The sequence below is a fragment of the Prionailurus viverrinus genome, chromosome A3, assembly GCF_022837055.1.
Source record: "Prionailurus viverrinus isolate Anna chromosome A3, UM_Priviv_1.0, whole genome shotgun sequence".
In the NCBI taxonomy this organism is placed as follows: Eukaryota; Metazoa; Chordata; class Mammalia; order Carnivora; family Felidae; genus Prionailurus; species Prionailurus viverrinus.
In genome coordinates, this window is record NC_062563.1 from 28,010,343 (window position 1) to 28,144,729 (window position 134,387).

At 54.2% G+C, this 134,387-nt stretch overlaps 3 protein-coding genes across 9 annotated transcripts in view; 1 reads left to right on the top strand and 2 right to left on the bottom strand.

Annotated features, from left to right (window-relative positions):
* Positions 1-14,616, bottom strand: part of SLC52A3 (solute carrier family 52 member 3) — a 16,396-nt gene extending 1,780 nt beyond the window's left edge. The window contains exons 1-5 of one of the 3 annotated variants that reach the window (XM_047853094.1): positions 14,395-14,616; positions 3,825-4,450; positions 2,294-2,799; positions 517-640; positions 1-12 (exon numbers count right to left, since the gene is read on the bottom strand). The exon at positions 1-12 is cut by the window's left edge and continues 1,780 nt beyond it. In XM_047853094.1, coding sequence (XP_047709050.1) covers positions 1-12; positions 517-640; positions 2,294-2,799; positions 3,825-4,391 — 1,209 coding nt within the window. In that variant the 5' untranslated portion in view covers positions 4,392-4,450; positions 14,395-14,616. Of the gene's footprint in view, positions 13-516; positions 641-2,293; positions 2,800-3,824; positions 4,451-9,849; positions 9,947-10,507; positions 10,548-14,394 lie in introns of those variants that run through there. The other 2 variants (XM_047853096.1, XM_047853095.1) reach the window with 2 other exon arrangements.
* Positions 14,617-28,114: 13,498 nt separating this feature from the next.
* FAM110A (family with sequence similarity 110 member A) lies at positions 28,115-40,195 on the top strand. Of its 5 annotated transcripts, none has more exons than XM_047854370.1 (2): positions 28,115-28,360; positions 38,647-40,195. In XM_047854370.1, exon 2 carries the CDS (start codon positions 38,742-38,744, stop codon positions 39,633-39,635), a length of 894 nt encoding a protein of 297 aa, XP_047710326.1. In that variant the 5' UTR covers positions 28,115-28,360; positions 38,647-38,741; the 3' UTR covers positions 39,636-40,195. The 5 variants fall into 5 exon arrangements, with proteins under 5 accessions (XP_047710326.1, XP_047710327.1, XP_047710325.1 ...); XM_047854371.1 differs by lacking the exon at positions 28,115-28,360 and adding an exon at positions 34,374-34,522; XM_047854369.1 differs by lacking the exon at positions 28,115-28,360 and adding an exon at positions 35,393-35,821.
* A 23,947-nt stretch (positions 40,196-64,142) lies between these two features.
* ANGPT4 (angiopoietin 4) lies at positions 64,143-111,550 on the bottom strand. The gene is made up of 10 exons (XM_047852841.1): positions 111,088-111,550; positions 88,874-89,029; positions 87,552-87,673; positions 84,803-85,035; positions 82,372-82,487; positions 79,463-79,564; positions 77,809-77,975; positions 73,288-73,418; positions 72,109-72,461; positions 64,143-71,631 (listed from the first exon to the last, which is right to left on the bottom strand). The coding sequence occupies exons 1-9, from the start codon at positions 111,397-111,399 to the stop codon at positions 72,301-72,303; spliced, it is 1,500 nt and encodes a 499-aa protein (XP_047708797.1). The 5' UTR covers positions 111,400-111,550; the 3' UTR covers positions 64,143-71,631; positions 72,109-72,300.
* Positions 111,551-134,387: the final 22,837 nt, after the last annotated feature.

The window sequence follows — 134,387 nt, forward strand, 5'->3', positions numbered from 1 at the left end:
CCAGGAGGCCACCTGTGGGTACAGGGCAGGGGAGATGCAGAGTGAAGGGGGCTTTGGGGGTGAGCCCCAGGGGAGAAGGGTGCTTGTAGGGCGACCTAGCGGGCCTAAGGGAACCCCAGGGAATAACCTCCGAGTTGAGTAGAGCCTTTGGGGGCGACCCTCTAGGGCTAAGGGGGCCCCCGGAGTTGACACACATGCCCAGGGCAAAGGAGAGCCCAATAGCCTTTATGTCCCCCCATAACCAAGTCAAGGGCATCTGGGAGAAGGCCACTGCTGACAGACGCATGGCCGTCCACATGGCGGGAAGGGTGCGGCATTCAGGGGAGAGGCTGGACTGTCACCTTGGACCAGCCACCTCACCTTCCTAAGCCTCTGTTCCCAAATGAGAGGCATCCCTCCCCTGCCCAACCCCACCTGGGGCTTCCTCGGGGAGCAGGCCCAAAGCCTTTGGTCAGTGGAAAGGGCCTTGGCTAGGTGAGGCGGGGGGGGGAGCAGCTCCACAGGCCAGGTACTTACAATGAGGACTTCTCCACCCCAGTGGCCCTGCATGAGGGGGCAGGGGCTCATCACGGCCATGGCCATGTTGTAGGCCCCGAAGCCAGTCCCGAGCACTGTGAGGACACCCAGGAATGGCAGAGACCTAGGGCAGAGTAGGGGAGAAGGACGGAAGAGATGGCAAGCCTGACCCCTGCCACCTCCACCCCGGGGGGGGGGGGGGGAGGAGGAGGGTCAGCGTCTCCGGGGTTAGAGGTCAGATCCACGTGGAAACTTCCAGGCCACCTGGCTCAAGTGGGTCAGTGAGGTTCCTGAGGGGCAAGACTGGCCTAAGTCACCCTGAACGTTAATAGCAGGGGGAACAGAATGGACTCCGGTGGTACAGGGACCTGATTCGGATCCCATGTCCCACTTGAGCTGTAAGACTGGTCTCTGAGCCCGTCTCCTCCCCTAGGAGGTGAGTGTCGCAGGCCTGTGGGGGCCTGTGGGGCAGAGTGTGCCGGGCCTGGCCCTGGGCCCCGCCCGGTATTTTATCTGCTGTCATTTCCTCCTGCAACATTCCCAACCTCCTGGCCGACTAGAAGGTGGCTTTGATCACAGCACTGGCACAGCAGGGGGTGTTGTGAGACCTCAGCTGACCCCTTCCCTTCCGGCTTCACCTACCCTGGTCTACACCGTGAGGTTGGCCTGATCTAGAGGCCCTGGTGGCCTTCCAGGTAGGCTCCGGGTGTGACAGCTGAGGACACTGTCCTTCGTTTGAGGTCGTCCCCCTGCGACCTCCCTGCCTATGCTCTTCACGACACCAAGAACCGTCTGTGGTCCTGAGTGAGAGCGGAGGGTCCGCCCCTGCCTCTGAGGACACTTTCTGCTGGAAGATTCTTGGAGCCCCTGGCTTTCAGATTCGGTATTTCTAACATTCTGGGTGTCTCTCATCCCGCAGATCTGTGGCTTCTGCTTCATCAGAAATCTCCAGTCTCCCGCCACAGTTGTAAGCCCTAAGGGAGGACACTCAGCTCTCTGGCAATCTGACCTTTTCTGACGCTATTCCCATTCTCCCTTCTTCCTGGGCCGAGGGAGGTGGGTGTGAGCAGGTCGGAGAGGACCGCCAGGATGGCCAGGGCGGAGTGGTGGGTGGGAGGTTGTGGGGCCCTGAAGTTCCCTGACTCCAAAGCCTGTGTCTCCTACCGGCGTCTGAACCCCCCATGGTGGAACCACCGAGGTTGCTTGGCTAAATTTGGCAATCTCAGGCCCCAATCTAGACTGGCTTAATCTGCATTTTATCAATTTGCCTAGCCATTCTTCCAGAACTGCAGCTGTAAAGGAGCCAGCAGGAGCTGGAGGCAGGAGAACAGGGCTGAAATCCTGGGAATTAGACCCTTTCTCTGAGCCCCGGGGTTTCTATTTGTACATGGGAACCTCAGCTCCTGCCTGCCCATTCCTTCTCAAGGGCCAATGTCAAGGCAAGTCAGCACTTACATTGGACCTGGCACGTGCAGACACTGCTCTAAAATCTTTACAAAGTTAGCTTGTCTTATGCTTCCGGCCACCGTAGGAGGTAGAACTATTATCACCCCCATTTTCCAGATAAGTACCCTTGAGGCACAGGGAAGCGGAGTGACTTATCCAGGATCACAGAAGCTAGGACGTGACGGAGTTGGGATCTGAACCCAGGCAGTCAAGCCCTAGAAACCGTGTTCTTAGCCACTACACGTAGAGCCTGATAGGTGGGGTTTGGAATCCTGACTTCTGGAACGAAATCTGCCCCCACAAGAGTTCCCCAGGACCAGGTGGGACGGACCTGTGAGGCAGGAACATGGAGAGGAAGCAGGCAAGAGGGTTGGCCATGGAGCTGAGGGTGGCGGACAGGTGGTAGGCGATGGGGCCGTAGGACAGGCAGGAGTAGGTTTGCACGGAGGGCAGCACGCCGTTGGTGAGCGCGTTTACAAAGGCCACCAGGATGTAGATGAAGGTCAGGTGGGCGGGGTGGTGGGGGGCCGTTTTCTCCTCTGGATGCCCCTGGGCCTTGCTGTTGTCCCTTGGCCCTGGGGGGCCCGGGTCCTCCCCTTCCCGTGGCCGGATGGAGTGGAGGGTGACCTGGGAGGTGAGGAGGTCTTCTATGGAAGATTCCCTGGGTCTGGGCTGCCGCTGGAGGACAAAGAAAGCGGCCAGGCAGCAGGCCATCATGAAGGAGAGGAGGAGGAAGAAGACCAAAGGCGAGAAGTTGGCCGGCAGGTGGCGACTTTCCAGATGGACCGCGGAATGTGCCGTCCCGGCAAGGTCAGACGCAAAAGTGCTGTTAGCTCCCTGGGGGAAAGACACAACAAGGCTCAGCCGGGTCCGCGGGGGATGTCAGGGCACAGGTAACAACAATGTTAATAATAATGTACAATAAATAGCATGCATTGTTAATAAGGGATGAATGACATAACACATAACTCCTAAGGTAATGATAATAAATGCTCACGAGGTCTGACGGCTCCCTGGGGACCAGCCCTTTGCCTGGGTCAGAACGGTCTGTGTTACCCGAGGGCCATAGGGAGTGCGTGACAAAACCAGTCCACGTGAGTCCACTTGATTCTGACTTAGGAGCTCCACTTTTTCCCACACTACCGCCTGCCAAGGGCTGCCAGCCACAGATGTGTTCTGAGGAGGGGCAGCGTCACCCAAAGTCGCCCTGTGGGAAGGTGGCCTGGTGTGGCCCAATCCCTCCCTCGCTTTTTCTTTTAAAGCTTTTAAGTCCTCTCCAGGCCCAGCGTGGGGCTCGAACTCACAACCCGGAGATCAGGAGTCGCGTGCCCTACCGACTGAGCCCGCCTGGCGCCCCACGGCCAAATCGCTTTTCGAGAGATAACCTATGGACATCTAGATTTACGCGTGGGACATTTCAAACGTTTAAATGTCTTCAACCAAGTCAAACAGTCAAAGTCAAACGCTTGCAGGATACGGCCGCCTGGGGCCACTGGTCTGCGCCCGGTGATGAACTGCTGTGGTTTGGGCAACACCGGGTGCGTGTGAGGTGTCTAAGACCCAGGGGGAAACAAAGTCTGACATGTGAAACAACACAAAGCCGTGGCTAAAGCCTACGGTTCTTGGCCCTGGCCGTACCTTAGCATCACCCGGGGAATTGTGAGGAAATACACGTTCACAGTCCCGATTTTGCAAGCTGGAAACGCAACACGCTCTGAAAGTGAGCTCCCCCGGGGGCAGGTGATGCGAGAGCGCAGCCGGGTCAAGGACAGCGGTCTGCCCAGCATCTAGGAAGCACGAGCCCCCCGCGCGGCCCGGTCTGTGATCAGTCACAGAGCGCGGCCATGGGAAATGTCGGGTACCTGGGGGAAGACAGTCTTCCTGGTGGTCTCGGCGCTTGGGGTGGTTTCTAACGGCTTAGTGACATTGACACAGGTAGTGAGACCCGAGCCCTGGGCAAGAGCCACCAGCGCAGGCAGGAGGCCGCTGAGCCCTTCGCCCACGAAGAAGGTGGTGAGGTAGTGGGCGGGCAGCCGGCTCATGAAGGGCAGGAAGGTGACCGACGAGGTGCAGTCCACGAGGGCCAGGAAGAAGGTGAGGACCATGAAGGCGATGCTGTGGGGGCCGTCCAGCACCCAGGGAGTGACATTCCAGAGGAAGGCGAAGAGGGTACAGGTGACGGTGCCCACGCCCAGCACGGTAAAGATGATGGGCACCTCCGAGAGGCAGCCAGGCTGGAAGTGATGGAGCAGGGTGACCAGGAGGGGGCCGATGTTGGCCAGCTGGATGATCACCGTGAGGTAGGAGGGGAGATACCACCCCTCGGGCAGCTCCGTCACCAGCAGGGGCAGCTCGACCCAGAGCCCGTTGATGGCCACCCAGGAGCCCAGCCCGAAGGTGCAGACCAGCAGGTGTATCAGGAGGGGCATGGCGATGTCCGCCCCGTGCCGAACGAAGCCGCCACCTCCCGGATCGGCCTGCGGCGGGGCTGCCGGAGAGAAACATCAGGTGAGCGAGACGTCAGGGTCGCCATCGGCGACGAGACAGTGCCGTGGAGCCCAGGTGTTTCCTGATCTTTCCCCTTCTCCTGAACAAGTTGGCTCTCGGTGATAGGAAAACGGGCGCATTCTTTGATGGCTAACCTTTCCAGAGGGGAAAGCCTCCCTAACAGCGGCTCGTCATTCCAGAGGCCGCCAGAGGGAAGTTTGACACATTGAATCGCACAGCTGTTGCACCAAAGCAAGCCAACAACAAACCAAGCACCCTCTTCAAAGAAAAAGGAAAGGAAAGAAAAAGAGAAAAGAAAAAGAAAAGGGAATCGAGGACAGTGACCGTCCCGACCTCATCGTTGGAATGAGATGCAAACATGTTAATGAGTTACTGCGTCTTAAACAGTGCCTGGGGCCCAGTAAGGGCATAGGCACCATTTCGGAGAGCAATGTTGACCGGGCCAGTCACCTCCTTTTGCGGATGGGCGGGGTCCGGGGAGGTGGGATTTGGAGCTCGTCCCCTGCAGCACTTGGCCTCCTAACCCCGATGGGAACCCAGGCCTGATCCCTCAGGCCCTCCCCCTTCACATGTCAGTCTTTCTTGTTCTTCTAGAAGGGGCAGAAGCGTCTCTGTGGCCATGCCTCCCCCGGGGAAATTCCCCACACCTCAGCGCCTCCTTTCCAGGTTCCCACACACAGATCTGACTCTCGGGCCCCAGATGAACTCTCTTCTTCCTTCCTCCACTGAGGGAAGCCAATCCTGGAGCAGAGGGCAGTCCGACCTGCTTTCCACCTCACCCCACCACCTCCTTTCTGGAGGCCTGAGGCAGAGGACCCACGGAGAGAAGCTCCAGGCAGCTGTCGCCTGGAGAGGACCTCTCTCACAGGTCTGTTGTGCCCAGCTTCTCGGCCGCTCACTGCCACCTGAGACCAGAATGTGGTCCAGGACAGGCAGGATCTCACTGCGACAAAGCTGCCCTACACCAACTCAGGCAGAATTCTGTCTACGATCGGTGAACCGATATGGAAGGACAAACAGGGAGAGGTTGAATGATACTCCAAGGCAAATGGCTGCTGCCTCCCATGAGTCCCTCTTCCTTTCTTTTGTTGTTACAGAGACCAGATTTTCGGTTGGGCAAACAGCCACCAAGCTACAAGAGTACAGGGGCGCCTGGGTGGCTCAGTCGGTTAAGCGTCCGACTTTGGCTCAGGTCATGATCTCACACTCCGTGAGTTCGAGCCCCGCGTCGGGCTGTGTGCTGACAGCTCCGAGCCTGGAGCCTGCTTCGGTTTCTGGGTCTCCCTCTCTCTCTGCCCCTCCCCTGCTCACTCTCTGTCTCTCTCTCAAAAATAAATAAACGTTAGAAATTAAAAAACAAAAAGCTACAAGAGTATACTTCCCAGCCTCCCTTGCAGTGGTGCATGGCCATCTAATCGAGGCCAGACTGATGAGGCTGTGAAGACTTTGAGAAGTCTCCTTAAAGATGAGGGGGTGTACCTTCCCGCTCTTCCTCCATCCTGCTGTCTGGAATTCGGGTGTGATGCCCAGAACTCCAGCAGCCGTTTTGCGCCAAGAGGGATGGTGTGGGGGCTAGAGGGAGACTAGACTTCAAGACTTTGTGGCACAAAGCTGCAGAACCAGTCCTGTTCTGCCTGCGACTGAACTATTTTGTTTGTTCAGTGTTGTTTACATTGTAAGTAAGCTTTCGTCTTGTTTAAGCTACTCACATTATTTATAGCAAAACACTGGCCAAGCGGACAGACATAGATGTTCAAGGATATATCAGACTGGTTATAGTAGCCAGAAACTAACATTTATCTCCTTTATTCTGAGTGTCCCAACTCAGAAGCTCAGGTCTTGCCCTAATGGGGATTTGATCAAAAACCAAAACCAAACATTAGTTGTTGAAATACACCTTAAAGAGGCATTGGCAAGTTACGAGTAAACTTGGGGGCAAACATCTTCCAGAGAAATGCAAAGAGATGGATGAATGGAGGGAGAAAGAGAGAGAGAGAGAAAACAAAGAGCCTTAATATGGGATTTGATGCCAAGGGTATAAATTAAGCCGCTGAGTCATTTCATATTGATAGGTACCGCACTCCATAGCGGAGTCAAAACAGTAGCAAACGTCTGTATTCTGAGTAACATTCCCCCAGAGTCTCAGACACGCCAGGAGAAACGGACAGAAACAGTCAACGGTCAACGGTGCGGTGTTGATTCAGTGCTCTAGGCCTTGACCGCAGAAGGCAGTGTAAAATAAACAAAGGATATAGGGGAGGCAATAAACGATATTTCTAATAAAGAGGAAGAGGTCAATAATTAAAGGGAGGAGGTGGATTTGCTAAGGAAAGACGGTTACTTGTATCCTCTGAAAAGCTACTCAAATAATGAGAGACTTCAGCAAGCTGTCCAGCTACATGTTCATTCACACCTGTGGTTTTCCTGCATAGAACCAGTCAGAAAATCTGACTTGCTACGGTACTCCTTTGGGAAAAAGAAATAAAGCTAGATCTCTTTCTTACTTCCTATTCCCAACGCCTGAAAAAGGAATTCCAGCCGGATCAAATATTTAAACAGTTTTTAAATGAAAAGTAGAATATTAAGTGTAAAATCACAAAATTCTATTCCTGAAAACATTACCACGCTGTGTTGACTCACTTGGATTTAAATTTAAAAAAAAATAATTAAATATATGTAACAGGTATAAAATCAGATATATCAGTTTTTCCATTAAGTGCAAAAATCACGAAATTCTATTCCTGAAATCATCATGGTACTGTATGTTTAACTAACTTGGACTTAAAGAAAAAAATGTGTTAAAAAAAAAAAGAATAAAGAAACCCAAAGAAAATATAGGCAGAGGGAACAGCTTGTGCAAATGTCCTGGGGCAGGAACGAGCCTGGGCCAGTGCGGCTGGAGCAGTGGGCTTGATGGGGAGATGAGGGCAGATAGGCAGGTAAGGAGCCTGAATTTCATTCATGTGCACTAGGTTCTATGCACTGAAAGACTGAATCCCTACACCCCAGAGCCGAGTTCTCTGGGTTCTGTAATTTGAGGGAAGTGATTTGGTCCCACAAGTCTCTTCTCTTGGCTAGAAAGCAGTTATGATGGTGGAATGGCCCAGCCTAACCCATCTCCTGCGTGGCTCTCCTGCCCTGGCCTACTTTCAGCACATACCGAGTGCCACATGCTCCTGGACCTGGGAGACACTGATGGGGGATGTGGCCATCAGTGAAACGAGTCAGGGGCGGAGTGGGGGAGAATGTCCTAGGCAGAGGGAACTGCACGTGCAGAGTACCCTGTGGTTTCAGAGTACTAAGGAGTGGCTCAGAGGGAGTATGCTGGGGAATTTTTTAAAAGTCCTTATCTCTCTTCTCTCTTTTTCTTATAGTGGCCTTGCAGTGCGGGTGCATTCATTCAACCAGTATTTACTGGGCACTTGCTGTGAAACACTGAGCAAGTCAGCAGTGATGAGGGCTGTGGGAGGGGAGCAGAGCTGGGAGGGCGGCATTCCTATCCGGGATTGTCAGGGGGAACATGAAGGAAATGTGAGAGTGAGCGCTGCCAGGGGAGAGCAGTGCAGGGGGCGGGAACAGCAAGTGCAAAGGCCCTGGGGTGGGGCCTCACCTGCCAGGTCCCAGAAACAGCTCTTGGTGTTGGGAGAACCAGGAGGCCAGTGTGGGAGGAGATGGGCAGGTCACACAGGGCCCTGGAGGCAAGAGTTTAGGTGTTTTCTCTGAGCCCAAGTCTCCCTTCCTGGGCAGAGGGAGGACCGGCTGTAAATTTCGTTTTACCATAATCACGCTGGCTGTTGTGAAGAGAGTAATGTGGGGCCGGGGCAGGCGTAGGAACGAGACCTGCCAAATAGGTTAATTATCAGGAAGCTGGTGGAGGAATCCAGGCAAAAAGAGACAGTAATGATAACAGTAATGAGAACTGTAACAACAGCCATCATCTACTGGCCAAGCGCTTTACACACACTCTCCATCAAATCCTCTCCACAATCCCGAGGTAGGCAGGATGATCACCCCCATTTCATAAATGAGTTAACCGTGGCTCAGAAGAGCAAAGTAATGTGCCCGGGGTCACCCAGCGGGGTCAGCTGGGAGCTGGGGTTTGAACCGAGGCACGTCTGACCGTCACGGCCTGAGCAGAGAGCCCCGGAGGCAGGGGGATCGTGAAGATGTGGCAGGGGCCACACTGAGCAGGATCCCTTTCCACTCACCCCCGGGCCTCCCCACCGCGTGGGCCGGGCCAGGGAGAAACGGGGTGCCGGCCTGGGAGAACCTGAGACAGACTCCAAGGCCTAGATACTTCCTGGGGCCCCATCAGCGACTGTGGGAGAACAGAACCCCAAGGCTTTGAATGAGACTCTTCAGGCTCAGTCCGCTCCATGACACGTGGGCACACAGGTACAGAAGCCAGGACAGCACCCCCCCCCCCCCCCCCCGAAGAGGTCTCTTTCCTTCAAAGTTTTGCAGTGGAAGCTGAGAGTCCTAGGCCCAGGGGGGTGCAGGGGGTGGGGGTGGAGGGCCAGTGTACCCTCAGTGTGTGGCTGGGCCACCCTCTGCCCCACCAGGAGGGAAAGGCCCTGTCCGACCTTGACCATCGGGAGGCTCTGGTCCCGAACCCTCCCCGGCTCTCTGCTTTGTTCCCTCCTCAGTTCAGTTGTGACGATTTATCTGTGTCTTATCTTTTGAGTGCCGACCTCTCCCACTGTAGTATAATCTTTGTGTGAGCAGGGCCCTGTCTCTCTCTCAGTGCCAAGGTGGCCACCTAGTTTGCCAAGGGCTGGGTCGACAGCCTGCCTCAGCCATGCGGGTTGAGTCGACCTGGCTGGCCTGGGCCATGCCAGCTGGCAGTGTGGGCACGGTCTACACCCGCTCCTGGACAGGGGTCTGAGTCAGTGTTGTCCCAGAGTCCTCGGTGACCCCCGCCTGGGGCCCGGCCCGCCCTCATGAGAGAGGTGGGGAGGTTGTCCGGGCTGGAGCAGGATGGCTTTGAGAGGACAGAGCAGGGAGAGAAAGAACCAAAGCTAGAAGCCAAAATGGGCAGAAAGAGAGACGGAGAGACAGAGGCGGGGCAAAAGGAGGAGGTGGGGCGGAGAGGGCAGGGGGCGGGAGGGGAGGCGATGGAGGCAGGGGAGTAGCAGGGTGTGCTGGAACCCTGGCCTGGCTCAGCCACCGCCCTCACCCCCTCACTCACGTCCACATGTATCAAGGGGCCTTCTCCGCCTCTCATCATCTTGGAGTCCCTGGGCCCTCTCCAACTCAATGTTCCCATCTCACAGATGCGGGGAAACCGAGGCCCAGAGAGGAGGCGGTGCTTGCCCACACCGTGCCCCCCCCCCATCCCCCCCATCTCAGGTTGTGGTGGGCGTCCGGGCCTGTGCTCACCCGCTGTGTGTCCTCAGGCCACTGCTCACCCTCTCTGGGGCCTGGTTTCTCCATCTAAGAAAGGGGGCGGGGATGGGCCTGTTCTGCGGGTCTGGCTGACAGGGAGGAAGGGAGGAGATAATGGAAGCCCAGCAGGCCGGCTGGCAGAGACTTCCAGCTCCCTTCCTCCTCCTCCTCCTCCTCCTCCTCCTCCTCCTCGGGGCCTCCCACGAGGCTGACCTTGGTCAAGCAGCCTCCCCTCCGTGCTCATCCCAACCCCCAGCCCTCCTGCCAGGCTGGTGAGGCTCCAGCGCAACCTGGCAGGAATGGCCGTCTAGACTTCCCCAGCGGCGTGTTCATGCAGCCGGGCAGAGGTCGGTGGGGGGGCCCAGTCTTTTGGCCCGGGGAGGAGGGGGCTGGAGTCCACCGGGCGTCCCAGCTGGGCTCCCGGCTCCGACGGACCGCAGAGGGAAAGGCCCTTCGTCCCTCCTATCCCTCTGGCCTCCAACCCAGGAGTCTGAAACTGGGCGGGGGGGGGGGGGGGGGGGAAGCTACAGGCCACTGGCTGTCCCCCAGATAAGTGCCCCCCGCCCCCTGCTCAGGGCCCCGTGTCAGCCGGCCCTCGGTAGAGGCAGCCGTGCCCTCAGAGGCCCGAGCCGCCCAGTTTCTGCCGGCTTACCTGCAGGTCCCCGTCCCAAGTGACTCTGCCTGGGAGGGGCGGAGGCGGCCGGGTTAGTATTAACCTGCCCCGCCCAGCCCAGCGGAGGGGGAGGGGCGGGGGGCGGGGCTGTCGGCTGCACCAAGAGCCTACTGTGTGTCTGGAGCCCGGCCCGGCCACCCGGATCCTGAAGATCCCGATGACCCCGCGGGCGCAGCAAAGGGCTCACATTCTCGGGCGCTTACCGCCATCCACATTTTACGAGGGTTGACCCCGAGAAGGCAGAAGACCTGCCCAGGCTGCCTCTGGCCTTGCCCCAGGGCCACCGTAATTCCTGTCACTCCAGGGGCAGGGCTCCCTGGAGCCCAAACTCCTGGTGCGAATAGTGGAGTTTAAGCAAGTCACTTGGAAAGTGGGGGTGTTAACAGCGCCCTCCTCATGGGGCAGAAATCCTGACAGGCAGTGTGTGCTGACTCTGTGCCAGGCACCGAGCTTGACATGAATCCGTGTATCTACTCTTCACAGCCTTTTTTGGGGGGGGGGGGGCTACTATCGCAATCCCACTTTACAGATGAGTTAACAGAGGCCCCGAGAAGTCAAGAGCCGCGGCAAAACAACGACCTACAAATAACCGCTTTGCCATATTGCAGTCGTTCATATCTGATGAAACCTTTCAGGAATCCTAGGTCGCGGGCAGGCAATGCTTTCATTTCCTACTTTACAGGTGGGGAAGCTGAGACTCCAAAGAGGTTCAGCGACTGGCTCAAGGTGTCCTGGCTGGTAAGCGTGAGGTCATATTAGAACCCAACTCCCGAGGCCGGTGGCTGGAGTGGGGGGTGGGGCCGGGTGGGGTGGGGAACGTATGGCCCAGGGCTTGGGGCTTGTACATTTGTTCATTGCCTGTTGACTTCTGCTGGGAATTCTGACCTGCTTTCTGCCGTGTTCTCGGAGACATTCAATTGCTCAAGAGAGCAATCACTCTCCAGGCAAAAGCTTGGGAGGAGAGGTGAGCAGACCCCTTCCCTCTCGGCTGGCAGGGGCTAAGGAACCATTTGGGTTGCCAGGACACAAGAATGTGCTTCCTGGGGGGCCTCCACCGGGACGCTGCTCCTGTCCCCTCCTCTGATGCTCCTTTCTGACTCCAACCATTCTCCCTTCAGTTGGATTCGAATCCCTGCTGGTGTGGTTTCACTTCCTGCCACCTCACCCGGGCCTCTTAGGGTCTTTTTGTTTTCCATTTAAAAATATCTTCAGGGGCACCTGGGTGGCTCAGTCGGTTTAAGCGTCCGACTTCCGCTCAGGTCACGATCTCGTGGTCTGTGAGTTCGAGCCAGCCCCGCGTCGGGCTCTGTGCTGATGGCTCAGAGCCTGGAGCCTGTTTCTGATTCTGTCCCTCTCTCTCTCTCTCTCTCTCTCTCTCTCTCTGCCCCTCCCCCGCTTGTGCTCTGTCTCTCAAAAATAAATAAATGTAAAAAAGAAATTTAAAAATGTCTATATTATCAACCCTCAAGGACTCCCTCTTGCTCGCTAAATTAAGAAAAATGCCCATGCCTCACATTTCTGTCCCTTCTCAGCTGGGACCAATAAACCTTGACAATTTTATCACTTGCTCTTTCTTATATGTAGCCAGAACTGCTTACCATTCTCTAAGTATTTATAGTACATCGAAGCCACCAAAATTTCCATATGAATTCTTCTATTAGAATACCCTTTCTGTCCCATCTCTGGCACAACCCTATCTGTAATTTCAAAGCCAATCTCAAATGTTACCTCCTCCAAAGAAACCTTTCCAGATATCTGTTTCTAATATAACCACTATACATTGGGAGCTTAATAAATGTTTGTTGCATATGTAGCCAGGGCACGGGGGTGCAAAACATATCCGGTTCTGCCACACGGGCTGTTGATAAAATCCAGAGGCAGAGAGACGAGTAGAGGTGAAACAAGAAAGGAATCGATTTCAGCAAGGCCAACACCGGAAAGACAGAGGACGACTGTGTCAGAGACAGTTTCCAAAGTGCCGAAAATACTTCCAGGTCTATATAAGGAAGGTGCGGGACAAAGGGGGTGGGTCCCTGCAGGTGGGCAGTGAAGGTCAAATCGCTCCTCCTCCTGCTAGCTCAGGGTGTCCTTGTGGCTGGAGGGGACAGTTTCTGTTCCCAGCAGGGGATGCTCTGCCCACCAGGCAGAGACCAGCTGGAAAGAACCCTAGTGAAAAGTCTGAGGCCAGGACGGAGACAACTGAAGCCCCTCTTTCACGTGCACGAATGGATGAACCCCAACCAAAATATTCTCCCTTTCCTTGTCAACTCCAGATATTTTTACAGCCTCGGTTGTTTAATTAAGACTGTTATTGGGGCGCCTGGGTGGCTCAGTCAGTTTAGCACCCGACTTCAGCTCAGGTCATGATCTCGTGGTTTGTGAGATCGAGCCCGGAGTCGGGCTCTGTGCTGACAGCTCAGAGCCTGGCTCCTGCTTCGGATTCTGTGTCTTCCTCTCTCTCTGCCCCTCCCCCCACGCATGCGTGCACGCGCTCTCCCTCTCTCTCAAAAATAAACAAACTTAAAAAAAAAAAAAAAAGACTTACTACTATCGGGGCACCTGGGTGGCTCAGTCAGTTGTGCTTCCGACTTCGGCTCAGGTCACGATCTCACGGTTGGCGAGTTCGACCCCCTGTTGGGCTCTGTGCTGACAGTGTGGAGCCTACTTGAGATTCTGTCTCTCCTTCTCTGCCCCTCCCCACTCTCTTCCTCTCAAAATAAATACGTAAACTTAAAAAAAAAAAAAAAAAAGACTGGTAGTATCTTTTGCGGGAGCAATTTTAGGTTTACGGGAAAACGTCCCACCCGCATTCTTTACAGACTGGGGCATACGGCCGACTGCTTTCTGAGGCTTGCCTTTTCTACCAAGTATCTCAGAGATCTTGCTATATAGCCTGCACATCCAGACCCTCATTCAGTGGCTTCAGTCACTGAGCAACTTTTATTAAGTGCCAGTGAAATTGGCGCTTTCCAATAAAGTCTCCGCTTCTGATCTGAAAACAAGGCTAAGTTATTGTCCTGCGTTCAGAGTAGCTAGAGGGAAGTGAACTGTAACCCAAAGCCTGTTTCTTTCCACAACAGACTGCCTGCTTCTAAAGGGCAATTAGCCTAGGGAATATACCATGGGGCCTTGTCACCGCCTCTGATAGATGAACTCTCTCTGATGCGCAACTCACAAGACATTTGTGTAAGTGGCTTTCCCCGCGCTGAGCGGCCCGCGACCTAAGGAGCGTCCTGATGGACTGCGCCTGCGCGGATCAACAACGCCCTCAACTTTACCTCCCCCTTTGTAGCTTCCAATCACATTGGTGCATGCTCTCCCTAAAATCCGGGAAAGCCTCAAGACCCCTTTTTCAGGGCAGGCAGATTTGAGATCCCACCCCCACCCCCATCTCCCCGTTAGGTGGCCTTGCAAATTCAAATTGTCTTCACTGCAAACCCGGTCTCCGTGTTCGGCTTGGGGGCCCACGGGGCCCTCGTTCCCTCATTCGGTTACACCAACAATGTCAGGCACTGGGAGAGATGCTTGGGACATAAAATTGAACAGAGGAGACAGACGAAGCCCTGGTCTTTGGAGAGCTGACCTTCTAGTGAAGCAAAGGGAGGATAAATGTAGGAAGTGAGGACATTAGTTAGTGTGTTAGTCCGTAGGAAAAAAAAGAGGGCGAGGGGAACCCGGAGTGGCAAGTGCGGGCAGGCTTCAGAGTGGGAGCAGCCAGCAGAGGCACCCTGAGGGGGGGACAGAGTCCCAGGCTGGAGAAGGACAGGCCTACAGGTGTTCCATTACCCGACCGCCCCAGGACGAATTTGGCCCACCCCCGTTGCTGGGCCCCTGTCGTTTGCTGCGGCCGCAAACACTGGCAATACCTGCAGAATCCGCTCCCAGCAGTGAACTACAACGTGCTCAGAGAGAGATCGTCCAGTTCATTGCCTTCCAAAGGCGCTGCACGAGGACCACGAGTTTCCCACAAAGAGCTGCCCTCCGGGGCTCATCAAACGTGTACATTCTTCTGGCAGGTCACAAGGGCGCTCACATTCCACGAGGAGCCTTTCCAGAGCGGAGATCAGCTAATCCGCCACCGGGCCCCCAGGGCAGGCGCGGGAAGGTTCACGCCTAGGTGGTGGGTGGGCAGGGCTTCCAGAACCGGTTCGTGGGGTGAATGGATGAGGGGGTTGGAGGCGCCGCTGCAGTTACCCACGGGGGCCACCAGAGGGCGCAGGGTGCTACAGCCTCCGAAGAGGAACCGTCCTGGGGCATCTGAGGAATTAGGACCTTCTCTCTGGGGGGGCGTACGTGCCGGGGAGGTGGAAGGAAGGAGAGTGGGGGGAAAGGAGACGTAGGCTTCGAGGGGATTAGATAGAGGAGCTTCTGAGAGTGCCTCTAAAGCAATCTGCTGTCTATAAGGGCCAGTCGCGTGGTGCAGCCCCATCAGAGTGAATACGATCTCTTATCTGTGAATTGAATTCAAGAGCCCAGAACAGAGCGGAGAAAAAAGCCACAGGATAAATACGGTATGATTCCATCTTTGGAAAGATTTTTTTCCACAAATAGATGCCACATATTCATTAGGGGTGTGTGTGTGTGTGTGTGTGTGTGTGTGTGTGTGTGTGGTGTTTATCACATATACATCCATAGGAAAAATCTAGAAGCATGAATTTCAAATTGGCAGCAATGGTTGCCTTTGGAATGGTGTGTGTGTGTGGAGGGGGTCAGGGAATGGGAAGGGTGATGGGGGGTGATCAAAGAGGAGTTTAGCTTTAACTGAAATATTTTAACTTTCTAGGGGTCTAAACCCTGTTAGTTGTGTAACCTAACATTAAAAAATTACTTTAAAAAAAGAAAAATGAAGAAAAAGAACTGAAAGAAACCTCGAATGCCATTTTGTGTTACATTAATAGAGGTCTTACCTGCAGCTCAAGGGAGGTGACGGCCTCCTCTGTTCTCAGAGCACATCTGGGACCTCTTTTCTCTCTCCTCGGCTCTGTCCTGTGTGAAGAACAGGGAGCACCCAAGTGGAGGAAATTGTGGTGACATCTGAATGGGGACACATAGGTGAGCGTGGCCTTTACTCAAGCCGGAGTAACTGGGCTGGGAGAGGTATGTGTGACAGATGCTTTCTTGGTAACAGATTTCTGGAAGGTGCTCAGGGCAGGATTCCAGGAGTGAAGGATGGTGGAAATTCCAGCCCGGGTGGAGTAGAGAGTTCCTATCCAGTCAGCAGGGACGGCATGAGCTAATCTGGGGACTTGGGGAGTGCCTCGACCTGGAATGTCTTCAAGCCAAGGCAGCATGATGATTCCTAGGAACTAGGAATACCGAGGATGGCCTCCCAGCATCCTGTGGGAGGGTATGGGGGAGTCCCTGAAAGACGCCTTCAGTTCTGGAAAACGATAGCTGGGAGGCCAGAAGGAGTGGGCGGGCTGAGATTCTTTCTCCCTTTATTTGCTTTTTCTCTTTCAGTAACTGCTGATTGAGATCGGCTCTGTGCCATGCGCTGGGGATACCGCAAGGAGCATGGTCTCTAAAATGGAGGTGCTATCTTCTCTCCCAACTCCTTTTTGCTCCCACACGGCACATACTGATCCCTTAGCAGATCCAGAATCGGGCCACTCTGTACCCCTCCACTGCCACCGTCCCCATCCAGCCCCTTCGTGTCCTGCGTGGCTGTCGCAGTATCTCTTCGCTGGCACTCTCCACTCCAGCCACACTGGTCTTCTTGCCAACCTTTCGGGTAGGAAACCTATTCCCTGCCTCAGGGCCTTTGCACTTGCCTTCTTTCCCCAGGTAGCCCCATGGCCCCTCCCTCACTTTATTCAGGTGTCTGCTCAATCTCACCCTTCAGAGGTGACCCTAAATTAGAATTGTCTGATCGCCACCACTCTCTAGCTCCTTGTGCCTCGATAGCTTTGCTAACTGTGCCCTTGATGGTGTGTTATGTGTTCGTTGACTCATCTTGCTTTGTGTCTGTTTCCCACCAGTGTCAGCTCAGCAGTGGGGGGGGGGGGGGGTGGGCGGGGAGGGGGGAGGGACTGTGTCTCTTTTGTTCACAGTGGAGGTCCTGGTGCCTAATTTGTGCCTGGCATGTGGAAGGAACTTGGAAGATATTTGTTCACTGGCTGAATGGAAGGGGAGGTCTTAAGGAGAGCACTTCGCTGGTTTGGGGGTGAGTGAGAGGGACAGGCTGACAGGGACATTGAGGTTCCTGCTTGAACAGGGAGAGAGGATCCCCTGGCCCCGAGCTGGGGAGACTGGGGCCGTACTGATGCAGGGGGCACAGCTAGGGACGGGAGAGCCCTCTCCACAGGGGCTAGAGGCTCCCGGCCTGCACTGACTTCCTCACACAGAGACCTCACGCTGCCGGGGACGCGTCCCCTGCCCTCTGCCTCTGATGCTGACTTGCTGAGGGCCAGACATCAGCTTCTGACTCTTTTGGTGCCCTGGGCCTCCTTCTCTGCCCTCTTCCTTCTGTAGGATTATATGTCTTGGGTCCTTAAGAAGAGTACAGGTCCCCAAAGTAGGGGACCCAGGTCAGGCCTGGGCCTCAGTTTCCCAGCCAGTCCAATGGGGTAGATGGTGCAAGAGAGCAGGTGCCTAGGCCCAGATCGAAAGGGTGAGATGGGGCTGTGTCCTTCTGTCCATTCCCCAGTCCAGACACTGGCAGACTGGTCTGGCCTCTCGGGGCTCGGGGACAGCGAAGCCGTTGGCCTCCTGCCTGACCCCCAACCTGAGAGTCGGTATCCTGGGGAAGGGGCGCAGAGCCCCCAGTGGCCGAATCCATGAGAGCACCAGACGCAGCACTGGGGCAGAGACTCAGGGTGTCCCAGGGGAAGGGGCCCCACACGGGGAGGGACTGCCCAGGGGCCCACACACAGACCTGGTTTTCCCAGTCCAGAATGTTCTCCTAGCTTGCCTTCCAGCCTTCTCAATTCACGTCCACAGCTGTGGCCACACCCAGGGTCTGCCCTCGTGTTTTTCTTTCAGTGGTTTACGCTGAACTACGTCGAGTAATTTTAGACACACAGAAAAACAGAGGATAACATTATGAACTGTATATCCGACATCCAGATGAACTCTGGCATTTTCCATAATGCTTCCTCCATTTCTTTTCGAGGCGGTTTAACGTGCATTATAGAGATCGTGAATCATCACCTCCAACACTTTAGTCTGCATCTCTAAAAAAAGAAGGCCACTTCCTTGTATAACAAAGGAGCGTGGTTTCACTCCAAAATATTAATATTTCTCTCAAAGGGCTGGTAGGGAGGCATGGGGCCGGACAGGAGAGTGGCCCCTTCCCAAGGCTCCAGAAGGTTCCAGGGAAGAAACTGGTATTCCCACACTGATGCAGTGGGAAGAGCACTGGACAGGGAGCCCGGACGGTGTGGGCCTGTCCTCGCTCTGATTTGGGTCTCTTGTGTGTCTGTCTGTAAAACAGGGTAAGTAGTAAGGCCACGACAGGGCCCCTGCTTCGCTCCCGACCACCCCACCACCCCTCCAGGGCCTGTGTGACCTCTGTGACCCGGCTTCCCACCTCCAATCTCTTTCTGTCCTCCTCCTGTTTTCTGGTGAGTTCCCCACTGCTCACTCTTTGGGTTTCAACCCAGAGGCCGCCTCCTCCTGGAAGCCTGCCCTGACCCCCGGCTTGGGTTCAGGGCCCCTCATCGGGACCTCACAGATGACTCAGAACAGTGACCCCTGTGGCTTCTCAGTCTCCCCCACCAGCCGTGGGCCTGGAAAGCCGAGGCAATTTGTCTTGTTCCCCACAGTGTCCCCAGCCCCTGCGTCAGTGCCTGGCCCGCACCGTAACTTTGTCGAGTGAACAAATGGTTATTGTCACATTTTCCGCTCCAATCTGTCTGCCTCTTTCGGGGGGCCTCGGTGGGGGCGTTCGGTCCTTCCTTCCTCTCCTTCCCACCCCCCTCCCTTCGCTCACAAATATTTATGGAGCCCCTACTATGTGCCAGGCGGTGTTCTAGGCATGGGAGATACAGGCCAGGCCCCCTGCCCTTGTGGAACCGAGGCGAGCAAAACCAAGAAAACAAATACATAAAATAGTCTCAGGTGTCACCCACGGCGAGTGAGGCAAACCAGAGCTGTTGGAGGGGTGTTCGAGGGCCCGGCTGTGAAGGTACCATGTCTCAGAGCCGGAGGCGTGGGTGACGAGGAGCTGGCCGGGGAAGCACTGGGGGACGTCCCAGTGCTGGTCCCTTTGCCCAACCTCTCCCCCTTTTTCCTCCTATAAGCGAGATCACCCATGGTCTTTCTCTGTCTGAATTACTTCCCTTAGCCAAATGCCCTTCTGGTCCATCCCTGTTGTCACACATGGCGGGCCTTCCTTCTTCCTAGGGCTGAGTACTATTGCATTCTGTCTCTTTCCTTCTCACGTTTTCGTCACCCATTCGTCAGTCGCTGGCACTTAGGTTGTTTCCGTGTCTTCCATGGCTCCCGTGGCTTCCATGGCTTTTGTGAGTCGTGCTGCCGTGAACGTTGGGGGTGCCGATAGGTCTTTGAGCTGCTGATTTCATGTTCTTCGGCCACACGCCAGGAGGTGACACAGCTTTTGGCAGAAAAGGAACCTCCGCGCTCTTTTCCATAGTGGCTCGCACCGATGTAGAATTGCACCAGCAGCCCGCAAAGGTTCCCCGTTTCTCCACAGCCGTGCCAGCGTTTGGTGTCTCTTGTCTTTTTGGTAATAGCTGTTTCGACAGGCGTGCAGCGATATCTCATTGTGGTTTTGACTTGCGGTTGCCTGACGATGAGCGATGGTTGGGCCCCTTTTCATGTACTTGTTGGCCAACTGGGTGTCTCCTTTGGAAAAATGTCTACACAAATACTCTTTTTTTTAATGTTTATTTATTTTGGAGAGAGAGCGCGAGAGAGCGAGAGCAAGGGAGGAGCAGAGAGCAAGAGGGAGACACAGAATCCGAAGCAGGCTCCAGGCTCGGAGCTGTCAGCACAGAGCCCGACGCGGGGCTCGAACTCACGGACCTCGAGATCATAACCGGAGCGGAAGTCGGATGCCTAACCGACTCAGCCACCCAGGCGCCCCTACTCTGTGTATTTTTCAATTGGATTTTTTTGTTTGCTATTGTGTTGTAGGAGTTCTTTATGTTTTTTGGATATTAACCCTTTATCAGATACGTGTTTACAAATATTTTCTCCCATCCCAAAGGCTGCCTTTTCATTTTATTATTTTTACTTTATTTTATTTATTATTATTATTTTTTTTTTTTAATTTTTTTTTTTTTTTTCAACGTTTATTTATTTTTGGGACAGAGAGAGACAGAGCATGAACGGGGGAGGGGCAGAGAGAGAGGGAGACACAGAATCGGAAACAGGCTCCAGGCTCCGAGCCATCAGCCCAGAGCCCGACGCGGGGCTCGAACTCACGGACCGCGAGATCGTGACCTGGCTGAAGTCGGACGCTTAACCGACTGCGCCACCCAGGCGCCCCAATTTATTATTATTATTATTATTAATTCCAGTTAGTTAACATACAGTGCTGTGTTAGTTTCAGGTGTGCAATATAGCGATTCAACACGTCCATACAACACCCGGTCCTCATCACAAGTGTGCTCCTTAATCCCCAGTCCCTAGGTCCCCCATTCCCCTACCCCCTTCCCTCTGGTAACCATCAGTTTGTTCTCTATAGTCAAGAGTCTGTTTCTTGGTTTGCCTCTCTCTCTTTCTTTTTCCCTTTGCTCCTTTGTTTTGTTTCTTCAATTCCACACGTAAACTCAATGGTATTTGTCTTTCTCTGACTTTTTTGCTTAACATTATACTCTCTAGCTCCGTGCGTGTCGTTGCAAATGGCAAGATTTAATTCTTTTTTTTTATGGCTGAGTAATATTCCATTGTACATATGGCCCACGTCTTTATCCATTCGCCTATCGATGGACACTTGAGCTGCTGCCTTTTCATTGTGTTGGTTTTCTCTTTTGCTTTGTAGAAGCTTTTTAGTTGGACGTGGTCCTTATTTGTTGATTTTTGCTTTTGTTGCCTGTGTTTTTGTTGTCGCATCTGTTTTGTTAAGTTTATTTATTTGTTTTGAGAGAAAGAGTGAGCATGAGCAGGGGAGGGGCCGAGAGAGAGAGAGCGAGCACAAGAGAGAATCCCAAGCAGGCTCCACGCTGTCAGCATGGAGCCGGACCTGAGGCTCGAACTCGCAAACCTCGAGATCATGACCTGAGCCGAAATCAAGAGCTGGACGCTTAACCGACTGAGTCACCCAGACGCCCCTGTTGTCATATCTGAATAGTCATTGCCAAGACCAACGTCAAGGAGTTTTCCCCTGTGTTTCCTTCTAGGAGTTTTATGGTTTCAGGTCCTAGGTTTAAGCCTTTAATCAATTTCCAGTTAATTTTTGTGAGTGGTGTAAGGCGAGTGGTCTAATTTCATGCGTTGCATGTGAATATTCAGTTTTCCCAACACCATTTGTTGAAGAGACTGTCTTTCCTCATTGAGTATCCCTGGCTCTTTTGTCAGATATCATTTGGCCATATTTGCGTGGATTTATTTCTGGGCCCTTGATTGTTTTCATACCGGTATCAGACTGGTTTGATCACTATAGCTTTGCAATACTGATGTATGGTGTTAAAAGATCTGCCTGAGCCGGGGGAGGACGGATAGGGGGAGAGACAGCAGGAGTGGCCCAGGTCTGGTGCAGCCTCCAGGCAGAGATGGGTCAGCTGAGCCCATTTCATGCCCAGTCCTGGTGTGAGGGGTCTGAGCGTGTGCTGAGGATGGGCCTGGGGCTTCGGGTGTCTGGACATCCGTGGGTGTCTGGACCTGTGGGGTGGACCTCAGCAAGAGGGAAAGGAAGGCGGGGTTTGCGCAGTGGCTGTAGGCTCATTTGCATTTGATTTGCATGTGGAGTGGAGGGGTCTTGTTGAAAGCTGGAAAGGCCTGCACCAGTGCCTTGGGTGGAGGGGCTTGGGTGTTACGTTTCCACAAAGATTCTGTCTCCGGGCCACGACCTTCCAGTTCAGGAGGGGCGCTACTTCTGGGGCCCTGCCATCTGGGGTTGGGACAAAGGCCCCTCACCCTCTGAACCTTTTTTCCCCTGTAGAATCCCATCTGTCAGGCCCAGCCTCTGACCTGGGGCAGCTCCATTAGCGCAGACCCAAGAGTGGGGGGAGGGGACAGCCCCCTAACCCTAAGGGGACCCAAGCCTCTCCTCCCAGCCTCTGCCATCTGTCCTGAGCAGCACTAGTGTCCTCCTGTTTCTGCCACCTGCTTGATGCGATCCGGGCCAGCCAACCTCCTCCTGGGTCTTGGTTCCCCCCACGTGTCACACGCAGAGGTGGGATTGGGTGTTTTTCCCGAAGAGGAGTAACTCGTGTCTCACTCCTTGTAATTGCTGCCGTATCCGTATCCCACCTGTTCTATTAGTGACTTCCACGTTTTAAAGGAAACGTGTGCTCCTTGGCTTAAACGGATTCCGCGTGAAAAGAAATTTCATACTTTCTCTGTGAGTGGAAACTCAGCATCATTCGCCGTAATTAGAAAACTTCTGGGGGGGAAAGATAACGGAATGGGAATAAAACAATGTTCTTAAACTCTAATCCTGCTTCAAGTGAAAGAAGGCTGACCCATTTGTGTGATAGTCCAGAAAAGACGAAAGTGTAGGGAAAGAAAACAGACCAGTGGCTGCCAGAGCAAGGGGGAGGGACGTGACCGTGAAACACACAAGGGAGGTTGTCCAGGTGACGGAAGCCACTCCTCCACGGCACCAATTGCAGCTAGACACATTTGTCAAAAATCAGCGAAATATACACCGGACGTTGGTGAATTTCCTTTAACAAGACCTTTTTTTTTTTTTTTTAACATTTATTTTATTTTTGAGACAGAGAGAGACAGAGCATGAACGGGGGAGGGGCAGAGAGAGAGGGAGACACAGGATCGTAAGCAGGCTCCAGGCTCTGAGCCATCAGCCCAGAGCCTGACGTGGGGCTCGAACTCACATACTGCAAGATCGTGACCTGAGCTGAAGTCGGACGCTCAACCGACTGAGCCACCCAGGCGCCCCAACAAGACCCATTTTTATAAAGGAACAGATACCCAGTTTGGCCCTGAGTCTGCGGCCCCCTGTCGTGGGCGAAATGGACACAGATGAAGGCTAGAAAGAGTGAAAGAGAATCGAAGAGAAAACAACTTCCACTCTAGAGCCGTGCTAATACGACAGCCACTAGCCTTGTGGCTAAACTTTTTTTAAGTTTACTTATCTAGCTTGAGGTGGGGGTGGAGGGCAGAGAGAGGGAGAGACAGAATCCCAAGCAGGCTCCGCACTGTGGGCGCAGAGAGCCTGACCCTGGGGTTGGGCTCAATCTCACAGGTTCGTGAGCCGAAATCAAGAGTTGGCTGCCTAACCGACTGAGCCACCCAGGCACCCCGAAGACCTCAGGATTAAAAGAATTCTGGGCTCGGGGAGCCTGGGTGGCTTGGTCGGTTAAGCGTCCAACTTCGGCTCAGGTCATGATCTCGCGTGTGTGAGTTCGAGCCCCGCGTCAGGCTCTGTGCTGACAGCTCAGAGCCTGGAGCCTGTTTCAGATTCTGTGTTTCCCTCTCTCTCTGCCCCTCCCCTGTTCATGCTCTGTCTCTTTCTGTCTCAAAAATAAATAAACGTTAAAAAAAACTTTTTTTAAAAAAAATAAAAGAATTCTGGGCTCTCCAGATTCACAACTCGACCCTGTTCCTGGGTCGTGAGGATTTGGGAGTGGAGAGCCGATGTGGCTCAGTCTGGGCCAAATCCAGCGGGATCTTCAAGCCTGTCTTCATCTTGCCCTGCTTCCTGCAGCTGCCAGCCTGTCTCTAACCCCCAGGAGACTGCTGCCAGCCCCGATTGTTCTGCGCGGGCACCCTGTTCAGCCCGCTACAGGGTGCAAGCACGTATGCTCTCTGCCAGGGTTTGCGATTTATTGGGAACCCCCATGGTTGTGCGGCATGATCTCTGCTATTGTCATCAGCAATGAGCATAACGCACATTTATTGAGCCATGCTTTGGCCAGGTCCTGTGCTAAGGGTTTTGCACGCATCATCCTGGGGACTCAAGGTAACTCCTTGCGATGTAGGTGCAATTATTCCCATTAAAGTTAGGGGGCTGAACGCTCAGAGTTTAAGGAACTTTCCCAAGTCTGGCAGCAGGTGGGCGGTAGAGCTGGGATTAGAACTCTGACCGGCTGACCCCAGAATGCTTGATCTTGATCTGAAACTGCCGCTTTTTATCTTTAAACTCTAGACTCTTCTCTGTGGCCTACAGCAATTTCATGTCAGCCTTTTTCCTGTCTCTCCATTCCAGTCGTTGGCCTTTTGGCTCAAATATACCAAACTCAACTCTTGCCCCAGGACCTTTGCACGTGTTTGTTCCTCCCAGCCTTCCCTAGATTTGCACACGGCTGCCTCTTTTTTTACGCTTTAGGCTTCACCTCCGAGAGGCCTCCCTCACTGTGCTATACAAAACAGCCCCTTTTCCATTACGCCCAGTGCTTTACTCTGCTTTATTTTTATTTATAACATGTCTCACTTGTCGGTTCACTTACTCATCTATTGTTCTGTCTCCCTCACTAGAATGTAACTCCCTGTGTTCCCGTCTGTCTTCCTAGTAACCGGCACAGACCAGGGGCTCAGAAAATATTTGTTGAATGACTAAATACATCCTGAAACAAACCAAGAGGAGATGAAGTGGGGAGGTCTGCAGGGATGAGAGTAACTTGGACAGTCCTCTCTCCAAACTGGAAGCTGCTGTCTCCTAGCTGTCCAGACAGAAAGCCGAGGCGGAGGGGAGGCGGAGGAATGCTGAGCCCGAGCAGCAGCTCAGTGATAACAGCCCCACCTGGAGAGCTCGCTTTTTATGCTCCCCAAGCCCTTTCTCAGGTGACACACCATGGGATTGTCCAGGAGGTCAGCTGGGTGCTATAGTCACCTCCACTTACCCGATAAGAAGTCTCCCGACTGCCAAGTCAGGAGATGTGCCCCAGGCCAGTTTGACACAGGGGGCTGTGGAAGCCCAGAGGAGAGACTCCTAACCAGCCTGAGGTCAGTGGGAGCTGCCCAAGCTAGAAGCGGGAGGGGACCTCCTCCAGGGGGTTTCAACCTTGGCTGCACATGGAAACCTGGTATCTGGGCCCCTCTCCTAGAGGTTCAGATGTGGTTGGTCTGGGGTGCAACCTGGACGTTGGAATTTGTAAAAAGTCCCTAGGTATTATCTCTTGCTGAATAACAAATCATCACCACACTTAGTGGCTTAAGACAACAATAATCTTTTTTTTTTTTTTTTTTTTTTCCATCTCTTTTATGGTTTCTGTTGGATAAGAACTCAGGAAGGGCTTGGCTTGGCAGTTCTCTCTGAACTTCTCATGAGGTCTCACCTGAAGGCTCGATAGGCTGCCTCCCCTGGGACCAGAAAGCTCAGACACAGGAACTGTCCTTGGTCACCAGTCTCCCCCCCCCCCCCCCCCCCCAGTGCACGCCTCTCAAACCACTTCAAGGCCAGGCTCCCCCTGCCAAAACAAAATACAGCCATGGGGTGCACAGAGGATAGGGAGCTGGTATCTGAGGCTGATTTCATCTTAGTTTCGAGCTGAGTGGCGAAAACACCGCCAAGGTCAGGGTGCTGCAGGAGGCACTAAAAGCTGCAGGCCTGTGGATGGGGCGAGATGCTACTGTTGCTCATGCTGGGTCAGGACGTGACCCTAAGGATCGTCTAGCTCCCTTTCATCTGGGCACACTAATGACAGCTTGTCCACCTCCTTATTCTTTTTAAAAAAATTGTTTTAAAAAATGTTTATTTATTTTTGAGAGAGACAGAGACAGAATGCGAGTGGGTTAGGGGCAGAGAGAGAGGGAGACACAGAATCCAAAGCAGGCTCCAGGCCCCGAGCTGTCAGCACAGAGCCCGACGCGGGACTCAAACTCACAAACTGCAAGATCACGACCTGAGCCGAAGTCAGACGCTCAACTGACTGAACTACCCAGGCGCCCCTGTCCTGTTTGTTTTAAGCTCCAGGGTACGTAGGGCAGAGGCAAGTTTGGAACACGCAAGGGTCAGCAGGACCTTTATCCAAGCATCTCAAATCTCTCCTAACCCCTGATTAAAGTTGTACATCTGAGCGAAGAATTCAACCATGACACCATTGTTGTTGTTCCCATTTTAATGACAGGGAAGCTAAGGTCCGGCAGACTCCCTAGCAAGGTGTTCACAGAGTCATATGCTTCTGTAAAACCTGCCAAAGTAAGGTGTTTAAACCTCACTCTGTTAAAACCACCTTCTCTTTCCATCCAGACTTCCCTTTGTGTCAGATGATGTCGGAGTGCGTGTGACCATCTGGGGGATGTGGCCAAGAGAACCCTGACGTTTAGTACGGGCTTCGCGGTTTTATTTACGTTGTTTTCGGTCACCTTTGTGAAAAGTTATTGCCAACTGGTAATGACTTCCAGGAATACCCTTACCTAGCACACTGAGGTGTGCTGTGACATAAAGGGGCACCAGGGTGAAAGGTCATCTCTCTCTGTCTCTCTCTCTCTCCCTCTCTGGGTTTACAGTGCCCAATATCACCAGTATGTAGTGGGGGAGAGGTATGAAGTGTACACATGGAGCCAGAAGAAGCTTGTTTGTGAAAAGTATCAGGGAGGTATGCCGAATATGTAATTCATAGAAATAATATTATTTTGGGGCGCCTGGGTGGCGCAGTCGGTTAAGCGTCCGACTTCAGCCAGGTCACGATCTCGCGGTCCGGGAGTTCGAGCCCCGCGTCAGGCTCTGGGCTGATGGCTCGGAGCCTGGAGCCTGTTTCCGATTCTGTGTCTCCCTCTCTCTCTGCCCCTCCCCCGTTCATGCTCTGTCTCTCTCTGTCCCAAAAATAAATAAACGTTGAAAAAAAAAAAAACAACCCAAAAGCGTTCATTTAAAAAAAAAAAAAAAAGAAATAATATTATTTTCCCAGATTTTGCAACATTTGTGGAATTTTCATTTGTTGAGGTTTCTTCTGTCTTTCTAACCAAATCATCACTTTATTACCTAATTTTATATTTGTGATTTTGTAGGTCTTTCCTTAAATGGATCTCCCTAAATTGTACGAGGCTCAGGAAGTATGTGGTCTAGATCTGCTCCTGCTTTGTGTCTTTTGTGATCACAGGATCCTCCTTGCCTCCCCTCACTGCTGCTGCCAACACGTGTTGTATATTCACATGGGAACATAACAGAACGGTTCAGAGGACTCCTGCTGAATCCAGATAAACAACGCTTTTCTCATCTATAAAATGAGAAGGATAATAGAACCTCTCTTCTCACATGGTAAGGCAGTCAAGTGAGAAAATGTGTGTCAGGCCTCGAGCACAGTCCAGCAAAGGGCACAGTTAATGCCAACTTTGATATTTAGCTGCTCCTCCCAGATAAAGTCAGACTTCCTGCCTCGTATGCTATCTACTCTGATTTGATTGGTGCTCGTGCCAGAATGTGCAATCATTGTTAGCTATTGGTATACTATTAGTCCCCCGTCCCCGACCCGCCCAAGGTATTTGTACAGAAAGTGCTCAATCATTGAAAATCCAGTCAAAGAGTGAAGATCACCATCTGGAATAGAAAACAGAGGTCGGTTCCAACTTGAACAATGCCCTAGACCCAAATAGTGACTTGCAGTTATGAAATTTCCTTATCTTGAAGGGTGCTTAGAGTTAATTTATTCTAATCCTTTTAAAAAATGTGGGTTTTTTTTTCCCTTGACAATTTAAGTGCTGGAAATTGGAAAATCCACAAAAACACAAAAAAGAAATTGACCGCTGTTATTATAAACGATTACACATAAACACGTGATATTACAATTATGTATTTAATACATAGTTATGTTGTCCATAGTGCTTTGAAACATACTTTTAAAAAGCTTTCTTAGCATTTTCCTCATACTTTAAGTATCTTTAACTACATCATTTTTAATAGCTGCATAACATTCCTCATCACAAAGTGGGGTAATTAAAGGGTCCTATCTCAAAGGGTTATGCCATGAGCACTGACAAGAGTTATGTTACGTAAAGCTGCCTGGCAGGTAAAAAGCTCAGTAGACTTAGCTCTTCCGCAGGATGGATGTATACAACCGACCTTCTTTTGCTGAGCATTGGAATTATTTCCATTCTTTTGCTATCGTAAACAACGCTAGGCTGCATTAATCTTTGCTCATATCTTTGGTCATTTCCTTAGTAAAGTTCGGGACTGCTGGATATGCACATTGTACAATTTACCACCGTGCAGTTAGGGAAACGGAGAGGGAAAGGGGCTAGCCCGGGCTCACATAGCCAGCTGCAAAGTCGGAACTAGGGACTAGGTGGGGCCCCTAAATGGTGCCATAGTCTGTTGGGGACCAGGAGAAAGCCCTGGCAGAGCAAGGGAAATAACTAGGCTCCTGAGTTGCAGCGGCCAAGGGAAGAACAGGCCGGAGGGGTTGAGCCGGGGCGGAGCTGGGCTGCTGGGGCTGGAAGCACTATCTCCGGGCTGAAGCTAAGCGGTCGCCTGGCAACCCGGATGGCGCGGCGTTCGAACGGAAGCGAGGAACCAATCAGGATGTCCGGGGCAAACCATTCCGGCGACGGGGGGAGACTGGCGAACTCACTTCCCCTTCCTCTGCGCCCCCCGGACCTCCGCTCTGGTGGGGGCCTGGGGACAGTCAGGTACCCGGTCCACCTCGGGTGCGCAGAGCAGTTCCGAAGACGCCCCTGCGGGTCCTCATGCGGGGCTGGGGCCTTCCGAGCAGCGTTGGGCGCGGCCATTCCAACCTCGGGTCCGAGCTGTCAGCCTCTCTAAGACCCGTATTGGAGGAGCCAGGACTCTCCTAGCGCCGGCTCCAGGTGAGGGGGAGGGTGGTCTGGGGCGCGCGCTGGGGTCTGAGGGGCTCCGTGAGCGCCTGCTGTATGCGTCCTGCCCGCGTCGTATGTGCGGGGAGGAGTTGGTACCCCATTTCACGGATGAGAAAGAATGAGGTGCGGAGAGGCAAGTGGCCTGGCACAGCGAGGTCTGGTGGGGAATCCAGTTCAGGTCTTTCTGCTCCGCCTCGAAGTCTCCAGTCGGGGTAGATCAGGATTTGCCTTGGGAGGCCCAGACACGCAGCTGGGGGTCAGCTTCTCAGCCTCTTAGCTGCAAGGCTGCCGGGCCCTGGAGCCCTGGCTGGATGATCTCTCTCCTGCCCCCACTCTCCCGCGCAGTCCTCTGGGTGCCCCTTCTGGGCATCTGTCTTCCCTTCTCTGGAACGCCAGAGGGTGGACTCAAGGCGCGTTTGGGGTACTTCTGCCCACGGGGTTCTGAATCGCAGTGCTGTCTTTCTCAGAGGGCTGTTCTGGGGGGGGGATCCGAGGGGACTGACGTTTCTGGGGTAGATACTAGGTGGGCAGCAGGTGCTCTGGAGCCGCTTTTAGATTCTTGGGAATCTGCCCCAAGTTGGGGGAATGGGTAGAGGCAGCCGCTCAACCTGAAGCCACTAGTCACCAGAGACTTTGGAGTTGGGGACGGGGCCGCGACGGGTCCCAGTGGAGCATCTGACTTGGGCCGGGCCCTGCCTCCTGGGGATGCGCTGGGAACTCAGAAAGAAATGAACTCTTTCATTTAGTCTCTCAACAAATATTTATTGAGTTCATATGCCCTGCCCTCCCCCTTTTCTATTTTGTCTCTCTCAGTGGCATTAACCCATCTGATGTCCTATGGCTTTCAGTTATTAGGGAGCTGATTATCTTCCTCGGCTGGAATGCGATGCAGGGAGGGGCTAGGGTGAGGCAAAATTGAGGGGTGCCCAAACCTCTAATCAAGCTAACTAAAGCTAACAGTTATTGACCATTTGCTGTGTGTCCTGCTGGTGGAGATCGACTCACATGGTCTCTGTCACCATTACAAGCACATGCCCAGCCCAGCTGTCCCCCTTCTAAGGCAACACAACGTCGGTGCGGTGACGCTGCAGGGTGGTTTGTAACAGGGCGCGTCTGGACACACGCTAAGTGCTCATCAGCAGGGGCTGATGGGCTCCTTATGTACTGATGTGGCACCACAGATATTATTGAGCAACGTATATTAAGTATATTAATAACACATATTATAATTAATAATATATTAACAACATTCTTAAAACAAGACGTATTATTGAGTAAAAAGAGCAAGGTAAAAACAGTACGCGCAGCATTTTGCCATACGTGTAAAAAAAAAAAAAAAGAGAAAGAAAGAATATATGTCCATAATTGTTGCTTGTATCTGCCTAAAATCTCCCTGGAAGGACACACAGCTGTCTGGTTGCAGTGCTGATTGCAGGGAGGGGAACTGGGTGGCTGGGGATAGGAGTGGGAAGGAGTTTATTTTTACTTTATTCTCCTTAGAGTTTTTTTTTTGTTGGGTCATGTGCATATATCACCTGGTTGAAAAATTATATATATATATACACACACGTATATATATACACATATATGTACATATGTATATGCATATGTTATATGTATAGATACGTGTATATATTATATACATATATGTGCATATGCATATATGTGTATATTATATACATATATATGTGCGTGTGCATATATGTATATATTATACACATATAATATATATGTCATTATAGATTATATATTTAATCATAAGACCACTGCCCTCTCTGTGATCTGTCATCGACTTGCTGTGTGACTTTGGGCAAGTTTCTTCACGTCTCCTGGCCAAGATAAGAAGCCACGATAGTGAGCTCAGGCCTGGGCAGAAGGTAATCCAGGACAGGAAGTGGGCTTGCCTGTGAGTTGGCCCCAACCTCCACCTTCCCAGCCTCGTGAGCCAGGCCCGTCTCTAAGGCTTTGCATGTGGTCTCTCTCCGTCTCCACCGCAAGCCCCTCTGTCCCCATTTTGCAGCTTGAGGTACAAACAGGCGCAGCTAATTGGGTTGATGGAGTTGGGCTGAATAGATCAGTGCTCCGGGCGTCTGTGCCCACACCCCTCCTTCAGCCCGCTCACCTCTCCCTTGCTGAGATGTGTGCCAGGGTGCCCTGGCCAAGGCTGGTTCTGGGCAAGGCGGACTGCAGGCAGGCCAGGGCATGAGAGTCTGGGGAGACTCCAGAAATAGAATGGGGCCTGCCGTGGCCCTGGAGGATGCCCAGCTGGGTGTCTCTGACCCGGACAGCTGGGCTGAAATCGAGCTGGGCTGCCCTATTGGCCCGCCCCTTCTCTGCTGCCTGGAGCCTTCCTGATCCTTTTCTGGGGCAGGTGAGGGCCACCCTGTCTCCACCCAAGTCAGGGCCTGGCTTCTAATGAGCAGCAAGAGAAGGAGGTGGAAGGAAGGGGTGGGGTGGGGGTGCAGAATGTCATGAAAATTGTAAACATCGAGACCACACCTCTTGCCCCCTAGACAAAGAATAAAAATCACAAACGCCTCTCGACGAGCACTTCCCTCTGCCAGGTACTTTACGAGCATGTGCTCGTTTGATTCTTGCAGTTCTGTGCTGTTATTTTTTTCCACCTCACAAAGGGAAACTGAATGCAGGAGAGGTTTAGTGACTTGGGCCAGGTCACCCAGAGCAGGAATTCCGATCCAGGGGGTCTGACCCAGACTCTGTGCTCCCTCTTTTTCTTCTCTTGGTAAAATGTATATAACATAAAGTCTCACATCTTAACCATTTGTTAAGGGTACAGTTCAGTGGCATTAAGTCTGTTCGCACTGTGGTGCAACTGTGGTGATTCTCTTTAAAAAGTTTTCCTAACGGTCATACTGTTTTCACAGCAGTTACGCTGGTTTATTTTATTTTACTTTATTTTATTTTATTTTATTTTATTTTATTTTATTTTATTTTATTTTATTTTACTTTGTTTTATTTTTTGCACCATTTTATATTCCCACCAACAGTGTTCAAGGGTTCCAGTTTCTTCACATCCTCACCAACATTTGTTATTTTCCGTTTTGGGGTTTTTTTGGTTTTTTTTGGTTTTTGTTTTTTGTTTTGTTTGCTTCTATGTTTTGATATTGTCATCTTAATGGATGTGACATGTTATGTCATTGTAGTTTTGACTTACATTTCCCAAATGATTCATGATATTGAGCATCTTATCATGTACCTATCAGTCCTTTGTACACTTTCTTTGAAGAAATGTCTGTTCGACTCTGCATGCTTGGATTTGCAAACTTTGAGAAAAGTGGGTCAACGTTCGGGGTGATGAAGTCCTCACCCAGGAGCTGGGCACCGGAGTATCACATTTTGGTGGCATTTCTCATGCACAGGTTGGGAGAGGGGCACTGTTACAAGTCCTATTTTACGGTTGGGGAAACTGAGGCACGGGAATGTCGATTATCTTACCCAGGAGCTCAGTGCTACTCCGGGGGAGCTGGGATTTGAACCCTGGCAGGCTGGATGCAGAGCCTGTGCTACAGAGGTGGCCCTAGGGCTGGAGCGGGGAAGGGCACTGTAGGAGCAGACCCCGGCCGTGCAAAAGTTTGGATGTGATGTCTTCGGAGGAAGAACGGGGCTCATCTGAAGTGGCCAGAGCCCAGCTTGAAGGGGGAGGCTGGAGGGGAGGGGGAGAGATGGGGGAAGCCCTGGGGTGAGGCAAGAGGTTTGGAGGAGGCTTGGTGGTGAAGGGCCTTTGTCTCTGAGGTGGCCCGGTTTCCAGTCCTGCCGCTTAGTCAATGGTGTGCCGTGTGCGCACCTGTATGCTTGGTCCCGGGAGAGGATGAAAATACAGAAATAGGAAACGAGTGATCAGTAAGTGAATATCTAAAACGACAGGGTGGGATGAATGCGTGGAAGGGAACAGATAGATGAGAGAGTTGGCAGGAGCCTCAGGGTGGTCAGGGAGGCCTCTTTGAGAAGGTGGGACCTGAAGAAGGTGAGCTAAGAGGTTTGAAGCAGAGGACAAATGGTGCAGAGTCGGTGAGGCGAGAAAGACCTTAGGGTGTTGAAGACGAGCAGGGAGCGGTATGTAGCTGCAGCAGACAAGGCCGGAGCTGAGGTGGGAGGGGAGGGCGGGACCCCGATCCTGGAAGGCCTGAGTGCCAAGTTAGAGAGTCTGGGTTTTACTCTCAGGTGATGGGGAGCCATAAGTGGGCCTAGGCAGAGCAGTGATGAGATCTGATGTCTGTTGGGAAAACATTGCCATATTGCCATTTTTTAATGTTTATTTATTTTTGAGAGAGAGAGAGAGAGAGAGAGAGAGAGAGAGAGAGAGAGCAGGGGAGGAGCAGAGAGAGAGAGAGAGAGAGAGAGAGAGAGAGAGAGGAAGACACAGAATCTGTAAGCCTTCCAGATCTGAGCCTTCCAGAATCTGAAGCCAGAATCTGGAGCCTTCCAGGCTCTGAGCGGTCAGCACTGAGGCTCACGTGGGACTCGAACCCATGAGATCGTGACCTGAGCCGAAGTTGGGAGGTGAGTGACTGAATCCCAACGCTGAAGATTCTGTCTCCTCCCCTTCCCTCCACTCCCCCAGCCCTGTTCCTGGCTTCAAATCCCGGATTCAGATCCTGGCTCTGCCACTTACCAGCTGTGTGACCTCTGGCAAGTGGCCCCACCTCTCTGTGCCTCAGTTTTCTCAACTGTAAAAAGAGTACCTCAGGGCGAGTGTGAGGATTAAATGAGTCAACAGATACAAAGAGCTCAGAACAGTGTCAGGTACAAAGAAACCACTCAGAACATTTCTTATTATATTATGAAAATTGTTATTATTATTATTTTTTGCTTTTATGACGGTTATTGCCCAACGGAGCCCTCCCCCTTCATCCTTCCCACCCTCAGTAGAGGGCCAGGCAGGGACCCAGCAGGAAATTGTGGGGAACCATGGTCTTTAGGCTGGCCTCCCTCATTCCCCTAAAATCAGGCTCCAGGGCCTGGAGGAGGCCTCAGAGCTGACTCACTCCCAGGGGGAGGAGTGTTGTTTTCTGAATCACTTCCTGTCCCCTCCTAGCCCTCTGCCCCAAACTGGGTGCAGCCCCCACTTGGCACAGACATGAAAAACTGGGCCCCCTTTGACTTCCCGAGGACCCAGGGCCTTCTCTGGGCCTCAGGATCCCAGTGAAACTGGCCTCATCAAATGTGCCCACCTGAAGTGACCTACTAGGGCTTGGCTTGGCAGTGGAGACAATCACCTCCCTCCCAAGGATTCCTTCCAGCAGTCTCCTCATCTGTAAATGGGCATTAAGTAGTACCTCCCTGGGGTGGGGGTGGGGGTTGTCCAGAGATTTACAGAAGTATAGTGCCTGGGACTCCAACACCCTAGTTATTCTTATTACCATGGTTGCCGTTGCCACTAATATTTACAGCATGCACGAAGCTTCTACAGGCCCTCTCAGAGCCTAAGAACTCACACTGACCTGGCCTGGAAGGTGAGACTCTCCTCACTTGGCAAATGGAGGGCCAGAGGGGTCCAGCAACCTGCTCAGGGACACAACAGGTGGAACGGGGTGACATGAAGGCTTGGTCCGGAGGGAAAGTGCCCAAGTCGGACTCCCCGGGGTGACTTTGGGCAACTAGCTCAGCCTGTCCCGGCCTCAGTATTCCATTAGTCAAATGGGGATAATAATAGAGTTCACCTCACAGGGGTTGTTGGGAAGATTAACATGGATTGATTAATACCAGGAACAGCACTTTCTCGTGCCTGGCACAGTCAACGTTAACTGGCGGTCACTGAGGCCGGGAGGGGGGGTGAAGGGGGGTGGGGGATGCCGTTTTTCCACCTCCCACGATGGGTGCGCTGGCCCGCGTGGCCACGGGGACTGCGGGTGGCAGATGTGCGGATGTGGCCAGTGTAGCTGTGGGTTGGGCGGCCCCGGCTCGCGGAAGAGCTCCCTGGGATAGGTCCGGGCGCCAAGCCCGCAGCCAGCGCGCCTGGGCTCAGGTTCCGGCCCCCGCCTGGCTTTCGTTCTTTCCTTTCGGGTACTACCTGGGCCGGCGGGTTCACCTGCCCGAGGCAGGCCGCCGGAAGTTGCGCAAACGCGTGCTACTTGAGCCCTAGGTGGGCCGGGCCGGGGGGAGCGCTCTGTAGCGGGGCGCGCTCGCAGCAAGGTATGTGCGGGTCCGGGCGGGCTGGGGGGTGGGGGTGGGGGGGCGCAGGGGGGTGGGGATCGGGGCCGGAGTCGGGGGGCCTTCCTGGGAAGGTGGGGACGGGGCGGGGGCTCACCTTCCCGCCTGGACGGGACCTCACTTAAGAGCCAAGTCGACCCGGGCTCAGAGAGGGGCGGTGAGCGGCCAGAGTCACACAGCGCGCCGCCTGGCTCGCGGCCTCCTCCGTCGCTGGGAGTCTCCGAGAGAGTGTCCCGAAGCGGGGCAGGGCGGAAGCCAGACCGAGGATCCGAGCTCCCCAACCCCCTAAGGCTGACTCTAGGGAAGCCGGTGGGAAGGGGGCGAGGTGCGGCCGCATGCCCCGGGGATGCCCTAAGAGAAGGGCTCACAGCTGGCGCTCTAGGGGCCATTTGTGGGTAGCGTTTGAAACCCGTAGGTGGGGCGTTGGCGATGAGAGGAGGCCTCGGAGAGGACGAGTCCCACCTGGGAACTGGGACCCTTGGCTTTAACACTCAGGAGCCGCCACACCTCCGTTTGCCCACCTGTGAAATGGGATTTGGTCCGATCAGTTTAGGATTAGCCTCTATCACGTGCCTCCTTTGTCTGAGGCTCCGGCGCTTCTGGAGCTGCCGAGAGACCCCTGCCAGGGGGGCGGTCTGGGGAGCTGGGTCGTCAGAATCATTGTAAAAACCTCGAGCCCCGTTTTTGGAACGCGGCCTTGAGGCCAGGCGCTGGGAGAGCCCTCGACCTGTTTTATCTCTCCATCCTCGCGGAGACCTGGAGGCTCAGGTCTATTTTTAACCGCGTTTCAGATAAGGAACCGGAGTGTGTGAGAGGCGCAGCTGCAGGAGCAGGGGTTGTGCAGCGGGCGGGTGGGCGAGCTGGCCAGCGGCCCCCAAGCCCGGCTTGGCTCCTGGCTTGTGTCCGGGCTGCGGGAGGAGCCCCTGCGGCCAGGGGCTCGGTCCGAGGGCGCGGGGCTTCTGCCCTGGCCCTGCCCATCTGACCTCCGTCTTCCCCCGGTTTCCCAGGAGGTTCCCGGGAGGGAATTGCCGCCGCCAACGGGTCGGACTGGTTTGGTAGGCGGCGGCCCGGGGGTGGGGCAGAGGCTAGTTACCTCGACCGGGCTCCGCAAGGCTGTCTTTCCTGTCAGACCCTTCCTGCCTGAGGTCCCCTGGGGGTCGGCCCCCAGTGGGGCAGCTTTCCTTTCCCACCTACGCCATCCCTTCTGCCTTGGGAGCAGCTCTGTCTCTGGCCCGACAGCCCCGAAGGTTCTGGTAACTTGCCATGGCGGCGCCGGCGGAGGTCTCAGACTGGGGGCTGGAGGCTAGTTTGGGGTGGGGAGAGCAGATACGTTTGCAGACCTGTTTGTTTGCTTCATCCACACTTACTTACTTACTTACTTACTTACTTACTTAATTTATTTATTTATTTATTTATTTATTTATTTTCTTTTTGAGAGAGTGCGAGAGAGGAGAGGGGCACAGACAGCGAGAGAGAAAAAATATTTTAAATGTTTATTTATTTTGAGAGAGAGTGAGTGGGAGGAGGGCCAGAGAGTGAGAAGAGAGAGAATCCCAAGCAGGCAATAGTAAGTAAACGTAAAAAAAAAAAAAAAAAATTATAAAAATTTTTAAAAATGTTTGTTCATTTTGAGAGAGAGAGACAGAGCACGATCAGGGGAGGGGCAGAGAGAGGGAGACACAGAATCTGAAGCAGGCTCCAGGCTCTGAGTTGTCAGCACGGAGCCCCATGCCGGGCTCCAACCCATGAACCGTGAGCGCGTGATCTGACCCGAAGCTGGACACTTAACCGACTGAGCCATCCAGGTGCCCCTGAGAGAGAGAGAAAGAGAGAAAGAGAATCTTAAGCTGGCTCCATGCTCATTGAGGAGCCTGAAGCAGGACTCGACCCCATGACCATGAGATCATGACCTGAGCCGAAATCACTCCACCGATTGAGATACCCAGGCGCCCCTCTCCACACAGGTGTTAACAATTATTATCGAATATGCTAAGATTTAAGAACCTAGAGTTTTCGTGCACATCTTTCTTCCAGCTTCCTAGCACATTCCATACCTCCCACCTTGGACGCATATGCCTGCAATAGGCTGGATGCATCCCTCTCTAGTTTATCTGAGGTCTGCCCATTCTCATTTGGTCCCCATGGACATTTTAATTCAAGAAAAATATATTGAACATCTATTATGTGTGGAGAGCAATATCCTGAAACAGATTCAGTGAACAAAACAGACAAACCACCTTCCCTCGTGAAGCTGTATTTTAGGGGCATGGGAAGAACAAAGAGTAAAACTACATAAACATAATAGACGAGTGAATTAGGCTTCATATGACTTTGTGTCTTATTTATCGACTCTGGGGCCTAGGTTGGTCACTTCTGTAGTCTCACTTTTCCCTGCCTGTAAAATCAGATGACAGTGACCCTTCTCACATTGGGGGAATTCCAACTGAATTCCAGGAGGATTCCAGGAGAGGATGGTGTTATTTATTTTTTATTTTATTTATTTATTTAGGGACAGAGAGAGACAGAGCATGAACGGGGCAGGGGCAGAGAGAGAGGGAGACACAGAATCGGAAACAGGCTCCAGGCTCCGAGCCATCAGCCCAGAGCCTGACACGGGGCTCGAACTCCCGGACCGCGAGATCGTGACCTGGCTGAAGTCGGACGCTTAACCGACTGCGCCACCCAGGCGCCCCGAGAGGATGGTGTTAAACGTCTAGCATACAGGGATGTCTGCCTTCCCACCCCAATCCAGACTCCTCCTGTCATTCTGGGTGACCACATGGGGCGGTGCAGTATAGCTTTCTGTTATGGACGGAAATGCTCTAATCTGCTTTGTTTACTGTAGTGACCACTAGAGTGGCTGTTGTGTACTTGAAATGTGGCTAGTGTGATTGAGGAACTGAATTGTAAGTTTTTATTTAATTTAAATTTAAAGTTAAGGTTGACTGGCCGTATGTGGCTAGTGAATTAGACAACGTGGGTGTAAATGGTCTGAATGACAAGTCTTCTTGGGGATCATCTGGATTGAAGTCCTCCTCTCTCGTTTTTCAGATGAGAAGTTTCAGGACTTGGTCTGTGGGTTTTCTTCTGGCCCATCTCTGGGAGAGTTAGTGGGGGACACTTTGTGGCTCCAGTCTTTTCTTGGAAAAAGGATCAGGGCTGGCCTGATGGCTGGGGCACGAGGCCCTGATGCTTAGGTGATCATGTGGACACCTGTGCACCCAGGTGTGGGCCCCCTTGCCTCTGGGTGCCCATCCTATGGCTGCTGGCAGATCCAGGGTCTGCTGGATGCTCTTAAGCAGGGTTTTGTGATTGTGGGCATTTCCAGCTTCTCTTGGAGCAGCACAGCACAGGGCTGATATTTCTAGCTGACAGGCATCCATGGATCACTGTGAAGTCCATACTGGAAGCTGAGGAGTGTCTGGACTTCACTGGGGTGGGGGGTGGGGCCTTTCTACACTCCTCCCCCGCTGGCTTATTGCTATGCCTGGGGCCTGGCATGTCCAGACGGGTGGATAGCACAGGGCAGCTTCCTGCCTGAGTGGGTAAGGGTAGAAGGTGGGACCAGGTTCCCTGGGGCCAGTCCGGGTGGGGTGTGGGGTTACAGCGCTTTCTCTTGGTCACCCAACCCTAAGACTGCTGTGCCGGCACCTCCCTGGTTGGAAGCAAGGGGCAGAGCCATCGGTTTGCTGGGTTAGCTTAATCAGGTTGATTGAACTCCCTGAGCTTCAGTTTCTCTGTCTGCAAAATGGAGCTGTTAAGAGGACCCGTTGAGAGATTAAGTTGGCTGGGGCCCAGCATATGGCCTGGAGCCCACTTTGCTTCCTTTAAAGCGAGGCTTGTCCTGTCTTTTCTGCTCAGGTTGCTCCTGTCATTCTTTGGCACTTTTTCCTCTCTGCCTCAGGAGGGGCTGGTCTCCTGAGAAGGAGGCGGGGGTGTGGGCGGAGTCACAGGCCCTCAGTGGTGGCTTTCTGTCTTCTGATTGGCTCCCTGTGAACCAGGGGCGTGGCTATTACCTTTTAATAGGGAACGCGTCTTCAGCCCATTTCGGTCTTTGCTGAGCCTTTGTCTGAGCGCGCTCAGCCTCTGTCTTTCCTCTCCTGCAGCCGTTGCCGGCGTCCAGCTGCCAACTTTCTGCCTGGATCTGGCTCCTCATTTCTCCGGCCTTCCCAGACCAAAGCCCTCAGGGTATGTAACAGCCATGCCTGTGGACACACTGACTCCGGGAGCCCGGGACACCCCTGCCCTACCTTTCCGCCTGCGGACCAAAGTCCCCGGCTACCTGCTACGGCGGCCAGCAGATGGTGGAGCCCGGAAACCCAGTGCTGTGGAGCGCCTGGAGGCTGACAAGGCCAAGTACGTCAAGAGCCTGCATGTGGCCAACACCCGCCAGGAACCTGTGCAGCCCCTGCTGTCCAAACAGCCACTCTTCAGCCCTGGGACTCGCCGCACGGTGCTCACGCCTAGCCGCCGAGTCCTGCCTGGCCCTGGCCGCCGGCCCCAGCTGGACTTGGACATCCTTAGCAGCCTTATCGACTTGTGTGATAGTCCCGCGTCCCCTGCCGAGGCCGGCCGTACCCCTGGACGGACAGAGGGAGCCCACCAGGCGCCCCCAGCCACCCCCCCACGCCCACCACCCAGTACAGCTGCGGTTCGCCGAGTGGATGTCCGTCCCCTGCCTGCCTCACCTGCCCAGCCCTGCCCATCGCCAGGCGCTACCACTGCCTCCAGCCCGGCCCGCCCCCCGGGTTTGCAGCGCTCCAAGTCGGATTTGAGTGAGCGTTTCTCGCGGGCAGCGGCCGACCTTGAGCGATTTTTTAACTTCTGCGGCCTGGACCCAGAGGAGGCAAGGGGGCTGGGAGTGGCCCACCTGGCGCGGGCTAGCTCAGACATCGTGTCCCTGGCCGGGCCCAGCGCTGGGCCCGGCAGCTCTGAGGGGGACTGCTCCCGCCGCAGCTCTGCCACTGTTGAGGAGCGGGCGCGGGAGCGGGAGCGCGTCCCCTATGGCGTGTCGGTGGTAGAGCGTAACGCCCGCGTGATCAAGTGGCTGTACGGGTTGCGGCAAGCGCGCGATACCCCAGCAGCTGAGGGCTAGGCTTCCACGGGACGCCGCATTTGCCACAGACAGATCTTAGAGAGGCAACTGGCCCCTTGACCTCTTCTGCATCCATTCGCGGGCTTGGGGCAGACCCGAGGCTGCTGCCTTGTGTGAACTTGGTGTGGAGGCGGAGCCTCAGAGGCGGGACCAGCATCCACCTGGCAAGGACTGACTCTGGAGAGAGTTGCCTCCTGACCTTGGGCCACCCTCTGCCCTTCACATGTAGAGGTTTTGACATGAGTCCTACTTGGCTCTTATTGTGGGTTTGGATTTGGGGCACTTAGCCTTCTCTACCGAGAGTGAGGGGCCAAAGGATCTTACTAGGCCTAGCGGTTCTGTTTCCTTCTTCCTTGGTCTCTGACGTTTGCTGACTTCCTCTTCCTCTCCCAGGGGGCCCTGGTTCCCTGGGAACTTACTCTGGGTGGGGGCAGGGCCTTGGCAGCCTGGCCTAGGTGGGTAGACTACAGGAGGGACTGATAGGAGTCTGTACTGCTCTGACTCCCCCCCCCCCCCCCCGCCCCCCTTTGGTTAATAAACACACATGCTTGTTTTTCAAAGGCTGGGTCATCAGACTCTTCTGTGTTCACAAGGAGAAGGGGTGGGAGAGGTCTTGGGGTGGGGCCTTCAGAACTTAGTAATTGTTCACCCCAGGATCTGGTGGGGGCATGAGGTCAGTGGTTGGTCTGGCCTAAGACTTGCCCCACAGGGGATCCTCATAACCCCTCTGGGTAGCTTCTGGGCCTCCTTCACGGAGGAGGAAACTGGGTCTGGCCACAGAGTGAGTCTGGATAGAGCCGGGACAGGTTTTTTTCCCCTGCACCAGGAAAGTGGGGGACCTTCAGGGAAAAGGCTGATGGCTACAGGGATCCTTCCCTATCCCTGCCCTGTTCCCAAGGGAGCAGGAAGCTCAGAGAATGCAAACTCTGAACTTGAGGTGACACAGGCTGTAGATTGGGGTTTGGAAGTAGGAGTTCTCAGAGGAAGACGGACTTGGGGTGGACAGCACAAAACAAGTGGCCTCGCCTCCAATTCTGGGTGACCCTGGACAAGCCAGTCTCCCTCTCCGGGCTTCAGTGGGAGAATGGGACAAGTCCTCAGGGGGCTGGGGGAAGGGGAAGGATGCGGCTTTGAGGTCTCAGTTCCTTCCTGTCTCCCTCCGGGCTAGTTCCCCGTTGGGAGCCTCCACCTTGGCTGGCGATACAGCCAGGGCCGGGCACACAAAGGGTGAAAGCCTGGGTGGCCTCTGCCCACCCCCGGGGTGGGAGTGGGGAAGGGCTGGGTGGTGTTTCCTCTCCTGCAGGCCGTGTTGGCTGCAGCACTCAGAAACAGGAAGCTCAAATGGGGGCCCTGGTGACAGGTTTGATGTAAGTTTTATTTTAAGCATTAAGAGGAGATTTCCGTTGGGCTGTTGACAAACATCCAGGTCAGCCCAGCTGTTTGTCTGTCTGTCTGATCGTCTACAATCAGCCCCAGGGAATTGGGTTGGACCTGGGTGGTTCAGGGAAACAAGGGGAAACTGGGTTATGGAAGAGAGCGGCCAAGCTCATGAGAATGGAGTCTACCTCCTTGTGATACAGACGAGGAGACTGAGGCACCGGGAGGACTATAAGCTGCCTGCAGGCACCTAGCAGGTCTGACAATGCAGGAGTTGAGCCTTCCGGTCCCCAAGTTTAAAGAGGGAGGGGTCAGGAGGGGTAATCTGGGCAGGCTCTGCAGAGGAGGTGTCCTTTGAGATGTCAAAGAGCAGCTCCTCTGGTCATCCTGGCCAGAATTCTGTGCTAAGTGTTGCCCCTTGCTGTCAGCTGCCAGCACCCCAGAAACTCAAGAAAGTGGCTATGTTGGCTGCATTTTAGAACACAGTACTGGTGGCTGATGGGCCAGGGGACCCCTTTGTTCCTGGAGGAGGTTAAGTCCTAGGCGCAGACCCTTCGCGCTCATCCCGTCACTGAAACTTCAAGGTGACCTTTCCAGGGTCTTAGAACTAGAAGGATAGTGGCTTGGGGACTGTCACAGAGCAGGTCTGCACTCCAGCCTGGGGTCACACCTGGGCCTGCTGCACACCCCACAGTCAGGGGGCACTCTGGCTCCCTGATTCTCCTGACACATGCCTTACCGCTCTTCCCTGTCCTGGGTCCTGGCAGTCTTTCCCCCTGAGCATCTGCTGAGTGCCCAGCAGTGGCTAAGACAGACACGGGTTCTGCCATGTCTGGTGGAAGGGAATGGGCAGCTGATCCGCAGACACATTGTCATATAATGTGGAGCAGGTGTGTTCAGGGACTTCTGCCCTAAGACCAGACCTGTTCCCAGGAGCTGGGCCGGGAGGGGTGGTGAAGAAGGGCATCGGGCAGGTCTGTTCGAAAGAGAGCAGGCAGGCATTCTTGGAAGTGGAGAAGGCGGTTCCTGGTTCCCGGTTCCAGGAGGACTTCCCTTCTGCCAGGATCCTGGAGCCTATCAGCTTCCCATGTGGGGATCTGTGGAAGGAACGGCTGGGGGCTTCTGCCAGCCTCGGGGATCTGCGGAAACAGCCCCTCTATTGTTCTGCCTTCAGTCTGAGTGTGAGGGGCAGTGAGCAGCAGCGAGGGCCAGCAGCTGCTGCCCTGTCCCCTGGGGCTGCCTGGCTTTCAAAGCAGCGCCCCCAGGCCAGACTGGCCCCAGCTGCCCAGCCCCTAATTAGGCAGAGATGAGATCTGCTCCCAGATCTATTTCCCAGCAGCTAATTATATACACGTGGGCTTGGGAGCCCAGCAATCTGGCTGCTCACTTCTGTCGTGAAGGTGTGATGGGCCCCTGGGAAAGGCACCTGTCCCCACCTGCCAGGCCTCAGCCAACCCTTTTGGCAGAGGATGGGATGTAGCTAGAGGGCCCTGTTCCTTTCCCCCGTGAAATGGTTTTGGTTTTGCTACTGCAGCATTCAAGAGGACCAGGGAGAGGAGACACCCATCCTGTCTGACATCCTGTGTCCAGGGGAAGCAGGGAGGGACAGAGGAATTAGTCTTGAGGTCCCTGACTCTAGATCCTAGGGTAGGCGGACACATAGGCAAGAGCATGGTGATAGCTGTCCCCCAGAAAGACATGAAAACAGCCTTATAGTTGTGTGGGTCCTTCCAGGTCCAAGACAGAACACCCCATTTAGGTTTTAAAAAATATTATTTTTCAGATAATGCATCCATATATTTCCCCCAGCCCTTTATTTAAAGAAAAGTTTCAAGCTTAAAGTTGAAAGAATGATACAGCAAACACTTATCTACCCACCTACTGGATGCCCAATTCTTACTATTTTGTTAGATTTGCTTCATCAGGCATCTATTCATCTATTAAGACAACTTATTTTTTTGAAACTTGTCAAAGTAAGTTACAAGCATTGGTACACTTCCCTTGAAAGGCATTTTAGCATGCATATCATTAGCTAGAGTTCAATATGTGTTTACAGTTCAGTGTGTGTGTGTGTGTGTGTGTGTGTGTGTGTGTGTAATTTACATACTGTGAAATGCACAGATCTTAAAGCTGCCATTTGCTGAGTTTAGACAAGTGCATACTCTTTCCCAACCCCCAGTCAGGATGTAGAGCAACTTTCCATCACCAGGGAAAATTCCCTCATGTTTCTTCTCTGTCGATTCCTGTCCCTATCTCGTGGATATGTATCTCTGTATCTGTATACATTAAGTAGTACTAATAAAAAACATTTCCTTGCTGTGTCCTTCCCCCTCCTGACCCCCAAAACAACTGCACTGACTCTTTCAACTATTTCTTCTGGTGCTTTCTTTCATATTTCTAGGTAAGATGCTTTTCCTGTGGTTTTCTGGATTGATGTTAGGCAAATATTGCCTGAAATCTTCAGTGTCACTTCTGTAGCCCGTCTGCCTGGGTTTGAATCCGAGCTGTTCCCCTTACTGCCCATGTGACCTCAGGCAGTGACTTAACCTCCTTGTGGTCAGTTGCCTCACTTGTAAAATGGGAGTAATAAGAATATTTAAGTTATTGGATTGTTATGAGGGTTCAACATGTAAAGTGCCTAGAATAATGCACCAGAATAATTACTCTGGAAGTGGTCAAAAATATTTCTTCTTTTTATTATTGTCAAGGAAGAGTTAACTATTCTCACTCTCCTTCCCTTTCAATCTACGTTTATCACTGTTTTTTTTTTTAAGTTTATTTATTTATTTTGAGAGAGAGACAGGGTGTGAACAGGGGAAGGGCAGAGAGAGAGGGAGGGAGAGAAACCCAAGCAGGTGCCGCACTACCACGGGGCTCGAGCTCATGAACCGTGATTCTGACCTGAGCCAAAATCAAGAGTCGGACGCTTAACTGACTGAGCCACCTAGGTGCCCCTCACCATTTTCTATTAAGTGAATAGCCAGTGCTATTTATACTGTAACTATACAAATACTGTTTCCTGCTAACCCGAATTGCATATGATGGTTACATTTCCTTTCTTGAGAAACTTTTGGTTTTTCCTGGAGTTACTACCTGCTTTGCTTTTCGTTCTCCTAATTTCCTCATAACCCATCCTTAATTCTCTGACGTCCTCAATGTCCCCATGGTTACTCATAAGGTAATATATTGGTTCCAACTTCCTTCAAGTGCTCTTTCACAACCCCTCCCCCCACTAAAAAAAGTGGGACCAATTCTTAAAACAGACTCTCAAGCACAAGTATAATCTGCAATATAAGCATGTGTGAGCACCCCCTATCTGCCCCTGCCAGTGGGTCTCTAAGAGGGCTGGAAGCTGAAGCTCTGATCCCCACTGCCAGGCCTCTTCCTTTACCCCCGGGAAACCCCCAGCACCATCTGCTCACTGTGCCAACCGATGGCTCATGTTGCGCCCTTCACTTTATTCATCCATTTGTTCAACTATAGTCTGCTGAGTCCTTCTCCGTGCCCTGCATTGTACTGTGCTGGGCAGCTCCAGGGACACAGAGCTTGGGTATTGTTGACCCACCCATTCCCAGAATGTATTTACATTGATGTGTGAGCCTGAATAGTGGCCTGAATAGAGGTGTGTGTGGGCTTGGGTGATGGCTGGGCATGTCTGCGTGTAACCTGTGAGGGGTGTGTCCGTGTGGCTGCTGACAGATTTTTCTGTAGGAGGCCATTTATGTACATTTATGTGCACATGTGTATGCGTATATGTGTTGTCTGCACAGTGTATGTTCGCTGGGTATGTGTATCAGTTAGTCTTTGCTGCATAACAAACCACCCTAAACCTAGTGGCTCAAGACAGTTCATTAGTCCATGATTTTATGAACTGGTGATCTGGTCTGGGTTCAGCTGGGTAGTTCTTCTGGTCTTACCTAAATCCATTCATATGGGTGCTGTCGGCTGGTCTTGGAGGGGCTCACCCATATGTCTGGCAATTGGTAGGCTGTTTGAGGGGTGCCTCAGTCACCTCCATGAGGCTAGCTTGGGCCTATTCACATGGTAATCTTCAAGTTCCACGTTGAACAAGAGAAGGAAACTCCAATGCACAAGAGCTTTGTTTTAAAAATGTTTTTATTTGGGGCGCCTGGGTGGCTCAGTCGGTTAAGCGGCCGCTTCGGCTCAGGTCATGATCTCGCGGTCCGTGAGTTCAAGCCCCGCGTCGGGCTCTGTGCTGACAGCTCAGAGCCTGGAGCCTGTTTCAGATTCTGTGTCTCCCTCTCTCTGACCCTCCCCCGTTCATGCCCTGTCTCTCTCTCAAAAATAAATAAACGTTAAAAAAATTTTTTAAATGTTTTTATTCATTTTTGAGAGAGAAAGTGTGTGTGTGGGGGGGGGGACAGAGAGAGAGGAAGACAGGATTTGAAGCAGGCTCCACACTGACAGCATAAAGCCTGACATAGGGCTCGAACTCACAAACTGTGAGATCATGACCCGAGAAGTCTGACACTCAACCGATGAGCCACCCAGGTGCCTCACGCAAGAGCTTTTTGAAGACTCTGCTTGTGTTGTGATCACTAAGGTGCCATTGGCCAACATGACATGGCCATGTCAGATTCAAAGGGTCGAGAAATAGACTCCATCTCTTAGTCACGTTGCAAAAGGCCATGAGGACAAGCATACGGAGGAATGGTCGCAGCCGGTTTGCAAATTAGCGCAGCCAGTGTGTGCCAGGGAAAGTCCCGAAATCTGCAATCAGAGAAGCACGGATTTCCTCTCTGTGTGCTGCCACGTTCCTGCTCTCTGTCCTTGGTCAAGTTGCCTCACCTCTCTGAGTTTCTCAAACTGGATAAAATGGAATCAAATGATGGGGCGCCTGGGTGGTTCAGTTGGTTGAGCATCCGACTTCGGCTCAGGTCACGATCTCACGGTTTGTGAGTTTGAGCCCCGCATTGGGCTCTGTGCTGACAGTTGGGAGCCCGGAGCCTGCTTCGGGTTCTGTGTCTCCCTCTCTCTCTGCCCCTCCCCCGTTTATGCTCTGTCTCTCTCATTTTAAATAAAACAACAAAACAAAACATTTTTTTAAAAAATGGAATCAAATGAGATAATCTTTATAAAGTACCTATGCTATTCATCCGTTCATTAATGCAACACACACTTGTTAGCACGAGGCACACCCTGGGGACATTGTAGTGAACCAAATGAACCAGAGCACCTGCCGTAGGAAAGCTCAGTCTCGGTTGCGGACAGATATTAGTTGGTCATCCCAATCATGTTATGGCCACTAAAATTAGGTCCTAGAACAAAGGAGGGATTGCTGAGCTGGCCAGGGAGGCCTGGGAGCCTGAGCTATTTGAGCTGAGATATGAAGGATAGGTAGGAGTTAAACAGAAGAGGTGATAGGAGTGGAAAAGGATTTCAGATTGAAGGAACAGTTTGTGCAAAGGGCCTGTGGTGAGAGTAGATTCTAGGAACGGAGAGAAGGTGGGTGGGACTGGGCTTGGAGCACAAGGGTCAGATCTTGCAGGGTTATGGGAGCATTTGAAGACGTGAGGGTCTTGCCAGGCAGACTGAAATGAAACCCAGAGGTCTAACTGTGCTCTACAAAGCCCTCATGGCCTGAATTCCTATTATTCCTCCCACTTCCCCTTTACCTACTCTGCTATAGCCACGCTGCCTTCTTGATGTTCCAGAAACACACCAGACGCTTTCCTACCTCAGGGCCTTTGCACTTGCTGCTTCCATTGCCAGTATCTATCCTACCCCAGATATCTACATGACTCATTCTCTTACTTCATTTAGGTCTCTGCTCACATGTCACCTCAGAGAGGTCTTCCTTGACCCACTCATGCCCCTCCCTAGCTAAACCATCAGCATCCAGCAGGCCTAGTTCCCTCTCCTGGTTTACTTTTCTTGCTAGAAAAATACCTATCAGCCCCTGATTCACAGTTAAACAGAGGCCACATTTCTTGGCGTCTGTCTCTTACTAGCATGCAGTTCCAGGAGGCAGAGATTTGACTTTGCTCTGGGCTGTGTCCCTGTCCCCTGGGGAGCAGTAGGTACTCTATAAATATTTGTTGGATGAAAGAATGAGTGAGCGAATGGCATACGGGAAGGAACTGGCTCCTGGAAGTTAGGAGGTCCAAGTTCAAGCCCCAGTTGGGTGATCACCTTTCTGTTCCTTGGTTTCCCTAACTGTGCTGTGAGGCATTTGTGGTCTCTAAGTAGGTTCTGTGTTTGGAAAGGCTTCCAGGTTGTGGAGGCGACTGGGCCCTATGGGGGAGGAAGGGAGCTGGGGCCCTCTCCCTGGCCCTCCTGGGGATGAAAATAGCCTAGCCCAGCCTCTAGGTCAGCCCCTACCCTCACTGTGGCATTCAGCTGGAGCCTGTGGGCTCTGTCTGGAGCCTGCCAGCCTAGCTCGGATTGCAGCCTCCCAACAGCTGGGCCAGGCAGTCCTGCTTTTTTTTTTTTTTTTTAATGTGATTATCTATCTATCTATCTAAGTTTATTTCTTTATTTTGAGAGAGAGAGAGGTAGAAAGAGCAGGGGAGAGGCGGAGAGAGAGAGAGACTTCCAAGCAGGCTCCACGCGGTCAGCACAGAGCCTGACATGGGACTGGAACTCACGAACCATGAGATCGAGACCTGAGCCGAAATCAAGAGTCGGAACCTTAACTGACTGAGCCACCCGGGCACCCCCTAGCCCTGGGAGGCCCTTAAGGGCAAACTGGGCCTGTTGGATGTCCTTGACCTCCCTCCTCCCTCAGTGTCCGCTGGCCGTATAAATCCCTTAATCCTGTACATGCCTGCAGCCTTTGTGGCTTGCAGAACTTTTTCTTGGACTGTGCCTAATTGCACCCTGTGCGGTACCTGCCTTACCGGTGGGGACACTGAGGCTCAGAGAGGACAGCTGCCCCATTGGAGGTTGCCAGCTAGCAGGTAGTGTAGTCTGGAACCAGGTCTGCCCTGCCCGCGTGCATGTGTGTGTACATGTGTGTCGAGGGCGGCTGACTGCCATTGAACTTCACTACCAGACCCCTCCCTTCACTGCCGGCCCCCTGGGTCTCTGGTCTCTAATAGGGCGTGGTGGTTAGTAGCACCTAAAGCCAGGCTGCCGGGGTTCAAATACGACCTTTGCTACTTCCTAACTGGACTGTTGGGTCCCCTCCAATCCCTCCACCTCACTGTCTGCCATTAGGATAAATCCTTGATCCTGCACATTATCAGGTCTAATGTTATGCATTGACCAGGTTTTAAAAACGTAATTAGTTGTGGGGCGCCTAGGGTGGCTCAGTCGGTTGAGTGTCCGGCTTTGGCTCGGGTCACGATCTCGCGGTCCGTGAGTTCGAGCCCCGCGTCGGGCTCTGTGCTGACAGCTCGGAGCCCGGAGCCTGCTTCGGATTCTGTGTCTCCCTCTCTCTCTGCCCCTCCCCCGTTCATGCTCTGTCTCTCTCTGTCTCAAAAATAAATAAACGTTAAAAATTATTTTAAAATGCCCCCATACAAAGGGTATGTAATGTCATTTATTTCACCATTGTTTATGCTAGCACACTACTGAAAACAGCCATCAGTGAGAAGTGGGTAAACCAGCTTGGGCCCCGGCCACACAGTGGATCCCACGCAGTCATAGAAAAGATGCCTGGCGTGCCCTTGATGTGGAATTGGCAAGGTGCCGGGGTTGGTGAACAGCAAGGTGTGGAATGGCCCACACAGTGTGCTGCTATTTTTGGAAATCGGAATATATGTCCCTGCACTCTTGTACTGGCCTAAAATCTCCCTGGAGAGTTACACCATGAGCCCCCTGCACATTGGCTGGAGCCAGGGGTGAGAGACTCACATCTTACTTTTTGTACCTTTTTCTTTTTTTTTTTAATGTTTATTTATTTTTGAGAGAGAGAGAGAGAGAGAGAGAGAGAGAGAGAGAGAGACAGAGTACAAGCGGGATAGGAGCAGAGAGAAAGGGAGACACAGAATCCTAAACAGGCTCCAGGCTCCGAGCCGTCGGCACAGAGCCCGACGCGGGGCTCGAACTCACAAACCATGAGATCATGACCCGAGCGGAAGCCGGATGCTCAACCGACTGAGCCACCCAGGCACCCCTGTACCTTTTGAATTTTGAACCATGTGAATGTATTACCTATGCAAAAAAAAAAAAAAAAAAGAAAGAAAGAAAGAAAGAAAGAAAAGAAAAAGAAAGAAACGAAATTGAAAACACAGTGAAATAAAGCAGAAACAAGAAACCTGAAACAGACAGACAGACATCAGACCTGCAGGTCCAGTCGCTACCCACCCCCCTAGAGCAACCACAGGCTGCATTCCGGGCTTTGCCCAGCTTAGTTTTGTGGCTCCACCCTCTACGGTAATATTTTGGTTTCCACACGCACAGCACCCACGGGAAACCCCAGCCAATGGGTATCAGGTTCCGGTCTGGGCCGCCTGCCAGGGTTGGTGGTGGGTATGACACAGCCCCGGGATGGCGTTGTCCACATGCCTGAGTGATGATGCAGCCCCGGATGGGATGATGACACTAACCACCATCTCATAGGCCTTGCTGGTCTGGTGTTTGTCTGGCAACCTCCAGGTGGGTGTGTGGGCACTTCCAACAGCCATCCTCATCTACTGGCTCTAGGCCTTCAGGGACTAACCTCATCCATCCATCCATCCGTCCATCCGTCCATCCGCCCATCCATCCACCCGTCCATCCGTCTACCCGTCCACCCGTCCATCCGTCCATCCACCCACCTGTCCACCCGTCCATCCGTCCATCCACCCACCCATCCATCCATCCACCCATCCATCCATCCGTTCACCCGTCCACCCGTCCACCCATCCACCCGTCCACCCGTCCACCCGTCCATCCGTCCATCCACCCACCCATCCATCCATCCACCCATCCATCCACCCATCCACCCGTCTACCCGTCCATCTGTCCATCCATCCATCCATCCATCCATCCATCCATCCAGTATTTATTAAGCACTTATGATATGCCAAATAATCTTCAAGTTACTGAAGACAGCAGAGAAAGAAACCCCAAGTTCCCACTCTTGTGGACTTCACATTCTAAGGGAGAGATAGGCAACGCATGCCAGGGTGGAAATGTTCTCGGAAAAATGAAGCTGGGAAGGAAGGTGGCGGCGGGGGTGGGGGCGACTCTAGGTTTTTGCCCTTTTGTACTGAGGTATAACTGACATACAACAGCGTTGACCCATTTTAGTTATATGGTTTGGTGAATTTCGACAGTTGGATATGTCTGTATGTCTACCATTACAGAGAAGTTGTAGAAGATTTCTGTCATCCCCGAAAGTTCCCTCCTGCCCCTCTGCAGTCAGTCCTGACTCGCACCCCGCTCCCCATCTAGGAAGCTGCTGGTCAGTTTTTCCTTGACTAGGAAGGATTCGGTTTGTCTTTTCCGCAGTTCCTACACATCGAATCTGGCTTCTTTCGCTCAGCGTAACCATACATTTGCGATTCAGCCGTGTTATTGCATGTCGTCTACTTTTTATTGCTGAGTAGTCCGTGGTATAGATGTCCCATATTTCGTTTATTCATCCAGCCAATTGACGGACATCTGCATCGTTTCTGCTTTTTGGCCATTACAAGCAAAGCTGCTGAACAGCCCTGTACAGCTCTATGTGTGCACTTATCTTGTCATTTCTCTTGGGTAAATGCCCAGGAGCAGGGTTGCTGGGCCTAGTGGTAAGTGTATATTTGATTTGATTAAAAGCAGGGATCGTGCTTTGAAATAGTGTGGTCAGGGCAACATTTCAGCAGAGACTGGAGGGAGGCAAGGGGAGCCTCACGGATGTCTGTGGTGAGACAGTTGGAGGCAGAGGAACCGGGCAGGGGGTGTACCCGTGTGTTGGAGGAACAGCATGGAGGCCAAGGTGGTGGGAGTGGAGTGAGTGAGGGGGAGAGGGCTAGGAGCTGGGGTCAGCGTATAACAGGGCTGGATGGTGTAGGGCCTGTAGGTCATGGTGAGGACTCTGGCTTTTACTCTGAGAACCCCTGAGGCGTTTCTGAGCAGAGGTGGCACAGGATCAGACTTGTATTTTGACATCCTCCTCTGCCCCGGGCTGCCAAGGGGAGAATGGGCTCCAGGGCAGCCGGGGAGGAAGCAGGGAGGCCAGGGAGGAGGCTACTGCGACAGTCCAGGTCTGGGGCTAGAGGTGGCAGAAGGTGAGGAGTATCAGGTCCTGGATGTGCTCCAAAGGTGGAGACAACGGGGCAAGTATTGGATGCGGGAGGCCAGCCACATGATAGAATCCGAGGCAGCCTCTAAGAGCTGAGAGTGACCCCCCTCGCCCCGCCCCGCCCCCGCCCCACCCCCAGCCAACAGCCAGCAAGAAAATGTGCACCTCAGACCGGCGACCACAAGGACCTGAATGACGAGGGCCACCTGAATGACTCTGAGCTTTCACAAAGGCACATAGCCCAGCTCACAGCTGGATTTCAGCCTGGAGAGACCCTGAGCAGAGAGAGACCCTGCCGTGCCCGGACTTCCGATCTACAGAAACCATAAGCTTGTGGTTTTCAGTCACTAAGTTTGTGATAATGTTTACTCAGCAGTAGATGACTAATGCAAGCATCCTAGGATCCTACGGTGTCAGAGCTTAGAGGGTCCTTTGCAGCCATTGAGTCCAACCTCCCCGTGTACGGATGGGGAAGCTGAGGCCGAGAGAGCAGATAGGACTTGAACGCTGGCTCTTGCAGGGAGAAACCGTCAGGCAGAAACTGCCCCGGCCTCAGAGGCCCCGTCAGGCCCAGTCTCTTCTCCCGGGAGGCTGCAATATTAGCCCCTCTGCCAACACCACCCCCGCCAGGGCACCGGCCCCCCAGCGAGCCGGCTTCTGGCCACCCACTGAATACCCTCAGCCCTGAGCAGCAAGCTGAGGCAGGCTCCCTGCTGGGCCAAGCCAGGGGGTCAGGAGGTAGAGCCCTTGCCCCAAGGGCACAGGAGCCGGGCCCAAATCCGGGACCCCAGAGAAGGACAAAGCACAGGCTTAGGTCGGAGGGGCTGTGGTAAGGATCCCAGCCCTGCTGCTCACCAGCTGTAGGGCTCTGGCTGAGCTGCGGTGTCCAATCTGGGAACTGGGAGCAGGAATGCTCTCCTCCAGATGGTCAGTGAGCTAAGGTACCTGACCCTTGGTGGGAGCACCGTGAACGCACCAGTCCGTGTGCCCCAGCTCCGCCTTCTTATGGGCCTTGGTTTTCCCCATCTGCTAAATGACCTTGTGCCCCAGATGTGTTCCGGGGATGTTTGTAACTCTAACCGTTGTCCATTTTAGGGTTCAAATTCTTGCTCTGCTTCTCCTGAGCTGTGTGACCGTGAATAAGTCACTTAAGTCCTCTGGGCCCCAGTTTTCTCACCTGCGAAATGGAGCTATTAGTCATTCTTGCCATTGCATGAGATACAGGTCAGATACCTAGTCGAGTGCCTCCAAAGACGGTCAGCTGGTTTTATCGTCATCACCATTAACATCGTTAACACGCCTGCTGGAAGGGGCAACGGGGCAGAGCCTCCCCGGTGAGGGAAGTTTAGTTTCCTTGCAGACGCACATGTGTGCGTGGGGCCAGGCCTGCATGCATTCCTGGTGACACAAAACTAGTTCTTTGCAACTCTCTGGCCCCGTTCCCATCTAAAACCAGGCCCCAGGTATCACCGTGCTTGTAAACGCTGAACCCACAGACAGGTTTTGGGACGCAAGACAATGCATTTGTTTCTGTTTCCAGTTCTGGGAACCACCTCCTGTTTTTCTCAAGCTTTGTGCAGGTGCCTAGAGGTGGGCCTGTGTCTCATAGGCACACACGGGGGTGGACATCACTACATGTCCCCATGGGTCATGTCTGGATTATGCCTGCTGTCCTCTGTGCGTCACCGACTCGCTGGCAGTAACAGCCACCTGACTGCGGGCTGGCCAGGCCAGAGTCTCTCCTGGAAATTTGAAACTTGAATGGAGGGCATACAGACAGAGGGTGGTTGGAGATGGGTCGTCGCTGGCCGGTACCCCAGAGAGGACAGCCACAGGCTCCGCCTCTGCGCCCCCTAACAGGTCCCTGAGGAATTCTGGGGGTTTGTTCTTCCCCCATCCCGGGGATCCCTTCCCATAAGTCCACTGCCAGGCTTCTTGGTTAGTCGCTTTCTGGTGTTTATCACCCAGCTCCTCTGGGCCAAGGTGGTGACTGGGGGCCAGGGGGGACAGAGCATTGTCGGGTGTTGAGGGCAGACTGTGGGGTGGAGCAGTGACCCCTCTGGTCCGTGCAGGCAGCTTTGGGGTGCTTCTTTGCAGCAAGAGCACTGGAATCAGAGTCTCTTCACTTAGGTAAATCACTTAGCTTCCCTGTGTGGTTCATGGAAGCAGGGGGGACCTCAATGAGCAGATGGGGGAAACTGAGGACCCGAGAGAGGAAGGGCTTTACTTAAAGCCACACAGCAGGTTTAGGACAGACCCTGGAGAGCTCCTGAGTCCCCCAAATCCCAGCCCTGAGGGGGAGCAGTTTCTAGAGTAGGAAGCTTGTCGGTAATTAGTGGCAGAACCTGTCTCCCCTGGACGAACCTCAGGCCCGCCAGCAAGTCACAGGTCACAAACTCCTTTCACAACCATTAGCTGTTCTGGGCTGCCATATCGGGCTCTGCAATAGCCTCAGTGTCCCGTTCGGGGGCTGAGCACACGGATTCCGGAGAGTGACAGGTGCTTGTCCGAGGTCGCATTATAAGTTCATGGCAGAACGAGTCTGAGCCAGATTTGAAATGCCTGTGCCTTTTGCTCTAAGTCAGTATTTTCCAAGCTGACACATGGGGACATACGGGGATGGTGGTTCATGAGCTCTCCATAAGGATTTTTAAAGTGTTCGATTTCATTTTGGTGATAACCCTAAAAAAAAGTTACTCAAGCATATCATGAATCATCTACATGACCACAGGTGAGCCCTACCTGAGATTGTATTTGGGCTTGGGATCACACGGGCACCAAGGAGTAACATTGAGAACTATCTGGGGGCCAGGCACTGTGCTTTGCGCTTTTCACGTAGTATACATTTAACCCTCACAACCATCCAAAAGATAGGTACTGTTATATCCCCATTTCACAGGTCAGGAAGTTGAGGCACAGAGGCGTTAAGTAACTTGCAACAAGCAAGGGGGTGCAGCCAAGATTTGAACCCAGGCTGACTCCAGAGCCTGCGATCTTGACCCCTGGGCTCTACCACCGTCACCAGCCCTGAGTGATGAGAAGTGAATGGGCAGAGGTGGCTTCGATATGGAAAGACGAATCCCTGCTGAACGAAGGTCAGGTAGTGCAGAGGTAGAGGGTGGGGAGGAAGTTTCGCTGGAGGTGAAAGAGAGCCAAGCGGTAGGTGAGGAATGTCGTTACTAGCACATGGAGCTGGGCAGAAGCGCGAGACAAACCCACAGAAATGGCAGCACGCTTGAGTGTCCCACATTCACACTGCTGGTGGCAGTTCAGGTTCGAGTTTCGGCCTCTGAGGTCAAATCCGTCTTCCTCCTTGCCCGGTCCTCAGACCCTGGGCAAGTCACACAACCTCTCTGAGGTTTAGTAGCACCCGAAAGGCTGCCAGTTGCCTGTGGAATTCCCTTCTCTCTTCTTTCTCTGTTGACCAAACCCTGATTTTCTTCTGTTGGCAATGTACCCAGCCAGAAGACTACCTTCTCAGGCTCTCTTGCGGCTACTGGTGGCCGATGCGTAGAGGTTGATAGGTGAGATTTCTGGGAAATATCTGTGGAAGACATTGATGCAGCTGGGATGAGAGCCAATTTGCCCTTTCTTCTCCTTCTTCCTACATGGGACTCAGGCATCACGGCTGGAGCCCCCGCAGCCATTTTGGATCAAGAATTGACCTTGAGGAGGAAGCCACACGGTGAGAATGAAGCAACACGAAACTAGAGGGAACATGAGATGTTGATAATACCATAAAAATTGCACCAGGCCTGGCATGGATTGATCTTTAGACTTCTTACCCCCCCAATAAAATTTTAATTTTATTACAGTAGTTTTTGATTTACAGAATCATTGCAAAGATAGTACAGAGTGTCTATATATCTCATACCCAGTTTCCCCTATTATTGATATATTGGCATACTACACTTGGCACGATACTATTACGTTATTATTAACTAAAAAAAAAAAATCCATACTTCATTCAGATTTCCCCCGTTTTCCCTAAATGTCCCGTTTCCATTTTAGGATCCCATCCAAGATACCACATTACATTTAGGAGTGGTTGTGTTTTCTTAGGCTTCTCTTGGCTGTGACCGTTTCTCGGACTTTTTTTTTTTTTTTTTTTTGATGACCTTGACTGTTTCTCGGACTTTTTTTTTTTTTTTTTTGATGACCTTGACCGTTTTGAGGAGTACTGGTCAGGTATGTTGTACCAGATTATCTGAAGATTTTCGGATTATCTGAAGATTTTCTTTTTTTAAAAAAAATTTTTTTTTCAACGCTTTATTTATTTTTGGGACAGAGAGAGACAGAGCGTGAACGGGGGAGGGGCAGAGAGAGAGGGAGACACAGAATCGGAAACAGGCTCCAGGCTCCGAGCCATCAGCCCAGAGCCCGACGCGGGGCTCGAACTCACGGACCGCGAGATGGTGACCTGAGCTGAAGTCGGACGCTTAACCGACTGCGCCACCCAGGCGCCCCATGAAGATTTTCTTATGATTAGACTGGGGTGTTGTGTTTGGGGAGGAAGACCACAGAGACAAAGTGGCTGGTCTCACATTCTCACAAGGGCATGTACTGCCAACACGACTTATCAGTATGGATATGAACTTTGATCGCTGTCAGAGTCCCTACTGTAAAGTGACTCTTTTTATTTCTTTCCATGCTGCACTCTTTGGAATAAGGCCACTATGTGCAGCCCACATTTAAGGCGTGGGGAGTTGTTTTCCCTTCCCTGAGGGTGGAGTATGTCACATAAATTACTTGGAATTCTTCTATGCGAGAGACTTATTTCTTCTATCTACCTATCAATCATCTATCAACTTATTTACTCAATCATTTGATATATTTGATTTGATAAATATCATACTTGAATATATCCATATTCCAATATGGACCCAGGGATATTTATTTTATTCTTTGGGTTGTAACCCAATACAACTTTACGTTCTCGTTCAAATTGTTCCAACGTTGGCCATTGGGTTTTTTTCAGTTGAGTCCCCAGACTTTCTGACTTGAGAAAAAAAGCCAAACTGAGGTGGGTATTTTGCAGCAATGATCTCACAAGGTTCCCATTCCTGCACATTCACCCCTTTGCAGTGTGATTCTGCAGCTCTTCCCTCATAGGGACCTGAGTGCCCTTCTCCATCCCTGGAATCTGGGCTGAGCCCTGTGACTCGCTTTGGTCCATGGGAAGAGACCAAAGCTTGACAAGGCCTTGTGCATGGGGCTTGCTGTGCCAGGGACTCTGAGACCGCTGTGAGAGCAGCCCGGCCAGCCGGCGGAGAGGGTGCGCAGCCCAGGTATCTCCACTCCCCTTGCCTACGGCCAGCCAGCGGCCGTGGCAGTGAGGCCTCCCGCCGTAGCTGATTGCAGACGAAAGACGAACTCAGACACAAGCCGTTCTCGCGGAGCCCAGTCCGGACTGCGAACCCACGGAGTCATGAGCAGATCCCCGGTTAGTCTAAGCCAGCACATCGTGGAGGATTTGCACGAGCCACTTTCTTTTGTAAGTTACATGAAGTCAAACCTAATCCTAAACAGACTTGGAATTTATTTCACGGGAGGTGGTGAACATGGAATGAGGGAGGCAGGGTCAGTACATATAACTGCCTGGGTGGATTAATGATGATGATAATAATAATTATTATTATTAAAGCTTATTTTTGAGAGAGAAAGCACAAGTGGGGGAGGGGCAGAGAAAGAGGGAAAGAGAGAGAATCCCAAGGAGGCTCCACACTCGTCAGCAGAGCCTGATGCGGGGCTCGAACCCATGAACCATGAGCTCGTGACCTGAGCCGAAGTCGGACGCTTAACTGACTGAGCCACCCAGGTGTCCCAATAATGACAATTGTTATTATTAGTTTTGTAGCATGTTAGTGTTTAATTTGTAGTGTTGTTTCCATTTTTAGTTGTTCGAGAACTATAAGCTTAAGGAGCTGAGAGCCCATTTTATGAGTGTATACAAACGAGTCATTTTCTGTCCATGCCCTCCAGCCTAAGACCACCAGGGGCCCGCCTGGAGTCAGGCAAGTTGAGCTGATTACTCATTGCAGCGAGAGAGAGAGAACGCACGACCGGCTGGGGAACTCTGTGGCATCTCGGTGAGAGGGTGTTTGTTGCAAGAGGCTTATTATAGGATCTAGGCTTGTGCTAGGAGATCTTGAGGAGAGTGTAAGGAAGGAGGTTTTCTCTAGGGTGCACGCTTCAGGGAATGGGAGTATTCCCACAGTTGGGCTCTTGATAAACCTTCCCTGTGCAGAAGGCAGACCGGGGCGAGGCTATCGCTGTGAGTTCTCCAGAGGCTGCAGTCACTGTGTCCGTCAGGGTAGGGGGACGTGCGGTCATTTTGGCGGCTTGGGAATGTTCGAGTTTTGTCTTTGTTCAGACGTGATTACAGAGCGGTCTTGCTTTTTGTCTTGATTCTTCCTGTTTTGTCTTTTTTTTTTTTTTTTTGTCTGTTTCTTCTTGTTTGTTTGTTTGTTCTTGTTTCTGGTTCTTGTTTCTGTTCCACAAGACATCAGCTGTTATCTATGAGTATCAGGTTCATCTGATCACATCCAAGCCAGCTCCCGGATGTCAGGGCTGCTCCCTCTCTTTCGGTGGAAATCAACGCGGGTAGGATTCCTTCTCCCTGAAGATCTCCAGAGATGACTCAAGTTGGAACAACGAGCTCATTCCTGCTCAAATCGGGCAGGCATCTGTAGGTACTTTTCTTCTCCCAGAAGCCTTTCCTTTCCCATATTCTGTTAACAGTATCTTAATCTCAGATAGTTATGGTATTAATTATACATAAATGGATTATATTACTAATGAGATGTAGTAATAATAATAGTTATCCATCACTTGCTATGTATCAGATGCTGTTCTAAGCATCTTATATGTCTTAACTCAAGGATTCTTTTTTTTTTAAATGTTTAAATGTTTTATTTATTTTTGAGAGAGAGAGAGACAGAGACAGAGTGCGAGTGGGGGAGGAGCAGAGAGAGAGAGGGAGACACAGAATCCAAAGCAGGCTCCAGGTTCTGAGCTGTCAGCACAGAGCCCAACGCGGGGCTTGAACTCACAAACTGCAAGGTCACGACCTGAGCTGAAGTCCAACGCTCAACCTACTGAGCCACCCAGGTGCCCCTTAATTCAAGGATTCTTAACCTGGGGTCATACTGGGGTCCATGAATGAGATTCATCTTTATTCACCTGTAATTAAATTCAGCACCTCCTTCAACTTTGAACGTGGGACACAAGCCACAGGAGCGTCGGCAGTGCCTGAAACTTGGCCACCATTAGAAATCATAGCTACTTTCTTACCCTACCACAGTAGTTACGGATATCTCAAAATATCGTTATCACTCATCATTACCTCGAAGTTACAGTATTTAGGAGATCTTGAGACGGCTAGAGCGCGTATAGTACTATATCACAACGGTGTTCTTTCAAACTATTTCGAGGACCATGATTTTCATTAATATAATGTGTTCCCTTCATAATTCAATGTATTTGATTTCAAGTAGTCGAAAACAGCATTCTGAGAAGGGCTCCATGATCTCACTAGATGCTAAATGGATCCATGGCACCGCACGCGTGAAGAGCCCTGTGCCTTGAGTTACTCCTCCTGTGACCTCACAGGCAGGTCTGATTACCAGCTTGTTGACAGAGGGGACAGGAGGCACAGAGAAGGTGTGTAGATTGCCCGGGGTCCCACGGATGTCGAGTGGTTGTGCATTATTAAATCTGCCAGCTGTTCTCACAGCCTATGGGCTGCTGTGGGCTGGTTGTCTGTATTATGCAAATAATATACAAATAATATGCAAATAACATGCCTGTATTATGCAAATGACTATCCGGAGGCAGGAGTCAGACGCATGGGTATATGGATCTCTGTTTCTCTGTGGGTGTGTATGTAATGCTTATTATGCGTAGAAAAGGAACCACAAGGGGCGCCTGGGTGGCGCAGTCGGTTAAGCGTCCGACTTCAGCCAGGTCACGATCTCGCGGTCCGTGAGTTCGAGCCCCGCGTCAGGCTCTGGGCTGATGGCTCAGAGCCTGGAGCCTGTTTCCGATTCTGTGTCTCCCTCTCTCTCTGCCCCTGCCCCATTCATGCTCTGTCTCTCTCTGTCCCAAAAATAAATAAACGTTGAAAAAAAAAAAATTTAAAAAAAAAAAAAAAGAAAAAGAAAAGGAACCACAAATATTTGTCCGCTCTGGGCCTTCTGTGTGAAGTCTGGGATCACTTTGATTAACTGCATCCTCCTCCCCTTTGGGCCCTGGGGGCTGAAGGGCTGGGCTGGGGGAGGGCTGAGGGGCCAGGCAGCAGGCAGCAGGTGAAGGTGGGTAGGAGGGTAAGCACAGCCCCAGAGCTCAGGCCCGAAGCAGGTCCCACAGTGAGCCCTTCCCCTGGGGCCTTGGGACTGGGAATACCAGAGACCCCAGTCCCGGGCCCGGGCTGCCGGGCTGGGGATGCTGTGGGCAAAGGAAAGCCACGCTCACGTGTGGGGCTCTCAACACCCCACTGCAACACCACTTCCCTCCTGACCCCAGACCTGCCAGTTTTCCAGGCAACGAGGAGTTCAGCGACACCAGCTGGGTGTCCCACAGCTGCCCTCCATTCTGACACTCAGGATGGACTCCCTTCACTTCAGAGGCCAGTTTCAAGTTCGGGTTGTTCCCTGTGCTTCTGACGACCAGCTGTAAAGTAGAGATTCCTGAGACTCCCTCCCCGGGTTTGACTAATTTGCCGGAGCAGCTCGCAGAGCTCAGGGAAAACGGTTCACTTACTAGATTACCTATTTGTCATAAAGGGATACAACTCAGGAACGTGAAGAGATGCGTGGGGTAGGGTGTGTGGGAAGGGCGCCCAGCTTCCACGTTCCCTGGAATGTTCTACTCACCGCCTAGAGCTCTCCGAACCCTGTCCTTTGGGGGTTCTATGGTGGCTGCATTACATAAGCACGATTGATGAAATCATTGGCCACCGGCCCGGGATTCAATCTCCAGCTCATCCCCCCCCCCCCCCCCCCCCTTGCCCGGGGCTGGCGGAGGAGTGGGGCTGAAAACCAGAGCAGGTTCGTTCCCCTGGCAACCAGCCCTCAGCCTCAGGGGCTTTCCAAAAGTCACCTCGTTAACACACACTCTTGTGAGTAAAAAGAAATTCCTTTCGGGGCGCCTGGATGGCGCAGTCGGTTAAGCGTCCGACTTCAGCCAGGTCACAATCTCGCGGTCCGGGAGTTCGGGCCCCGCGTCGGGCTCTGGGCTGATGGCTCAGAGCCTGGAGCCTGTTTCCGATTCTGTGTCTCCCTCTCTCCCTGCCCCTCCCCCGTTCATGCTCTGTCTCTCTCTCTCTGTCCCAAAAATAAAATAAGCTTTGAAAAAAAAAAAAATTAAAAAAAAAAAAAAAAGAAATTCCTTTCACCTTCGTGGCTGGGAAGCATTTTCAGGAACCAATGACAAAAGACCAAATATAGCAAAAGATACGCTGTCCCCTCTCCCTGGAAGTTCCAACCATTTAGGAGCTGTGTGCCAGAAATGGGGATGAAGACCAAATTTATATGTTTCTTTCTTTCTTTCTTTCTTTCTTTTTAAAGTTTCTTTATTTTGAGAGAGAGAGAGAGAGAGAGAGAGCGAGAGCGGGGGAGGGGCAGAGAGAGAGGGAGACAGAATCCCAAGCAGGCTCCACACTGTCAGCCCAGAGCCCGATGCGGGGCTCGAACTCACAAACCTCGAGATCATGACAAAAGCCAACGTCAGATGCTTAACCAACTGAGCCACCCAGGCGCCCCGGTCTGTGACTTTCCAAAAAGATGAGGACAGCTGTCCAGGACGGGTCACCGCAGCATGGCTTGGTCGCAAAGCCTGGGAGGGACCCCAGCAGGCACTGCTGGCATCCTCTGCTCACTTCTGAACCCTTCACAGCCGTGCTCTTGTGCGATTTGGGCTTCCTTAAGCTGCAGGTGACGGAAACCCAGCTGAGAGCTGTTTGAGCAAAACCAGACCCTCTGTTGGTTCGAGGAGCTGAAGAGTCCGCAGTTGACGCCGGCTTTGGGCGGGACCTGGTTCAAGACTCCAGACATCATCCTTAGGCCCTGCTTTTCTCTTGTCCTTGCACACAGGCAGGCTCTCCTTGGAAAGCAAAATGGCAACAGGACTAAGTAACGTGGGAGATGAGGTTGGAAAGGTAGCCAGGCACAGGACGCTCCCTACCCCCACCCCCAGGACTTCTCTGCTCTGGAGTCCAGCGGCCGTGGGCGGCCACGGAAGGATTTTGAGCGTGAGAACAGCCTGACTTTGAGTTCTGAGAAGATTCCATCGGCCATGAGGCAGGGCCCGAATGGTCATTACAAACAGATTCTTGATCTAACAGCCCTTTCTTGTAGACGAATCACGTGGCGTGAGCGCCACGCAGCATAGAATGCCGGGCACCTTTCTTGCGATCTCACGTTTTCCCATATTCCCTGGGGAAAAGGTGTATCGGTTAAAATTTTAAGTCCCAAACAGCAGTGGCTTAAAGAAGATAAAAATCCGTTTCTCACTTGTGTAAGGTGGTCCAGGACTGGTGCAGCTGTTCCGCCGTTGAAAGAAATCTGGGCTCCTTCCATCATTCTGCCTCCAGCCGTTTGTGGCTTCAATCTATGAGCTCTCCTCATGGTCCAAGCTGCTGGTGCTCCAGTCATCACGCCTCCATCTCAGGTAAAAGAAAAGGGGGAGGGCAACGGGGTCCACTTTCTGGTGGGGCAGCTTTCCTATTTTCCTGACTTGACATCTCTTCTTAAGTGTTATTGCCCAGAGCCTGGTCATATGCCCTACTTTAATATCAAAGAAGTCTGGGAAGTGGGACCTTTATATGGCCCATTACCACCCAAAGTGGTGTGTGTGTGTGTGTGTATGTGTGTGTTTAAAAAGCGATATGTGTAGGGGCGCCTGGGTGGCGCAGTCGGTTAAGCGTCCGACTTCAGCTCAGGTCACGATCTCGCGGTCCGTGAGTTTGAGCCCCGCGTCGGGCTCTGGGCTGATGGCTCAGAGCCTGGAGCCTGTTTCCGATTCTGTGTCTCCCTCTCTCTCTGCCCCTCCCCCGTTCATGCTCTGTCTCTCTCTGTCCCAAAAATAAATAAACGTTAAAAAAAAATTAAAAAAAAAAAAAGCGATATGTGTATATTTTGACACTCTTCCCATTGAGAGGTGGGGCCTATGACCCACTACTCCCCAAATCTGGGCTGGGGCTCTGTGAGCGCTTTGAACAGTAGAATAGACAGAAGTGATGCTTTTATAATGTGATTTACCATCTAGGTCATAAAAGGCCATGCAGCTTCTGCCTGCTAGGCTTGGAACCAGGAGAGGCTTCATGGACTTGTGACTTATTTAGCGGCATAGGGCTCTGTGCTCACTTGTTTTTGTGCTCTGCTGTGGCCTTGACATTTTTTTTTTAAGCTTCTTTATTTATTTTGAGAGAGAGCGTGCGCGTGTGTGCGTGCAAGTGGGGGAGGGGCAGAGACAGAGGGAGAGAGAGAATCCCAAGCAGGCTCTGCACTGTCAGCACAAGCCCAATCCCACGATCCAGGAGATCATGACCTGAGCCGAAACCAAGAGTCAGACCTTAACCCACTGAGTCACCCAGGTGCCCTTGTAGTCTTGAAATTCTTAAGGAATGTATCTTTGAACTTGTGTTTTTTTTTTTTTTACAGTAAATTTGGATCCTTACATCACACCATTCTAAATTTTTTTTAACGTTTATTTATTTTTGAGACAGAGACAGAGCATGAACGGGGGAGGGGCAGAGAGAGAGGGAGACACAGAATCGGAAGCAGGCTCCAGGCTCCGAGCCATCAGCCCAGAGCCGGACGCGGGGCTTGAACTCATGGACTGCGAGATCGTGACCTGAGCCGAAGTCAGACGCTCAACCGACTGAGCCACCCAGGCACCCCTGAACTTGTGTTTTGTAGGTAAGGTCTGATGGGACAATGGAGCAAGTGTCTGTGGAGAGGGTATATGAACACAGGTTCCTTTTGCCACTCTATTTGTATCTGTGTTTGCGATGCCTGCTACGCGGCTTCCGTAACATGCTTACCTCCTACGTAGGGTCCCGTGCTCAGAAGGGCTCAGCAGAGCATTAAAACAGTTAAAATTGTCTTTAATTTTCTCTTCTTCTTTGGTTGTTTATTTATTTATTTTGAGAAAGAGAGAGGGAATGGGGGAGGGGCAGAGAGAGAATCCCAAGAAGGCTCCTCCCTATTAGCGCAGAGCCCGACACGGCAGTCGAACCCATGAACCGTGAGATCATGACCGGAGCCAAAATCAAGTGGCGGATGCTTAACTGACTGAGCCACCCAGGCGCCCCTGTTTTTAAATTGAAATTAAAAAATTTTAATTGTTTTAATGCTCTGCTGTCACATTTTGAAATTCTTAGTTTTATCTTTGAACTTGTGTGTTGGAAGTGAAGTCCAACGGGACAGTGTCTGCATGTGAGCAGAAGAGACACACGGAATAAGAGTGTCCACCGTTCACATATAGTGTTCACAGTGCCCTGTGAGCATAGAATTCCAGTGAACTCACATTACGTGGACATTCAGTGGGACTCCAAGTGGGTACAAGGTAAGCATGTGATGGCCGTGACTGAGCAAATAGGGGTACAGCCCGAAAGACCATGCTTTCTGTTCCAATCAGAAGTGCCGTGGTAACAAAAAAAAAAGGGCACTGGTGTTCCAGGAAAACTCAGATGACCCAGAACCGGATCATATCCTTTCTTACCCATGTTACTGCCCTGTATTAGCCAACCCCTTGCACTAAGAACGGTGACCTAGAAGGAAAGAAGACAGGGAACGCGATACTTCCCTTTCCTTTCAGTGTTTCCTTACTCATGATGAGCAGCAGGTAGAGAGTGTTAGTAGGAGGTATGCACGTAAGAAGTGACATGCAAGTGATTCATTGGTTTGGTGCAGCTTTTCCACTGTCCCAGGGAGAATGAAATACACACACACATATGAGCTCTGAAATACCAATGCTGTCATTTCAGTGATTCCACACAGGAGTTCGATGCTGTCACATTTGCATTCAAAACTGTCATCGTACAACATAAAGGTGAAGGGTAAATTTCATGCTGGTAATTTAAATTAAAAAAATGTTTTAGAACAACATTGAGTAGTGAATAAACACACCACGGCATGTTGAGAGAGAGACCGTAGGAGAAAGGAAGAAGTACATTTTCCTAATTTTTGAGCGAGGGCCTCCACGTTTTCATTTTGCACTGCACCCTGCAAATTGTGTTCCTGGTCCTGTTTGGAATGCTTGCCGTCAGGATGCTTCCTCGCAGAATCCAGCCGCCATATTGTGAGGAAGCCCAAGCCATATGGAAAGGGCCCGGGTGGATGGTCCAGCCAGCCGTCCTACCCAAGCCCGACCTTGGAGTCATCCCAGCCCACGTGACAGAAATAGAGCCTCCAGATGATTCCATTCCCACCTCTCCCAGAATCGCCCCCCCCACCCCCACCATCCTGCCTCTTAACCCTTCCATCTGGGGCTTCCAGCTGAAGCTCAGCCATCCTGGCACTGAGACACGCCCTCCTGCAATGCCCTGTCGGAATTCCTGACCTCCTAAATCCATGAGCAAAATGAAGTCCATGGCTGTCGTTTTTCTGTCACTGAGATTGGGGGTAGTTCGATATGCAGAAATAACTGTGCCACAGCTTTATTCATTTGGGTTTTTCCCATCTTTTTGTTCGTACAAATGAAGCTTCAGTGAATAACTTTGTACATGTATTACGTATATTCAGGACAGATTCGCAGAAAGGAAAGATTCCTGTGTCCAAGGGCGACTGCGTATGTAATTCTGTTAGCTTCCGCCAAATTCCTCTCTAAACTCTTATTTCCCCCCCACATAGCTCTGGATTTGCAGCGCATTTGTACATGTGAAATCTCCCCTCCCTGACACACCTGTGTACGTAGAGAAGCACACAGAGAGAAAAATGCACCCAGCAAGGTACAGCCTGACGCATTGTCACAAACTAACCCTCACGTGGGTCAAGAAAACAGTCCTAGTCCCCTGAAAGCTGCCCTGGTGCCCCTTCGCAGGGAATCCTCCCTTCCACGTATGAATTCACCCCTCTTCACCCATTCTTCTCCTGTCCTTTCCAGTTGGGGGCTAACATGTTCTCTCCTGCTTGACCTCTGTGCTAGTCAACAGAACCTGTTGCACGGATGTCAGGTTCGTTAGATGCTCCTGGGCCTTTCTGTTGGGCTGTTGTTCTCAGACTAGGTTCCTGTGTAGCCCTGGGGGCCTTTCTCAAACAGTAAGAAAAGACCAAATGCATGGCTTGGCTTCTGTCAGTTAACCCCAACCTTTGGGGTCCACCCCCACTTGTCTGCTGTCAAGCTGCAGCGATGACAAATGTTCAAGAAATAATGGGAAAACGTGTAAATGCCATAGGCTGCATTGCGAATTATAGTGGACGTCCTTTGTGGAGTAGTCTTTTGTGTAGGGACAGATCTTTCACGTACGGGACATAGATTTTCTCTGAACTTCAAACGCCTTGCAAGATAGGTATCGCGATCCCAATCTCCTTGGGAGGGAAGACCCAGGTTCTGAGAGGGGAAACAGCTCGCTTAAGGTTAACACTCACATTGGAGGATGGGGAAGCCTATGAGCTCTGGGTTACTCCACGGCACTGGCTTCCTGCTGTTTAGACCATTATCTTCTGTGTCGTCACCCGTTGTCTCTGTCTGGCCCTCAAGGGCCCGCCTACCTCAGTCCCTACCAGACCTCTGGCTTCTTCCCCTTCCTGAATGCTCTGGACCTTTCCCCTGGGCCAGCCCCAGGGCCTTTGCATGTGCTGTTCCCTCTGCCTGGAACCTTCTTTTTCTTCTTCACCTAACTCCTCCTCGTCCTATAAGGATGCCTTCCCCAACTAGTTGGTGTCGTTGCAACCCACATTCATTGTACTTTAGGTTGTTTGGTTAATTTTTATTGAATTTCTGTCTCTTTCCACCCACCCCGACTATAAGCACCTTAGAGCAAGTGTCGTTCTGTCTTGTTCATGGCCGTGTTCCCAGTGCCTGGCACATAGTAGTTACTAAATACTTGTTGAGGGAAGGGACCATCTCACTTGAGTCTTACGGCAACTTTGTGAAGCAAGCAGGGCCGGGAGGCTCATTCCCATTTTATGGTTGAGGAGAGTGAGGTCCAGAGAGGACAAGTCTTCTGATTTGTGGACACAGGCAGACCCGAGCGGATGTGGTCCTGACACCTCTCCCAGACACCAAGGGGCAGGTGAAGGTGGAGGGAAGAGGCCTCAGCCCGCCAGGAGGCTTCCAGGCTGCTCAGATTAAAGTGGCCTGTCCCTGTCCCTCCCCTGCCCAGGCCACAGTGGGGAGGCCAGGGAGGTTGACAAGGAAGAAAGTGAAGTCCTACTCAGAAAAGGTTTGGGGGCGGTGAGCCGGTGGCCAAGTGTTCGGAAGCCAGGACATGGAGTTGGGAAGTCAGAAGCAGGAAGGAAGGTCCTATCCCGGCCCTGGAGGGGGTCGAGCAGGGACGGCGGGCCTTTATTGTCCTGTGTCGGATTCAAGCACCGGCTGGCTTCAGCTTGGCAACTGCTTATGTATTTATGAATTTTCCTTTAACCTTGGTCACAGGGACCATAAGATCCAGGTGAAGCATGTTGTGGGGCAGGTGATCTGGGTCCAAAGCCACCTCTGTAAAATCTTACCGTGTGACTTTGGCCAAGTGACTTTACTTCCCGGGTCTCCGTTCCCCGGTTTGGAAAAGGGAGAGATGATAATGGTACCTATTGGTACTTAATGACCCATAAGGTCATTAAGGGGCTTCTTTGGATAATCTAAGGGGCCTGGTATAGGGAAATAATCGGAGACAACGTCACAGACAACTTACCATGGACAGGCTCTGTCCTAGGTGCCTTGCAATGTACTGGGCCCTCACAGGGACTTTGGAGGCTCTTACATTATCCTTGTAAGGAGCAGAAGGGCCCGGCTCTCTGCAGAACCAGAGGGCTGAACCAACACGCTATGTGACTTACAGAGAGTAGCCACCACAAGCTGGGCCCTGAGTTCCAGGCCACAGGGACATAAAAGTCCACTGGACATGGGCAATTCCTCCAGGAAGACTGATGGCCACCTGAGACCCTTTGCTCAGAAGGAATTCATCAGGCCCAAAGCCTCCGAACTCCTAAGAACAGAGCAGAGGCGGAGCTGGAGAAGGACTGAGCTAGGTGGTGACCAGCCGTGAGCACAGGGCACTGGGGAGCTACCGAAGCTTTCAGGCAGGGGAAATGGCATGACTGCAGGCCAGGAGGAAGCAAACCGGGAGATGGAGCCCTATAGGGAGACCGCTGGGATATTCTGAGCAAAAGAGAAGTCTGGGGTGAGAGGGGGAGGTTCTGGAGGGGAAGCGGTGCTGCACAGATGGTTTCCCTTCCTGCACCTTTGGGTGAAGCTCCCCTGGCCAGAGAGGGAAGCTGTGGTTGAGGTTGGCAGAGCTGACCCCCCGGCCATGGACCGATCGGCTCCAGACTCACAGGGAGGAAAACTATGTAACTCACTGAATTTTGGGGTCTTTCTGCTGCATCAGCCTGGCTTGTACCCTAAGTCACCGTGTGACCATAGGCAAGGCATTTTACTTCCGTGGGTCTCTGTTTCCACATCTGTAAAATGGGGTAATACTAGAACCCACCAAGATTCAGAGATGGTGCATGCAAAACCAGCATGGAGGGGGCAGGCAGTCAGCGCCCTGTGCTCCCACCCAAGTTCCCCCTGGTTGACCCTGTGTGGGAGACACTCCCAAGTTCCCGTGTAGCCTGAGGGCCAGTCCCTTATTTTCTCTTCCTTCTTCTGACCCCCCCACTGGCACCCCGTGCAGGGCAGTGGACACAACCAGACCCTTGACTCAGATTTATACAATAAGTGGGTCTGGGTGACCTTCAGACAGAGGTGATCCCTCTCCTGTATTTCACAGACTGGGAAACTGAGGTCTAGAGAGAGGCAGGAATTTGCCCCAGCTCCACAGAGACTCAGGCAGAGTGGTGGCTGGGTTCAGTCCTTGGTGGGCACTGGGGGGAGGAGTGATCTCTGATGTAAGTGCCGGGTTGGGACTCAGCCCCACCCCGCTCCCCCTTGCTCAGCCACCCTGGCTCCCTTGCAGTTCCTCATGGTCACCTCAGGGCCTTTGCAATGACTGTTCCCCCTAGTGAACTTACCGTTCCCTGGCTGCCTCTTTCTCACTGTGTTAGTTAGTCCCCACTTTAGGCACTACCTCTTCAGAGAGGGCTTTCCCTGAGCGCCGGAAGCTGGACCCTCTGCGATCTGTTTCTGCCTCCTGTTTATTTTCTTTACTTGCCATCGATTGTCAATTTAGTTTTACAAACTAAAAAAAAAATTGGGGTTTGGGCCCGTCTCTCTCTCTCTAGGCTGTTCAGTTCTGTGAGCACATGACCATCTTGTTTGGTCCACCCCCATCACGCAGCCTGGCCTTGACCCATACGCGCTGTGTGCATAAATGAATCTATACATGAGTGGATAAATACGTGAGCGAATGTTCCAGGCCTGGATGTCCACCATCACATGGAATCTGCACGATTTCCCTGTGTACCCGACTCCACTCTCCCCACTGTGCAGATGGGAGAAAGGGAGGCTCCAGGAGATCTCACGGGGTAAGGCAGGAATGTGTCCGATGCTAAAGGCCATTGGACATCCCTGACCTCAGGACCCACGAGAACCTCAGCTGAGCAACTCCTTGTGAATCTAACACAGGGAAGTGACACATTTATCCCGGACGTGGCCTGGACCAGACTCCATTCTCCAAAGCACCGCTCCATCAAAAGATGCCCACGCCGTTGTTGCCAACGCAATGCCGTTAGCTTTCCGAAGCATCTTTAAATGCAAGAGGTGAAGACTCACACAGACACCGGGGCGGGGGGTGGGGGTGGGGAATCTGGAAAATGGGGTCAGTCCCCCCAGCCACCAAGACAAACCATCCTGATGCTAGCTGCTCCCTTCCTCCCTGCAAAGGGCCACCTTTTACCTCAGCCATGGCTGTCGTCTCTGGGGGTGCCCAGTCAACTCTCTCCCTCAGCGTGGAAACTGCTTTCGCCGGGGACATGCAGAGATCTTGGGAACAATGCGATCTGCCTGTCTGGCTCCACCGGGACCTATCAGGTACCAGTGATAAAAGCTCTTGTCTTGGGGAGCTTTCCAGAAAGTTCCTTCGGTGCTTGACATAAGTGGAGGGGACACTCCCCCAGCAGTTTTGTGGTTGGTGTCAGGATGCCTCAGAGAGGCCTGGATGAGGGAGGCAGCTCATAGATGGAAGGTGCACTGGAGGTGGTGATTGGCTGTGCCACCTTGGATGAAATCCTTTCCCTCTCTGGGCTCTAATTTCCTCATGACTAAGATGGGGAGAATGCCGATCTGATATAGGAAGAGGTGATTCTGGATATGATTCTGCATAGGATCAGAATCTGAGTTCAATGGCCCTATGAATGCAGATTCAGGTATCCCCGAAGCCAGTTCCTATGAATGGTGGCCCCCAGGAGATCCAGCCAGGGCCAGGGCCACACCAGCCATGCCCCCATAGGGCCCTTGGGCAGCCCAGTGTCCTTCCATTGATCCCGTCTGCAGGACAGGACACTGTGGGTCAGCATCGCTGTCAGGGGACTTCTAGAGATCGGCAGGTCCTCTTTCCTTATTGTACAAATGGGAAACAGAGGCTCAGAGAGGGCCAGAGACTCTGCTCCAGGGACACAGCCAGGACAGCGAACCAGGGTCTGACAACCCCGGGCGGGACACAGCTGTGTCCTGGGCCAACCCGGGGGTGAGATGGAGCCTGGGACCAGGCGTTGGGGGGAGGGGGGGCCAGGAGGGGGGCAGAGATGGAGAGAAGGGAAATGGGAGTCAGAGATGGGTGGTGGAAAAGTGATCGCTGGTTCTGGCCTGTCCAGCATCGCTGCTTCCGGAAACAGTGCCTGGAAACTGCTAGTCCGCATGCCTTGGGTGGCACTGACCCCAGCCCTGGTTCCAGGCCTGATTGGGTGCCCCAGGTCTGGTCAATCAGACTCACAGTGATAAGTACAAAGATGGGCACGAAAGGACCAGTCCTGGCTGGAGAAAATCATGCCCTTGCTGGAATCACGGGGACAGGGCAACTCTCTGTCTTAGGGATGCTCAGCTGGGAGGCCACCAGCCCAGGGCTGCTGGAGCCACCTGTCAGGAGAAAACCTGACTGAGAGTGAAGTCAACGTGGCAGGTGCAGGGCTGAACAGACAGCTGGCATGGAGGAGGGAGGAAGGTAGGAAGGAAGCCTGAATATTTAAGAACAGGTATCTGAGGGTAACCTAAATCAGCCTGGCCTTTTTCAGAAAGCGAGTGTAGACGGCGATGTGGGCCTTCACCACCCCAGAGTCTGTCCGTGGGGCTCACAGCTTTGCCTCCAACCCGTCTCCAGCACACCTAGCCGCTAAGCTCAGCAGTACACAAATAAATGCCACGGATTCAGGAACACATGCTCACCTTGCCTGGGCCCGGAAGGAGCCGGGGCCCGCCCTAGGGGTGGATTTCCTCACCCCGTTTACCTCTCTGGGAACTAACGTTTATTAGGCACCTGCTCGTGCCAGGCTCTGTTACAAAGTTGACGTACATCCTTTCATCGCCCCCTTGCCACAGCCCAGCCAGGAGGGAGCTTCATCTCCGTTTCACAGACAAGATAACCGAGGCCTCGACAGGCTGAGCCACTGGCCTCAAGTCCAAGAGCTGGAGCAGGTCCCTCCCACTCCAGAGCCCTGCCCACAGCGGATGTTAAACCAAGGCCTAGCGAGCAAATGCTGTGTAAGGCCACGTGAGGCTTCTGAGCAGCACCCTGCCCGCCGTCCTTCCCCACCCCGTCTCTGACCCTGTCCTCCGAAGGAAGTTCACGAGGAGCCCCTGGTCTCCCGGACCCAGGCGAAGGCTTGCTCTGCCCCCCACCCCCACCTCCCGCCACCCCCTAGCTGCGGGTGGCAGCACTGTTGGACCAGGTGGGAGGAGAGGGGTTAGGGTCTCAGCTTGGAGGCTGGAAGGATCTGGACCTGAAGATTGGGGTCCCGCTCGAGGCGGAGTGGACGGTCCCCAACAGCCCCTGAACGTGAGCTGAGGTGAGCTAGGGTGACAGGGAGTGCTGAGAGGGCAGCCTCCAGGCAGAAATCTGGCTTTTCAAGGACCAGACGGAGCCTGGCAGGACCCCGGCCCAGAGCACAGACCGGAAACTTCGTTCTAGACCCTTCTTCAGGGGTGGAGTGTGTCTTCTTTGACCCAAAGCTGCTTCCGGTTGTTTTTAAGGGCTGTTCGGGGCCATCGCCGTGGCTCTTGTAGCCAGAAAGAGTGGGTGCAGGCGGGGGTGCAGCGGTGGAGCTCGGGGTCTCCATCCTGTCACGTTTGACCAGCTTTTCCCAAGGGCATCCACAGCCCCGAGAGATGCTCTGGGATCAACAGGGCCTGTTTTCAAATAAGGACATTTGGAGAAAGCTGCCCATTCTAACTCCTTCACAGGCAGTCAAAAGGCATGTGACCACATTAAAGGCCCTGACAGGTCCTGCAGCTAAGAGTGCCTGTTCACGTTGATTTAACTGGGTGTTTCCCTCCCTCACTTGACCCCAGGTACTTTTTGAGGGGAGCCTGAGATATTCTCTCTGGAACAGATACGAGGACATGCCGGCGGTAAAGGAATGCCCCTTAGATCTTCTGAAGCCCCCGAGAGGCCAGGTCTGGCCTTCAGATGCTGGGGCCTGGGAGAAGTGGACTGTGCTCGTATATTTCTTTGAGGACCTAAGTGAAGTTTGCTCTCCGCTCATTCAGGGTATGGTGACCCTCAAGCTGGCAGGGGACCCCTGCCGGAGACAGAAGGGAAGAGGAAAGAGGGATGCTATAGAGTCAGATCCCCACCCCCACCCCCCCCCCCCCGCTGCCACCCACCGTGTCACAACTTGAGGGGAACAGGGAGGCAGCAGATCCTCTGGACTCCTGGGCAAGGAGGCCTGGCCCAGCGGGGGCCCGGGTGTCCAGGACCATACCCTGGCACTGTGTCCCGTGTTTGGATCCAGCTCGTTCAGGGAATACCGAGTCCCGGCTCTTCCTGTGGGTCCAGCGTCCGGGTGTCGCTGCTCATTAGACGCCCACGGGACGCACCATCATGCGGGTGGCCCGCAGCGAGTAGCTGGGGCCTTGAAAGTAGTGCCAGCGGATGCCGTTGAGCTTGCGCACGTGATGGCGAGCCGGGTAGTAGATACCATTGAGATTTGAGAGGCCGCAGGCATCAAACCACCATCCTGGTGGAGGGAGAGGAAGACGCTTTGGGGAGGTAGGGGCCAGCCAGGGGCCCGAGGGCAGCCCTCTACCCCGGGGACCGATCAGGGCCGCTGCCTCCTCCAGGGAGCCAGCTGGCAAGAGATGGACAGGGCGGGAGGGGCACCGGGGTGGGAGGGAGAGTCCCGGACCTTCCGCTCAGCCCGTGGCCTCTGGGGGACGGCACCTTGATGGTCCCTGAGCTTGTGTCCGTCTCTCTGCGGGGCTCTGGTGTCTCTGTCTCTCTCCCTTTGGTCTCTGTTGCCCTGCCTTTCGGGGTCTGTCTCTCACACAGCGTGTCCGTCTGTCTTTCTGTGGTCTGCACATCGTCTTTCCATCTCTCCCTCTGGACTTCTGTTCCCGTGGGACTCTCTGTGTTCACTGCTCTGTGTCTCTATGTCCTGATGTCTCTCTTATCTCTGTCTCTGTGTCCCAGGAGGTCTCTCCTACTCACCCCATCTCCTGCTTTCTGACCTGTGTCCCCCACGCCCAGGAGCACTGCCTGAGCCGGGCATTGGTGGGGAGCTGCCCCTCTTGTCCCTCTGCCCACGTCTCCCCATCTTGGTCCTGCTCGGCCTGGGGGGGGGAGTGGGTTCTCAGGCCTGGGGTTGGGACCCCACCCCCCAGTCTCAGGCGAAAACTGGTGGTGCCTGTGTCAGGATGAGGCAAGACCCTGAGGGAACCTTGAGGACTTGGTGGGGGAAGGGGTGGATAGGGCACAGCCAGGCCCGCCCAGGGGTGGGGAGGAAATGGGGGTGTCCAGCCAAGTGAGCCTGTGGGTGAGCGGGGCTTGAGCCCACTGGCACCCACCTCCAGACAGCATCTGGGCACACTTGCAGAGGCAGTTGTCATTGTCTGCATCACGGGTGCTGAAGTTGGTGCCTTGCAGGACCAGGCTGCTCTGGCGCCCTGCTGAGCCGCTGTATCCGCTCAGAGAAAGCCTGGAGGCCACCGGGAGGTGGTGATGGGAGAGGGGTCCAGAGTGAGGATGGGGCTGGTTAAAGAACGACCTCCCCCAGGAGGCTTGGTCCTAGGCGGGGGCACCTCTCCGGTTGTTCTGGGGTGAGGGGCGCCCCAGCCTAGGGTGCTTCGGCCATCCCTGCCCCTGGATTACCCTCCCTGCCTGCTGCCTCCCCGGGAGCAGAGCACCCACTGTGGGCCAGGCCTCCCTCATCTCACGGACCCCGAGTCTCGGCCAAGAGTGAGAGGGATCAAAATAACGATGAGAATGAAGGTGATGGCTAACGTTTTTTTTGAATGGCTACTAGGCCCTGGGCATCGTTCCAAGTGCTTCACGTGGGTTAACTCATTCTTGCTCAGTCCTCGCAACACCCTATTGGTTCCAGTTTACAGATGAAGAAACAGAGCCCAAGAACCTGAGGAGCCTGCCCCGGGCCTCAGAACGGAAGAGGGTGAGAGCCAGATGCCAGCCCGGTGTGGCCTGCCTTGGGAGCTGCGTGCATTTCCCTCGCCAGCTGACCGCCCTGCCACCTTCAGGTAAGCCTTCCCTGACCACACCAGCCCACACGGCTCTGTGCCCCGGGGCAGCCCCAGCCCTGTGACTTGCGCATCCGCAGCCCGCTGGGGAGGGTTTCTATTTCTCTGCCAGGCTGTGAGATCCTCTTGGGCATGTCCGGGCCTGCATGGTGATTACGACCGTGAGCTCTGGGGGACAGAATGCCTAGGTTCGAATCCCCGCTCTGCCATTCTCCGGCGGCATGACCTCGGGCAGCCTGCGTCACCTGTCAGCTTCAGCTTCGTCATCTGCTAAAATGCTAATAACGGTAATCTTAACAGTGGCGCCCTGGTCTGGTTATTGCGGTCCCATGACTTCGGCGTGTGATGAGTGCAGAGCAGGGCGGGCACGCAGTAAATACTCAGCACGTTGAGGGCTGGCTGTCATGTGTCCCTGCGTTCCCAGCCCTTGGCATGTGGCTGGCGTGGGCTCCTGCTCAGCCTGGTTGGAGAGATGGACACCAGGGGCGGCCAGGGAAGCTCAGGGAAGCTCTGGTTCCCCTAGGGCAGGGCCTGGGAGATGCCCCCCTGTGGGATCAGGAGGAAATGTGGGGCTTGGGCACGTGGCCTGGCTCGGTCCCTGCACCTCCCACCATGGGCTCTGCCTGTCTGTGGTGAGGCAGGGGCATGGCCCTCGGGGCCAGATGCTCTAACCGTGAAGCTCTAACTGTGCCCTTAAACATGCAACCCAGGGCTCGCCTGACTGGTGTTGTAGCCCCCCGCCCCCCAGAAAGAGGGCCATCTGGCCAGGGCTCTCGGGGGTGGGGACAGACAGGTTGGCCCATGGCTTCATATAGTCCCAGCTTCTCTTTGTGGCTATTAGAGGCTCCCCTTGAGGCTTCAGCGATGTCAGTTCAAGGTCAGGCTTGGGGCTCTGGCTGAGGTTTGGGGTGACATTCAGTCTGAGCTGGGTCGAATCGGGGCTGGACAAAGCCGATGGGCCTCACGGGGGTTACGCCAGCAGCACTGGCCTCCCTACTGTCTCCAAGTCCTCAGCTCAGTCTCTGCCTCCCTTCCCCTCCCCCGTGGGCGCCAGAATGGGGATCTTGTGACCCCCGGGGAATTCTCAAGTCGGAGACCAGGATGCCCCATGTGACTCAGTGCTGAGACACATCTCAAACATCTGCATGGCTCAAGCCTGGGGAACCCAAACACACAGGCCTCCGGGTATCCCCAAGTTAGGCACACAAGGTGTGTTTTCCACGTGTCCGTGGATCTGTGGGTGGGTCTGTGCATCTACAGTTGCGAGCGTTTGGATGCTGTTGTTCATGCCTGCGCGCATATGTGTGTGTGTGTTCTGAGTCTGTGTATCAGTATCTATGGTGGAATCTGCCTTTGTGTCTGGAATTGCGCGTGTGTTACCTGTGAGGGCTTCTGCAAAGCACCGCTGCACGTGTGTCTGTGCTTGCTTGTGTAGCGATGCGCTTGTGTGAGTCTGTGCGCTCTGTAGGCCTACGTGTGTGCCCCAGAGGTGTGGCGAGCCCCTCCACATGTGCACGTATGTCTGTGCCCGCCCTTGCGTATCTCTGTCTGTATCTCACACTTGTAATCAGATCTGGGTGTGTGGGCACCTCTGGGGGGCATGTGCCTGTGCCTTGGCCGTGCCTCCTGCTTCCTCCCTCCCTGTGGGCCACTTCCTCTTGTAGGCTTATGCATGTGCCTTAGTCAGGCTCTAGAAGGCCCTCATTATTGTGTCTGACAAATAAGGGTGGCCTTCCCGCCCCTGATGCCTATGCTCTTCTGCCTCTGGGCTTCCCTGTGGGGATCCTCCCCACCTCAGCCGCCAGCTGACCCTACGGTGGGGGTACAGGGACCAGCATCTGTTCTGTCACTCTCCCCTTGGCTCTTCTCTGGCAGTTTCCACATCTCCCTCTGTTTTCTAGGATCTCCGTGCCGCCCCCCCCACCACCTTTGTTCCCCCCCAGACTCCCAAGCCTTTCCTGAAAGAGCAGGGAGTCTTCCTTATGATCTTGAAAGAGACTTGCTCAGGTTTGGGGTACCCGTGGCCAGCTGGATGGAAGGAACCCCCTCTCTGCCTTTTTTCAAAACATCCCCACTGCCTGGGGGTGCCCTTCCTATACTCTCTTTGTCTGGAGGATGCCCACCCTTTATAGGCATTACCTCCTCCAAGGAGTCCTCCCTGTTCGCACAAGCATCTCTATGCCCCTGTGTGTTCCCCACAGGCAGCTACTGTCTTCCCGGGAGTGTGGGACTGCCTGTGGACGTGCTCACCCCCAGACACACAGGACCCACGACTGTGAACGAAGCAACGGGGATAGGAACAGCAGTGAACTCACACAGAGCAGGCGCGCCAAGTGTGTGAACAGCTGCCTCGGGGTCAGCAATTATATTCTTTGCTGAGCATTTACTAAGTACCAGGCACTGTGTTAATGCTCGGTGTGCAGTGTCTCATTTGAGCTTCAGAGCACTTTGAATAAGGTAGGTACACCTAGGGCACCCATTTTACAGATGAGAAAGTGGAGGCATTTCTTCGGGATCACTGAGCGAGATAGGGAATGGAGTCAGGACTTAAGCCTTGGCTTTAGTGGCTTGACTAGGAGTCGGCAGCGTGTTGTGGTTACTCCCTGGTCAGCTCGAGGAGTAGCGGGGAGGGGACCATCCAGCTTAGCCCTTGCCTCGCCCAGACCCAGGGCATGGTTCATTCAGCTCTGAACCTGGCTGTTTAAGGAGGACTCTTATCAGATTGGGGTGGGTCCCGTAAGGAGGATGTCAGAACAACTTAGCTGGAGGATCCAGGGCGTCTAATAAGAAGAGAAAGGAGTGGGTGGAGCATAGTATCGAAAAGCTCCCTGAGATGGAATTAGACCTAAAGTGCAGGAAGACGGAGAATCATCCGATTCCTTTGGAGGAAGTGACTTCCCCTGTCAGTGGAGGCATCCCAGCCTGGCTGGCTGGTGGCTGGGGCATATGTGCTAGCATCACATGAAGCCCCAGGCGACAGGTGACGTCCTTTGCAGACTTGTGAGTGGGAGTCTATGATTTCAATCCTGTCCTGGTTCAAAGATAGCCAGGACCCAGTCGTATCTTCAAGAACCCTGAGTTTCTCAGAGAGGCAACATCATGTAGTAGAAGCACCCTGGGTGTCGGTAGCAGAGAGACCTGAGTTCAAATCTAAGCTCTACCTAACTTGTAACTTGGGGCAGGATACTTAAGCTGTGTGCCTCGGTTTCCACATCAGTAAAGCAGGTGCGGCAATGCTTACCTCAGCGTGTGGTGGGAGGGTTAAATGGAGTAATATGCCTGGAACAGAGTAGGTGCTCAGTAAGTGCTCATTTCTTTTCCGAAATAGAGCCAAGAACCGAGCCGAGGGAGGTGTGGGAGACCTTGATGATTTCACATTACGCTCATATTTAAGCCCATCCCGCAGTTAAGAAGCGGAAGTCCAGACAAGCCAGAACATTGACTTGCCCAAATTGACAAAGCGAGCTGGAACAGAGCCAGAAGGAGCTCAGGTTCCCTGATTCGTAGCCCAGGGACCTTTCTACCTTACCCCACGGCATGGGACAGGCTGGGCTCCCCGCTCTGGGCCTCAGGAATATGGCTGCCTCGGGGTGACTGACCTGAGAAGGCCCTTTCCTGCTCCTGGGATGGCAGCGTCAGCGACAGTCTCTCCACCCCACCCAGTGGTCGGGACGTGCTGAGTGTTAACCGGCCGCCTCCAGATCCCGTGACGTGTGCCCAAATGGGGGACAGATGGTAGGAACAGGAGACGCCCAGGGATTGACCCTTGGTGCGGACTCTACAGCCACTAGCCCGGGACCCCAGCCCGCCCACCAGCCTGGGCCCCGAGCCCACCTGTACAGCTGTCCCTCGCTGCCCAGCTGGAAATGCTCATACTGAGCGTAGGCCTCGTTGCCTTCCCAGTCTTGCAGCTCCACACGCAGGGAGTAGGCTGTCCGGCCGGTGAGCTGGTGCATCACCTCATTGCCCAGCCAGTGCTCCCCTGCCGGGTCGCCGAAGCCCTGTGGGGAGCGAAGGGTGGGGGTGGGCTTCATGCTGCGATGGGAGGCTGTGCCCCTGGCCGAGGAGCTGGGCTGGGCCGGGCTCCAGGGCCACTTAATCCAAAACCACTTTGCCTAATGACCAAGTCCACAAAGTACAGTGTGGGCAGGCCTGGGGATGGGAGTTCTCCACCTCCTAGAGCAAAAAAAAAAAAAAACAACCCAAGATTTTTGTAAAACTGGGTAAATTCTGTTAAAAATAATTGAAATCACATTTCTGTGGAGTTTCAGAACAGGCAAAATGAATCCGTCGTGCTAGAAGTCAGAATGGCAACTAGCTTTTGGGGGAGTATTGACTGGGGCACGAGGAGGCACAGGGGGGCACCAGAGGGGCTTCTGTGGTGCTGGCAGTGCTGTATATCCAGCTTTGAATGGTGGGCACGTCGGTGAACACATAGGCAAAAACCCACTGAGTATCTTCCACTTTTAAGATTTGTGCACTTAGCTGCATGTGTGTTGGGCCGCAACAAAACATTAAAAGATTTTAATCGGGGGCATAAATTGTAGAGCGACCTTTGTTGGGTGGCATGGCAACTCCTGCAAAATTTCAACAACACAGAAATGCAAAGCTAAGCGCGTTAGTGTCCCAGGGTGATGAGAAACCTGTCCTCGGCCCGAATAATAATTCAGCACCAAGGACAGGGGCACACCTAAACCCCACTCCCCACTTCGGTCCTGCCTCGCTGCCGATTAGTCTGTTAGTATTCAGTGCCCTTGTGTATTTCTGTGTCTGAGCATCCCCTTTCTTTTTTGCCATTTTAATACTTGTTTAAAACTCAGTTGGCTCAAGGACACTCATCTCTTAATTTGGTATTTATTTTTAAGTGTTGGTTGAATGAACAGTGCGCAGCCACGACTAATGATATTGTTGCATTTCCACATACCTTCTTCTATTTCTTTTGCCTGTGGAAACTTTAAGAGCTTTTAAGCCAGCTTGCCAAAAGTTCTTTACTCAAAAGTTAATTTACAACTTGGAAGACACGAGGGCACTACTTCTCATCTTGTAAAACGCACTGGGTCTTTGAGCCAGCAATTCCACATTAAAGAATCTCTCCTGAAAATGTGATTATATATGTGTGCAAAGATAAAGACATTCATTTAAGCAACGCAGTCAGGGGTAGGCAGGGGAGACTACTTTTTTCTGTTCCATTTTTGTATTCTTAAAGCAAATTTTTTTAAAGCAATATGTATGTATAATCTTTACACAAATAAAAAAAAATAAAGTTAAACTTTTATTTTTAGGATAGATGTCAGAACCCGCAAAGAGAAGGTTCAATTTCAGGTGAGGGAGTCCCTGACAGTGAATGTGCACTAGGAAAATCTGTTTGAAGGTGGTTGGTTTTAGGTGGGTTGATTCCCCCCCGGGGAGGGTTGAAGGCAAACCAGTGCCCTGCCTACAACCCCCCTGCCCCAGTTTCAGGGCTGAAAAGCCCCTTCAGCAGTGTTACCTGTTTGTAATCTCTCCAGTTCCGCTGGAAATTCACACTGCCATTCTCACGGCGCTGGATGAGAGTCCACCCGCCTCCATTGGCCTCCATGTCACAGAACACCTGGAAGGAATTGGGTGGTAGTGGTGGTGGTGGGGGGGGGGGCGGAGTTGGAAGCCCTTGGAAGATGTCAGAAGCAGCTCTGGACCAGCCCCATTTTGATTTGGCTGACAGTTTCACAGAGCAACAGGTGAGCCTGGTGGTCAAGGGCATCAGAAATATCCAGGTTCACATTTCCCACTTAGTGTCATCATTTTTTCTAAAGTCGTGGACAAGTGATGTCCTCTCAGAGCCTTCCTTTCCTCGTTTGTAAAATGTAAGTGTTAAGACCTTAGCCTCTTTGTGCCTCAGTTTCTCACCTGCAAGTTGGCTTGACGCAAGAACTATGTATAATGAGTCATCCAAAGGAAAGAGTCTGGGCATATTGGGAACTAAGTAAATGGAGGCTTTTCCCCCGCTATTATTGCGAGGTTGTGGTGAGGATTAAATGCTGACAGGCGTAACATGCTTGGCACACGGCGTAGACTCAGGAAATGTTATTACATTCAGCGGGCAAATGTTTTCTGAGCACCTGCTATATACCAAGCTCCATTCAAAGTATGGGAGGTGCCAGTATGGATAAGACAGAAAGAGTCTTTCTCTCAAAGAGCTCACCATCCATCATAATCTCTTCTTTCAGCCTAATCTTTGTTCGTATTATTCTTCCAGCCGGTTCAGTACATGTTCAATGTTCAGTGAAGACACATTTGGTCCCTGGTCCCATACTAGGTGACAGAGACGCGTCAGAGATCAATCAACCCTCAGGGCTGGCTTGGTCTGGAGGATATGCCTGGCTGCTATGATGGGGCAGGCAGACTATTGGTTATGAACATTTGGGCAGCCACAAGAAGAGCTCCTAAGAAGGAGTCACTGGGCAACCCCGGAAGGCTTCTCAGAGGAGGTAGCCTTGGAACAGGGCTTTGGATGATGATGTGACAGGCAGACAAGTGGAAATGGCAGTGGAGGGAGCGGCTCTGAGAAAGTAGAAGCCTGCTCAGGGAGAGGAGACAGTGGCATTTGTTGTGGGAGTAGCAGAGGGTACAGTAAGGGAAACTGAGGTCCAGAGAGGAGAAGGGGCTTTCTCGAGGCAAGTGAGACTAAATTACGCTGAGGTCTGAGCCCAGCTCTTTTGCCTCACAGAATTTCACCATAGCTGAATTTCCTATAGAGTGAACCTAATTTCATATAGAATATTTACTTAAAAAGTAGTGTCCCTTAAAAAAAAAACACTTAAATACTGAAATGAAATGTATTTCGGAAGGAAATCTTATCAGTACCACAAATCGAACACTAGTAACACTTGCTTTTAGTCAAATAATTGTAAAAATAAATGTAACGAAAACATGAAATTCTAGCTAGACATCGAGGGCCTGATCTCTTCGTTAAAAGAGGAGTTTAGGGGCGCCTGGGTGGCGCAGTCGGTTGAGCGTCCGACTTCAGCCAGGTCACGATCTCGCGGTCCGTGAGTTCGAGCCCCGAGTCGGGCTCTGGGCTGATGGCTCAGAGCCTGGAGCCTGTTTCCGATTCTGTGTCTCCCTCTCTCTCTGCCCCTCCCCCGTTCATGCTCTGTCTCTCTCTGTCCCAAAAATAAATAAAAAACGTTGAAAAAAAATTAAAAAAAAAAAAAGAGGAGTTTAGCAGGTGTGTGTGAAGTGCTAAAGACGGCCTGGAAACAAACATATATAAATATATATAATATATATATATTATAGGAAGTCAAAGAAAATTGAAAAGGGAGTTAGGAAGTGCAAAGACTGACTACTTGTTCTCCATACTCTTTTACTTCTGGGCCTGGCTTCCAAACCCTCCCTCCTGATACCCACACTTCCCCTTGACCCCTCATCCATCTCATAAGTGGACCTCCAAAGCCCAGGGCAACATTCACTGAAGACACTCACTGGAGATGGTGGGGTCTCTATTGGCCCTGGTTCCTCATTTCCCATGTGCAGCAGAGCCCCCACACCTGCATTCAACTGGACTATATGTAAATGAGAAATAAACCTCTTTGTGGGGCGCTTGGGTGACTCAGTCAGTTAAGCGCCCGACTTCCGCTCAGGTCATGATCTCACGGTTTGTGGGTTTGAGCCCCACCCCGGGCTCCGTGCGGACAGCTCAGAGCCTGGAGCCTGCTTCGGATTCTGTGTCTCCCTCGGTCTCTGCCCCTCCCCCACCCCGCTCGCTCTCGCTCTCTCTCTCAAAAATAAACATTAAAAAAATTTTTTTTGAACTAGAAATAAACTTCTTTGTGTTAAGCCCCTGGATTTTCAACATTTGTTTGCTGTTTCAGCCAGCATTACCTTTTTTTTTCAATTAAAATTTTTTTTGATGTTTGTTTATTTTTGAGAGGGGGGGGGGGACAGAGTGCGAACGGGGACGTGGCAGAGAGAGAGAGAGGGAGACACAGAATCCGAAGCAGGCTCCAGGTTCCGAGCTGTCCGCACAGAGCCCGACGTGGGGCTTGAACTCAAAACTGTGAGATCGTGACCTGAGCTGAAGTCAGATGCTTATAACCAGCTGAGCCACCCAGGCGCCCCACAGCCAGCATGACCTTAACCAACACAGAACTTTTTTCTTCCATTCCAACTAAAAGCGTCTCTGGAGAAGATGCAGAAGGATGTACTTCCAACACTGGGAACTTCTGCTTTAACCCCCACATTCTGACCTCTGACTCCCTTGGAAGCTCCCGAAGGTAGGGTCACCCCACTTTCTCTGGTATCTCAGATGTCGGACAAGGCCTGAAGCTGACTGGGGCGGGGGGAGGCGGTGACCTGTCGGGGAGCCCCTTGGCTCAACACCCTCTGCTAGCCTCAGCCCCCAGGGAGTCCCCTAACCTTCCTGGGCTCCGTCATATTGGCCACGTGGATGGTGTAGACGCCACTGGCGTTGGCCCCGAAGCGTTGGATCTCTGCACAGTCCTGGAACACCTGCTCAGCTGCCCTCACGGAGGCTGCAATGTGACAAACGCAAAAGCAATTGGAGGTAAGCTAAGGAGAGAGGGAAGGGGCAGGTGAGCCCTACTTCCTGCCGGGTTCCGGGTTGGGAGATGCTGGGGACAGGGAGAGGTATCAGACCTGAGAAAGTTTCCTAGAGGAGGTGAGCGAGCTGGGGTCTGGATAAGGAGCAGGATCACCTAGGAGAAGGGGAAAATGTTCCAGGCAGAGGGAACAGCGCGTGTGGGGGCTCCAAGGTGGGAACAGTCCTGGCGTGTGCCAGGGATGGGGTGGTGTGGGAAACTGGTGGAGGCAGGGAGGCGAAATGACCCACACCATGAGACCAGAGCTGAGCCAGAGAGAGCTCTGGCTGTCTGACGAACTTGACGGGAGCAGGGCGAGGCTGGCACAGGGACGTTCAGAGAGGAACGAGAAATGAGGTTGAGTTTCAGCAGGCGCCAGGTCAGCCTCGGATGCCAGGGTGAGGAAGGAACCCAGACTGTGCGGAGGAAGAGGGCTCCGGCTAAAGCGTGGAACGGAGACTGCAGGGGATAAGACTCAAAACAGGGAGGCCGCAGATGAGGCTGCTAGGGTCTTCCGGGAGAGGTAACTGGGGTCGGAACCCCGGTGAGGCACGTCCCCCTCAACCGAGGGCTAAGGGAAAGGTAACTGGGTCAAGGGCACACAGCTGGGGGCATGGGCAGAGCCTTCCCTCTCTCTAGGTCTTACGAAGGAGTCCTTAGAGTGCCCTTCGGTAGGAAGCACAACCCCACGGTGCCCTTCTCTGGTGACAGCAGGGCAGGGGCACGGGGCGTTTGGGCAAAGGGTGCCTGAGGCCAGGCGCCCAGCACAACCTCCTACCCAGCCTGGCGAGCAGACACGGGATCACAGCTGGAGACTGGGTTAGCGGTGAGCCTGCGGGCAGAGGCGCCGGGCCCGGGCCTGCATCTGGGGCTGAGCTACAACAGACCCACTCGTGGGACTAATTTAGGCAGTGTCACTGCCAGGGCTATGGCACAAGCCAGTGATGCGTTCGGGTCCCTCCATATCTCGTGGTTTGGAAGGACTCCACTTTTGCCCGTGGCTTCCTTGGGGCCTCACATCCCTCAAACCCAGCAGGGCCTGCCCCACTTAGAGCCCTGGTGCCATCCTCTGGCCCTAAATCGCTGCCAGCCTTAGTGCCTGGAACGCGTCACTCCGGCTGGATTCCTTGTGCCTTAAAGGCTTCCCGGCCTCCTGCCGTGCTGATCCTGCAAGGAGTAGAAACACGTTCCTCCTGGGGCGCCTGGGTGGCGCAGTCGGTTGAGCGTCCGACTTCAGCCAGGTCACGATCTCACGGTCCGTGGGTTCGAGCCCTGCGTCGGGCTCTGGGCTGATGGCTCAGAGCCTGGAGCCTGTTTCGGATTCTGTGTCTCCCTCTCTCTCTGCCCCTCCCCCGTTCATGCTCTGTCTCTCTCTGTCCCAAAAATAAATAAAAAATGTTGAAAAAAAATTAAAAAAAAAAAAAAAAGAAACACGTTCCTCCGTCTTTCCCTCCCACCCAGCCGTTCTCCACTGCCCAGTTCCAACTGAGCTTCCCAAAACATAGTCCCGCTGGGTGTAAAAACCTTCCCACGGCTCCTGACTGTCCTCAGGTTGGTGTTCTTTCTCCTCAGCCCTGCCTTTTAGGTCTTCTGTGGTCTGGAAATGTCAGCTGCATTGCTGGCACACAGTGGGTGCTCAGTTAGGGTTCTGCTGACTGAGTGACTCAAGCTGAAACCAGCAAGGCCTCGGCCACCCCAAGCGGGCCCCCTCAGAAGGAGTCAGTGAGAACCGACCCCGGCCTTGATCTCCCCTCTCAGCAGCCAGGGCCAGAGATGCCTCCTCACTTCTGTGGGGCTCTCCTGGGTTTAGGGACGAGGGCAACAGGGCGAGAGAAGGCCTTGGGGAACACTGAGTCCAATCTCTCCACTCTACAAGTAGGGAAACTGAGGCTGGGGGAAGGGTGGGGCAAGACGAAGCAAGGGAGGGTGTCGGGTGGATCCTGGAACCCAAACTTATGCGTCTGGGTCGGGGGGACTCCTTATTGTTATCACTTTCACAAATAGATGGCGAAACTGAGGCCAAGAGAGGGACATGCCCAAGGTCACTCATGGAGTTAGGGGGTGGCGTCTGCATTGGCTCCTCCTAGGACTCCTCGTTGTTAGAATTCGTTGTCGTTTCTATCTCCCAGGTGCCGGGAGAGGGGACGGGCCTCGCCCGCAGTGGCTTCCAGCGAAGCGGGAGGGTAAGCGGGATCTCCCTCCCCTCCCCTGCCCTCCTCCCGCACCGCACCAGGCGCCCCCTCGCTCACCCGGGCCCTGGGCCACGACGCGCACCAGGCGCTGCACGGACTCCAGCAGTTGGCGCTGTTGGCGCTGCAGGAGGCTGGAGTTGCTGCTGGCGGCGCGCAGGCTGCGCTCCAGGCCCGCGAGGGCGCCGCTCTGGCGGCCCAGCAGCCGCCGCAGCCGCTCCTTCTCGCCGCGGAGAGAAGCCAGCTCCGCCTGCTGTTGCGTCTCCAGGGCCTGCACCCTCGTCTCCAGCGCGCTGCGGGGCGGGGGGCGCACGCGCGTCAGCCCGCTGTCCCCACCACGCGGTCACACTCGAGGGCTCGTCCCCGGGGCCCCGGGGGCGGGGGGCACTCCCCTAACAGATCGGTAAGGAGGCTCAGAGAGGTGGGACGCCTGCCCAGAGTTACACAGCCCCGGGGAGGTGGGGGGCCGGGGGGGGGGGGGGGGAGGGCGGGGCGGGGACGTGCCCACCGGTAGCAGAGAGCGAGGAGGGGAGGAAAGAGAGACCGGAGACCTGGCTCTGGAAGAAGATGGATGGATCGGGGTCCATAGAAGAAAGGGGTGGTGGTGGCGGGGGCGCCTGTGCGGCTCAGTCCTTAAGCCCCTGACTCTTGATCTCTGCTCAGGTCACGATCACCGGGTTCCTGGGATCCAGCCCCTCGTGGGGCTCTGCACTGCGCTGGAGCCTGCTTGAGATTCCCTCTCTCTCCCTGTCTGTCTGCCCCTCCCCTGCTCTCTCTCTCAAAATAAAGAAATAAATACGAAATAAAATTGAAATAAAGAGAGAGAGAGAGAGAGGTGGGGGTGGAAGGATGTGCCAGGAATAATAGCTTTGATATCAAAGCTTTTGATATCAATGCCAGCCTTGATAAGGATGTCCTTATCAAGTCCACAGTATGCCTGCCCTTTGACCTAGCAGTCCGCTCCCAGGAGATAACCTCTAGGGAGCATGGGCAGGAGTGCCCCTTGGGGGATCGGTTATAATAGAGAAAAACGAAGGGCCTGAATGCCCAGCAGCCAGGGCTGGCTGAGCCTGTGCTGTCTCCGCGTCCCTGGAAATGCTCTGGGGGCAGAGCGCATCTGGGCGGAATTGGAAAGATGCCCAGGACCTGAGCAGGACTGCGCTCTGGACACGAGTGCCTCTCGTCCAGCCCCATGTGTGGGTGACCAAACAGAGGAAGGACAAAGGTATTGCTGTAAATGCAGAGGGAGACCCGCGAACTTATAGGAAAAGGCTTAGAGAGGCACGTGGAAGGACACGGTGGTGCCTGTGTTTGCAGAGAAAGTGAAAGAAAATCCACGAAGCGTTGTTGCTCCTGCCGAGCGAGCGAGCGAGCTGGCGAGCGGGCTGGAGTGGATGGTGATGGAGAGGAGGAAGAGGGGAGGCGGGTGGGGGGAACCGACTTTCCCTTTCATTTTATACGGGTCTCTATTGCCTGACGATATAATAAGCGCGGAGCATTTTTGGCACGGGTTTAAAAAAAAAAAAGACGAGTTTTAAGAAAAGAAAAATGCTTTTGACTCAACTCTTCCACTTCTGGCATTTTCGCCTGCAGGCTGGCTCACGTGTGTGTGTGTGCAGCGAGGTACAGGGACATTATTCACCGCCTCACGTTGAAGAGTAGAAAAAGACAGGAAACAACAACCTTACTGCCCGTTCGCTGGGGACGCCGGGAAAATTAGGGTGGGCACAGCCATGGGGTGGAAGGTTATCCAGTTGGAGAAAAGAACAAGCAACATGCAGTGATGGAATGGCTTCCGGGTGGGTGGGTCGCTGGCTAAGGGATGGGGATGGGAGGGAGACGTTCTCCTATCTGTAAGGTTACGCCAACCCATTCTCCAGACTAGCACAATGAGTCTAGCCGAGGCAGAAGGAATTCCCCCCCCCCCCCAACCCCAAAGTATGCCGTAGGAAGAGGAAAAAAAACGGGGGCACACTCGGGTTCTAGAAATTTAGCTGTCTCCATGGGCCAATAGCATATTGGCGCTATCCTCCCTCTACACGGATTTCTAGACAGTGCCGATTCAGACTGTCCCAGTCCCTGGCCTGCCCCACCTTGGAGTGGCGGAGTAGGAATAAGAAGGTGGACAAACTAGCATTAGCTGTACGCAGATCAGAGAGACCCAGATGAGCCTTAGGTCCTTATTGTGACCGGCGTGCGAGCAACTGTAACCCTGTAACATCTCCCCCTGTACAGAAGGGGGTGGCTGCGTCAGCGTGTGGGTTTTGCCTCCTCCGGCACCCTGACCTTGACAGTTTTTCTCCACTCAGCTAGAAACCAAGATGAAATCAGCCTCAGGTGCCAGTTTCTCTGCCGAAGGAAGGAAGGAAGGAAGGGAGAAGGAAAGGAAAAAAAGGAAGGAACGGAGTAAGAATCAGGGCGTCCTGAGCCCCCAGGGAAATGCCTGTCTCCCGTCTCCACCCAGGGGTGCCTGCTGGGCCCCCAGCCCAACCTCAGCCCAGCCCCAGGGCCCACCTTTTCTCCCAGCTTCAGTCTGGACTCCAACTCTGGTTTCCGTCCTTACCCCAGTTCTGGCTCCAGCCCGAGCCGCCCAAGTGTTCCCTCATGTCAGTCCTAACCCAGGGACCCCAGCTCTGGCCCCCGCCCCTGTCCAAGGTACTAGCCCAAGTCCAGCTTCCAACCCTGGCCCCCACCCGGGCCCGGGCCCCGGCCCCGGCGCCCACCCTGGGTCCCAACCCCACGTGGGTCCCGGGCTGGCCCTCGCCCCCCAGCCCTGTCCCCGGCCCCGTGCCAGGATGCTGGTGCCCACTTGTTGCGGCCCTGCAGCCGGTGCAGCTCGTGACCCTGCAGTAGCAGCTGTTTCTCCAGCTTGTTGGTGGACAGCGAAGTCTCCAGGAGCTGGATCTCCATTCGCGACGTCTGGTTCAGGACCTGTCCCGGCAAACAGGAAGGGGTAGGGGGCTGCGCGAGCCCTGTGGGAACGCGCCTCGGCCGCCGTCCACCTGCCCGGGGGCTCTGCCATTCCAGAAACTCGCTGACCTATTTCTATCCTCCCTGCAGTTAGTTTCTACGGTCGCTCACTCGCTCACTCACAGGCCCTGAGTTTATGATCTGCCTTCTGAGTTTGCTCTTCCCCATCACTGCACATGACAGTTCCGTTCTTCTGGCTGCTCAGGCCCCAGGAGGAGTCGCCCTTGAGCACCCCCTCCCCACCCCAATCTAATCTATCACCAAGTCCTGTCAGATCCACCTTCCAGATGGCCATCATGGCCTTCAGTGCCCCGAGCTGTCGTCTGCCCCCAGTGCCTCTCTCTGAACCCTTGCCCACCCCTCTCCCCCTGGTCGTTCCAGCCACACTGACCACCCTGATGTTCCTGGAGCTTGCCGGCCCCGTCCCACCACTGGGCCTACTCTGAGTAAGCCTGGCTCCCATCCTACCTTCTCCGCAGTGCCTTCCTGGCTTCACCGGCTAAACTCGCAAGCCATCCCTGCACCCTAGCGTGCCCTCCCTCTCTCCTGCCCAGGCTGTTTTCTCCTGGACACGGTCACCCCCTGACACGTGCAAGTTATTCTTCCTGTTCATTTCCCTGGTGGTCATTGGAAAGGGAGGTCCACAAGGGTCGGGATGCATGCCTGTTTCATTTACTGCTATAACCCGGAACCGGGCATCTCCAACAGTGCCTGCACATAGTAGGGATTCAACGGACACATGCCTATTTGTCATTCGATCTTTTTATCCATTCACTTACTCACCCTCCCGTTTATGTGTTTGCTCCCTCCCTCCCCTTCCGTTGCTCTTGAGGTTGAGTGAATTGTTTATTAGCCATCTCTCCCCGGGAGCCCTCTGAGCCCCCTGAGGGCTCATCCCAGTGCCCAGCGCAGACCTGGAGTGTCCCTGGAGTCACAGAGGCAGAAAGCACCACACCCGGTGTCTGCCCCCAGGGCTCGTGGCCTGGTGCTCATGTAATCGGGTCATCAGGGAAGGGGCCCAGGGTGCTACAGGCCCAGAGGAGGCCCAGACCTGAGCCAGGGATAGAGGCCGAGGCAAGATGACCTGGGCTGTGAGCCGGCCCGTCTGGCCACAGCCTCCCCCCGCCCCCTCCCCCCACACCACCTGCTCGCCCTCCATACCTGAGCCTCCACATCAGTCAGCTTGCGGGTCTGGGCCGTGGTCTGGTTCAAGAGGCTGGTGCCTAGCTCCAGCATGGTGGCCGTCTGGTTCTGGACCATGTGCTGTTGGACCTGTGCCAGCTCTGACCTCAAGTTCATCTGGATGTACCTTTCTAGCTGTGGGGAGACCGTGGGCCGGGGTCATGGGTAAGGGCTGGAGGAAGGCTCTTGTCCCTTCCTGCATCTCCATGAAGGGCAAAGAGCAACCAGGGGAGGCCTCTCTGCCAGGCCGGGCCACCCTAACCTCTCACCTGGACCATCCCAGTAGCTTCCTCCCTGGCCTCTCTCCCTCTGTCCTGGTCCCATGCACAAGCCATCCTCTACTCAGCAGCCAGAGGCATCTTGTTAAACCTAAGTCAAATTGAAATCCTCCTCTGCTAGAAAGAAACCCTCTCAGAATTCCTATCTTAGAGGAAAAGCCAAAGTCCTCCCTATGATTTCAGCTTCCTCCATGATCCAGCCTTCTGTTCCCGCTCTGATTTCATCTCCCAGTCCTCTCCCTCACTCTTCTCCAGATCACTGGCCTCTGTGACATCCCTCCAACACAGCAAGCATACCCCTGCCTCAGGGCCTTTGCACATGCCGTTCCCTCTGCCTGGAAACTCCCTCCATCTCATCCCCATCTGCATGCCTCACTCCCTCGTGTCATTTCAGGTCTCTTCCTACCACTTACGACTCCCCGACTTTGTATTACATATTTATCTGTCAGTTGTCTGCTTTACCCTTGGAATGTCAATTCCATGAAGCTGGAGACTTGGTCTTCCTCAACCTTTATCTCTGTGTTTAGCACAACGCTTAGCGCACAGTAGGCGCTCAATAAATGTGTGTTCAATGAATTGATAGAAAAAGGGGAGCTACAAGGGTCAGAGAATAGCCCCCAATGTCATGCCCATTACCCAGCCATCAGGGAGTGGGGATGTATCCTTCCCTGCAGGAGAGTTTGCAGGTCTATCCATCAAGCTGGACTTTTCTATTTTCTGCTCCCCTCCATCTGCCAAATGGGCTGAACCGGACAGTCTCCAAGGGTTCTCGCAGCTAGGATGTTCTGGGATCCCACGGGCTAATCTCTTTCCCAAGAGCAGTTGAAGCTGGTCTGGCATGAGACCAGGATCAAGCTGCAAAGGTGAACAGCGTGTTCTCAGGGCTCGGTGCCCGCAGGCAGAGAGCTGGCGCCCCTCCTCTATTCTCTCTCCATTCTGCACACATCCTGGCCTCTGGCCATCATCCCTACCCCCTGGCCCTGGCTGCGTCCCTTGCCCTCTCACTTAGTCTTCCAGGAGGTCTGGCAGGGCAGCTCCCAGGATCCCTGGGAAGACAGGCATTCCCCAGGGAGGGGTGGTGACCTTGGCTGCAGTGGGGGCAGGCAGGCTCTGGCTGCTTCCTCCTCGGTCTCTTCTCCCCTCTTGCATCTTAACAGTCTGCCCTTTTCCCTGCTCCCCAGCCCCCTGCCGCCCCCCTCTCCTGCTCTCCCCGCCTTCCCAATCCCCCCTCCCCACTGTGATTTTGGAGTGCGTGCCCTTGTAGTGCAACATCAGATCCTGGAGGGGGCGCACGTGGGTGATGCTGTCAATGACTACAGCAGGGCTTCTCAAAGTGTGGCCCTTGGAGCTTGTTAAAAATGCAAATTTCTAGGTCCCACCCCAGACCTACCGAGTCAGACACTCTGGGGTGGCGCCCAGCCGCCCAGGTGAATCTGCTGCTCAAGTGTGAGAAGCGGGGTGGCAGTCACAAAAGGGACTGAGGACCAGGGAGACGGGCACATGGGAGCCTCTCAAGTCTTCGTCATATTGGCCCGTTCCTTCCTTCCCTGCATCATCAGCACCCCACCCCCACCCCGCCCCGCCCCACTGTTCCCTGTAACACACAAGCGTGATCCAACCGCTTCCATCTAAAAACAAATTCTTGACCCCACAGTCCCTCCAACTGCGTCTCCAATTTCTCCGGTCCCCTCAACAGCAAAACTTCTTCAACAAGCTCCTCCGTTTCCTTGCCTCCATGACCACCCGCGCCTCTAAAAACGTTAACAATGTTATTATGGTGTGCATACAAGAAAGCTTAAGGAATAGTATAAGGCAGTCTGTGTATTTGCCATGTTCAAGAAAAACAAATATAACCCAGACTGTAGAATTCGGTGCTCTCTGCCCTCCCTCCCCCTTCCCTCCTTAACCCGCCTGGTCATCGTCTCCTGGATGGAGGGACCCTTCCATGGCCTCTGACTCTCCCCCTCAGCAGCAGTTAGCCCAGATGGCCACACCCGCGTTCTGGAAACACTTTCCAGATGCTCCTTTCTCCTAGCTGTCCTCCTATCCGTGGTCACCCCCGCTCTGCCCCCTCCTTTACCAGGCTTCTACATGTTGGGGGCTCTCAGCCCAGTTCTGGGCCTTAGTCTCTCTGCATGTTCTCTCCCTAGGTCATGGGTCCTTAGTGGGGGCCACAGGGTCTGCAAAGAGAATTCAGGGGGGCCCACGAACTTTGCTAACCTGTAAGTAAAATTTGGCATTTCCTTCGATGACGAACGTGGGCCACAAACCATAGCACTCTTAGCTCATCCCGCCCCTCCATTAACCCCTAGAAATCACCAATATTTCCATACCACAGTGCAGGCGGTACAGCATCTTAAATTCTGTTTCTGCTCATCGGGACCTCAGAATGACGGACATCCTCGGACCCACCACTGGACAAAGCTACAACCGTAGCACAGATCTAATATTGAGTATTTTGACCGCAATGGCAAGATCGCTGGGCGTTCGGACGCTTTTATTTTATGCATTGAAAAGTATCGCTCTGGGGGCGCCTGGGTGGCTCAGTCGGTTGAGCGTCCGACTTCACCTCAGGTCATGATCTCACGGTCTGTGAGTTCGAGCCCCGCGTCGGGCTCTGTGCTGATGGCTCAGAGCCTGGAGCCTGCTTCGGAGTCTGTGTCTCCCTCTCTCTCTCTGTCCCTCCCCTGCTCATGCTCTGTCTCTGTCTCTCTCAAAACTAAATAAACATTAAAAAAAATTAAAAATAAACAAACAAACAAATAAATAAATAAATAAAGTATCGCTCTGCAAAGGGATCCGTTAGCTTCACCCAAGACCAGATGTCAAAGCGGACGGGGCCCCAGGAGCCTCAGTGCCTGCTGCAGGTGCTCTGGCTGGGCCCGGGACGGTCACGTGCCAACGACACTGGCTCCGTCTCCCCTCCAGACTTCTCCCCTCCGTGTGCCACCAGCTCACCGTCCCCATGTGGGCTTCTAACGAGCATCTCAAGCAAAAACACCCGCCATGGAACCCTCGGTCCCTCAGCCCCCACTGCCCTGTCTCGGCATCCCCCACCACTCCCCTCTGCAAGCCAGGCCCCCCGCCCCCCGCCCCCCTTCGCCATCTTTCCCATCTTGGCAGCTGGCCTCAAACCCAGACCTCCTCCTCCTCGCTTCTCTTTTTCTCGTCTGCTGCAGTCAGTCCCCTAGTGGGTTCTGGCTACCACGATCCCAATGCGAGTTTGGAATCTGCTCGCTTCCCCACCGGTCAGCTTCCCCGCCTTGCCTCTATCGCCTGGGATTGCTGATGCATGGCTGCTGGGGCACCCCAGAGTGCTGGGGCACTCTCCCACGAGTCACAGACCTCGGGGACCCTGGTTTCAAACGGAGACGACCAGACCCTGAGCTTCAGCTCCAGGCAGATAAAGAGCCAGTTCAGACTTTCTCGGGAGTCTCCCCTCAAGCCTCTCATTTGCAGACGGACAAACTGAGGCCCGGAAGACTGGCCCAAGGTCACAACCTGGTGGTCTAGGTTCCCTGACTCCTGGCCCAGGGCCTTCTTCGGGCCTGCAGAGCTGAGCTGGGGACTCAGGGTAGCTTGGGGTCATCTCAAGTGACAGGAGTTCCCTAAGTACCCGCACTGGTCCCACACTTGTCCTGTGGCTGCGAGTGGCTGGGTGGGGCAAAGGCCACCCACAGCTGGGGCCCATCACCCAATTTACCACACCCGCCCACCAGCATGGGTCCTAGGATGGGTAATGTGGGCCAGATGGGCCCATTATGGCCATGCTGGACTCTGGTGAGTAATGTTGGCATGTGTGGTGGGGACTGGGTCTGGTCTAGGGCCCAGGCACAGGCTGGAAGGATGGGGGAGGGGTCCCAATGAAGGAGCCCCCCCACCCACGTCCCCCCATAGGATTGGACCTGCCTCTTCCTTGTCACCCTCATGCTGCAGATTCTCAGGGTTGAGATGGGGGGGCAGGGGCCTGACCTGCCACCACCTCTCCAGCCTGCAAAGGGGCTGATCTCTGGCCTTCGGGCTATCAACCCTCTCCCTTCGGCCCCGGGTTTGAGTTTTGGCTCTATGACACTCCGACTGTGGGTCTTTAGTACTCGAGGGCTACGTGCCTCTGAGCCTCACTTCATTGATCTCTGACACGAGGACAGGAAACCTTGCTCCTTGTTGGGGAGAGGGCGGCTGAAAAGGGACTCGAGGGAAAGGAAAGGAGTTTAGACGGGCAGGGGGCCGGTTGAGGAAGGAGGGTATTCTGGACAGGCCACAGATGAGCATCGAAACGGATGAACAGTCTTCGTGGCCCAGGAGGTCCCCTCAAGCCTGCTTTTCTCTCACATCGTTTACATAAGAAAAGACTGCAGCTGGGGAATGGATAAGCAACCATGGTCCGTCCATCCAGTGGACTCAACTCAACAAAGAAAAGAAAGGAGTTAGTGATCCACACAATAATAAGACTCAAAGAGAGTCTGCAGGATTCCATTTATGTGACCTTCTGGAAAAGCCAGAATCCGTGGTGTTGCCAAGGACTGGGTCTGTGGTGGGAACGGACAGCGAAGGGTCATAGGGGAACTTTCTGGGGGTGTTGGCAATGTTCTGTGTCATGACTGAGCGTGTATATTTGTCAGTGCTCACAGAAACGCCCCGGGTGGCTCAGTCCGTTGAGCGCCTGACTCTCGGTTTCGGCCCCGGTCGTGATCTCAGGGTTCACGAGATCGAGCCCCGCATCGGGCTCTGGCTGGCAGTGTGGAGCCTGCTTGGGATTCTCCCTCTCCCTCTCTCCGCCCCTCCCCTGCTCAATCTCCCTCTTGCTCTCTCTCTCTCTCTCTCTCTCAAAATAAATAAATAACAAGCGTAAATAAACATTAAAAAAAAAACACAACAAAACCTGTAGGTTAGAGGTAAAAAAACACACACAGTAAAAAACCCGCCAAACCAGATTCTATAAAATAGCCCATGTAAGAGTATGTATTATAACGACAAATATATTTTCTTACGCTAATCCCTCAACCCTCGGAGTGTCATTTGTGTATCCACTCAGGGTTTTTTTTTTTTTTTTAAGTTTATTTTTATTTATTTTGAGAGAGAGAGACAGAGAGAGTGTGCTGACTGGGGAGGGGCAGAGAGAGAGGCAGAGAGAAGAGAGAGCATTCCAAGCAGGCTCTGGGCTGTCACTCTAGAGCTCGGCGTGGGGCTTGATCTCATGACCTGTGAGATCATGACCTGAGCTGAAAGCAAGAGTTGGACGCTTCACTGACTGAGCCCCCCAGGCGCGCCCCCCACCCCCACCCCACTCAGGAATTTCTTGAGCACCTATTATGTGCTAGGCGCTGCACTAGGGACTGGGAAATCAAGAGTGAACGGAATTGGCAAGTTTTCTGATTCCAGGGCAGTTCCACAAACTCATTCGTTAAATTCCAATAGTGATGAGTGCCATACAGGGAAATGTGACACGGTAGTGAGTGGGGTCGGGGGCAAGTGTGGCCAGAGTGGCAGGGAAACCCTCACCGGAGGGAGCTGCCTGAGCTGAGAGGGTGCGAAGGAGCCAGCTGTGGGAAAGACAGGAGGACGGGAGTTCTAGACGAAGGGAAAGGCAAATGCAAACGCTCTAAGACGTGAGTGTGTCTGGTGTATTTGAGAATCAGGGAGAAGATCAATACCGGTGATAGGCCCTGCCTGTCTCTTCCTTGGAAAATGGCACGTAGGGTTCATATTTGGAAAGAGCGTTTTGTCAACTACGGATAGAAACCAACGAGGGAAGAGTAGTTAGTGTATCGTATCAGACGAGCCTGGGTTCGCATCAAAACTCTTAGCTTAGGGGCTGTGTGACCTTGGGCGGATACCTCTACCTGTCTGGGCCTGTCCTCTAGAATGGGGATGATCATGGCTCCTATCTCTGGGTCGCAGGGAAGATTCCTGGCGCTATCTACGTAAAGCGCCTGAGATGCTGTTATTTAATGTATTAACGCAGGAACACTATGCGATTGCATCGCAAATCCGTTTTTTAAAAAACTCGGAATCTAGGGGCGCCTGGGTGGCTCAGCCGGTTAAACGTCTGTCTTCGGCTCGGGTCATGATCTTGCGGTCCGTGAGTTCGAGCCCCATGTCCGGGTCTGTGCTCAAGGCGTTAGCCTCCTTTGCAAATCCGTGCATTTAATTCCGTGTTTGAAATAATCTTTTTTCTGAGAGAGGCTCCAGAGCTTTGATGGATGCCGGAGAGACGGAGGGTGCAGGCCTCTGAAAATCCCTCCTCCCTGGTGCCCGCCCCCCCCCCCCCCCCCCGGTGGACCATCCGCTCCAAGAGGGCGGGGGCCTCACCTGCCTTTTCTTCTGGAGGCTGGAAGGGTGTCTGGCGATTCTCAGGTGCCCCACGGATATTCGTTTCGTTGAACGAACGGACGGATTCGAACACCTCCCCTCCTGGAAGAATTAGCTTTGAGATACACGGCACCAGATGGTTCTATGCTGCAGCCGCTGGGAAACGGAGCAACAGGTGAGGAAAGAAACGCGCTCACAAAAAATGAAGTCCAGCCCAAGCTGCCGAATGGGCTTGTCGCCTGCAGCCTTTGTGCCTCCGTTTCCCCCATCTACAGGTGGGGGTGACGGTGCCACTCTGTGGGGTTGAGGTGACAAGGGGTGGAGGTGGAGGTGCTTGGAGTGTGTCCGGTCAAGGATGCTGGGGAAGGCGGGGAGGTCAGCAGGGCAGAGCCCACGGTCATGACCCCCGTTGGCTGAAGCCACACTGGAGAGGGTGGCTGGGGTCCCCACCACATTTGTGGGACCCTCTGGGAGTCAAGAGCATCTCTTCACAGCGTCTAGCTCTGGATCACTGCAGGTGGGACCTCATCAAGAGGGTGCGGGCCTGGCCCCCCGGGTGGGAAGAACGAACACCGGAGGAGAAAGAGACTTGGCAGGAATCCCTCCAGGGGCTGGCAAAGCTCCTAGCACGAGAACTCGAGGCTCTGGGTTTAAATCCCAACGTCTCCACTAACCGGCTGCAGGACCTGAGTCCGGCATCTTTGCTCCAAGCCTCGATTTCCTTAGCTGTCAGATGGGGCCCCAGGGGGCCCCAGGGCACATGAACCCATTCTTTTGGGGATTAGTGCAAAGGACACTTGGATAAAGATCCAGAGGGGGACGCCTGGCACGGAGCAGGTGTCCCCTGCATCACCCCTGAAGAGGTTCTGGAAAGTTCATCTGGCTTTAACGGTACCTGTTTTCTGCGGGCCTGGAGAGGGCCTCTGTTTTATACCCAGCTGTGAGGCCTCCTGGAGGTGTGGTCTCTCAGAGTCTCCGTTTCCCCAGCTGTAAGATGGGCACAGTAGTAGGGACTAGACCCACCGTTAGTCAGATTTTGTTACTTAATGCATGAATGCCACAGCAATACACGACTGTATTGCCAACCTGTTGGAAAAAAATTTGGTATCTGCAGCTCAAGGCGTTTGCTCCTTGCGGTTGTCGCGGGGTTCAACGGGACCGCGGCTGTTCAGTGAGGCCGCGCCTGGCGCATGCCGGGTGCACAGTAACTTTGGCAATTGTTATTGTTGTTGCTGCTGGGACGGCTGTAAGTTCTGCCACACAACTCCGCCTGCAGCGCAGGCCGGGGCTGGCACGCCTTGGAAAGCCGAGGCTCTGTCCTGGCGTAGAACGTTTGTCCTGGCCTCTGGTCCCTCTGTCCTTTGCTGGTGGGACTTTGCCAGGAGTGAGAGTGGGGGCAGACGTTGCGGGCCCTTGGGGGATGGCGGTTGTCCTGGTAACTCCTTGTGGCACCCCATGATGGCCAGGTGTGCTTGGGCGCCTTAGAGATAGCCTCTTAGCGGGGCGCCCGGGCGGCTCAGTCGGTTAAGCATCCGACTCTTGGTTTCGGCTCGGGTCACGATCTCGTGGTTCGTGAGTTCGAGCTCTGCACCGGGTTCTGCACTGATGGTGCAGAGCCTGTTTGGGATTCTCTCTCTTCTTCTCTCTCTGTTCCTCCCCCCCACTAAATAAATACATAAAACTTAAAAAACAAAAAAAGAAAAAAAGAAATAGCCCCTCATCCCCTGCATGAGGCTCTGCCATTGATCCCATTTTATGGATAAGCAAATGAAGGCTCAGACACAGAGTGGCTTCCCTGAGGTCCCCCATCAAGCTGGCAGATCCTAGATTCCTACCCAGGTCTGCTGATTTTGGAGACCAGAAGGTCAGGTCCAGTGGGCACAGGAGGGTCAGGGCAGGAGCTAAGCAGGTGGAAGCCGTGTCCCCCTCACCCCACGCGGGACGGGGTTTTAGCCTTCCAGCCAGTGAGCCCAGAGACCGGGTGAGCCCAGATGTTGGCTTCTGCCTGTTGCCTGCGTTTCTGGGTCCCCTGCCCAGGCTTGTGCCTGAGTCAGACCGAAGGAGAACCAGGGGTTTCCGCGAGCTGGGGTGGTGTCGAGGTACAGAAAGGCCAAGGATTCCCCCCAAAACAACCCCCATGAAACCACAATGAGGCAGCGGGGAGCACGGTTTCTGGTCTCTGCTCCCCAGCTCCGAGCTCCGTGGCTTTGGGTAAATGATTTCATCTCTGAGCTAACACCATCCTTCTAATGGCTCAGGCCCGACCCCTTGGAAACCTTCTTCCCTCCCCCTTCACCCCTCCCCCACATCCAATCTGTGGTCTCTACTCTGGGGCCATGTGCAGAATCCGACCACTTTCCCTCCCCCAGCCCCGTCACTTCCACCCCTCGAAGCCTCCCCAGCCCCCATCATCTCTTGTGGGCTTCCCAGCCGCCCCCCGCCTCCCCGCCACCCCCCACCCAGGCTGTGCCTTCAGCTTCTGCACATGCTCCCCAGGCCCAGTCCGTGCCCCACACAGCAGCCAGAGAGAACCCAGCACACCTAAGCCTGGTCATAGCACCTTCTGCTCCAGACTCTGCTGTCCCTTAGAGCCCAGGCTTTTTGGTAAATTCCTTTCCAGGAGAGAAGAAACAAAGTCTTTGGAAACGGGCAAAACTGCCCCATAGAGCAGGGTCCAAACTGCGCCGCACTGGAGGTGGGGTGGGAATTAGGGCAAAGCCAGCCAGGCTGAAACCAGGCTCCAGGGTGCAGGGCGGGGGAAATCAGAGCCCGGCCTGATGATGAAGGGGGAAGCAGCCCCCCTCCCCCCCCACAGGGACCCAAGCCTGGGCGGGAGGGATATGGGAGCTCAAAAGACCAGCAGGGACCACACAGCCAGCCCTGTTTCCCACAAGGGGAAACTGAGGCCCCGATCTGGAAAGCCATTTGTAGGAGGCTGCACACAGGAGCTGGTGGCCCAGTGTGGCCGGCCCCGTGAAAATCTGGAAGAACAGGACTCGGACAGCTTTGCGCGCGTGTTTCCATTTAGATGTAAATTTTTGTACTTTAAAATTTTTTGGGAACGGGTGACGTGAGCACATGGTTCGGAAGTCCAAGGAATCAGAGGCTGTGGAGCGCTAACCCAGACCTGCCCCGGTCCCCGTCCCCACGGGCCACTGAAGGATGTGCTGGGTTTACTTCCAGGGACACGACGCGTGTGCCAGCGGTGAGTGTGCTCACACCGCCCCCCCTTCTCCCCCCAGCCCTTCTTTGGCTAACACAAGGTCAGCGCCCCATTCCGCACCTTGCTGCTTCTCACGCAGCGTCAACCTTGGAGGTCACTCCACATTCAGCCCGACAGACCGGCCTCGCTGCTTTAATAGCCACATGGGATTCTGTCTGTGGCCGTCACTCTTTGCCCAGCGGGTCCCCAATAGCTGAGCTCATTTCCAGCTACGGCCATCACACCAGGGCTGCTGGGAATATGCTCGCCCACGTGTCACTTAGCTCTCCCGCAAGGCTGCGTCAGGGATAAACCCCTTGACGCAGAACTGCCTAGTTCAGGGGTGTGTACCCTCGTGATGTGTCTGCGGTTTCCACACTGGTTTGGGAGGAGGGGGGCCCTGGGGGCTGCAGCAGGGGCCACGGGAGCCAGAGCGTTGCCAACCCGAATCCTCCCCCCCACACACGCACATCCCTGATCTCAGGACCACCTTGTCGGCCTCTTTCTGACTTTTGGATCTCCCCACGAACGTCACCTCCCCCGGGAAGCATTCCTTGGCCACCCCATCGAGGGTAGACACCAAGCCCCCTGCCTTATTCCTCCCACTGTGACTGCTGGGGTTTTGTTTTGTTTGGTTTTGTTTTTCCCACAGCCCTTCTTCACCCATCTGAAGCTTCCGTTTTCTCCCCAGGAGAAATGCAGGAACGCAGGGCCGCCATTCAGGAGCAGCTCAGCAAGGTAGCTCTGGGCCACCAAGTTCTCAGCCACGTCCTCCAGGCCTCGAGCCAGCGGCCCCAGGCGCGGGAGAGGTACTCAGGAAAGATTTGTTGAAACTGGGGTGTCTTCAGGAGAAACGTGCTAGAAATGACCACGACAGGGTCTCAGCATTCCTTCATCCACTCAACAGACTTGCTCAGATGTAGCCCGGCCCCGGGGAGAGAGCGGGCTTCGCTCCTGCTCGAGGGGTGGGCCAAGCTCAGCGCCTCCGAAGGGGCATGGCCCTGAGAGCCTTACAAATGTAGCCCATTTACAGATGAGGGAAAGAAGCACAGAGAAGCTGAGCCTGTTGCCCACGTCACACAGCTGGTGAGCACGACCGGCTTGGAACTCGGGCCTTCGGGCTCCCAAGACCACACCCTTCACCCTCAGTGGGCGCCTTGAGGCAGCCAGACTCCAAGATGGCCCCACGGATCCCATCTCCTGGTATGCATGTCATGCATAGTCTGTCCCCATAGTCTGTCCCTCGCTGGGCTGAGATCGGCCACCGTGAGTGTGGCACATCGTAGAAATGTTGGAGTGTGACTTTCATGGCCACGTCATTACGTTTCGGCTCCTGCTTTGTCCCCTCTTGGCCCTCTTGCTTGACAGGAACTGGCCACCACGTCGTGTGGACCCTCAAGCAGCCCTGCAGAGGGGCCCATCGGGAGAGAAACGGAGCCCGTCACCCCTGCCGCCAGCCAGCACCTGCCTACCAGCCCCGGGAGCGGGTCGCCCGAGAGGCTGATCCTTCAGCCCCGGGTGGAGCCTACAGACGACCACAGCCCCGGCTGATATCCGAGAACAACCACATGAGAAAACCCGAGTCGGAGCTACCTTGCTAAGCTGCTCCTGAATTCTGGACTCTCAGAAACTGAGACAGAATTGTTTGTGGCTATTAGAAGCTGCTAAATGTTCTGGGGTCATTTGTTATGCCACAGCAGATAAGACTTTTGTGGGGGTTACAGAGGCCAGACCCTCTTGCTTCCAGGTCCCGCCCCCCTCCCCCAGACACACCGCATCCCTGCCACACCATCCCCACGCCTCAGTTTCCCCACCTCTCCAACGGGGCTGACTCTGTGGCCTCAAGCCCGACGGCCAAGGGTTGGCCCTTCCTCCTCTGCCTGGTCCCAGCCCCCTTCCCACCCCCTCCGGGCCCACCCAGGCCCTGACCCTGCGGCTCTGAGCTGCCAGGCCCAGCCTTCCTGGCTCTTTGCCCCGCTGTTGCTCTCCTTCTGGGTCAGGGCTCAGAGAGAGCCGAGTGAGTGGGCAGGGAGCCAGGGGTGGAGCGTGTCAGGGACCAGCGGGCTGTTGTGGAGGGGTGTGCCGTTCAGCTCTCAGCTCGGCCCACGATTCCTGGCACAGGCCGGGCTTCTCCCAACCTCAGCGGCAGCCCCGAGTCTAGCGGGGGCCTCGCGCGCCGAGTCAGGCACTGGTTCGGTCACAGCTTCGCCACTCCCTTTCTGTGCCAGTGATGGGGCTTCTCTGGGCCTCGGGGGCCTCGATGGAAAACGGGGCGCATTGGTTCCTCTTGGCACAGGGGCCAGGGGCATAAAGGAAGCGAATGCTGGAATCTGTGCTTCCCCGGGGGCTGGGATTCTTCCGTCTTGTTCACTGGCGTAGCCCCGGGGCCTAGCGCAGTGCCCGGCACATAGTAGGTGCACCGTTATCTGTGGAACGTTTGTGGCTGTCTTACCCTCAGAGCCACACCTCTGAGCGTGTGTGTGTGTGTGTGTGTGTGTTGCTCTCGGGTGGTGGGTGTCTGTCCAAGGCAAAGAAGCCACAGGAAGATGAGGGGTATGGGGAATAGAGTGGGGGGAGCTAGGCCTGCATTTTCTGTCTGAACTTGGGGTGCTTCTCGGATGTGAACCGGCTACCAGCGCCTTCGGCCTCCCAAGGCCCCGCTATCCCTTTGTAGTCGTCTGCGTCTCAGCCTTGATCTTGGAAGGTGTGTCTGCAACGGGGCCTATGTGATGAGCCCTTATTCTCCCCCGTGGCTACGATGGTTCCCAGCACCTAAGATTCCTGAGAGCAGGGTCAGGCCCAGAGACGTCTGGTATGGCCCCTGATGAGCACTCCAGTCTCAGCCTGGCCACACTCTCCTGGCTCTCCAGGCTTCGGCCACAAGGAACGCTTCTCACTTCCTCCAAATCACCTCGTTCGTTCTCCCTCGGGGCCTTCCCATTTGCTGTTCCCTATGCCTGGAATGCTTTTCCTTTCCCTTCTTTGCCTGAGAAGGACCAGTCTACCTTTCAGAGCTCAGCTCCGTCCTTCCTCCTGGTGCCTTTCCTCCATCACGGTCAAGCCTCCGTGCCCCTCCCCCCCGCCCCCGTTATCTATCCCTAGAACAGGCGGGGACTTCCTCACAATGTGTATCATGGTTGATCATGACACATGAGAAATCGCCAGGTTGGTGTCTCTCCCGCTGCTCCTGGAGAGGAGGGATTGAGTCTCTCTCGCTCACTGCTGAATTCTCAGCCCCGCACGGTGCCTAACACCGCAAGTTCTCAATAGACGTCGGTGGGAGGGGTGATGGGGTAAATGGAGACATGAATGTTCTCACCTGTGTGTGTGTGTGTGTGTGTGTGTGTGTGCAGTGCCTGCTCGTAGCTGCCTGCATGCAACCCCAGAACTTAATAACCGTAAGGATGCATTAATTTTCCACGAGGTTCGTGACACACGATGCATCCTGTTGCTACAGGGGAGGAGACACAGATGCCTTCAGCTGGGATTCAGGAAGCCCGAGTTCTGACCCGACCTCTACCACGGGCTCTGGGGTGAATGTAGTTGAGTCACTCCCCGCGCCCAGGGTCACGGTACCCGTCTGTACAATCGGGAAGGGGCACAGAGAGGCAGTCCGTGTGGTGGTTAAGCATGAGGTCTGGACCCAGCCCCTGCCTGGGTTCGAAGCCACCTCCCTCGCTTCCTAGCCCCGTGAACTCTCTGGGCCTCAGTTTCCCCATAACAAAAGGGGATCGCAACAGTCCTCACCTTTTAGGATGTTGTGAAATCTCAGGGACCGATGTTTGTAGGACAGGCACAGCAGTGCCTGACACACAGAAAGCCCCAGCAGCACGTTCACCCCAGAAGAGAGAAGAAACCGAAACGGCACCTCCTATTTCCCCGTGAGTTGAAGCAGCACCAGATACACGCGCAGACCTTGGCGGGCGCTCTTGGGCCTCACGGCCAACCCAGGCATGAGCGTACCTCTGTCCCCAGTTTACAGAGGGAAAAGCCGAGGCTCCAGCCTTTCCCGCCTTTGCAGAGCTACAAACCTCACAGCTATTAGACTGGGTGAACAGAAGCAAACCGCAGAAAAATGAAAATGGCACGACACCGTTTATATAGGAAACCAATATTATGCATTGGTTGGGGAGGGATAGACACGGGGTAAAAGGTTACCAACACCGAACTCACGGTAGCTGTCTCTCCCCTGGGGGAAGGAAACAGGAGAGGGGCAGGAGCTAAGCGGTCTCTTCAGCTGGGTTGTGGGAACAAGGAATTTTATTAGATTTGCTTCTATCTCTTCATACTTCCAAACCATTTCAGTAAAATTTTAAAACGCACAGAACGGGGGGGCGCCTGGGTGGCTCGGTCAGTTACGCTCCGCTCAGGTCACCATCTCGAGGTTCGTGGGTTCGAGCCCCGCATCGGACGCCGCACTGACAGTGCGGAGCCTGCTTGGGATTCTCTCTCTCCCTCCCTCTCTCTGTCTGCCCCTCCCCCTGCTCCCGCTCCCGCTTGTGCCTGTACTTTCTCACTCTCTCTCTGAAAACAGGTAAATAAACTAAAGAAAGGAAGGCAAAATTAAAAAAAAAAAAATAAAATGCATAGAACGAATTGCAAGGAAGTTAACTGGGAGATGACCAGAGAACTGGGAAGACCGCTGATTTTTCTCCCCCCTCCGTGTCTTCACGCGCTTCCCCAATTCCCCGCGTTTGCACCAAACGTCGGGAAAGACCCAAGAGTGATGGACTGGGGACGGGAATGAAGGGTCACGAGGCTCTGCCGGCTTAAGCTTCAGAAGCTCTGCTCCTCTGTAGGGGAGGAGAGGGGAGGGGAGGGGAGCCTCCTGCAGGGTCTGTGGGCACCCCCTCACCCACCACATCACTGCATACGTTTTGCCCTATTTTGTCCTCATCCGAGGTCGTTGTTTCCATGGTCCCTATTTTGCAGATGAGGACACTGAGGCCGGGGCAGGAGGCAAAGGGACTTTGCTGAGCTCACACGAGGCAAGGTGTGGAGAAGCCGCTGTCGAATTCCCGGGCTGCCACCACGGCGGATTCCCTTGCTGGGCCACGCGTCCCAAGTATGCCATCCCTCCCTGACACTCAGCCGGACGCTGTGCCCCACCCTGCGCGCACTAACTCGTCGAATCACCCTAACCTGCAAAGTGGCGTCTATCACTTTCCTCGCCTCTCAGATAAGAAAACTGAGGCACGGAGCGGCCCAGCGGTTGAGGCCACACAGCCCACGAGCAGCGGAGACGTTGGGAATCGAGTTGAGTCGGGTGGGCTCCACGGCCCGTGCTGTGCCTCTGTGGGATTCACCCCAGGCCCTGGCCAAGGGCGGGGGGGAGGGGGGGACATAATGATGAGGACACTCAAGTGGGGGTTCTGGGTCCCCTCAACTTTTCAAGAGCTGCCCATGCTGGCGGAAGAGCCTTCAAGAAGGCTCATTGGCTAAAGGCCCCGTGGGGGAAGGGAAAAATCTAGCCTCCGTGAGTTTCCCTTTCACTGGCCAGCGCTCTGTCTGTTCTGCAGGTCCCGGCTGGGTCTCCAGGGACCAGGCCACAAGGGACACGTCTTGCTTATTCGCCAGGAGACTGGCCTCAGGGCTGAGAGCGTGGGTTCTGGCAGCAGCCAGTCTGAGAGTAAACCTCACCTCCCCCTTTCTGGCCACGAGACCTATCTTTCTTTTATCCTACACGCTCTCTAGGAGGCAGCGAGTGTTTTGAGTTCCGCTTTACAGAGGAACCAGTTGACGCAGGTGGCTTCCCCAGCTGGTCAGTGGCACCGCTGGGACGTGACCCCCCCACCCCCACCCCCGACTCTGGGTCCATTCCAGAAATTTCAGAGCTGACTCTGAGGTTAAGCAAACGCTCCGAGGCCAGAGTCTGGGTGGAGGTGCAGACTTAGGGGGCAGGCCTGGGGTCTGTTTTCTCACATTTCCTGCCCTAGGAGACAAGGAGGAGAGGGTCTAGGTACATCCCAGCCCAGCTGAGCTGTGGGGCCTAGGAAGAAAAAGCCAGAAACTCAGGGCTCTGCCCCCATGGGCTGGCCTGGCCGAGGTGCTTGAAAAAATAAACCCGTCCCTCTGGGGGATGCTGCTTGCGGGGCTGCTGGCCCTGGGGCTCCCTGAGTCATCCCTAGGTCAAGGGCATCTGTGCCGGCCATTTCTAGGCTCCTTTCTTGGGAAAACAATCCCATTTCTCTAAGAAGCATATGCTCTTCTCCCCACCCCACCCCCTCAGTCCCAAACTGCTTAGAAAGCAGCCAGCGGTGAGGTTAGGAAATCAAACCCCAAGACGTTCTGTTCGGCAACTGAGATTCATTTCTTGTTTGGATAGCCGAAGGCTGAAAATGCCAAGAATTTACGGGCAGCCTGGGGGGGGGGGGGGGGCTGGGGCAGCTGGGAGTCCCGGGCCAGTTTGGGAGGGTCCCGGGCTGGGCCAGGACCCCACGCTGCGCTCCGCTGGATGCGCTGTTGACCCGCATCCAACCGCTGGGCTGAGGGCTTGAGTTGTTCTGAGGTCTGGCGTCAGGGGCCTGAAGCGAGCAGCAGAGGCTGGGGGCAGGGCCAGGTTGAGAGGATCCTATCCGGCCCCTCACCCCTGCTGGCTTGGCTTTGGGTGCAGAAAGGGAAGAGAAAGGGGCCCCGGCTGAGCACCCCGGCTGGGGGGTGGGCCCTGGGCATCTGGCTTGTGTGTCCTGAGTTGTCTGGGGTGGGCAGAGTGTGTGGACAACCAGGGAGGTAGATATGGGAGGGTTAGCCGGCCCGGGGCCGGGGCGGGGTGGGGGGGTAGGGGACAGACAGGGAGAGACCTCAGGGACATGCCGCCAGACAGGAGAGAGAGTCACAGTGGCAGAGAGACACAGAGATAGAAAGGGGGAGGCAGAGACACGTGGGGAGATGCGCAGAGACAGCCGACTGTCACTGGTACAGGAGGGAGAGTGGAGGGCCCCACGTTTCTGGGGTTTGAAGCTGGGCTGCCCTCAGGTGCCGGGGGTGGGTCGGGGAGCCTGCGTCCTTGCCTGTGGCCCCGGGGTTTCCTACTCTCCTCATCTGTAGAGTGGGTCCTGCGTGGGAGACGGCAGAGTAGGGCACCTCCTGGCGGGGACCGGGGCCACCGCTCACGGGGTGAGAGCAGCCCAGAGTGACCCTTCGCTGGGCACCTGCTGGGGGCAGACGCTTGCCCGGTTCTGCCGCTCTGAAGCCCACGTCAAACTCTGTCATCACACAGACGAGGCCCTGAGTGCATCACACACACCGGCTCACACAGGCCACACGACTCACCACTGGGCTGCACGGCCTGCTGGGGAGCCTGCCCCCCCCCCCCGCCCCGCTGGCTCTGTCCGCCTGTCCGCCCGCCCCCTCGAGAGTCCTGGCTGCAGCTTTCCACCCAGATGAGGGGGTGGGTCAGAGCCAGGAGCGGCCCACAGATAGCAGACTCCAGACGTGAGTCATTAGTGCAGAGGCTTTCCAGGGGGAGGGGGGAGGAGGGGAGGGGAGAGAGGTGGAGGAAGGGGAGAAGAGTAGAAAGAGGGAGAGGGGTGGGGTAAAGGGGGGTGGAGAAGCGAGGAAGGGGGAGAGGGAGCAGACCTTCCCGCAAACACCCCCCACCCCGCCACCCCCTGGGCTCTGAGTTTAGGAGGACACGGGCCAGCTGGCCAGCTCCATGCTGGGAGAAGACAACTGGGTTTCTGGGATTCAGGAATCCTTGCCTCCCTCACTTCCTTGACACCCTCCAGAGTCAGGAGAAAGGACCTGGAGCTTGGAGGGCCTGGGCTGGCTGTCACGGCTGGGTGACTCTGGCAGGTCCCTTCCCCTCCCTGGCCTGTGTCCTCACCTGTGCACTGGGGGGACAGGGGCAGAAGTCAGGGGCATGGGCTGAGCAGGGGCTGGCCGCTGGCCGCTTGCAGCAAAGAGGGTCTCCTCTGCGGCCACCCCGATGATGGGAATCTGGCCGAGAGCTCTGTCTGGGGAAGCCGGTCATCTCTGCTCATCCCCGGGAATCCCTAATGGCGGTAGTGGTAATTAGTGATGCTTCTAGATCAGAATATTTTGAGACTCGTTTTTTTTTTTTTTTTCCCCACTGCTGGGATGTTACCGCAGAAGCCAAGAAGAGGCCTTTGAGTTTCAAAGACTCTGAGATATGCCCAGCCCAAGGGGCACGAAGGGGGCATTCAACCCAAGGAGCCCTTACCCAGGGGAGGGCAGAGCAGATACCTGCTTGGACCCCAGCAGAGACCAGGCAAGACTGGGGGCCCCCTGGGGCCCACCAGCATGGACAAGTGACGTTCCCAGCCCCAAGGCTATCGGACGGGGACCATTGGACTGACTCGTCCCCAAGTGCGCTGCCCTCACCCAGCAGTGCGGGGCTCACACTGGTGATACGGCTGAGTTAAATAAAAGCCCATCGGTCCACTGCATCCCGGTGCAGGTAAGCTACCCCGTGTCCTCACGAACCACGTGCTCTAGTCGGGCAGCAGGCTGAGAGCGGCGTGGGAGCGGTCGCCGTGGTCGTCCCAGCCATCCCCCGACACGTTCCCATTTTGCAGATAGGGAAACTGAGGCTTGCTCATCCACAGCCAAGTAAATGCCAGACCGGGATGTGAACTCAGGTCAGCCTGCCTCCTGCAACAGCGCTCTTTGCCCCACGGCGCCCCATGGACGTCTGGAGAAGGCGTTGTGCCACAGGTGGAAGAGGTGGGCTGGGTGCCCTTCTGATCTGAAAGTCACCGGTTTAAATGCTTCCTTTGGCTCAGCCAGTGATGCCTGAGCGCCAGGCACCGGGGGGAGTCAAAGGTGGATGGGAGGGTGAGGCTTGGGGTAGAGAAGCCGGAGGGAGGGGATGAGGTCGCACGAGGTAGGGAGGCAGCTGGGGAGACAGGAGGATATACCACGAGGAGAGAATCGGAGGCCACAGGATGGACGGGTCTTTCTGCCTAGGGGCCGGAGGGCATGAAGGATACCCCGGGGCCACAGGAGGCCTTAAACAGAGACAGGTGGGCAGGGAGGGAAGAGCTGAGTGTCAGGCAGCTTCAGGGTTGAGGCACCATGGGCTCTCGGAAGGGAGACATCTGCAGGGTCTGGGTCACGGATTTGGGGCTCAGGAACCCATCAGATGCCGGTTTGGCATCAGCATGGGGCAGGTGGGAAAGGGTGCTGCAGGAGCCCTGGGGGCAGTGCCATGAAGTGTGAGTGGAAAGGAGGAGCAGGGACAGAGTCCTGGGAGACACTGGCATTTCAGGGTGGGGGAGGGCCCGAGCGACCGGAGGGACTCAGGGATGGTCACGCACCCATATGTTCATTCATTCCGCAGCCGTTTGGAACACCTACCCTCTGCCAGGCACTGTTCTGGGCTCTGGGAACTCAGTAGTGAACAAAGCAGATGTGATCCTTGCCCTCCTGGAGGGCACAGACCAACAGGAATGCTCTAAGAATGGGTAGTGATAAGTGCTAAGAGAGAACACCAAAGCCAGGTTGAGGGGATACAGAGTGACAGAGGGTTATTTTAAATGGGGTGGACAGGGAGGGCCTCTCTAAAGAGGTGACATTTAAGGAGAGACCTGAGGGAGGTTGGGTGAGCCATGTGGGCATCTGGGAGAGGAGCGTTCCAGGGACTAAGGATTTTCTTTTTATTCCAAAGAGATGGGAGTCCCAGGCTGGTTTTAAGCAGAGGAGGGACAGGATCTAACTTAGGACCCCTCTGTCTGCTGGATGAATGAACTGTGGGGGCCAGGGTGGAAACAGGGAGCCCAGGGCGGCTGCCATGATGACCGCCCAGGTAGGAGATGGAGGTGGCCCAGAGTGGGGCAAGGTAGGGGAAGGGGTAGGGAGGTAGGTCAGAGCAGGCATGCTTGGTGGATGAGGGCTTGCCGATGGAGACAGTTTCTGGAAGGATGGTGCTGGTCAGCAACATTGAATTTGTCAGGAGATCAAGTATGATGAAGACCGAGCCATGGCCACTGGATGTGGGAGGCGACTTTTGGGGGAAGGAGTAAGTGGGATGTGAGGAAGTGGAGGCAGAGTGTGTGGACTTCTGAGACCCAGGCCAGAAATCAGATAGTGTAGGTTGGATAAGAGGCTTGTTTGCTCTACTCTTCTCTCTCTCTCTCTCTCTCTCTCTCTCTCTCTCTCTCTCTTTTAACCATGGAAGATACTTATATGGGACTAAACACTGAAGGGGGAAGAATCAGCAGAGGGGGAGTACAGAAGGGGACAGCTGGCTTGGGGAGGTTCAGGGGCTGCAGGGGGATGGGATCTACATCCTAGAAAGGAAGAGTGACCTTGGCCCATAGAGGAACCCCTACCCTCTGAGCTGGAGAAAGGCTCTGGGGACTGGTGGACGTATGGGTGAATCTGCAGGTGTGGGGCAGGCAGCTGAAGAGTGGCTCTCCCTTTGTCCTCATTTCTCATTGAAGCAGGGGGTCACTGGTCTGGTGGGAGGGTGGGGGACAATAAAAACGGAGGCTTCAGGAGGAGGTGAGGTTTGAAATGGCCCTCGTGGAACCAGAAACACACAGATTTCAGAGCAGCACGGAGCCCCCACTGGGTTGGCTCCAGTGCGTGAGGCCAAGAACTCCCTCAGGAGGGATCTAGGGGTGAGACGTGGCAAGCCGACAGGGCAGGCGAGAGGGAGGGCAAGTGGGCAAGGGACAAGGAGAAGATGGTGAGTTGGGGGCTGAGGAGCTAGATGGTTAGGGCAAGAATAAGACAGGAGGTTAAGTGTGGGTGCACACGAGTGTATATGTGAGTATGTGCAAAGCAGTTTGGTTGGATACGTGTAGGGTAGTCTCTCCACCTTAGGGATGGATAAACCCAGGGTGTGCTCAAGGCAATCCTTCGGAAAGCAGGGGAAACTATCAGAACTTCAACGAACGTGATTTCGTACATCATCTTTTTGCAAATGGAAGGTTCCATTTCATTTTGTTTTATGCTCTGGACGTATATTACTATGGGTACGTGCGCAAAAATATTAAGTAAATATGCACGTATCAGGGGGAGTGGACATTGTTTGCTGCTTGGGCACATGCTTTGAGCAATTTAGACACCAAGGAGTAAGAAGGCACTGATGCTTGGAGAGGCACCGTGTACTGTTGAATCCGTTTGAAGGCTCTAGGAAGCAGTCTACCTCCCTCCACCCCGTGCCACTGCTCAGACCGTCTTCTGCACCTGCGGCCCGGGGCTCATTCTCTCCCTTCCTTGCCGCCACTTAGAGGCTCCTGCCAACCTCATCTTGAAACCCACGGGACGCCTTTCCCGCCCCCATGCCTGTGCAGGGCCAAACCTGCCTCATTCGTCTCTGTACTCGGTGCCTTGTTGAAGGCTTGGCACACGGCGGGTGCTGAGTGGTCGACCGAAAGCACGAAGGCAGAAGGCCCTAGAGTGGCCCTGACCTTGGGCCAAAACAGCGAGGGGTGTCCGCAGCTCCTCACGCTCTGCCACCCAGTACCCAATTCATCAGCAGGACCGATGTTCCTCCGTCAGAATAATTCCTCATCTTCCGGGCCCGGTCCGGCTCCAGGCCCCTCTTACCTCTTGCCCGGTGGCTAAGCAGCCTTCTCCTCCGCATGCACCCTGCCCTCTGCCCCCTACAGTGTATTTTGTTCAAAGCAAATCAGGGGTGTCTCCCCTGCTCAAAGCCATGCACTTGGCTCTGATGCTCACAGCAAGAGAGGGCCAGAGTCTCCCCCGTGGCTCCCAAGGCCCGACACGACCTGCCTCCCCTCCCCTCTCAGACCTCCTGGTGCACCCCTTTCTCCTGTCCTCCTCTGCTCCAGCAGCACTGGTCCCCCCGGTTCCCCAGGCACCCTGACAGCGTTCCCACCTCACAGCCTTTGCTGCTCCCTTTGTAGCAAACGCCCTCCCCGCAGGTACCTGCATGGGCCGCTCCGTTACCTTACTTTGCTTTCTGGGTTCAAACGCCACCTCCTCCAAGAAGTCCTCTCGAATTACCTGACCTCAAAGAGCCACCCCACCACTGCTTGCCGTCTTCCCTCCTTCATTTTCCTTCACCGTCTCACATAGCAGATTTTTATTGCACATCTCTTTCTGGCCTCTTTCCCCCACCAGTCCAGCAGGGGACGTATTGTTCTGTTTACTGTTACATGCCTCGCACCCAGGATGGGCCAGGCCTGTGATCGGAGCTCCGTGGGTTTCTATTGGATGAGCGAATGAATGGCTGAATGGCTGTGAGGGAGCCAGGTTTCCGGCTCTGACCCTGCCTAGCCTTGCTGTGCGGCACCAGGGCCATCCCTGCCCCTCTCTGTTCCTCACTACCCCAATCTGTACACTTCAGAGACAAGGGCTGCCTGGGCCTGGCCTTTGTGCCGGGGAAGGCCTCCGGGGAGGACGCGCGCCGCCCCCCCCCCCCCCCCCCCGGGGCCGCCCACCGCCCCCTGGGTAGGCCCCGCCCTTACCTTCTGCAGCCACTGCGTGTTGTTCTCCAGCACCTTCTCCAGCTGTCGCACTCGCTGGGCCGGCCAGTCCCCTAGGTTCAGTGCAGCGGCAGCGGGCGAGTCCCTCTGGAGGCTGTTGGAGCCCCCGAAGGCCTCGGGTTCGGGTGGGCAGGGCTCAGGCTCGGGCAGCACGAAGGTATAGCTGCACTGGCCGTGCTGGACGCGGTGCGCCCGGCGGCGCCCGGCCGCCTCCTGCCCCCTCCGCTGGGCCACAGTCACGGCGGCCGCGGCGAGGAGGAGGCCGCCCAGCAGCATGGCTGGCCGGGAGAGCATCCGGAGATGCGGCGATGGTGAGGGGTGTCGGGTCAGGGCCCCCCCACCCCGGCGCTCCGCCCGGCTCCGGGCCCGGGATGCCTGCCCACCGAGCCTCCGCAGCTGCAAACCCCTGTTTTGGCCGAGCTCTGGCCAGGGCAGCTATTTATACTTGCGGCTTCCTCCTCCCTCCCCCCCCCCCCCCCCCCCGCCTCTGCTCCCCGCCCCCGCAGACACCCCCTAACCCTTTCCCTTCCTTCCTCCTCACTCCTGCCCGAGGCTGCCCGTGCACCAGGCCTGCTCTCCCCGCTTGGCCTCGCCTCTGAGTTATCTACTATCCAGGGGAGGCCTGACCTCCCTGTGAGAAAGAAAACAACACACACACACACACACACACACACACACACACGCACACACCCACAGACACAAACACCAAACCCCCAAAGCTGCCTGCTTCGGAAAACCAAACCCGGGTGAACCCTCTCTTCCTGTCTCTGTCTGTCTCTCTGTCTCTCTCCAACCTCCCCCCACCCCCCCAAGGCTGGGATCTCAAGTTTCAGTTCCCCTTCCCCTTCCCTCTCCCCCTCTACCTTCCCCCCCCCCCCACTCCGATTCCATGTTAGTGCTTGGAACATGAGCAAAGTGACCCCCGGAGAGAGCAAAAGGAAGGGGGCAGAGGGGTGAGGCTTGGAAGGAGGCAGAGAGTCCAATCTGTTTCTAGAGAAAGAGAAAATCCTTGCGAGGCCAGGGAAGTCGGCGCTCCCAGCAGGGAGCTGGCTCCCTTCCTCCCTTCTCCCGTGGGGCCTGGGGGATGTTGTGCCCTGGGGTGGCCCTGCTCAGCAGATGTGACAGCAATAAGGGGTTGTCCTGTCCCGGGGCACACTGTTCTAGGACTGCCTCTGGCTGGAGGGGGGGAAATGGATTGCTTGGAGAATACCTTCTGGTGAAGAAGTGTCTCTCCTAGCTCTGGGGTCAGAGGTGGCTGACTCCCCCGCCCCAGCTCCTGGGTGGCCGGCTGATGATGCGTCCACATCCTGCCCCAGCGGGGTAGACCCCATCTCTTGCACCATGAATGTATGTGAGTCCTCATTCTGGAAACTGAGGACCTTCTGATTCGCTTGTTTACCTGTTTCCTGGTTTAAATCCTGGCTAGACCAGCTGTGTGACTTCAGGCCAGTCGCTTAACCTCTCTGTGCTTCTGTTTCCTCTTGGCGAACCGAGGAAAATAACACCACCCACTTCACAGAGTGTGAAAATTAAGTGAGTTTGAGCAGGGATGGTGGAGGGTGAGTGCTAAATAAATACTTTTGCTGTTATCAGCGTCATAGTTACTGTGTACTTCCCCTCCCCCGACCCACTAGCATGTACCGCCCATGAGAGCAGGACAGGACTTGTTTTGTGGGGACGTGGCGGGGGTGGCAGGGTGACGGGGGCAAGAGGTACCCAGCAGCGGTTGCATCTCTCTCCAGGGCACCGCCTCCCGCCTTTCTCTGCTGCTTTTCCCAGAGTGGACCCCCCACCCCCACCCCAGCCGTTTGCTATTGTTTTTTCCCCTTTGTTTTCCCAAATCCTAGGGAGTTTTGAATGGGGCAGGCTGCTTGGGGGCAGGGGGAACCAGGAGCGCATCCGGGGGACTGAGGACATTAAACCAGGTGTGTGGGGCTTTGGCAGGAAAAGGAAAGGCAGCTGGTTATCAGCCACCAGCATTCGCTGAACTTCCTGCGTGCTCCAGACCCTGCTTGCCCACCTCTGCCTCAGTTGTCTCGGCTGTAAATGGGGTCATACCACCCCCGAGTCTGGAAAGCTTGGGAGATGGCCCTGGCAGCCTCTGCACCTTCATTTCAGTGCTTCCTTCTCACCTCGGGGCCTTTGCACATGCTGCTGTCTCTGTCCAGAGCGCTTCGGTCCACCCACCTTCACCCCCACCTTTCAGCGGTGTTCCAGTTACTGTGCCCTCAACCAATTACACCAACACTCAGTGGCTTAAAACAAAAATAACCATGGGGGGGGGGGCTGCCTGGGTGGCTCAGTCGGTTAAGCGACTGACTTTTCGGCTCAAGTCATGATCTCGCAGTTTGTGAGTTCGAGCCCCGCGTCGGGCTCTGTGCTGACAGCTCGGAGCCTGGAGCCTGCTTCAGAGTCTGTGTCTCCCCCTCTCTCTACCCCTCCCCTGCTCATGCTCTGTGTCTCTCAATAATAAATAAACGTCAAAAAAAAAAAAAACCCAAACATTTATTACCTCTCAGGGTTTCTATGGGTCAGGAATTCAGGACCAGCTCAGCTGGGCCGTCTGCTTGGGTCTCTCATGACCCAAAGCATGACACGGCCACTCAAGGCTACAAAGGCGCTTGTCCCCAGAGGGCCAGGTGGAAGTCACATTGCACTACAAGACCTAGGCTTGGGTAAGTCATTGAGCGGAGCTTCTGGCGTATTCTATCGGTCAGTGTCTGTCCAGTTCAAGGCAGGGAACATAGACCACACCCTTCGACGGAGGTCACTGTCCCAAGAAGAGCTGCAGCCAAGGGGACTGCCACACGCTCCCCACCCCGGTCCCTGAACCCCCTTTCACAGTCCCACCCTTTGTCTTAGCCCTTCTCAAGGTGCTAAGAGGTTAATTACTTGTGTCACTAACCACTCATCTCTCTCTGTTCGCCCCCAGTGTTTGTTACACAGTATGTTCTTAGGAAATATCTGCCGAATGAAGGAACAGGGTGAGTGAATGAACGAAGGCAGTGCTCGGGCCGGGTTCTCCCGGGCCGGCCGACGTGGAGCAGGAGGCTGGGACGCTGGGGAGCCTCCGCGTGGCTGTGCTGACACAGCAAGCCCGGCTGACACGGACATGGGGGCAGGTGGCTGAACTCTTTGGGCTGCAGATTCCTCCTCACGGTGAGAGCGTGCAACAGACCCTACCCACGTCTCCCGGAGATCTCGCAGAGGTGAGCTCCAGGGAAAGCTTACACGCTGCCAGGCTGCTGAGGATCTTTCAACACAGGTCCCCAAGGCCGGCGTCTGAGGGAGGTTGGACACAAATCTAGCCTGGAGGCCGAGGGTTTACAAAAGGAACCTCCAGCCCTCAGGAAACTGGGAGCCAGCCATCCCCAGGAGAAGCAGCTGGTGCCAGGGTGGCTGCAGGAGGGAGCTGGTGGCAGGACCCAGAAAGGGAACCGGAAAGACATCATCCGGGGTCCGTTGGCAAGTGCTGTTGCTGAAGGCAGCACGGAACTTTGCAGCCGGAGGGGCCTTTGGTATCCTGGGCGCTCTGCGCGCGGACCCGTGGCCCCCACCTCACCTGTGAGCGCCAGACCCAGAGCCGTCCGCCTTCTGGACTTGGACTTCAAGGCCTCAAACAGAACTCCCCATTTTCGATCCCCCCCGCACAGTGCCCCAAATGGACTTCTGGACTCTTCGGTCACTGGTAACCGCCCAACCTTCGCCAGGCACCCGGGACGGAAACCCGGGAGCAGGGCTGGCTTCGCCACGCTTGGAAGGGCCGCACCCTTCCAGGTCACTGACCACCTTTCCATTTCTGTGTCTGTTGCCTGGCCTAGGGTCAGGTTCATAGTGGGTTCTCACGAGCGTTTGTTGAATGAATAGTCACCACTCTAGGGTGGGGGCTGGAGCTGGAGTCCCAAAGTGGAGGCTAAGGAAGTCACCCTTTCCAGGGCAGGGGCAACAGGAAGTTTCTGTCTCGGGTATGTCTATTTGCGTCTTGTCTCCAAATATGTGCAACAACCACCCCCTCTCCCCAGTTTATTTTCCCTCTGCTAGCCTGTCGTCATCATGGAGCCAGAGCATGGAGAAAATCCTTCAACCCACCTGGAGAATTTGGCTTTTGGTCCAATGGCTTAGGTAAAAAGAGAACTTGTTGGCCGACGTAACTGAAAAGCGCAGGGGTTTCTAGCTTCAGGCATAGCTGGATCCAGACGCTCAGATGTTATTAAGAATCCTCCTTTTTTCTTCTTCCTCAGCTCTAGGCCCTTGTTTTCCTGTTGGCTTAATCCTCTGACAGTTCCCACCACCTTTACCCCCGTCATTGGTGGCAACAGTTCTAGTCTCTCAATTTAGCAATCCCTCTGCCCTGAGGCAGAATGCCCCTTTCCTGATAGCTCTTGGGAAAGTTCTGGCTTGGGTCACACAGACATTCCTGAACCAAATACTGTAGCCAGAGGGTTGAGATGCTCTGGTTGGTCAGGCTGGGCCATGTGCCCAGCCCTGGTGCCCTTGGGTGGGGTCAACCTCATGGGACCGAAAGGGATTGAGGGAGGGGTAGGGTGCTTCTCAAGGGACTCTGGGATAGAGGGACTAGAAGGAGGCGGGTGCTGGCCACTCACCCAGTGAACTGGTTTCCTCTGCCGCTACTGTCCCCCCACCCCGGGGGGGGGGGCCAGTGGAGCTTTCGCATAACTGGGACACCATGCGTCCTTACCTCCCATTTAGTTTGTGAGAGAACACACCCAGAGGAGGAGGCAACTTGCCCCAAGTCGAGCCCTGGAATCTCTTTTCCTGGAAGCACTGATCTTCCCGCTCCTGGGAACAAAGACAGGGGGAACGAGATCATTCCTGGAGAATCACGTGCCGAATTGGGGCTCCCCAAGGGCTCGGATCCAAAGAAGATGAAGCCACCAGCCCGAGTCTCCCACTCTGGGCCTCATCCCCACAACCCAGCTCTTTCCCAGCCCCCTTCCTTTTCTGCTCCCTGCATGTCAACGCCCAGGGTGATAACCGAGGGTGGCAAGCGGGGCAGCCTGGGGGCGCCCCCGAAGCCTCTCGCACTGTGCTGTGCACAGCCCCGAGGACATCACCTGGGCGCCTGGTGGGGGCCACTATGGCAGTGTGGCAAGTCCTGGCAGGGGGCTCGGGGGCTGCTGGCTACCTCGGGGGCGGCCTGTCAGCGATCCCAGGGGCCGAGGGGCGAATCTCGTGCAGCAAGAATCACGGTGTCTCCGTGAGACTTTCCACTCAAGACAATGGTCTGTCTGTCAACTGCTTCCTGCCTCCGCTTTCTGCCACCCCGGACCCAGAACCACAACACAACTGATGAATCGGAAGAGACCTGAGGCTGGGTTTTGAGGTCACTCCTGTGACCCAGGCCTATCAGTTACGAGCCCCTCACTCTTGGCACTGGATCTTGATTCCACTTTCGTTTGAGAGACTCTGTTTCCCCATCTTTGAAAAGTCCCTCCTTAGCAAGGTGGGGGTGGTTTGGGGGCGGGGCCGAGGCTGTGTTCCAGTTACCAGCAGTTTCTAACCACGCGGCTAACACTTCGCGGTTTTAAACAATGGCAGTGCGATTTTAGTCACATATGTACATTTTTTTACAGTGACTTAATTTTGAGAGAGAGTGTGTGTGAGAGAGCAGGGGAGGGGCAGAGAGAGAGAGAGGGAGAGAGAGAGAATCCCAAGCAGGCTCTGTCTGTACTGTCGTCGCAGAGCCTGACGCGGAGCTCAATCCTGAAAACCGCGAGATCATGACCTTGAGCCCAAGTCAAGAGTCAGATGCTTAACCGGCCGAGTCACCCAGGCGCCCCTCAGGTATGTACAATTTTGAGCAGGTTCAGTGGGGACGGCTTGACTCGACTCCATTCGACAGCAGCTGCAGGGGTAGGATGAGAAAACGCCATTTAAGTAATTGGCACGTCAGTGCCCAAGCGTTGGTAGCTGTTATCATCCTTGCTATTGTTGGAAAGATCCAGCATCTCTTGGCATGAAAATGTCCTTTAGACCCTCTGATGGCTCAGTCGGTTGAGCGGCCGACTTGATTTCGGGGTTTGTGAGTTCGAGCCCAGCATCGGGCTCTGCTCTGACAGTGAGGAGCCTGCTTGGGATTCTCTCTCTCTCTCTGTCCCTCTCCCGCCCATTCTCTCTCTCTGTCTCAAAATAAATAAACTTTATATATACTTATGGATTATTTCCATTGAGGCGGCCACAGAAATTGGCCCAGACATGTTTCAGGATTTGTCCAAAGTCACCTAGCGTGGTCCTGGCAAGATGGGGTCACATACAGCTACATCTGCGGTTAGCAACGCTTGTCCCTCCCGGGGGCAACCACCCGGGCCTCAGTTTCCCCTCTGAACAAGGGGAGTGTCCTGGTTCGGCCGCCCCAGAGGCTGACGGGCCCAGGGTAGAGGACAGGCCTCCTTGTGGCCGCGCTGCTCAGCCGGGGCCACCACCCTGCCCGTCTTTTCTCAGGCTGCATCTGAGCCCGCGTCTGGCACTCGCTCCAGGATGTGAAGAATGAGCCTGCCAGGTCAGAGGGCAGATCTATTTTTGAACCTGGGACCCCGCAGAGGTCCAGAAAAGCCTGTGACCCAGAGAACCAACAGGCCCCTATATATTTTGTTTGTTTTTACTAGACAAGCACAGCACGTCCTTTATAGAAAAGTCAGAAAATACATGTTAGCAAAAGGAAAAAAATAAACAGCTTGTGCTGTCATCAGCTAGAGGCAAAAACCATAGCTCACGTTTTGGAGTATTTCCCACTTACCATTTCCCTCTCCATATAGATGCGTGTATTTTGGGGGTGGGTTTTCTAGCACAGACACACGCGCACACACACACACACACACACACACACACTGGAATCTTCTTTAAATTGTGTTTCATTGTATTTTACTTATTTTGGATTTATCTTTTGAAAAAAGAAATCAGAAACGTGCACAGGGTAATATAATACAACCCCATCTATCCATCACTCGGAGTGGGCACATGCCAGCATTTTGCATGTTTGTTCCGGATTTTTTATTTTATTTAAAAAAAAATATTTTTTTTTAACGTTTATTTATTTTTGAGACAGAGAGAGACAGAGCATGAACGGGGGAGGGGCAGAGAGAGAGGGAGACACAGAATCCGAAACAGGCTCCAGGCTCTGAGCCATCAGCCCAGAGCCTGACGCGGGGCTCGAACTCACGGACTGCGAGATCGTGACCTGAGCTGAAGTCGGAAGCTTAACCGACTGAGCCACCCAGGCGCCCCAGTTCTGGATTTTGTAAAGAAGTAAAATATTAGGGCGCCTCGGTGGCTCAGGCGGTTAAGCGTCTGGGTCTTGATTTCCGCTCAGGTCATAATCCCACGGTTTCTGAGTTCGAGCCTCGCATCTGACTCCGTGCTGACAGCACATATATACGTGTCCATAAATAATATACACTCTTTCTGTGCCTTCAGAATTAAAATATATGGTAGTAAGATGTACGTAGTCTTCCGCCTGCACCTTATGGTTTCCAGAACTATCCAAATTAAATTACACATACAGATCTTGTGACTAGGTCATTTTCTTTTCACTGCTATGCAGCTTTGCAGCCTAGAATTGTATCACTTTTTACTTCCCCAGCCCCTGGCGGATGGACATGGGGGTCCATTCAATTCTCTGTCACTCCTAACCAGTCGCCTGCCGCTATCTTATCCACCAGCCGGTGTGCCTACGAAGAGATCGCCAAATTGTGCTTTCAATCCGCTGCACCGGGTGACCTCCCCGCTCGCAGGACATGAGGGTTACTTTGCTGCACACTCTTGCCACCCCTTGGTGTCATCAGGCTTCACTCTGTAGAATCCGAGGGCTGTGAAATGATACTCCTGTTTTATAGCCGGCTTTTCCGACCTAACAACACAGTATGAACGACTTTCCTCTGCAGACATTTCTCTTATAAGCACACGTTTAATGGTAGCAAAAGCCGCTGCTGGAGCGCTGCCAGGATTTTCTTAACCGATTCCTTGTTGTTGGGACTCTGGGCTTTGTTTTCACGGTAGATTCCTCCCACCCCGGGAGCGAGCACGCTCCTTTGCAATGTGTCTTTGCAGCTCCTCCCACAAAGAGGCGGAGTCTATTTCTCCGCCCCTTGAATCTGGGTTTGTCCATGTGACTTGCTTTGGCCAATGCAACCCTTTCCCATGTGAGGCAGCTGGAAAGGGGCCGTGGGCTGGGGCTTGCTCTCTGGCTCACCTGGGACCCCGGGGGACCCGGGTGGGAACAAGCCTTGCTAGCCTGCGGGGTGATGAGACCCAGGTGGTCGTGTCATCCTGGCACTCCAGCTGACGTGGGAGCAACCGCGGATGCCTGGTCAGGCCATCGTGGACCACCCAGCCCAAAGGAGAAGAATCATCTGGTCGACCCACCGAAAGATGGAGAATAATCCAGGTTTGCTGCTTGAAGCCACTGAAGCTCAAGAATGGTTTGTTACACAGGAAGAGCTCATGCAGCTTCAGGTCGGCTCTTTTCTTTCGCTCAGCTAATTGCTACGAACGTTGGGCTATTTATCCCTCAAAGTCGTTGCGAAGATGCGAGGAGATGTTATGTCAGCATCCCAGGCAGGACTCAATATCCAGGGGATCCCCTTTCACATCCTGGTGGTCGCAATGTGACTTGTGACTCATCCTGTTTCCCCTTGGTTCTCCCTACCGTCCCTCCGTATCCCAAGTGGACTCCTCCTTCAGGTTTTCTGGAACCATCGGCATTTAAATGTAAACGTAATCGTGCGGACTCAAGTATGTAAAGGCAGTTGTGTGACGATCTCTAGTGCTTGGATTCCAGGTCTCTGGTCCCTCCAGACACTCCTTCTTGAAGTCAGGCATGGCCACGTGACTCGTTTTGACCACGCAAATGTGAACGGCAACTTTGAAGAACGGTCGCGTGGCGCCGTGTGCTTCCCTCCCCTGCCGCACAGAACCCGGAGCTTTGTGCTAAGAGCGTGGCAACCTCACGTGGTCCCGAAATTCTGGGTCCCCCGTGAAGTTTCGATGGGCTTCCCTGATGATTCACGTTGGACTAGATGCATGAGAAAGAAATAACTTTCCGTCTTGTATCGTGCTGGCCGTTGTCACAGCAGCAGAGCGCCACTGTTCTGGGTTGAGCTCCGTTCCCCCAAACACATGCGGAAATCCTAACCCCCAGAATGCGGCCTTGTCTGGAGAAAGGGTAATTAGTTAAGCTGAGACCATCCAACACTATCCTTGCAGGAAGATGGCATGACGATCCGAGGGCAGAGCGCCATGTGAGGACAGAGGCAGGGATCGGAGCGATGCAGGCACGAGCCAAGGAGCTGCGAGATTGGGGGCGATCACCAGAAGCCAAGGGGGGCCAAGGGAGCCTTCTACCCAGAGTCTCAGAGGGCACATGCCCACGCCGATGCCTCCGGAGCTGTGAGAGAATCCATTTCTGTTGTTGTGAGCCACCCAGTCTTCCGGACGTGGTGACGGCAGCCCCAGGAAACGAATACCCTGACCGTACCTTGGCTGATGCAACAGTCGACCACGGCAACCTCTTTCGGTCACCCCGGTGTCGTTTAGTGACACTCTGCATGCACCAGGCTCAATGCCCAGCGCTCCACGTACAATATCGTTTCACTCATTTTTGTTCTTTATTGTTTACCTCTACTTTATTTATTGTGTTCCAACCACGTGCCCCGGCACTTTCCTCTAAAGCCCTGGGGAAGCACAGGGAACCAAATGGCCCCCTGGCAGGCTGGCAGGGCTAGAGGGATAGACACTGAGCAAGATGGCCACGTGGAGGTGTGTTTGGCTTTACCCAGGAGGTGGAATTTGGACAGAGACCGGAAGGAGGCCCCACAGGTCCAGCCTTGAAGATTTAGTGGCCCTCTGCCTGGACTCCTCTTCCAGAAGGGGAATGGGAAACCAAGTCCCAAGTACCCAAGTTCATGGGCTGGAAAATCAAGGCGCTATTAAAAATGAAATTGCAGGGGGAAGAGATTTGTGATATGTTGTGGAGTTAAAAAAAAAAACAGCTTTAGGGGCGCCTGGCTGGCTCAGTCGGTTAAGCGTGCAACTTCGGCTCAGGTCACGATCTCGCGGTCCGTGAGTTCGAGCCCCGCGTCGGGCTCTGTGCTGACAGCCCAGAGCCTGGAGCCTGTTTCGGATTCTGTGTCTCCCTCTCTCTCTGCCCCTCCCCCGTTCATGCTCTGTCTCTCTCTGTCCCCCCCCCAAAAAAAAAAAAAAAGTTGAAAAAAAAAAATAAAAATCTTAAAAAAATATGCATATCTAACCAAGGACTTGTATCCACGATATATAGAGAAGCTCTCAAATTACCCAATAAAAACATGGGCAAAAATTGTGAATCAATTCTCACCAAAAGAAAAGACAGAAGGGGCGCCTGGGTGACTCAGTCGGCTGAGCGTCCAACTTCGGCTCAGGTCATGATCTCACGGTTCATGGGTTCGAGCCCCGCGTCGGGCTCTGTGCTGACAGCTCAGCTTCGGATTCTGTGTCTCCCTCTCTCTCTGCCCCTCCCCCACCCGTGCCATGTCTCTGTCTCTCAAAAAATAAATAAACATTAAAAATTTAAAAAAAAAATAAGAAAAGACAGAAATGCCACAGAAGCACACGAAAAGGTATTCAGAATCATCGGTCATCAGGGAGATGTAAAAGCAGTGAGATAGCAACATTCACCGAAATGACTATGATAAGAAAGATTGACAACAAGTACCGTGAGGATTCGAAGCAACTAAAACTCTCATTCGTGGCGGGTGGGAATACAGAATGCTACAGCCATTTTGGAAACCCGTGTGACAGTGTCTTATGAAATGAAACGTATATTTACCATACAACTCAGTGATTCTCTTCCGAGGTATTTATCCAAAAGAAATGAGAGATATACGTCCACTTGTATGTGTGTGCGCATTCTTATGAACAGCATTGTTCCTAATTGCCCCAAACAGGAAACAACCCAAATGCCCATTGACAGGTGAAGGGATAAACAAAGTGGATGGAATACCACTTAGCCGTAAAAAGGAGTGAGTGATAGATGCGAAGAACAACACAGATGAGTCTCAAAAACCTTATACTAAGTAAAGGAAGCAAACGAGTTCCTCCTGAGTGGTTCCATCATACGAAACTCTAGAAGAGGCAAATCTAATCTATAGTGACAGAGGGCAGACCGGTGGGTACCTGGGCCGGGAAGCTGAAGGGAAGGGTTTGACTGGGAAGAGACACAAAGGAAGTTTTTGGAGGGTGACGGAAGCCAGCGTTCTCTGCCGGACCAGAGGGGTAGCTACACGGGTGTGTTAAATTTGTTACAATGCAACAAATTATAAACATAAAATGGATGAATTATGTTGTATTCAGTATGACGATAACAGATTAAACTGATTAAAACAATAACAGATCTGGGGCCCCTCAGTCAGTTAAACGATCCAACTCTTGATTTTGGAGCAGGTCATGATCTTGAGGTTCCGTGGGTTCAAGTCCCACGTCGGCTCTACGCGGTCCGTGTGGAGCCTGCTTGGGATTCTCTCTCTCTCCCTCTCTCTCTCTCTCTCTCCCTCTAAATAAAGAAATAAAAACTTTAAAACAACAACAACAACATCAGGTCTCAGGGAAATGGTTGACTCTTGGTGGTCACCAAAGTGTCAGACCACTGCCTGCCTGTGAGACTAGGTCCAAGTCATTATACCTCCTCACCAAGTAAGAATCACCACCCGCCTCATTGTGCGGTCCCTTGTGAGCATTAGAAGTGATTCAGGGAGAGACTCCAAAAGATCATAGTACATGAAGGTAATGATTGTTACTTTTAATAATCATAAAGAAGGGTAAGTTTCCTTACGCGTTCTTAGCATCCTCTCTCCATCTACTGAGAATTCATCCATGCACCCATCCACGCACCCAAGCATCTATCCACGCACCCATCCACGCACCCAAGCACCCATCCACGCATCCAGCACCTGTCTATGTGATCAGCACTGTGCTCCACCCTATGAATTCAGCAATAGAGAAGAAGAAGTACTATCCTGTGGGCTTACATTTTAGGCCAAGAAAAGGATACCAAGCAAACAGTAGACGGAAGATGAATTCCAGTGTGACAAATGCTGGGAAGGGGGCTCCAGGGAACCATGGGCCAGTGTAACAGGGTCTTAAGCCAGTCAGGGTCAGGAGACCCTTCCTCGGTAAAGGACCGTTTGAGGTGGCCCTCAGGGGTGGTGCGGAGTCACTCAGGCCCAGGGTCATGGCACAGGCAAAGGCCCGGAGCAGGGAAGGGCCATGGAGAAGGAACACTTTGCTGGCTGCACAGTCTCTTCCAGCTCTGTTCGCCTCGCATGAATGACTTTCCCTCCTGGTCCGGGAGCTGGGGTTGAGAGCAGGGGGAGCCCAGCCTGGACTGCAAGCCACAGGTGTTTGGTCATCTTGGCCACAGGAGACCCCGCCTCACCCCCCCTCTCCTAGGCCCTGGCCTCCCCCACCGCCCCACACTGAAAACTGAAACTTTCCCTTAGAAACCTGTCCAGACCTCTGAACAGCCCAATTCAAATCCCTTTTGTCTGAGGCCTTCCTCACGCCCAAGGGTATGTTGTACTTCCTGACACGGAGCTTCCTGCCTCCGGCTCAGGTAAACTTGGCAGCTGCCCTTGGCCGGAAACCTGCTTTTCACAAGTTCATTGGCCCTGTGATGCTGCTGCCTTTGTGATGGGGGGTGGGGGCAGCAGCTGACCAGGAGGTGGTGAGCAGGGGGATCTCCTTCAAGAGGCCGTTCCTGACCCCTTCTCTGCAGCACCCTCTCTCCAGTAATCGTGACATTGGCAGGGAGATAGAGAGGCGTGGGAAACAGACTCTGGAGTTAGTTGCATCCGGCCTCTCTGAGCCTCAGTTTCCTCATCTGCAAAATGGGTTTACTATGGCATCGACCTACTTCATGCAGTTGCTGGGGGATGATCCCAGACCAACACAGATCATCCTTAGTGCTCAGAGCAAGGGCTTAATCCGGGGCATGAATTGTCGCTGTTCTTCCTGTTGCTGCTACAAGGGCCATTGAGCAAGGACTCACCCCAAGGCCAGGCCGCTGCCTCCGGGACCACACGAGCGACAAGGTGTTCTGGCGCCCTTTTTGCGGGTTGGGACAACGGAGTGTCAGCAAAGCCACGGGAAGGGCTCCAGGTCCCACAGGTGGGGCAGGCAAAGCTAGCAGTGAATTGAAGATGCGGGGACACCGAGGCCTGGGCCCTCACCAAGCGGACTCAGAGCCCCCGAGGGTGCACGGCTGCGCACACTGACGGTGGGGGAGGGGCGCCAGGCTCGCCGGGGTGTGGCCTTGGACCTCCGGGGCTCATTCCTCCTTCCCACCGAGAGATCCTGGGCCAGCCACTTCACCTTCTTGAGCTCAGCGTCTGCCTTTGGAAGCCGAGGTCATACATAGTCCCTGCCCCACAGGGGCCATGGGGTCATCGATGAGGAAGGGGGCGGGAAGCCAGAGCCCAAGGCCTAGTGCCCCGTGGAGCTGACGGGGCAGGTAGAGGCAAGAAGGCCAAGCCTGGAAGTTCTGGAGGGCAAGCACGTTTCCCTACCCGCCCCCCGGCCCCCGATTTCACATCCTTGGCAGAAACCTTTCGCAGAGGGTTGGCAGCAAGATGAAGTTCGACGGGTGACAGAAAAATCTCAAATCGGCCAAGTTTTCTAAGTGGGGTATTTTTTTCACTTCACACTGGTGTGAGAGGAATGTTCTTGGCCTAGGAGTTGCTGTGTTCGGCTCATTCATTTATTCAGGCATTTCCCGCACACGGGTCACGTAAGGCCAGCCTGAGCTGAGGGTCTTTGTATTTGCTGTTCCCTCCGTCTGGATCACTGTTCCCCCCGGTGGCCACCTTCTTAGCATTCTAGCGAGGCTCAAACACCTGCCCTCAGAGAGGTCTTCCCTGGGCACCCTGTAAAATAAACTCTATCCCCTTCCCCACTGTGGTTTCTTCGTGGCGCTTTGACTATCTGACATTGTGTTTTAAAGGTGCCTGTGCGCTCTCTGTCTCTCCCATTAGATTGTGAGCCCCTGAGGGCACTGACGGTCTCCAAGCCATTCACATCCCCGTTGCCTAAAACGTACCTGGCACACAGAAGGTGCTCTATAAGTACTCCTTAAGTGGATGAGTGAAGTGCTCTACGCTCTAACCCAGACGTTTCCTGAGCACCTATGGTCTGTGAGCTGTGGATATGGAAATAAATCAGACACTGTCCTTGGCCTCAAAGAGCACTCGGCGTAAAGGAAGGAGAGGTTTTGACCAAAGCCACAGCAAGCCATCGCGGGGGAGTCCGCGTCTGGCTTCTTCAAACTTCACGTACGTGAGCGGAAGGAAGGAGGGAGGCAGTGAGTGTGTGTGGAGGGCCTACGCCGTGATAGGACCTTTCGCATCTCACATCTGGCTCGGTCCTCACAAGAGCCCATTTTGTAGATGAATCATAGGGTGAGATGCCTCGCCCCCAAATCAAACTCGTGGCGGCAGCAGGATGAGAACCTGGGCGGCCCGATACTAAGCTGAGTTCTATTTCCTCTTCCATGAGGCCCCTCTTGCTCAAGAGAAAGAAGTTCAGTCCGGCCTAGGGGGGCCCAAACAAAAATCTATATCTATAGCTTTGTATAAAATAAAATTATAGACATTGTATATATAAGATACTCCATAAAGTATTTAATACAATATATAGTTGTATTTAACGTTTCGTAGTTATAGAAAATGTAAAATATAAATGGAACAGTTTATTATTATTATTATTATTATTTGCTCATGTATGAGCTATATCCAAGAAGATCAGCCTTCAGGCACTGCTGGATCTAGGATCTCAAGCAACATCGTAGAATTGGCTCCATGACCAGAGGACCTCTCAAGTCATGGTGGCAAGAGGTTGCCTTTGATGCCTGCCCTCCCCTCCCCTCCCCATTAGCCTCAGAGAACCAAGTCTTGAGGGCAAAAAGAATGTCCTAGTGCAGGCCTTGGGGTTGGCTAATCCAGCGCCCATTTTCATCAGCCTCCTCCCGCAACTGGCCAAATACTGACCGAAATTTCCAGGCTCTTCTACAGCCGGGGACGGGGGACTCCTGACCCAGCGCTAGCTGAGGAGACAAACTAAAGTCGTCCGGCAGGAGAGTTTCGTTCCGGGTGTGGCTGGAGCTGCCCTCCCTCCTCATTTCATCTCGTCTTGAACACAGCATGGTGGTGGAGAGTCTTGCAAACCACGAGGGAGCGGGGGGAGGGGGGGGCGGTGGGGTGGGGGTCATCATCCCTGACCCGGGGAAGCTGCTGAACCCCCATCTTTGGACTCCTTCCTAAGAGAGAAAAATGAGCCTCTGCTGTTTAAGCCCAGGCATTCACTCTCGCGTTACTTGTAGCCGAAAGCATTCCTGCTTCTACACATCTCTGTCAAGTCCCCACGAAAACCCTGCGGAGGCACCGCATTGTCATTTGCCTTGTTCATCGTTTGGGCTTTTCACGGGGGAGGCGGAGGGGAGGCTCGGGGAACTGTCCAGCTAGGGGACCTTCCTGGGCATCGGGGACAAGTCGCAAAGACTGCTTTAAATGCAGTGTGCACAGGGTCCTTGAGGCCACGAGCTTGCCTAAGCTCATCCTGTCACCTCTCAGTCCTCGCCGCCCTGAACAGGAAGGCAGACCTCTCCTCCCCCTTCTCCGTCCTCTCCTCTCCTGTAAGACTTTGGCTCCGCACAGGTTTGAGTTCGAACCCACCTCCGCCCGTCAAGCAGGTGGGCGGCTTCAGACTGTTATCTTGGTTCCCTACGCCTGCGTCTCTAACAGAGGGGACACAAGGACCCTCCACGGGGGAGGACGGTGCAAGAAAGAGCGGGCCAAGCGTCTGGCCCACACCTTCTCTGCAAACCCTTCCCGGACGATCCGAGGATCCCAGGTAGAAAGTCCGCTCCCACCTGAGGCGCGAACCACCCGGTGGTGAGCGAACCCAGACGTGCGGCTGGGCCATAGTCCTCAGCCTCCCTGGCGGGGAGGAGTGGTCACGTGATCGAGTTCCACTCCACAGCGCACCTCCCTCTTCCCTGGGCTTGGCGCACACAGGCGTGGAGGCCTCGGAGCCACAGGGCAAGATGGCGGGGCTGTGGGATGGAGGGAGCTTGGGTCTTGGGATCATTGCTTGAGAAGCGAGCTTCTCGCTTCCTGAGCGCCCCTGTGTCGGACTTTGGGTGAGCAAGGAGTGAACTTCTATGGTGTTGGGTGCGTTCACCTTTGGGGCTTGCTAACATTGCCCTAACTTAACCACTGCCCGGGGGTGGCTCACAGGATGGGTAAGGGATGTCCGGTCAGGGAAGGCACTCCATATGGGCGTCAGCAAAGGCAGACGGTGGGGGGTGAGGATACTGTCCTGGAGCCCTCCTCATTGGACCACCAGACGGCGGCCGTGACATCAATCCTGGAGTCAGGGTAAGAGACTAATAACAATAATCCTAACGGGGGCGCCTGGGTGGCTCCGTCGGTTAAGCGTCTGACTCTTGATTCTGGCTCAGGTCGTGATCTCACAGTCAGTCGTGAGATCGAGCCCCACGTCAGGCTCCAGGCTGAGCCTGGAGCCTGCTTCAGATTCTCTCTCTCCATCTCTCTCTGCCCTTCCCCGCACTTGCACATGCGTTTTCTCTCTCTCTCTCTCTCTGTCAAAATAAATAAACATTAAAAAAGGTTTGGGGCGCCTGGGTGGCGCAGTCGGTTAAGCGTCCGACTTCAGCCAGGTCACGATCTCGCGGTCCGTGAGTTCGAGCCCCTCGTCGGGCTCTGGGCTGATGGCTCAGAGCCTGGAGCCTGTTTCGGATTCTGTGTCTCCCTCTCTCTCTGCCCCTCCCCCGTTCATGCTCTGTCTCTCTCTGTCCCAAAAATAAATAAACGTTGAAAAAAAAAATTAAAAAAAAAAAAAGGTTTAACAAGCGATAATAATAATGCGAGTTGCTGCTAACATTCAAGAGCACTTACCACTTGGCAGGCCCTGGGCTGATCCCTGCAGAGGCCTGGTCTCTCTCACCGAATCCTCATGATGACCCAGCCAGGAAGGCACTGCTGGTTTCGGCCCCATTTTACGGATGAGAAAACTGAGGATGCTTCCCAAAGGGTGGAATCTTTTTTTTTTTAATGTTTATTTATGAGAGAGAGAGAGAGAGAGAGAGTGCATGAGCAGGGGAGGGGCAGAGAGAGAGGGAGACACAGCATCCGAAGCAGGCTCCAGGCTCCGAGCTGTCAGCACGGAGCCCGACGCGGGGCTCGAACCCACAGACCGTGAGATCATGACCTGAGCCGAAGTCGCGCGGCCTAACAGACTGGGCCACCCAGGTGCCCCGAGGGCAGAATCTTTGGGAGAACAGCCTTTCCCTGAGAACAACCTCTGCCGTTTCTTGGGCTGTGCCTTCATATGTCACTTTGCGCCCGGCATCACGGTGGGGGCTGCAGGCACAGCGGCCAACAGAGGAGGAGGAAATCCCCAGCCTCGTGGAGCTGATGTTCTAGCGGGGAACGTGGGCACCGGACACGTGGGCACATAAACACGAGGGGTTCAGATGAGGACCAGTAACGTGAAGACAATAAGTCAGGACGCTGCGGGTGGGCCAGGGGACCAGGTGGTGCCTTGAATTGGGGTGTCGGAGGAACCCCCCCTGACGCTGAGCTGAGAGGGGAAGGAGTGAGCCACACGAGAGTCTGACGAAGGCTGCTCCTGGCAGAGGGCATAGCATGTGCCGAGTGTGAGCACAAAGGTGCCGCGGCTGGAATGAGCTTGTCATCCGGGAACGGAGCAGGGCAGGGCAGGGGGGAGGGGTGGGGCGTGAGGGCTGCAGAGGGGACCGGGATGGGACAAAGGACAGGTTTGGGTGGGCAACGGCGGGAGGGGTGGAGGACTTCCTTACCAGGATTCATCCGGGCGCCACTTCTGAGGGCACCAGGACAGAGTGTCCAAAGGAGGAAAGAAGACAGGGTCTCAGCCCAAATTGAACTCCTGTGCTTCTCTTCACTCGTCTCGTCGCTCTCTTTTCTTTTTAAAAAAAATTTTTTTTTAACATTTATTTATTTTTGCGACAGAGAGAGACAGAGCATGAACGGGGGAGGGGCAGAGAGAGAGGGAGACACAGAATCGGAAACAGGCTCCAGGCTCTGAGCCATCAGCCCAGAGCCTGACGCGGGGCTCGAACTCACGGACCGCGAGATCGTGACCTGAGCGAAAGTCGGACGCTTAACCGACTGAGCCACCCAGGCGCCCCTCGTCGCTCTCTTTTCTTTGGCACAAGGGGAGGCTGTATCCCTTGGGAGAATGAGGCCCAGGCTTGAGTCCACAGGCCCTTGGAAGGACGGAGGCACACCCCTGCCCTCCTGGAGAGCCTGACGTGGAGCAGAGGCAAGGGACAGACAGCGCTGAGAGAAAGGGCCCTCACGGGCAGCCCCTGCCCTGCCTCGAATTTGCTGTGTGACCTGGGGCTGGTCCCGGCCCGTCTCTGGGCCTCCCTTTTCTCTTCTGTTTGAGGAAGGGGCTGGTCTGGCTCCCCTGCTTTCCAGCTCGCTGTCCTTGGACAAGCTACTTAACCTCCTGTGCCTCAGTTTCCTCATCTGCACAGTGAAGATGGCCCAGTCCCGGGGTTATGGTGTGGACCAGAGGTACCGCACGCAGCTGGTGCTCATCATTTTACCATTCGATTGCTTTTGTTACTGTTGCTGTTAGCATCGACCCGGTATCTGTCCCGAGGCCCCTTCCGGCTTTCAGCTTGGCTTCGTTGTTGCCTAAGCCTCTACCCCTCGGCCAGCGCGAAGGACAGTATTCACCGACCTCACCGATGCTCTGCCTGGAGCGGGGCTGGGGACTGGGCTGGATGTCCCCTCCCGTGGATGGACCCAATCCCTCTCTGGCTTGCGGCTCTCCTGGTCCGGCCCCCTTCAGCAGGGACCCGAGCTTTCCTCCCTTGAAAAGGATGGCTTCCCACGGGAGGAGAAGACAGGAGCAGAAATCATCACGGAGGCCTGAACGACTACTTGGGCGGAATTTTTGGAGAGCCTGGGGAGAGCGGGAAGGGGGCGGGGTGGGGGGGCGTGGAGATGATCTCCAAGGCCAGCTGCTACCCCTGGCCTTCACCAGGGTCCAGGAGGGGACCTGCCTCCCCCACATTCTTTGTGCTTCCCCGCCTCACCCTGGCTCCCATCCCATCCTTACCCCTTCCCACTGCTCTCCCGAGAGGATGCTCCTTCTCCCCCTCCCTTCTTGCCCCGGCCACCGGAGAGCAGCACCCTGGGCAGGTCTCCTGATGCCCCACTTGACGAAAATGCAGAAGGCGCCCTTGTCCGAAAAACGCGGCTGGGCCTTAATCGCTCCCAGCCTTCTTGGCTGAACAGCCACTGGCTGCTGGCTGTCCTCATCCAAGATCGAGCCGGACTTACAGACAAGGGAGCTGAGGCCAGAGTGGATCACCAGCCAGGCTTCAGGCTCCTGGTCCGGTGCTCAGGCTGGGTGTGTGTGTGTGTGGGGGGGCAGCCCATTGGTCCCTCCTCAGGCTCCCATTTCTCCATCTGCAAAATGGGGGTGGTAATGGGAGATGTCACGCTTAGACTAGCGCCTGGCTCACCTTGACAGACCCTCCCTAAGACTTTGGCCTTCAGACTCCCACTATCCCCTCACGTGGCTCTCCTGTTGCTTGTCCCACCACGTCCACGGAAACCACGGAGGGCACTTGAGGCCACGGCCACCGTCACAGGCACCCCCAGGAATCAGAAATCAGGCTGAAGAGGTTCGGGTCCACAGAGGCAGGGTAGGGAGAGCTTTGGAGCGGGGCTGCCGGAGACAGGTAGCCCGGGTTCGAATCCTGGCTGTGCCCTTCCCTGGCTGTGTGACTGCGGGCAAGTTAGTCGACCTCTCTGAGTCTCAGCCGGGCTATCGGCAAAGCCGAACCAATAGGAACATCTAGCTCAGACAGTTGTGACGTTTGCATGAGCTAGTCTATACTCAGTGCTTCAGACAGTGCTGGGCACATGAGCTGTTGACGGTATTTGGGCACCTATCCGTGTGGCCTGGAGGGACATCAGAAGATCACAGCAGTTCGTGTCTATCGAGTGCTAACTGTGCCAAGCCATCTGCATGAACTGGCCTCTTGAATCCTTACAACCGGGGAAACCTGAAACTCGGAGAGGTAAAGGGACTTCGAGCCAGAAACTGGAAACCCACCGCCTGCCGTTCTGGGGACCTTGCTCACGTCCCAGTGGGGAGGGTGGCTGTTGGGGGGGGTGGCCCGGCCCGGCTGGGAAATGAGATTTCCAGGGCTGGAGCCAGGTCCGGAGCACCAGTCTTGATGAGGAACAGCTGCACCCAGAGTCGGGGGCCCTGCCCACCCCTCCTCTGCAGCCCAGGACGAGGGGCCGCGATAGCTTCCAGATGGGCTTGGCCGTGAGTAACACCTTGAGTGGTTCCGTCTGCGGATCCCTGCGGGGGCGGCTCTGCGGGGCTCCTCCCTGGTTCTCAGTCCTTCTCGTGTCCCGGCAGATACCCAACAGGGTACCTTGGTTTCAGCCAGGTGACCTGGGCAATGTCGACTTCGCTCTGAGCCTCGGTGTCCCCATCTGAGAAACAAGCGTTCTCTACCCGGCTGGCCCCGCAGAGCTGTTGCATACTGGGAAAGCTGAGGAGGAACATGGGAGGATTTCCCAAACCGTGGAGGGCTGTGCGCATGGGGCGCAATCTCCCAGACCAGGCACCCCTGGAAATGGAGGGCTTTTTAAGCTGGTTTTCCTTTTCTATTTGTCTTTATCTTCGGACTCTGTAATACCAATCCACGGTACCAAACCTCAAAGGTACAAAAGGGGACATAATGAAAAGCGAGTCTCTCCCCCGGCCTCGTCCTCCCGACACGCAGAGCTCCCCCCATCCCTGAGACGATTCCTCGCAAATCTGTGTAGAACTATTTTATGTACGTGCTGGAAATACGCAGAGGAGTTTGTTACTCGATGATGGCAAACTGCAGACACCATTCCGCATTTTTTTGTTGTTGTTACTTAATAACATACTTTAAAGATCTTTCTACTTCACTCCGGGAAGAGTGCCCCGTTCTTTCTGAGGCCCGATCACGTCCCTTGAGGTCAGCCCGACTCCCGTTCCCACCGGCTACCTCCCAGCCAGAGTGGAAATTGGTTCCGGACAACAAAACGCAGGCAGACCTTTGCTGGGGGAGGCGGGGGAGGTGGTGGTGGTGACAGAGAGAGAGGAGGGAGCAGGAAGTTTCCTGGGAGAGCTTTCCTGGCACAGACACAGCTTCTTTCTGTTGTTGCCCCTTTCTTCCTGCCTTGGGTGTGTGGGCAGAGGCAGCCATCTTGCAACCAGGAGGGCAAGTTCAAGAGAACTGCGGTCCTGACGTAACTGGCTCGCTGAACCAACACCAAGCTACCACCTACCCCCAGACTTTCATATTATGTGTGAAAAACAAACCATTATTTTGCAAGGGGCTGATTCGAAAACGTCGAGCACTTGGCATGACCGTACATGTGTGGGCCGGGTGCATATCCGTCCTGCTGATTTGCCGACACCTCTGTGAGTTCGGGTTTTCCGATACTTACAGTCAGATCGTTCCCAGAAAACCCATAACCAGGGTCTTGAGCAATTAGGGCCTTATTTTCCCCAGGTAAGGGAGGCCTGGAGGTCAGTGGCAACTGTTAAAGTTTCAGGAGTTCAACAAAGTCAGGGCTGGCGGCTTCACACCCTCTTAGGTCTTTCCCTCAAACTTGTCACCTCATGGACACAAGATGGCTGCTGCAGCTCCAGACGTTATATCTACATTTAAGGCAGGAGTAAAGTGAAGCGGGAGAGTGTAGCGGTATCTGTCACACGCTGGTGTCGGGAGAGGTGGAAGGAGATTGTTGAAGATATCCTAGAATTCACTGATTTTTAAATAGAAGTGTAATTCACATACAGAGAAATACACGGAACTTAGTTGTACAGTGAGATGAGTCTAGACAAGTGCATCTTCCAAGGGCGCCACCAGCTGAAACAAGTTATAGGACATTTTACCACCTTCCCCACCGCCCCCACCCCCCAAATTCCCTTATGTCTTTTGGGAAGGAGAGATGGGGAGGCATTCAAGATGAAGAGGGGCCTTTGCAAGTCTCATGATGAGACGGCTCCTCTATTTGAAGAGAGAAAACCCCGCTGGCAGAGGGAAGGGACACAGGGTGATAGGTGGATAGGGGGCTAGTTGGGACAAGAGGCCTTCCTGCTGCGGAACAGAGAGTACAAGAAAGTGGCAAAACGTGCAGGTTAAAACTTGACCTCCCATCCCTGAGCTGTGTGACCTCAACCAAGGGGTGGGATCTCTTTGTGCCTCAGTTTTCTCTTCTGTACAATGAGCACACTAATGACCCTTTCTCTGCAAGGCGGAGTGAACTGTGCCGGGCACAGGGGAAGCACTCAGACCCCTTCAACGCCTGCCTTCCTTCCCTCTTCCATTCGTTCCACAAACACTGATTGGGTGCCTAGCCTGTGCCGGCTGCTCTTCTGAATGTTAGGGATTTGTGGTGCTCGAGGCAGATGTGGCCCCTGGGCCTAGTCTGGTGGGGAAGACAAACACAAGTGACGGGGGCAGGCATAAAGAGGTCAAGACGCTCCGTCCGTTGAGCGTCTCACTGCCGCTCAGGTCACGATCTCCCGGTTCATGAGTTCAAGCCCTGCCTCGGGCTCTGTGCTGTCAGCACGCGGAGCCAGCTTCAGATCCCCTGTCTCCCCCCCATCCCTCCACCCCATCCCTCCCCCGCTCCCACTCTCTCTCTCTCAAAAATAAATAAAACATAAAAAAAAAAAGAATTAGATGAACCAGATCGTTTTATTTTATTCTGTTTTTTCGTTTTAGAAATGAGGCAGCACGGGGGCGCCTAGGGGGGCTCAGTCGGTTAAGCGTCCGACTTCGGCTCAGGTCACGATCTCTCAGTCCGTGGGTTCGAGTCCCATGTCGGGCTCTGTGCTGACAGCTCGGAGCCTGGAGCCTGCTTCGGATTCTGTGTCTCTGTTCCTCTCTCTCTGCCCCTCCCCTGCTCTCATTCTGTCTGTCTCTCTCTCTCCCTTAAAAAAGTAAAATAAACATCTAAAAAATTAAGAAAAAAAAAAAAGAAATGAGGCACCACCTCCTTTGGATGCGTCTGGAGTCTTGGGAAGCCTGACCACCCTACGTCCTCCTGCAAATGGAACCTTGAGGGCTTGTTTGGAGGTTCTACGGGGGGAGCACAACTCCTCGCATACCCTTGACGGAAGAACAGTCCTCCTCCATCAGGGAAGGTCGTCCTCTTGGA

What these genes read in the sequence shown, in the direction of transcription:
- FAM110A (XM_047854370.1), top strand. Translation starts at nt 38,742, where the DNA reads ATGCCTGTGGACACACTGACTCCGGGAGCCCGGGACACCCCTGCCCTA.
- ANGPT4 (XM_047852841.1), bottom strand. Translation starts at nt 111,399, where the DNA reads ATGCTCTCCCGGCCAGCCATGCTGCTGGGCGGCCTCCTCCTCGCCGCG. An exon ending in AGCGAGGGACAGCTGTACAG is followed by an intron (nt 73,419 to 77,808) that starts GTGGGCTCGGGG and finishes GGTGGCCTCCAG; the next exon opens with GCTTTCTCTGAGCGGATACA. An exon ending in TGCCCAGATGCTGTCTGGAG is followed by an intron (nt 72,462 to 73,287) that starts GTGGGTGCCAGT and finishes TCCCTCCACCAG; the next exon opens with GATGGTGGTTTGATGCCTGC.